This window comes from Prunus avium, chromosome 1, assembly GCF_965620075.1.
Source record: "Prunus avium chromosome 1, drPruAviu1.hap1.1, whole genome shotgun sequence".
Taxonomy (NCBI): Eukaryota; Viridiplantae; Streptophyta; class Magnoliopsida; order Rosales; family Rosaceae; genus Prunus; species Prunus avium.
The window spans coordinates 47,451,047-47,561,525 of NC_142284.1; the positions used below are offsets into that span (position 1 = coordinate 47,451,047).

General features: G+C 38.1%; 11 protein-coding genes, 1 long non-coding RNA gene and 2 pseudogenes across 22 annotated transcripts; 10 read left to right on the forward strand and 4 right to left on the reverse strand.

Moving 5' to 3' along the window:
* Positions 1–3,899: 3,899 nt before the first annotated feature.
* LOC110771532 (mitogen-activated protein kinase homolog NTF3) lies at positions 3,900–6,670 on the reverse strand. Its single transcript, XM_021975846.2, has 3 exons — positions 6,247–6,670; positions 5,689–6,149; positions 3,900–4,922 (listed from the first exon to the last, which is right to left on the reverse strand). The coding sequence occupies exons 2-3, from the start codon at positions 6,109–6,111 to the stop codon at positions 4,227–4,229; spliced, it is 1,119 nt and encodes a 372-aa protein (XP_021831538.1). The 5' UTR covers positions 6,112–6,149; positions 6,247–6,670; the 3' UTR covers positions 3,900–4,226.
* A 201-nt stretch (positions 6,671–6,871) lies between these two features.
* On the forward strand, positions 6,872–10,598 carry LOC110771534 (AP-4 complex subunit mu). Of its 2 annotated transcripts, none has more exons than XM_021975848.2 (13): positions 6,872–7,098; positions 7,220–7,314; positions 7,413–7,616; positions 7,707–7,814; positions 7,915–8,037; positions 8,158–8,284; positions 8,490–8,593; positions 8,712–8,816; positions 8,898–8,992; positions 9,398–9,485; positions 9,660–9,720; positions 9,838–9,911; positions 10,341–10,598. In XM_021975848.2, the coding sequence occupies exons 1-13, from the start codon at positions 7,041–7,043 to the stop codon at positions 10,437–10,439; spliced, it is 1,341 nt and encodes a 446-aa protein (XP_021831540.2). In that variant the 5' UTR covers positions 6,872–7,040; the 3' UTR covers positions 10,440–10,598. The 2 variants fall into 2 exon arrangements, with proteins under 2 accessions (XP_021831540.2, XP_021831542.2); XM_021975850.2 differs by having other exon boundaries at positions 6,876–7,098; positions 7,179–7,314.
* Positions 10,599–13,951: 3,353 nt separating this feature from the next.
* LOC110771533 (HXXXD-type acyl-transferase family protein) lies at positions 13,952–16,981 on the forward strand. The gene is made up of 2 exons (XM_021975847.2): positions 13,952–14,543; positions 15,848–16,981. Exons 1-2 carry the CDS (start codon positions 14,112–14,114, stop codon positions 16,820–16,822), a joined length of 1,407 nt encoding a protein of 468 aa, XP_021831539.2. The 5' UTR covers positions 13,952–14,111; the 3' UTR covers positions 16,823–16,981.
* Positions 16,982–24,131: 7,150 nt separating this feature from the next.
* Positions 24,132–27,083, forward strand: CYCT1;3 (cyclin T 1;3). 2 transcript variants are annotated; one of them, XM_088247608.1, is made up of 7 exons: positions 24,132–24,438; positions 24,770–25,121; positions 25,351–25,432; positions 25,593–25,727; positions 25,807–25,979; positions 26,093–26,244; positions 26,565–27,083. In XM_088247608.1, the coding sequence occupies exons 2-7, from the start codon at positions 24,886–24,888 to the stop codon at positions 26,942–26,944; spliced, it is 1,158 nt and encodes a 385-aa protein (XP_088103734.1). In that variant the 5' UTR covers positions 24,132–24,438; positions 24,770–24,885; the 3' UTR covers positions 26,945–27,083. The 2 variants fall into 2 exon arrangements, with proteins under 2 accessions (XP_088103734.1, XP_021831615.1); XM_021975923.2 differs by having other exon boundaries at positions 24,133–24,438; positions 24,880–25,121.
* A 5,201-nt stretch (positions 27,084–32,284) lies between these two features.
* Positions 32,285–36,556, forward strand: LOC110771524 (basic helix-loop-helix (bHLH) DNA-binding superfamily protein). 3 transcript variants are annotated; one of them, XM_088250201.1, is made up of 8 exons: positions 32,287–32,665; positions 32,784–32,943; positions 33,472–34,240; positions 34,713–34,841; positions 34,925–34,990; positions 35,102–35,167; positions 35,841–35,900; positions 36,116–36,556. In XM_088250201.1, the coding sequence occupies exons 2-8, from the start codon at positions 32,813–32,815 to the stop codon at positions 36,269–36,271; spliced, it is 1,377 nt and encodes a 458-aa protein (XP_088106327.1). In that variant the 5' UTR covers positions 32,287–32,665; positions 32,784–32,812; the 3' UTR covers positions 36,272–36,556. The 3 variants fall into 3 exon arrangements, with proteins under 3 accessions (XP_021831527.1, XP_088106327.1, XP_021831526.1); XM_021975835.2 differs by having other exon boundaries at positions 32,285–32,943; positions 35,102–35,161; XM_021975834.2 differs by having other exon boundaries at positions 32,287–32,943.
* Positions 36,557–38,546: 1,990 nt separating this feature from the next.
* Positions 38,547–42,312, forward strand: LOC110771575 (bifunctional nuclease 1). 3 transcript variants are annotated; one of them, XM_021975898.2, is made up of 12 exons: positions 38,547–38,654; positions 38,830–38,972; positions 39,333–39,650; positions 39,904–40,074; positions 40,191–40,240; positions 40,402–40,458; positions 40,562–40,627; positions 40,803–40,877; positions 41,078–41,196; positions 41,596–41,687; positions 41,860–41,915; positions 42,092–42,312. In XM_021975898.2, the coding sequence occupies exons 3-11, from the start codon at positions 39,350–39,352 to the stop codon at positions 41,910–41,912; spliced, it is 984 nt and encodes a 327-aa protein (XP_021831590.1). In that variant the 5' UTR covers positions 38,547–38,654; positions 38,830–38,972; positions 39,333–39,349; the 3' UTR covers positions 41,913–41,915; positions 42,092–42,312. The 3 variants fall into 3 exon arrangements, with proteins under 3 accessions (XP_021831590.1, XP_021831591.1, XP_021831589.1); XM_021975899.2 differs by having other exon boundaries at positions 38,568–38,997; XM_021975897.2 differs by having other exon boundaries at positions 38,569–38,972.
* Positions 42,313–43,354: 1,042 nt separating this feature from the next.
* Positions 43,355–48,005, forward strand: LOC110771572 (phosphatidylinositol/phosphatidylcholine transfer protein SFH8). The gene is made up of 14 exons (XM_021975894.2): positions 43,355–43,678; positions 44,060–44,357; positions 44,499–44,598; positions 44,733–44,999; positions 45,114–45,191; positions 45,317–45,418; positions 45,514–45,563; positions 45,654–45,753; positions 45,847–45,945; positions 46,058–46,171; positions 46,389–46,521; positions 46,744–47,147; positions 47,533–47,607; positions 47,723–48,005. Exons 1-14 carry the CDS (start codon positions 43,645–43,647, stop codon positions 47,741–47,743), a joined length of 1,875 nt encoding a protein of 624 aa, XP_021831586.1. The 5' UTR covers positions 43,355–43,644; the 3' UTR covers positions 47,744–48,005.
* A 137-nt stretch (positions 48,006–48,142) lies between these two features.
* On the reverse strand, positions 48,143–50,385 carry LOC110747990 (AAA-ATPase At3g50940-like). Its single transcript, XM_021948039.2, has 2 exons — positions 48,782–50,385; positions 48,143–48,663 (listed from the first exon to the last, which is right to left on the reverse strand). The coding sequence occupies exons 1-2, from the start codon at positions 49,742–49,744 to the stop codon at positions 48,271–48,273; spliced, it is 1,356 nt and encodes a 451-aa protein (XP_021803731.2). The 5' UTR covers positions 49,745–50,385; the 3' UTR covers positions 48,143–48,270.
* A 10,387-nt stretch (positions 50,386–60,772) lies between these two features.
* LOC148297929 (heavy metal-associated isoprenylated plant protein 2-like) lies at positions 60,773–61,975 on the reverse strand. Its single transcript, XM_088246966.1, has 2 exons — positions 61,400–61,975; positions 60,773–61,227 (listed from the first exon to the last, which is right to left on the reverse strand). The coding sequence occupies exons 1-2, from the start codon at positions 61,406–61,408 to the stop codon at positions 60,889–60,891; spliced, it is 348 nt and encodes a 115-aa protein (XP_088103092.1). The 5' UTR covers positions 61,409–61,975; the 3' UTR covers positions 60,773–60,888.
* On the reverse strand, positions 61,088–67,047 carry LOC110771569 (inositol-pentakisphosphate 2-kinase-like). Of its 5 annotated transcripts, none has more exons than XR_015832900.1 (10): positions 66,752–67,047; positions 66,528–66,666; positions 66,137–66,340; positions 65,630–65,777; positions 65,130–65,170; positions 64,881–64,991; positions 64,073–64,672; positions 63,622–63,821; positions 62,240–62,381; positions 61,088–61,227 (listed from the first exon to the last, which is right to left on the reverse strand). XR_015832900.1 is itself a non-coding variant. In XM_021975891.2 (9 exons), exons 2-8 carry the CDS (start codon positions 66,627–66,629, stop codon positions 63,666–63,668), a joined length of 1,362 nt encoding a protein of 453 aa, XP_021831583.2. In that variant the 5' UTR covers positions 66,630–66,666; positions 66,752–67,046; the 3' UTR covers positions 61,088–61,227; positions 63,622–63,665. The 5 variants fall into 5 exon arrangements, 1 of the variants encoding a protein (XP_021831583.2); XR_015832899.1 differs by having other exon boundaries at positions 62,240–62,583; XR_002528901.2 differs by having other exon boundaries at positions 62,240–62,945.
* A 212-nt stretch (positions 67,048–67,259) lies between these two features.
* On the forward strand, positions 67,260–68,517 carry LOC110771038 (uncharacterized). Its single transcript, XR_015833096.1, has 2 exons — positions 67,260–67,564; positions 68,263–68,517. It is a non-coding gene; the product is annotated as an uncharacterized LOC110771038 (long non-coding RNA).
* A 3,741-nt stretch (positions 68,518–72,258) lies between these two features.
* On the forward strand, positions 72,259–74,199 carry LOC110771586 (putative jasmonic acid carboxyl methyltransferase 2). The gene is made up of 3 exons (XM_021975914.2): positions 72,259–72,563; positions 72,701–73,393; positions 73,668–74,199. The coding sequence occupies exons 1-3, from the start codon at positions 72,489–72,491 to the stop codon at positions 74,028–74,030; spliced, it is 1,131 nt and encodes a 376-aa protein (XP_021831606.1). The 5' UTR covers positions 72,259–72,488; the 3' UTR covers positions 74,031–74,199.
* A 13,629-nt stretch (positions 74,200–87,828) lies between these two features.
* Positions 87,829–105,975, forward strand: LOC110771514 (putative jasmonic acid carboxyl methyltransferase 2; annotated as a pseudogene).
* On the forward strand, positions 89,787–91,081 carry LOC110771540 (cytochrome P450 720B2-like; annotated as a pseudogene).
* Positions 105,976–110,479: the final 4,504 nt, after the last annotated feature.

The following is a 110,479-nucleotide window of genomic DNA, read 5'->3' on the forward strand; positions in this document are numbered from 1 at the left end:
TAATGAAACTCCCTAAAAAAAGAATTGGTTAAAAAAAGTTGAAAATATTTTAGAGCCAGCCAGACAAGAAACACAATTGGTAATTGGATATAGAGCAAAATAGGGTAGGTGTACTTGAGGCACCGAGGTAGGTGTGCGTGAAAGAGGTTTTGTTAATTAGCTGAGGAGGCACCACACATGACACGTGGGCCGTGGCGGGGACAACACAACACAACACAAGAACCAGAACCAGAACCATTTGGTACCTGCTTCAATGTTGCAAATCGTACCCACCCAGCTAGTTGTCTGTTTTCTTATGCATGTTGGTCACGAAATATAGTCTTTTTTTCCCTCCATCTCCATCTATCTTCTTCGATTCTTTTGGTAGCATTTACTTTTCTTAATTTTCATGCTCTTAACTCCAGAAGATTCAATTCAATAATATTTAAGTAGTATTTCTCAAGGGGGGCCCTCTGTTGTTAATTAATTATTTTCTAGAGTGAGTGAGACTTTAGACACGCGTCTAGAATATTTTGGTGCCAACAAAAGTATATTCCTCTGTCATGGTTTGCACGGCATTGTCTCTTGTATAAATATGCAGTCAGTAATTCATGAATACATGGATAATGTTAATTTTGTGCACAAATCATGTAAAAATTATTTCGTTATCTTCTCATTAATTGGTGACACATTCTCTCTCACATCTGTTATTTTTTATTTAAATAAAATGAATGATGAAAGCAGCTTTCTGTATAATTTATAGTTTTGTACATATAATTTATAAATTTGAAAAGAAGAGTTGAGAAAGAAACATTACCGTTGTCTGTACAAATAGTTTCGCGCCACGTACCTCTTCAATATTCCAAACTTCTAAATATATATATATCTTAATCAAGATAATTAAAGCAACAATGCCATTTAATAATTTTTCTGTTTCTTCTTACTCCAGCTAAATTGCCTTGTGTTTTCATCTTCCTAAATATGGGTTTCCGTCGCCAAAATTAAAACGATAACAATTACGATTAACAAGAAAAAAACAATAACAATAGAACTGTCGTTTACCCTAAAACAACAGTAGGATGGAGCGCTAGCACGGTAGGGAAAAGGCTGTGGAGAAATGCCAATAGAAAACTAAATGCTCAATCAGCATCACTTGATCCGTGATTCTCCAAGACATTGCTTCAAAACAACAACATTATACTCCAACTGCAATGATTCTCCCTTTTTTTGTTTTGTTTCAATTTGTTCTGATTTCAATCACCCAAAAAAAAAAAACACATGTATATACATACAACCTGTCAGCCATACCTCTTTAATTCTTCTACGTACCCTGTTGGTCGTGAATCGTGATCGAGAGAGAGAGAGAGAGAGATATCCAAAACAAAAAAACAAAAGAGATATCGAGAGAGATCTTGAGAGACAGAGAAAGTGGTAGTTGGTTCGTAGGGACAGAAGGTCAGCTTTTTGCCAAGGGGTCCTCAAAAATAAATTTCATTTCGTTTTCCTTATCATCATTATAGTTGACATGATTTTCACATTCTTGCCTTTTCTTTTGTTCCTTTCGCTCTTTTCAAAAAATTATAAATTAAAATAGGGCATGGCAAAATTTATGGTGAGTCCATCTTCCTATTTCCTTGCATTTGAGGTAGTTGGTGCTTCTTTCGTCAGAGAGAGGAAGTCTCTAGAAAAATAAGTTGGACAGATCAAACACTCTATATCCTTTTTCTTTCTTCTCTCCATTTCATTTGCCACGCCTACTCTCAGACTTATTAAATGCGATAGCTTGCTTATAATAAATATATATATCTCTTGAAATGGTATGGTGAGTTCTTTTCTAGGGTTATCTCTTGCAAGGAAATATATATTTAGTACGTAGCAATAATTATTTTTGGATTAAACAGATATGTGTGTGTTCCAAGTTCCAACAAACAAAAAAAAAAAGTGACAACTTTAATTAAGGCTGTTTCCTTGTATCTGAGAATCCACGTACTAGTTTTCCCCACATGTACAAAACGATATGATCAAGCATGGAATGGAAGAACAGTAAAAGGTAAGATAACCTGTATAATATAGTGCTGTCGTCTCACCTTTCTCATTCCTCTTAAACGAGGGTTACTTACTCAGTTACTTGTCCTTTCAAATATTCTTGCAATATCTGCCTTCGTTGTGAAGGCAATTAATCTTATGTAGTGTACGTATATGCTTTTGCTTGCAAGTACATATATGTATAACTAGGTTGAGATTAATATTCTGGTTCTGCAAACAGTAATGAAGGGTTCGTACATTCCCCTCATTACGTGCAGTGAGTCGATCAAAGCGGTCGACGGATGTCACTTTGAGGCTACACCTATATTAATAAGAAGAGATAGAAGCACGTGGAAACAAAAAATATAAAAGCTCCACAGATTGACAAAAGCATCCAATGCACTTTCGCTACTTTAATCTGTATAATATATATATATATACGCATGAATGTAATGTAATGCGCAAGAACATTCCCATTCTTCCAAAGTCTGCTGCCAATATCATTATCCTATTCTCTTCTTCTTATATGCGCACGCACATCACAGCCCATAATAAGTGGGGTTCTTCCATTAAATTTGAATGTCTGGTCTGGATAAAGATGTCTATATAAACATTGAAACTAATGACTACTTTAGATGTTAATTACAACTAGTATTAGTATATTATATATATTCATTCAAAGCGTATGTATATATGTTTGCTGGTTGCTCTTATTATATGTAAGCTTTAAATTTAATATAATGAAAGAAAGGGCGTGTTAGATAGGAGCATTTTTGCTCACCACTTTAATCCAAAGTGTACTTTCACTATCTTTCTTAACATTTGACACATGTCTATTGACATAACCATGATTTCATAAGTACAAAGTAAATAGTTAACTAAGATTATGTCTATGGACATATATCAAGTGTTGAGAATGATAATGAGGGTACACCTTTCGTTAAAGTGGTGAGCAAAAATATTTTCCAGCTAAAGTTTTTTTCGTGGTTGGAACTTGAAAGTTGCCAATAAATTAGTTTATTGGACGTCAAGCCGAAAAGCAGTGGCGCAAATTTTTGTTGTTGGAGCCAGGCAGATAATTAGGGTTAAATATGTCGGTGCTGCCTAATTTAATTTGCATTTGCAAATTGCATGGGTGTTTTGAGACTAATAAATCATGAAAAAGGACGACTCTCATCCAATTATACATGTACGTGTATGCATGCCCATTGCCCATCTCATCAAACTACACTTTTTAACGTATCATTAAACTCTCAGTTCCCTGAAAAGAGAAAAGGAAAAGAAGAGTTCCATCCACCAAAAAGGAAAAAAAAAGAAGAAGAAAGATCTCGTAATATTTTTGCTTTTTCTTCCCTGCACACACAGGGCATTTATATTTTCTTGGTGGCTTCGTGGGAACATCACCACGTGAATGACCACGACGACTTTGCTGGTCATTAATCTGAGGGAGGGATGTTGTAGACCATCCGTTTTAATACGCACGTTTCCACGTTTTCACGTTTTGGGGGCTTCGCTGCGTTTAATGAGAGCCCAACAAGCTTCTAACCGATCCTCCTATTGGGCTTTTAGCTGTGCAACGTCGCCTGAAACCCTAATCGCTCTCAGAGGGAGATCATGTTGTACTAATAGGCGGCCTTGTTCAGAAAAGGCTCAGTCCAACCTCGAACCCAACTCCATTATCCGCCGCCTGATTAGTTATGATAAAATCAGGCGTAGTGGCTGATAGAAACAGAGAATAACAACAGCAAATGCCATATGCCCTGCTTGCCTGCCTGCAGGCTGCAGCTAAAGTGTTAATTTTATTTTACAGACAAAAACAAGTTTGCTTTTTGTTTGATTGATAGCATGGCACACTTCACCTCAATGGTAAAAGTTCCATCATATCATACAAAATCTTGTAGACATAAAATAGGAACTTCGTCCTTCTTTAATTACAAACGGAAACAAGCTCCAGAGACTTACAAACACACGTATATACAAACTCAAAGACGCCACCTATCATATGCAGGGCTCAGCAGCCCCTCATAGCTCATAACTCATAAGCAAGCTATTGAAGGCGAAACCCGCTGACGCATGCTGCTGCTTCAAGATTATTGGAGTGGAAGAGGGAAGAGATAAATAAAAAGCTAGGCTGGCACCATAACAAAGAGAACCTTCCTAGTCTCTATTCACACCAAAAACACATTTCAAAGGCCTATATGCCAGAGCTACAAAGAAGATGATCAGGAAAACAGTTCCGCATTGCCTGCAGCAGCTTCAGGGTGGTAATGAAGCATTTCCTTCCACATCATCTCCCTTATTGTCTCTTCTCCTAAATCCTCGTCTATGTCAAGATCGATTGGTACCTCGGCTGGAGGGTTATTACTGGTATCATACAACGCGGACATGTAAGGGTGTTGGAGTGCTTCAAGGACACTGATCCTCTTTGATGGGTCGAAAATAAGCATCTTTTGCAGTAGATCGATTGCCAAAGGATGGGCATCAGGATAGAGATGGGAGAAGGGGGTCCCAAGAGAATATGGCAGTGATCTTATGTACTTCTTCGCCTTATGGTTGTCTATAAATTGGAGATCCTCCTCCCTCTGGCTGCCAAGGATGTTGATAATGAGTTTGAGCTGGTTTAGACACTCTGTACCAGGGAAGATAGGTTTCCGGCCAAGAAGCTCAGCAAAGATGCATCCAACGGACCACACATCAATGGATGTTCCATAGTTGTCACAGCAGAGGAGGAGCTCAGGGGCACGGTACCAACGAGTGACAACATACTCAGTCATGAACTGGCCCTTTCCTGTGCTAGTACGTGCTAGTCCAAAATCACATATCTTCAAGTCACAGTTCGCATTGATAAGAAGGTTGCCAGGCTTCAAGTCACGATGGAGAATGTTTGCAGAATGGAGATACTTTAGGCCTCGAAGCAGCTGCAACAAACATTCTCTTTAGTACAAGTGATAAAAGATTAAAGCAAAGACGACAGTTATGTATCTTTTAGGGCTTTTAAAATCAAAACAGTGGAGGACAATTTTAATTCTATAGAAGGAAAAAAAATTAATAAGAGCCAACACAAAAGAATCTTACCCAAAAAAGAAAAAAAAAACGAAAGGCATAGGGTAGCACAGTAAATGCAGAGGCGGAACCATGCAATCCATCTATCCCACTCTGCTCTTAAAAACCGTAGTCCAAACCAATCGAAAGTCGATGAAGGAGCACACGTTTGTTCATTAGTATGGTTCATGGATACTAGACGATTGCACGATGTTATTCTACAGCAGAACCATTATTTGAAACTTCCAAGGGGAAGGTCCATGCATTGGTCGGGTGTTCGCATATAAAAACGTTAGAACAGAGGCCTAGTCTCATAAGTTTCATAAAGTTATAAACAAAATCATGCATTACCAGTTTTTATGAAACTCCATATGCCCTCTCTCAAAGGTAATAAAATTTATAAGTCATTCTAAAATGTATGATGTTTCATTTTGCAAGTAGCGAAAAGTACCCGAGAAAGTGAACTGAATCAACAATATAGAACCAAAGAGCATATGCTGGATTAAATTACCAGAATTGAACAGTTTCACGAGTAAAACAAAGTTAAAATAATCTGACTAGTATAAATTTATGTCAACTCAGAAAATGCATTTTCCACAATTATAGAAACACAACAGGGCATGGTCATGATGAGTTGAGTACCTGGAAGAGGAAATACTGACAGTGATCGTTAGAAAGTGGTTGGGAGGACTTAATAATCTGGTGCAGATCCGTATCCATGAGCTCATACACCAAGTAGACATCCTTGAAGCTCTTCCTTTGAACTGGCACCATCACATCCTTCAAAGCAATCACATTTTCATGCCGAAGATGCTGCAGCAGCTTCAGTTCCCGCAGCGTCCTCAGCGCATCAATTCGGTTCTCAAACGCATTGTTGATCTTCTTAATCGCAACTTTCTCGTTCGTTTCCCGGTTCACGGAAGAGCAAACGATGCCGTACGCTCCTCGACCGATCGGTTTGATCGGCACGTATTTGGTATCGATCTCGAACAGGGTCTGCCACATGGAATAGTAATGCTTTCCTGGCGATCTAATCCCATTTGGAGGCTCAACTTGAGTCGCCATTTCCTTCACATTAAATTCTATTCATATATTTTCTTTCTCTGCAAAATGTCATCAAAATCATCAAAGATTCAGAAATGAAACACAACTATTGCAGCCAAGTACCACGCTTTCAAACCACATAACCACAAAGCTTACCTCTTTAACTTCTGTGTTTGTCAAACCAATCCAAATTCTCGTCTAATACACCGGAAAAATGCGAAATTTTTGCAATTCTCCGCAAACAAAGCTTCAGAACCTCCGAAGATCGTTCCTCGCCGAATTCACAGACGCAAGCCCTAGTTTCAACTCCAAACCATATATGGCCTCAATTTCGCGCCAGAATTTGCCGCGGTGCTAACGAATCAAGTCATGGAAGGCTCTGAAATTGGGTTTCGAATTCCGATCTGTGTCGTAAAAAATAGGGTGTTTGACGAGCAGAGCAAGATTCGTTATCTCATCGCGATCAGAACAGAAGGAAGCTAGTGACAATTATGTGGATTTATTATTTTATCTTTATTTTTCTTGTTTCTGTCTAATGGAATGGATGATGGATCGCAGCATCTCCCACCGGGTTTCGCTCTTGTAACGCTAGCGAGCACCAACGGATATTTTTAATCAGAGGGACCCACCCATTTTGGACAGGGGGCAGGGCAGTCTTCAACGACTTTACTTACATCGTCGTTTAGTCAGATTACGAGACTTGCGACGACCAAAACGACATTTACAATAAAAAGTCCATTCACGTGCTTGACTCGTGACTTTCAAAACGTGGCGCAAATTCGGTAGCCGTACCGCCAAATGTTGGTTCCCGTGTTCCACGCGGAGATGGGGGCAGAGACAGACGCAAAGGGCACTGAAGGACTCTGAAAGGGAACAATCTGAAACCGTTTGATCGAAGCGATCAAAATTCACGAGTTGGAAAACGGGAAGAGGCTTTGAGCTGAGGAACGATGATCTCTCAGTTCTTCATTCTATCGCAGAGAGGCGACAGCATCGTCTTCCGCGACTGTTAGTTTCTCTATCTCTCTCGCTCGGTCGCATTTAATCTGATTCCGAATTTGAAAATCTGTGATTTTTTTCATATATAGGTTTTTAGGGTTCAAATTGTGAATTTTGCGAATGGTTTCAGATCGCGGTGAAGTACCGAAGGGAAGCGCGGAGATTTTCTTCCGCAAAGTGAAATTTTGGAAGGACGATGGGGAAGGGGATGCGCCACCTGTCTTTGTAGGGTATTTTCTTTCTTTATTTGAATAATGAGATTAACGTATTAATGGCATATTATTAATCAATTGGCATGGCTAATTGTACTTAATTCGTTTTAGAATGCGGATGGTGTAAACTACTTTCACGTGAAGGATGCTGGGTTGCTATTTGTTGCGACAACAAGAGTGAATGTGTCACCCTCTCTTGTTTTGGAACTTCTGCGAAGGATTGCAAGAGTCGTTAAAGATTACCTTGGGGTTCTTAGTGAAGATGCATTGCGAAAAAACTTTGTGCTTGTGTATGAGTTGCTCGACCAAATTATTGTAAGTGTCCTAAAAATGTAGCAGCATTCTCAAGTATGAGACTTTTGTGTGTATATAATCTCTGGCTAACCCGTTATCTATAAATTCCAGGACTTTGGTTATGTGCAGACAACTTCGACTGAGGTTTTGAAGTCATATGTGTTCAATGAGCCTGTTGTGGTTGATTCTTCACAGTTGGGTCCTGCTGGAATATTTATGGTATTCTTTATATGATAGATTTGAGTTTAGTGGTAGTCTTTTGTTGTTCTCGTTAACTTAGTGGTTTGATTGACTTCTTAAACTTGCATGTCTACATTAGGCCAAAAGAATGCCAGTGACAACAATCACAAAATCTGTTGTAGCAAATGAGCGTGGGGGAAGGAAAAGAGAGGAAATTTTTGTTGACATAATCGAGAAAATGAGTGTTACATTCAGTTCCAGTGTAAGTACCACTTGTGTTTAGCTCAACATTTTTAATTTCTTTTTTTCTTCTTGGGTCACAGAGCTCTCAGATGTTAATCAGTTTTGAGCAGTTTTGATTACTATTGTGTTGTTCTTGCAGGGATATATACTTACTTCTGAGATTGATGGTACCATCCAATTGAAAAGTTATCTTACAGGCAACCCAGAAATTCGACTTGCTCTTAATGAGGAAGTGAGTATTGGAAGAGGTGGAGAATCCATCTATGGTAATCTTTACACCATAGAAAATGCTTTTCGGATGTCAGTAGTCTTCTTTAACTGTCCTTCTTGTATAGTCTGCTGGTATTGTTGAGTGTGATCTGTGCCTTTGGCGCTGATCCTTACCTTTTGATTTCTTTCTTCTTTCTTTTTACATAATGTACTTTTAGTTGCATTTTCCACTTAATCTGACTATGCTGCCTTTTCCAATAGATTATGGTAGTTCACTTGGATCAGGAGCTGTTATACTGGACGATTGTAATTTCCATGAATCTGTTCATCTTGATAGTTTCGATGTTGACAGAACACTGACATTGGTGAGTGTGGTTGAGACATTTTACTATATACTCACATTTAGTATTTTCGTAGAGCGGAGACACTATAACTATTTTTCTGTTAGTGTTAAAGTTAATAGATCACAGTACTGTTTAATAGGTACCAACAGATGGTGAATTTCCTGTCATGAATTACCGCATCACTCAGGAATTCAAGCCTCCCTTCCGTATTAATGCATTAATTGAAGAAGCAGGACCATTTAAGGTGAATAAAAAGTTAAAAATTTCTTCCTGTCTTAAATATAGTAAAATCTGATTCCATCTAAAGAATGTTATGTTCTATTAGGCCGAAGTTACTATTAAAGTGCGTGCTGATTTCCCCTCGAGCATTATTGCAGATAAAATTCTTGTGCAGATTCCACTGCCAACATATACAACTAGGTAATGTGTATTTTGCCTTCTCACTTCCTTCTGTTTGTGAATAAGCAAGATATGGTGCATGTGCAGATAAAATTCTAGATAGGCAGATCAATCATTTTCCTGAATTTTTATTTTTTTTCTCCTTCTCCCCCTTTATTTATTCATGGAATTGGCCCTTGTATCATATATTACTCGCTATTTATTATGTTTCAATTTGTACTTGGTGAAAGCTTCTAGAAAATTTAGATGAACTTTTGATAAAGTAGCTGGGTTTTAGGTATTTGTTGTGTTATTTTACTCAGCAAGAATTCTTATTGTAAGCACATACATGATTGGGAGGGAAAGGAAAAAATTAACTTTTTTTTTTCATACTACGCATCCATATCCGCGTTACTGATTACCTTATTTGCTCTGGAATAATTTCAGAGTTAGTTTTGAGTTGGAACCTGGAGCAGTTGGAAACACAACCGATTTTATTGAAGCAAACAAGAGAATGGAGTGGGGTTTAAAGAAGGCAAGGATTTCTTCTCCTCTCAATAATATTATTTCTCATTCTCTACTTCTACCTTGAAGATTCAGTATACTGATCTATCTAATTTGTAGCAAGCGTTCTCCCCTTGTTTGCATACTACTTTTAGTATGAGTTTCTTCAATGTCCAAAATTAGTAACAGGTGCCTTACATTGTAGATTGTAGGTGGATCTGAACATACATTACATGCAAAGCTGACATTTTCACAGGAATCACATGGTAATATACTGTTCTGTTTTTCTTTTTTCTTTGTTTATAATGACGTTTCCGTGTCAGAAGAAAAATAAAGAAACCGGTGTGTGAATGCTACTTTGTTATGCACTTGTATTAATGCAGGAAATATTACCAAGGAAGCTGGACCTGTTAGCATGACCTTCACAGTACCCATGTTTAACGCTTCAAGACTTCAGGTAAAGATTTTGTCTTTGACCTTGTAAGGACCTAACCTCTGATTCAGCCAATTTCTGTGGACCTATGGTACGAACTCAGAGCTCCAAGTTCTCTTCAATGCTATGAGATTGTGTAGGCCCCGAATTCCCTTGCCTTTAGATCCCATCAAATTTCTACCACCTAATAAAAAGTAACTGGAGTCCTACTAGTGAATGTGCTGTGCAAATTCTGTCAAATTAGCTTCGTAGTTGAGTTCGTTAACCTTTGTTTGAGAATCAAACTCACAATGCGGAACAAAGCTGTATAATAAACCACGAACTTCACTTCTTCTTCTTCTTCTTCTTCCTTTTTTTTTTTTTTTTTTTTTTTTTTTCCTGTTTTACATACATTTATAATCATGTGTTTTCTTTGATTTTAAGATGCTTGTTTCTCCATTTGTTTTGATGCAGGTGAAATACTTGCATATAACAAAGAAGTCAAAGAGCTACAATCCATATCGATGGGTGAGATATGTCACACACTCAAATTCCTATGTTGCCCGGTTGTAATACCTCATCACCCTATTTTGGTTTTCCGTTTCTCTCTCTCTCTCTCTCTCTCTCTCTCCCCCTCTATGTGTGTTTCTTGCTTCTTTTTTACCTTTACCCAGAATGAATGCGGTTAAACAAAAATGGAGTTAGTTTCTTATTACCAAATCAGATTTTATCTTTGTCCTGTGTACCATCATGATTGACTCACTAAAGGGTAACACATAGACTTGCCCATGATGCTTGAGAGAATACCAGACTAGTAGAACTGACTGCAGTTCTTTGTGTTTGACAGCTGGTTATTGTTACCTGTTCTTTTAGGGAAAGCTTGGATTGACGATATAACTCGGAGTTAAATTCTTTTTATAGTTTTGTCTGCTGGAGATTAGGGTATATATTATATAGTGCCAATTGATGGCTTTCAGGGGAACTTGATTCCATTTCATCATCTCTGAAATTCTGAATAGAAGTGGTGAAAAGAACTGGACGGTCTTATCTTTAGATTATCCTTGGAATAGCCGATATCCAAATGCCCTTAAGATCAAGTGCTAATTCCAAATGGGCAATCTTAAAGAAAGTCACCAGATGCTGCCATACATAGATTCAACCAATCTAGACCTAAAGACACCCCAAAGAAAAGTTTTTGGCTCCCTTGATTTTCAAATTGTTGATTATCTTTGGCATGGGCAATTTTCTACTAATATTGCTTTAGGAATTCGATGCCATTTCCATTACTTTTGTTTTCCAAACTCGCCTCTTTACCCTTTCTCTAGTGATTAACTAATTGTTATCAACGACAGGAATCATGTCTAATCATTTCCATCACGGAAGTTTAGTGAAGGAACTGGAAAAATCAAACTCATCTTTAGCATAAAATATGAAGCCTTTCCTTTAGTTGGTAGCATAAAAAGCTGATTAAGACTTTAGTTAGTTCAACGCAGCAAGCAGACGTAATTTTATTAAAACCATGACGACAATATTTTTGAGCACGCAGGTGGTCTAGCTTAAAATTATTTATTTTATTTTTTTATGGGTGTGATTATATATGATTATGACTGTAAAATCAGGTAAAGGCCAAAGGAAAAACCATATGAGTTCGTAAGATGGGGCAGTGGAGAAAGAGATACTTATGTTTATTGAATATTGATGGATGAAAAGATTAAGAATAATTCCCATCCAAATGAGTCTTACTTTAGAGAATCGTGTGCAATGTATTTATTTATTATAAAAAAGAATATTTGGGGCAATCATCTTCGCCGGGATTCTGTCATATGCAGAATTCTCTGCCAGCCCAGCCAGGTATAGGGAGTGCTCATGACGGTAGGCCTCTGCATTATATCTTGTTGTGGAATAAATAGCAAATGAAATTTGTGAAATACTAACCTCCTCCTGCCTTCCCATCATCAACATTTTCCAAGTCATCTTCAATGAGAATAGCTTGAAATAAATTAACCCCGTGAATTTGTATTCTAGCCGGTGCCTGCTGCCGGTTGTAGGCAGTGGCAAATCTTATCCCATTGATCCTTCATTAAATTGGTGATGATTTTGAAGAAAGTACATCCGAATGGCATAGCTTTGATAGCCTCACGTTATTGGAATGTACTTGTACTCGTACTCGGCAGACTTATACAGGTGTTCAGTTCTTAAACTCACTGAATGAACTCAAACTCGTTGTATATTTTCTTTTTTGTAATTTTATAAATTTTTAGAAGGGCAATTTCGCCACCATTATTTCCATAATCAAGAAATATCACAATTTTAAAATAAAACGTAAATGGAAAGGAGTTCGAATTTTGATTAATAAAAAAAATAAGATAATTTAATGGGTTGGGTATGAAGGATAAAAATCAGGGATATGAGAAGGGTTTGGAAAAATTTACAAAATAGTTTAGACATGATTCCTGTTGGGATTCTGTAATATGCAGAATTCTCTGCCAGCGGGCAGCCAGGTATAAGAGGACACTGCTCATGCCCGTAGACCTTTATCTTCTTGTGGATTTGACCTCATCTGCAACAGCCAACTGCCAACTGCAACCATTGGCGGCAAAATGAGCTCCAGTTTTTACCTACCTCTTTTACACGTAGGTTTTCCTCCTTCTTACGAAAATAGAAATTTCTGATAGAACAATCAAACACCGTCCTACTCTCAATGGAAATTTATTTTTTCTTTCTTAAAGATAAGTGTGGAATTGGAGCAAAAATTGTTTATGGTCAAATTAAAAGAGATCCGTACTCAAGGTACAAGTAATACAAGTAAAAATTAAGATTTATTTATTTATTTATTTATTTATACAAGAAAAAGAAGAAGAAGAAGAAGAAGAAGAAGGAAAAAAAGTGTAGGTGATGGGAATCTTTTGATTCTCCGAAACACGTGGGGTATGCAAGTGATTGACATGTGACCACCCGGTAACTGTAACTGATGATGATGTAGCTCCCCAACCTCCAAACAGGAAGCACAATGTGCAGGTTGTCTATTTTCCCAAACCCAATGAACACTAAAGATTTATTTAATCTCTTCACATACAAATTCATTCGTGTATTGTGTATATGCTTTCTGGTCAGTTCACTGAACTGGAAAATCTCGTTTTACCTCATCATCATGCATGCATTTGCTAATAGCCTAATAATAGCCAGACATTTAAATAGCGGCTTCTCTTCTTCCTTGGGTTCAGAGAGTCTTGGCTTTGGGACAAATGGAATAGATTTGTCATCTCTTTTTTCCTCCCTTTTCCTTTTTCTCACTGCCATCAATCCAACGCTAAACATCAAATATTCTAAGCTTTGCCTTACTATTAATAGTAAATAAAATAAAAGGCAAAGTGTTTGTAGCTTAAGCGGTTGTCATGTGTTCGAATCCCCCATCCCATATGTGTCGCTTCTACAAATAAAAAAGATCAAATAAAAAGAAAAAGAAGATCGGAAATGGCAAGTATATATTCTGTTTCATATCTATTTATGACTTTTATCATGTCGTTTTGTTGTTGTGCCTACAGAGTCCAACTTAATTGTTGGACCATATTGCTGCTGCACAAGCTTGTGATTTTCTCCATGGTTTTTACCGGCGAGGGTGGGCAGGAACTCAATGACAATGAGTGTTGTTGCAGCAAAAAAATGCTGGATGCAAGTTGTAGTTTTTAATACCAAATTTATTTATTTTTATCAGGAAAAAAAGAAAAAGGAGAAACGATAAACATGTATGTGAAGATGATATTGATGACCTGAATCATTTGAACTGCACTAACATGTTGGCTAAGCACTCACTGAGTTTACATAATTATGAAAACTGGTACCCGGTTTTTTAAAGTTACAACTTTTCAAATTACAGGTTTGCTAATGACTAATTAATTAGAAGGAGTAATTAAGAAGTGTGGGCATATAGTAAGCCTAATGCACATGCTCTCTTCCTAGCTTCACTCCTGAAGGAATCTCATCGTACCGTCCCTCATATCCAACCGTAGATATTGCTTCTCCACTCTACTTAGCTAGCCACCTCCCCCCTCACTTAATTACCTTGTCTTTCAATCAATTCTGCCTCTTTCTCTCTCTCTCTCTCTCTCTCTCTCTCTCTCTCTCTCTTTTAATTTCTCTCTCTCTCTCCCTCTCTGCTTCAAGCCTTTTTAACACCGCCCTCAGCCATCAGCCATCAGCAATCAACAAGTATACACAATAAATTACTACAAAAATTAGCAAAAGATGTTAAAATCTGAAGAACAACTACCAGATTGCTTCTATCCAACTCAACCAGTACTAATCCACCCAAACAAACCAACTCCCAAGCATTGCCTCTCCCTCTCCAATCTTGATGACCAGAAGTTTCTCAGATTCTCCATCAAATATCTCTACCTTTTCAAAAAATCTGTCAACTTAGATGGCCTCAAATATGCCCTCTCTAAAGTCCTTGTTGACTACTACCCATTGGCTGGGAGGTTGAGGACCAGTGCTGACCATGATCAAAAGCTTGAGGTTGACTGCAATGGAGAAGGTGCTCTCTTTGCTGAGGCCTTCATGGATATCACTGCTGAGGAGTTTCTTGAGCTTTCCCGGAAACCAAACAGGTCTTGGAGGAAACTCCTGTACAGGGTGGAAGCTCAAAGTTTCTTGGATATTCCTCCTCTTGTTGTTCAGGTCAGTTCCATTTTCAGATGCAATAATTTTGCTCCTTTCTTTCTTTTCTTAATTATAAACTTTCCCATGAAACAAATATATTTTCTGATACACAAAAAAAACAACAAAAAAAGTTTGAAGTTTTGTTTTAAACCCAGAGGCAGAGAGAGAGAGAGAGAGAGTTCATATATTTCTTTCTTCAACATCATCTACAGTTAGTCATAGGGTAATGCCATTTATTCAACTAAATAAACTTGAAAGTTTCTCTCACCTGTTTCCTTCAAAGATTTATTATCTATTTGAATATAGGGAAATTTGGCATTTTCTCAATTAACTTGATGATGATGCTCCAATATCTTCTGACATTACCAATTATAGGTAAAATATTATTCATACATATTATACCACTTCCAAGTTGTTCTGTTCTACATGCACTTTCCTTTTCAATCATTTTATCTGAGGGACAAGATGAAACCAATTTTCACTGCATTAGCAAGTCATCTTTCACCCAACCCAACTAACAAAAATAAGCGAAAAAGAAATGTGGACAACATCTACCCTTGGTCCACCAAAAACACATGGCTACTTTTGTCTTTTCAGTTAAGGTGACGCCAAACCTTTTTCAAATTTTCAATATATATATATATATATATTTATTTATTTATAATTTCTAGGAGCTACTTCAATTTTCTTGTTTCTTATTGTAATTTCTAAATAATATTAAAGAATCTTTAGGAATTATATTAAAGTGAAATAAATTGGGGTAGCAATTGTAGCCAATAGCCTTGGTCCTTTTGTTATTAAGCAAACGTTAAAAAGGTGTGAGTGAGAGAGCCTATATCCTTCATCCATGTTGCTCCAAGAAAATGACCCCAAGTGCCAACTGACGCCTACCCCTACTCCTCATCTCTCATCGATCTTTTCAGAGTGCTTTTATTCATTTGCATCCATATCATCCAATTCATATTCATCATCATCATCATCATCACCATCACCTCTTTTTAAAGCATATTCATAACGTTCTATTTTTCATCCTCACTCCTTTTTTTCTTACTTTTTAAATCTTTAAACGTGGTCTACATCAATTGGCCCGATAATTGAGTTCGCCCCTTCCACTCAAATTCGAATTTTCTTATAACCCGTAGTAGCTCGTAAAATAATTAAATTATGGGTACAAATTTTTATGGGTGTGATGAGCAAAATGCTTCCTGTAAATAGAATTGTAATGACTAATGTCTCCTTCTCTTTGTGACTCAAATTAATTAGCTGTAGTTAGTTTCCTAAAGAAAAAGAAAAAGAAATATGAAAAATAATCCACTTTGCAGGTTACAAGTCTCCGCTGTGGTGGCATGATCATGTGTACAGCAATCAATCATTGTTTATGCGACGGGATCGGCACATCTCAGTTCCTCCATGCGTGGGCCCACATAACAGCCAAGCCGGACCTCGATCCACCAATCTCACCCGTACACGTCCGCCACGTGTTAAAATCCCGGTGTCCTCCACAAGTAACCTTTCCTCATCCTCAGTTTACCATAACAAGCAACAACAACGCCAAGGACAACAGCACGCACGTGGACATCTTGAGACTGCTTCAATCTCAGCCGCTCGTCCCCACATCCTTAACCTTCACCCAGTCTCATACCCTTCACCTCAAGAAACAGTGCGTACCGTCACTAAAATGCACCACCTTCGAAGCCCTGGCAGCTCACACGTGGCGCTCCTGGGTTAGATCCTTGGATCTGTCGCCCTTGCTCAGCGTGAAGCTGCTTTTCTCCGTGAGCGTACGGACGAGATTGAACCCACAAATCCCACAGGGTTATTACGGCAACGGGTTCGTGCTAGGATGCGCCGAGACCACTGTGAAGGACTTGGTCGGTGCTAACCTGCGCTACGGGGTTAAGTTGGTCCGACAGGCTAAATCGGATGTTAATAATGATGATTATGTGAGGTCAATGGTTGACTTATTGGAGGACAAAACGCTGAAGACAGATTTGAGTAGGAGTTTGGTTATATCGCAATGGGCTAAGTTAGGGTTAGAGGACTTGGATTTTGGAGAAGGGAAGGCATTGCATATGGGTCCTCTAACAAGCGACGTTTACTGCTTGTTTTTACCAGTCGTTGGCGATTTGGATGCTGTGAGAGTGCTCGTGTCGGTGCCCGAAAGCATGGCTGACAAGTTTGAATATTACATGACAGAGTTTTTGAGTGTAGAAGAAAACAATAATGGAGATCATCATCATCATGCTAATGGTAATGGATATCATGCGGAAGATCACAATGGAAATATGGTAAATTAATATTTTATCAATGACCTTCTGTTTTTTGGGTTTTAAGTCTTTCACTCTCAGCCAATGTATCATGTGTATAAGTTTCATAATGGGAGAGGGAGCAGCTCACTGTAACATGAGTATTTATAATTTTAATTATAATCTGACTGACAAGGTTTGATAAATTAGACTGACTGAAAACTTTTATATGCAAAGCCTTAGATTTCAAATTAGCCTTCTAAGCTAAGAAAATAGAATGCAGTTAACTGTGTTTTTGTCCCAAACGTGGGCTAACCCCCCGCAACACACACACACACACAAACATCCCAAACCCGGTTAACTTACTATTTATTTTCTTTACGTATCTTAAATCGAACATTAAAGTTAACAATAAGATATTAATTGGGTAGTGGAAAGGTAACAATGGCCATTTCAAAATTCCATGTGAGACAACGTGTAAAGGCAAATCAAAGTCTTATCATTTGTTGACAGGCTTCCATACAAATTTGGAGCTACAAAACGGGGATGATGTCGGGTTTTGTTGGAATTTAGTTGATGCGTTACTATGAGTTTAGTTGGTATGGTGTTATGGTTATCTTTAGGTTGCTCGAGAAGATGTAGAGTAGTTTGATGTGGTTTGTTTTTTGTTTATGATATTTTATTTTCTTTTGGCTTTTGATACAAATTTGCTTTTTCTACCGTTGCGCTACAAATCTTTATTGTATATTTGAGTACATATACTTATGGTTATTGGAAAAATTGTATCCATATTCGCAACTTAATTGTGTTGTACTTATTTTTGTTTTTGTTTTTAAAAAATATCAATAAAATACTATCGCTCTTAAAGAAGCTAAAACATACAAAACTATGCTTGTGCATTTTGGGAAAGTCATAATAATTAGATCCAAGTAAGTCGTGTCATTATGTTCCGATCACAAATTTGGCTTAAAAAGATGTTGAGAATTTAATCATCTCTCTCTCCTCTCTCCTCCAGTAGCTTTTTGGCCCATTCTCTCCAATATCCTTTCTTTCTCATCGATTAATTCGTGATGGGGTTTGGTAATTACTATTAGTGATAATTGTAGAAATGTCACCTGAACTTATATCTCAGTTTTTATTTTTTAAAATACCATTAAAAATGAATGGAAAATTGGATGATGTTAAAGTCAAATGACAAATCATGGATTTTGAAAAATTAAAGTGACATTTCTCTTAAATTTTTCTTCAAGGTAACAAATTAAAAATGATGTATAAGTTTAGGTGACATATCTACAAAAATCCTTACTATTATATTATATAGCAAGCATATATAGATCCTCCTTATTAGTCTTTATCATGCGTGGTCTAGAGATAAGGTAATATATTATATAACATTGAGAAGCATTGTTATTAATAAAGTAGGATATCATATAATTAGGTATATCTGCTAAAATGAGAATCCAAGCCGTCCAACTCATATGATTTGCCCCTTCATTATATTGCATCGACTTTATTCCAAATTAAAGCGATGAAAAATGTTTGTTTTAGGCATCCCCATTGGAGAAATTATGCATTTTGACTTCCTTCTGAATATAATGTAGGCAAAGAACCTGATTCGCTTGATGACTTGCTCCATCAAAACCAAATAGAAATTGGTATGCCAAATGTGTACATATATATATATCTGAAAAGACCTATGATCGAGCCATTGGGTTCCTTCCATTATTCTTTTCACAAACGATCGAGCCAGTGGGTTTTGAAGGAAATAAAAAGCTTCACAGCAGTAGTGACTTTAGAAATGAAATTAGCTAAAGATTTGAAAAATCCAAATAATAATTTCGATTCCAAACAAGAAAACAACATTTCCCTGCAAATATGGAGCAGCCTCTTTCTCTTTAATTTATTCATAAAGTAAATGATGGTGCTGTGATCGTAATCTTTTGTCTGAGTGCTCGGAAGATCGATCTACACCATGAGTGAGGTGAGGTCGGTGTTATCTTTGGAGGAATCTCAAGTGTACACTTCGCCTTATTTGGAGACATTATAATTTATATATATGATTTAAAATTACAACTCCACGTTTTCAAGCGCACTCTTGGAAGATAACATATTGTCCACCAAAAACTTATATATATATATATATATATATATATATATACGGGGGCAGATTCGTGGCACCATGTTTTATACATAAATTTTGAATCATTAGATTTAAGCATTATTAATGGCTAAGATTAAATCTCACAACTAATTTATTATTATCTTTGAAATAATACATTTATTCTAATTATTTTTATTGTAATCTAATAATTATGAATTGCACAGTACCCCAATTCTACATCCCCCTTCCTCCATGTCCAGCATTGGTAATCTCCTCCATAGCCTCGATGTGCCAAAAATCTCCATTTGCCTACTGTTAGTTATATGCAATTGATACTATCTATTTTGACACGGTTCATACCCAGATTGAAACAAAGTAATGCATATGGAGTTTGAGAAAATACTGAGCGCACATGGGATCGTTAGGATCAAAAAACACATAAACTTTCTCTCCACTCAAAATTAGAACGAATTTGGGGGACTTCCATGGGAGGGCAGGGTAATCATGCTCTTCGGTTCTTGAAATTTCATTGGGGATGATCACAATGAATCTCAATCAATATCCTTTCCCCCTTTATCAGTAATCTCAATTTTATTTCAATATGTAATAAGTTAACAACTAATTGACTGAGAGAAGTAGCAACCATGGCTCCTTTCTTTTTATTTTGGTTAACTGAAAATTCCCTATGCTTGATCCTTTTTTGTTTTTCTCAGCAAGGGTAAATAGAAGTTTTAATTTAGCAGCACCAGGGAAAAAAAAGGGGAAAAAAAACATAGAGATCAACCTTCCTCCTCCTTAGAGCACCTCCACCCCAAAAGGCAAAGGCAAGGCAAGGTTTGACAGTATTCACATAAATAGTGGCAGCCTTGCCTTTTTTGGTTCCACCCCAAAGGGCAAGAGCAAGGGCAAACACTATTTACTTTACATTATTTTCTATTTTTTATACTTAAACCATTAATTTTGATAAGATTTATGGTTGCCACATGTCAATATTTATTATAAAATACTCACCTAAAAATTTAGATAACATTTTCGAATAAAATTTTCAAATTAAAATTTTCAGGTAAATGAATAATATTGGTAAGTATTTATAGAAAAATTTTCTAGAATGTATTGATATTTTATTCAATTTTTGTAGCTAAAAATTGGATAGCCGTTGGATTGGGCAAGATTTTTTGATCGGAGGCTCTAGGAGAAGCCACGTGGCACAACAGTAAAAAAATATTGAAAATCAGCCGTTGACGTCAGCATGACATCACGCTGACGTCAGCAGCCTGAGGGCAACAACCCAGTCCATTTTTGCCTGTGGGCATGCTCGGGCTGCCTTTTGCGAGTTAGAGGTCCAAATCTCGCTAAGGGGGGCCTGTTGCCAGGGCGGAATGGCTTGCGTTGCACTTGCTTTTACGTCAATCTTCCTTACTGGGTATTTGATTTTGCTATATGGGTTGGGTTCATTGTTTCTTGTTATGGAGGAAAATGGTGTGTGGGCAAAAAGAAGATTGAAGAGAGAAAAAAGAAGGGGAAGTCATGAAAAAGAAGAAGAAGATGTTGTGAGAGAGGACGTTGATGCTTTTAGGAAGATGTGAAAACATAAATGTGGAGAGAGAAAATTGAATAGCAAAGTTAATTAAATTAAATTATAATTATTTTAAGATGAAAGAATTGGTTTGTTTAACCTCAGCCATTTATTGTAGTCTCATCTAAGGGTTCAAAATTTGTGTCAAAACTTGTGTCAAAAACATGGTGTCATGGATCCCAAGGACTGCCTTGGTCAACTACCGTTTGATAATTATTCTGTTGGTCGAAAAAAGTTTGATAATTGATAAAAACCAAATTAGCCAAGGGCAATCCTAAAAGCAAATTGATAATTGATGTTTTTTTTTCCCTCTTTTTGTTTCTCTTTCTACAAAACTATAAATTGGAGAGAGAGAGAGAGAGGAGGAGGCTCAAGCCCCGTTTGGGATTACTTCTTTTTGTCAAAAATCTGCTTTACTTTAAAATTAAGCAGTTTAAGGTGGTTGGTAAAAATAAAATATCCTAATTATTTTAAAAACAGTGGCCTTTTGACAGCACCTGTTAAAAGCAAGTTATGTGTTGCTTTTCAAAAGAAGTAGAGATGAGCCTTTAATGAATTTTTTTAATTCCCAAAATATCATTATTCATTTTGAAAAATGACACCACCTCCACTTCCGTATCCAACTCCACCACCTCCACAACCACTGTCATCGCCACCACCACCACCACCACTTCCTCATCTTCCTCATCCTCCTCCTCCACCACCACCACAACCACCACCTCAACATCCACCATCACCTCCACAACCAACACCAACACTACCGCCACCGCCACCGCCACCACCGCCATCGCCACCGCCATGTCCACCTCCACAATCGCCATTATCCCTACCACAACCACCAAATCCACCTTCATCATCACCACCACCTTCACCTCCATCTCTTTCACCACCACCTCCACTCCACCACCACCACTACCACTACATGATTAGCGCATAACACTTTCAATATCATGTCTATTTTAATTATTATTCACAGTTATAATATTTTTATATTTAAATTTACCAAACGGTTTGACACTGCTTTTTGTACTAACAACACTTTAAAAATATTGTTTACCAAACATGGAGCTGCTTTACTTTACAACTAATTATTTTCAAAGCACAGCAGAAACCTTTTTTTAAAAGTGACAACAATCCCAAATTGGACCTCAGCCGTAACCAAGAATAAAAACCTCATACTTCAAATATTGTGAACTCTTCAATGAAAGTGATTAAAGGTAGAGAGAATAAGGAAGTTAAAGGCCTAATTGAAGAGTTTAAAAAATAATTTGTATATGTTCTATGATCCATGATGACATATATATATATATATATATATATATATATATATATATATATATATATATATATATATATATATCCACTAGGGCACTACTAGCTAGCTAGCAAAGATTGCTTTATAGACCCACATGAAAACCAATCTAGGATCCGAACGTGACACTTTGTTGGTTCACACTTTAAAAGCATGCATATATGTTGTCAATTTGAGGCATGTTGTATGGTTGGTTTGCTTTGTTCGTTATTATTATTTTTTTTTTATGAACCACGAGGTGGTCTTGGATGGGCCCCAACTATGGGTGGCACCTTTAAGTCTTAACCACAACCCAGATTAATCCTCGTTCACACCGGATCGGCCCGTAAGGGGTAAAGTGTTGGCCAAAGTGGTGACTCCATACGAGAGCAGGGATCGAACCCCTGACCTCTCTTAAGGAATGAGAGTGCCGAACCACTCACACAAACCACCTTGGTTGCTTTGTTCGTTTTTTTTTTTTTGTCTGAACCATGAGGTGGTCCTGGATGGGCCCCAACTATAGGTGGCACCTTTAAGCCTTAACCACAACCCAGACTAATCCCCACTCACACCGGGTCGGCCCGTAAGGGGTAAAGTGTTGGCCAAAGTGGTGACTCCGTACGAGAGCAGGGATCGAACCCCTGACATCTCTTAAGGAATGAGAGTGCCGAACCACTCACACCAACCACCTTAGTTGCTTTGTTCGTTATTTTAATGGTACAACAAGTCAATATTATTACAGGCTTATCAAGGAGTACTACAATTAATAGATTAATTAACAATAAACTATTTCCACTTGAATATTGATGACATCGATCGACGCTGCACTAAACTAAATAATTATGGCAAATGGATTTTATGCGTTCATGTTAATTAAGGATTGTGTGTTAAGCGTGATGACGATGACGTGTATAAATAGATTTGTTTGCTTGCCTACAAGCCTATTGATGTTTAGAGAGATATTCCAAAGTAACACAATTTACATGCTCATTTGCATATTTTCCAATTTCTTACATGTATGTGACCCTGTGTTTGTGCATGCGAGTTGAAAAGTTCATAAAATAAAAATGAGAATATTTATTAGGGCAATATTGAGCTAGGTGACGATGAAAGGCAATATTTCCCGACCCCGTGGGTGAAGAAGTCATTTTCTTTCCTTAGTTAGCTCATTGAGTCATTGACAATCGGTCACTGCGCATCACTTCAACTTGCTTGCATGAGAGAGAGAGAAAGAGAGAGAGAGAGTTATTAGGTGCACTTTCGTTTGTTGTAATTAAAGAGTTAACTTATGACCCAATTATGCATAAAGCTGGGAATGGATGGATCTATAAAAAGTTAAAAATTTGATAATTGTCAACATGTTTGGTAAACCAAAAATTTCAAGTCTTAATTCAAAACTTTTCAGACATAAGTGGAGGTGAGTGTGTGTGAGTGGTAGTAATCAGTAGGCAATATTGGTTGTGAAGTGACATATAATAATAATAATAACACAAAATTCCATATTAATTAAGGTGCTGGTCAGTTCATTTTTACAAATTTGATCATTCATACTCAACAAAACTATGTCATCCACCAAAACCTCTTTTGCTGTGTCTGCCTCCTCCCTCACTCCCTTTTTCTCACCTCACCACTTATTTTTTCCTTCCTCATTTATTGGATTTGGGGTTTTAATTATGGGGAGGCTACTTGTGTATAGATTTGCTTGGATTTGTGGTTTTGTTGGTTGGTGGCTGCAATTTCGATGGTGTTCTCTGTCTCCAAGGCGGATGCAACGTATGCGGTGGTGATGGCAACAACAATTGCTCTGTTGGTTTTTGGTTGTTCGTTTGTAATTTTCTTATTTTGTAATAATTGAATCAACTCCTTGTGAGTTGGGTGTTTGATTGTTTTCTGGTCTCTACTTGTATTTTGTACCGGTGAGAGTTAAAAGTTATAGTTGTATTGGTAGATTTGGGCGTTGTGATTCATGTCTAGTTTGTTTAGGTATGCGTCTTTTATGTTGAAATTTATCTGCCCTTTTGTGGCGTGTATCTGAATTAACCCTATGTGGTTTCTATACTTCCATATTTGTATTACCCCTTTGTGGACATTTGTATTTGCTCTTGTAAATGATGATCTTTGTGAATACAATTATCGCTTTTCTTTTATAAAAAAAAACCATGTCACCCACCATAACTATTTCATAATTATTCACAAAGCTAGACACTTAACGTGCCCTTTATTTTGGGCCTGAACTGGAGGAGCAGGTCTTTCAAACAGCGGGCTGATCCATTGGACAGAACCCTACAATCGACATGTCGTTTGAGGAAACGAGGGACAGCTTTGTTGATTTGTTCACACGAGACATGATGCGGATTGCTTTTGTTCAGCCGAACACTTGATGTTCTGACCACGTGGCAGTTTAGCCCGTGGGAAGTACGCCCCATGCGTGCTTGCGAAGAAAGAGAGTCAACGTAGACCGAATTAGTTGACGGTAGCGAGGCTAAGGCTAGGGTTGGGTTTGTTTCCGATTTCGTCCTGGGCTGGGGAACACACCAATATTTTACAGTAAGCTTTCAGCCGTCTTCCAAATCTTTCCACTTACTGTTCAGGTTTCCTAAAAAGCCTGGGAATTCCGTAACTGCGGGCTACGAATTTGCCTATCTCTGCACTCTGGTCTCTCGAATTTTCTAATTTTTCATTGGAATCGTGGTTTTGAGGTGAGTGTTGCTCTTACAAATTCTCGATATTTTGAATTCGCATTGTTTCTGAAGATTTTGTTCCTTTTAATTGTAATCTTGGACTTGCTATAATCACCGTTTAGGGCATGAGAATCTTCAATTTTGATTTGTTTTTTAGGTGAACCAAAAAATTGGAATTGTATGTTGGTTTACTTTTGAATTTTGTGCTTGTCTAGGTTGTGGAATAGTTTTAACCTTTTCCGCTGGAAAGTATTATGATTACTTGCACATGCTCTTAAAAACTAATTTATTATATAATTAGGTGAAGATTGATTGATAACGTAAAATTCGCCTTGCTGTTATTTTCTAGGTTGTTGATTAATCTTAAGAAAGAGCTACTAACAATCAATGTCGGTTCATCCGTCATATTGCTAGTCTAATTTCATCTCTTCTATACCATTATGAATTTATGATGAAAAGGTGACAATGGCTAGAGGGGTGCCCGAGAATCCTTCTGAGCAAGGGATTGCTGAGGCTTCAACTAGCATGTGCATTCCGGAACCAGAAGAACCTCAGTGCTCTATGCGTAAATGGTATTTTACGAGACAGGAAGTAGAAGATCATTCTCCATCGCGGAGGGATGGCATCAGCCTCAAGAAAGAGTCACAATTGCGGGATTCCTATTGCTCATTTCTTCAAGCGATTGGGATGAAGCTTAAAGTGTAAGTGCAAGTGATTTGTGTGTTTTGATAGCGTCGGATGTTTAGTAGTGCTGAAGATATGATATTTCTCTTACTGTATGGCATGTTTTGGCTGGTTCAGTCCTATAGAATAGTCATCTATTCTCTGCATCTCTTTTCAGTTTTTTATACCGACTGGTATATCTTTGTTAAAGATGTGTGCTAGCTTGAGCTACTCTAGTTAAAGTGATTGCTATTACATATATTTCAGATCTCAAACGACTATAGCATGTGCAATGATGTTGTGCCACCGGTTTTACATGCGTCAATCTCATGCTAAGAATGGTTGGCAGGTAAAATTTTGTGTGTGAATAATAATGAATGAAACTTTTCTTGACATACCTAAGGTGAGCGCTTAGAAGCATAGAGATTCCCGGCGTGGCTTGCATATATTTAGCTCTAGTAGGATATGCCTTTTTCATTTAAACAAATATGGTTGTAAACATTTCACAGGTAATTGCAACTGCAAGCTTCTTTCTTGCTTGCAAAGTACGAGACACACCATGCTTTCTGAAGGATGTTGTTGTTGTGGCATATGAGATGGTGCACAAATTGGATCCTTCTGCCTTACAAAGCATCAGACAAAGAGTACGTAGACACACCCATTTTATGGTATTACATGTATCCTTATAATGATGGTTGCTTATCTTCCACCTTCTGGATGTAGGAAGTTTTCAATAAGCAAAAGGAATTGATTATAGTTGGGGAGAGACTTCTTTTGTCCACAATTGGTTTTGATCTTGACATCCAGCTTCCATACACGTCACTTGTTGCAGCTTTAAAGAGTTTAAATATTCTCCCTGACCTTGCTCAGATGGCGTTGAATTTTGTTAATGATTGGTGAGGATTGTACTATTACTTAGCAGAGCTTGTATGTATCCTAGTGGTGATATAAAATTTGATCTCATGCTTGTCTTTTCCATAACTGGTCTTTCATATGGATGAATTTGCAGCGTCCGAACATCACTGTGCTTGCAGTACAAGCCTCATTATATTGCAGCTGGTTCAGTGGCTCTTGCTGCCAAAATTCAAAAAGTGAAATTACCTACACAGCAGGGAAAAGTTTGGTGGCTTGAGTTTGATGTTTCGCCGAAGCAGTTAAATGGTTGATTTGAAGTCCTTTCTTTATTTCTGCTTCATGATTTATAAATCATGATCTGTGATAAGAAGCATGGTTGGTGTTGTCTTAATGTAGTTTTCCTCACTTAGTATGCTTTGCGTATGGTACATATTTGGAGTGATGAGTTTTATTGTATTCCTCAACTAGCATACCTATTGGTCCTATTGGTTGGAGTATAGTGTCAGATTTGGATGAGTTTATTCTGAACAGATTCCCTCTTCAGTGTCTCCCTTCTATTTATACAATCGCACTTGGATTGTTTGCATTATGGAAAATGTCTATAACTTCTATGTAATTTCTTTCAGAGGTCATTCAGCGGATGATGAGGCCAGACAGAAAACAAGCTCTAGCGCCTGAAAATGGGAGAGTCATTGAATCTGAAACTGTACCGAGAAAGCAAAGTGGTATTGATGAGGATGGTAGTGCTCAGATTAAACAAATCAAAGGAGAATTGGATGATCGGAACTCAAGATGCAAGAGTGATTCTGTTCATAATAACTGTGTTAAGATTGATATTAACCGGATTAGAGATGCTATAAAGAGGAAAAGATGTGAAAGAAGTGTAAATAAGAAGGTGGTGCACGCCACAGATGATGAGATAGATACTGAAGCCTGGATAGAAAGTGAGCTTGAAAATGGAGTAGAGCTAGAAGATACATCCGCAAAGAAGAAACAAAGGTTGTGAGTTTTTCATGCCATTGCAGGCACCCTCCTTTGTGTATTTTCAGAGAGTACTTAAGTTGGCAATTGGTTCCCCTAGTTTTGTAAGTATTCAAATAGAATGTATATTCTTTTAATTAATTTTTAAATAAATATCATTACTATCCTGCGTATAAATCTAAATATAGCAAAATTTGGTGTTCGTATCTGCATTGGTAGGTTCTATGTATTTCTGCTTTATCCGATGTATGAAATTCAGGTTCATCATCTTAGTGATATCTGTAATTGTTTAACAGTTGCACAGAGCGCTCTCTCTCTCTCTCTCTCTCTCTCTCTCTCTCTCACACACACACACACACACACACATTACAGCAGCATCTTCTCTTCCATATACACATGTTAAGATTCAATTATACACGTGCGACAGAGTTTTCTTGATTTCTTTGAAGCCTTTGGAAAGTATGGGGGGCACACTGATGAATTTGTGGTATGGTCTTAGAAGGAAATTGAATGTAGAAAATGCAAAAACATGTCGCAACCATGCCCCAAATGAAGTTAACAACCATTTCGAACGTCGCTAGGTTTAGTGGGTGGAAAAGGGGAAATATTTTATAGTGCTAGTGTGCTCTACTCATACCAAGACATTTGTGGCTGAAAACCAAAAACTCACATCGATGACTGATTAAAATAGCTAGCTAGGAAGATGAAGGAATCGCACAGAATAAGGAATTATTATTATCATCCATGGTTCAGTGGGCATAGAAAGCAATGAAACAAAAAAAAAGTGTATGGCCCCTTGGTGTTGGATTTCATGCCCCTAACCTTGACAAGCATATATTCTCCTGTTCCTGTGATTTGTCTTCTTCTCGAGACACCTTTAAATCCTGCAACTTTACGACCTCCTTTTAAGGGTTTTGCCATATGTATTTGACCTAAAAGTTCATTTTATACTCAAGTGGAGGAAAGCATCACCAAAATAATGATCCATGTTAAACAATTGAAGGAAATTAAATAGTATCTTAATTAACAACTTCTTAATTAGTACCTAGCTATAAAGTGTTTAACACGAGAGTTGTATAATTGTAAATAATAATCTTCTTCTTTAATGACGGGAAAAGAGAACTAGTGCTCATTTCTTTTTATGTATAAATAATATCTACATATAAATTTTGATGTTTACCTTAACGTCAAGACAAACTTTACTTGCCAAAGATAATGTGCTCTTATTTGCAGAGACTAAAGTTGTTTGAGCATCTTCTAAGTATGATTAGCTAGACCTTACACACACACACATATATATACATATGAGCTTAGTTAGAATCTCTCCGCCAGCTAATGATATCAACCAGACTAAGATACTCGAAGAGATTGCAGATCGAAGCTTTTTGGGTTTGGCAATAGTTTCACTAAATGTAAAGCTGACGGCTTTGGTTAGTGATTAGGATGTGAATTAAGAAGGTTCTAATTCGCTTCTTAAAGATTAATTACAAGACAATGAAGCTAATTCAACATTATGGTTATGTACGTACCAATTATACTAAAGTAATTAGACAAAAACATTATTCATATGTCTGAAAAAGTTTACAATAAAGTAGGTGAAGGTCTATATTATATTGTAATTTGTAACCTCTAAGTGCCACAGATGACCCTGGCGTTGACTGGCAAAGACTACAAAAAAAGAGCTGTTATTTCTATTTAGTTTAATGATGGTGATGGACCCTAAAGTCATTAATGATAACAACTTGCTTTTTAGTGGGTTATGGGACAAAATTAAGATTAAATTAATAATTAATGCTCATGAGTTTATTAGAATTATTATATGTATGTATAGTGTATGGACCCATCATCCATCCATATATGTAACTTGTAAGGAGATGCTTGTTAATTGGTTTCAAATTGAAGTCCACATCCTTACCCACTCACAGCATTTCTTTTCTTCTTCTTCTTTTTCTTCTTCTTCTTCTTCTTCTTCTTCTTCGTCTTAGTCTTTTTCAGACAGACCAAGTTATAATTAGCTTCACTCCTTTGCACATGCATTAAAGAAGGTAGAGAAATGACCTTTCAACCGAAGATCACTAGTTTGGTTAATTTGTTTTACTAGAGCTCGTGACGAGGCTTTCTTTTCCCACATGTCATTATCTTCGTGATATATTGGAGAATGATTCTAAGGTTGATGAGAAAATCATTACCAAGCAAAATTATTAAACTGCTAAACAAAATTTTATGTATGTCTCTATATTTTATACCAAAAAGTTGTGAGAATGAATCATCAAGGATTTGAAAGCCGGCTCGATGAAAATTATATACTAAACTCGACATTACAAGTGAATTTCATTAATAAATAAATATTGACTTTAAAACAAAGAATTTTGAAGTAAAACTTTCACGCATGTTATGTACAACTCATTAACACACTAAAAGGCCGATTTACAACTTGATAAATAAGACCATTGACAACCCAACCCATTAACAAAACAAAAAAGCCTATGAGATAAATATTTTTTGTTGAAGCCAACAGAGAAGAGAATATGGTGCTGGTTGCTTAGTAGCGTATTGCATATAAACATATAAAATGGGGATTGATTAATTACACATTAATTAAAGGCTTTTGAAATTAAAAAAAGAAATGGAAAAGGAAAAGAATTCTTAAGATGTACGAATCTTTGAAGAATCATGAAAGTGAAAATAATAATTGAAATTTCTTTTGTAAACCAGATGTAGAAGCAGCTTTAGTGAAATGAATCTTGGAAGATAGTGAGACTAGGAAATATGGAAAAGGTGACAAGCAAAGGGAAAGAAGGAGAGAAAGAAAAAGCTCTCGATAAAGAAGAAAAGCTTTAAAGAAAAAAATAGTTGGAAGAAATAAATTAATGTAGTTTGTAAGATGGGTGGGTATGCTAAAAGAAAAGTTGAGCTTGCCCATGCTCTGATGATCTGATCTCACATTCCCCTTTTTTCGTCTGATGTGAACTTTTGTGGGGCTAATCAAATTATTAATTATAACCCCTTCTTTGATGGAGAATGACAACTTAATCATAATTTAATTTTTATTTCATTCTTAATCTTAAGCTCTCTCTCTCTCTCTCTCTCTCTCTCTCTCTCTCTCTCTCTCTCTCTCTCATTCACAAATAATTTGAGTGGAGAGTCCAAATTCACGAATATATATATCTATTATTTCCTAGACTTATAATTATGATTAACTAGTGAGGCTAATCTAATCTAACGCAAGCTCCCATTTTGCAGTTGAATTAGCTCTCGAGCCAGTCTCTCTCCCCATTGCTCATACATGCACAATGATGCACTTGCAAATTAATACTACTGTTGGCATATCTTTAAAAGTAGCAGACAACAAGTCATGTATTTACAGGGTGTTCATAAAAAAAAAATTATATTTTGTCTGGGCAAGAGTTTTTTTTGGGTTAGAGTAATTGTTTGCCACTAGCCAGGAGATATGATTGAACAATAATCAAGATCTCAGATTTTTATTTATTTATATTTTTTAAATCCTCATCGCAACCAACCGTCATATTATTCTACCCTTGAATAAGGAATGAATGCCTGCCGCCCCTGCTTCTCTCATTTTTGCTTCCTCACCTCAAGATCTGGGCCGGGGCATGGCAGCAATACTACTTATATTATGCCATCCAGAATGTCTGTCGGACGTACGTGAACTGAAGATAGAAAATATTTATTCATTTTCGCATCTACCTATTTATTATATATATTTTTAAAGATTCTTAATATTAATCTATGTCTTGTTAATTCCCATTTACAAGTTTTGTACTAGTTATTCAATATAGGGTTTTCAACTGCAATGATCATGAATTTATATATCTGAGTTCAATTTTTTGATGATTCAACTAATTTTCGTGTTATTTTAGTCCTCCAACTCTCTCACATATATAAAACAAGTGGATCCTACTAAAGAAGATCGACCGACGTGCGTGTTGATGGTCATCGTAAAGGAAGGAAGGAGATAGGCCTAGAAAGATAGATTATGCAGCTAAGTAAGCATGCAAACTTGTTATCAGTGTTGTGTACAGATATAACAACGAGTCTTCGATATGGAATGATGTGATCTTCAATTTTCGTATAACCTACTCAGCTTCCAATTCCATGTCTCGCAAAGATGCTTTAAAAAATCTAAAACCAAAAGCTAAAAAGTAGAGACCAGTCATATTGACCAACCAACTATAACAAGCAACTGTACTGTCGTTGAACCTACGCATAAATGAAAATCTCTTTTTGGGACCAGCCATTCCTCACTCAGTAAAAAACCATCTCACCATATTCATCGTGTGCAACCAAAACCAAAGTATCAATGAAAATTCATCGCGTGCAACCATAATATAAATAAATTATTATTCTGATGAACGATCTTTGATTACTTGAACTACTCCTAATTCCTCCCAGGAGATTAATTTGATGTCGTTCAGATATAAACACAAGGGCCACATGCACACATGCATTACTATATATAGATATTGTCAAGATAAAAAGATAGCCTGCTTCATTCAAAAAATCATATATATATATCTATACACATACATAAAGCTTTTGGCTAGCTATGTTCGTGGCTTTTGGTAGCTAGGAGTACTATTTGTGATGATAGAAGTCTGCGTTCAACGTAGATATGCTTGCTGATAGCACAAGGGTTCACATCAAATGCTTAATTTGTGTCTGCGTGTGCATCTGAAACACCAAAAAGAAAGGGGGAAGGTTGCAATCATCGTCCTCTATTGTCCCTCTTGAAGATTACCATGCCCAACATGTACGTGCACTTTAATTAATGGAAGTGATGTTCACCACCGAAAACCCAAGGAGAGATTTTACCAAAAAGCAAATAATATTCATGATATAAGCAATACTAATTGCCACGACAATACTGATAGCATACACAAACTCATAAGCGATTTAGAGAAGAGTTCATCATTCACTCGCATTGAGATTTTCTTAGTAAATTTGAATTAATATTGAATGCATTTTCAGAAATATATATATATGCCCGGGTGAAATCTTGTTTCTAATCAACGTGCCTAGGTGAATATGTTTGTTAATTAATATTTAATCATATTTAATCTCTTTTTATAGAACTAAACCATCCATAGTGGTGTCCTAATAATAAATGTTCTATTTATTTTATGACACAAAACTTGAGCTTAATTAGCATATCATTGGATAGAATTGGATTGATCGCATTCACTCGATAGAACTGGAGAGTAGTTCACTGCAGAGAAGTTCTATTTGCTACTTATACCCACCATTCCAAATGAGAGAAATCCCCTATTTACTACTTATACCCCACCATTGCAAATGGGATATATACATAAACATCCTTGGACATGTGGGGTTGAGAGAGAGAGAGAGGGTAAAGCGTGTGGTTACCATCATTTCTCTTCTGAGACCTGGTTGACAGCCTTGGGATTGAAGGCAGGGATTTTAATCATGGCGTAGAGGAAGTATATAATCATCCGCCTGTAATTGCAGAGAGGGTGCAAAAAGAAATATATATATATATAGCTAGGTAGAGGAGAGAAAAAGAGAGAGAAAGCCTGAAAAGAAAATATAAAAAAAATTAAAGTCAGAGAGAGAGGTATGGAGATGAATAATAAGTACTCACGCTCTCTCTTTCTTTCTTTCTTTCTTTTCAAGGCTACTTTAATCAATACATAAGGATATGTAAACTTGAAAGAGTAAAGAGGAAACTGAGAAAAGTGTCTAGCTTAGCTAAAAGCAACCACCAAAGGTATGCGGGTGTCACAACCTGAACTGGGTTTTCTTTGAATTGTGTGAGAGATTCCTGGAGCAAAGCTAGTTACTTACTTAATTAATCTTAATTTATTGCTTATCTTGGGATTTTCAAGCTTTTTCGAAAACAATTATATCATTATATATGGAGTCTGCAAATCTCCATCACCAACATCATCAGCTCCAAGAGAATCTTGTTGGGTCTTCTTCTTTAGCAGCTACCCCATCTTGCTATGCAGTTGGAACCAAGCATGCTTGGACCCCTTCTGCCACTTTGTAAGTCTCACTCCTCTCTCTTTCTCTCTGAGCATTCAATAATTAATGAACATTTGGCTGTTCATAAATGCAGAGCTTTAGAAAATTTGGAATTTTTATTGTTTCTTTAATCTTTTTTCTATTTTGATTTGATGTTCATATCAGTCAGGAACTGCATGCTGAAATGACAACCAGAAATTTGCTTCTCTGTTAGGTTCTTGTTAATTATGAAAATGTTTCAAATAGGTTCAAGCTGTTTCCAGTTGGAATATTGCTTTGGAATTTAAATAATTAAAGTTCACGATGAAATGTACAAATATATACTTGCACCAGTATATATATGGAAAACTTCATGCGTGCCATATATAATTAATGAAGAATAAAAACTTAAATAGTTATCAACAATTTTGTTGTTGAATTGAATGAAACAAAAAAACTAATGAGAAAAGGGGGCACTAGTTGCTGACCCCTTTTAATTTGGAATTAATATTTATGTATTTTTATTTTTATTTTCTCATGAGTAGTGTTCATTACATTTAAATTGTGCAGGAGCAGTAGTGTTAACTCATCAAATTCAGGCTTGGATCCCCTCAACAGTTCCATGGTACCAGACTTGGGCTTTCACTGGCTCACCAATATTACTAGTGAGCATCAGTCTCCCCATGACCTTGCTAAAATTAAGGAAGAGCTCACTTCATCATCCTCCTCAGATCATCATCACCATCATCATAATTCCTTCCCAAAATTAACAGAAATGCTGACCAGCGCCGCCGCGTCAGCTAGTATAGATCATGATCAGTATTACCAATGTATGAAGAATGAGGAAAAAGACCAATTGATCATGAATGACCTCAGTGAGAAGCTCTTGCTCAAGACTTTGTCTTCTGGCTGTCAACTCAATAGTATTATCAATCCTCATCACCACCAAATTTCATCAGCTGGAGAGTTTTACTCAAATGATCATCATCATCATCTACTCCACAATTCTAATCTAATTGGAGGCGTGCCGCCGGGGATGCCTAGCAGATCAGGAGGCCACTTCAGCCAAATTTATCCAAGCATAAATGTTTCCAACTTGAACCGGTCGTTGTCTTCGTCGTCAATCTCAAGCTCTAGCTTGGACATGAACTTGCAGGCCATGGATCTCTTAGGCGCTGCTGCAAGATTTAGTACCGGGACTAGTAGTAGTTTTAGCACGCAGCCTAATTCACATGATACCCTTGGCTTATACAAGGAAACGCATGATTCGTTTGCTACTCTTCAACAGATTCATCAATCAACTGACCCTCATAGGCTATCGTGCGGCAATAATAATAAGGTGCGTTTTCTTCTCTTCTTACCCTAGCTAGTCAAACCAGCTGCGTATATTTTATTTTTAAAAATAGTTTTTACTCTGCACATTCCACTAATTAATTATGTGTAGTTAATAATTCATGGTATACATATAAATTTGAACCCTAATAATCATGTAAAGCATATATCATATTGTGACAATTTGCTAAACTATAATTCAAGTCAAAGAGTATAAACGTAATGAAATTAATCAGAAGTTACTTTTCTATTTAGGTTTAGGAAAAATAAATCCAAAATTCAAAAGTTAATACACTTTATTCTAAAATCTTTATTTGCTTATATGGCATCAAAAGAAAATGTAGAGCCTCCCCTTTTTGCAACATTGGGGGTAGCTTCAACTTTATACAATGTGTGTGCATCTCCTTTTTTCAGAAGGCTTTTCTTTTCTTTTCTTTCTTTCTTTCAAATACTGATTTTTCGTCTTTTGGAATTCAAAGATATCATCTTTCGACAATGAAATAACAGAGGTGAAGCGACCCGGCAGTTCGATCGAGCCAAAGGTAACTCAAGCAACTGCACCAAAGAAATCGCGATTGGAGTCGCGCACTGCATGCCCACCCTTTAAGGTGCCAAATTAACCTTGTGATTAATTAAGCTGAAAATTACTTGCTTTGATGTGTACCATCAACAGTTTTTGGCATTTGTACAGGTTAGGAAGGAGAAACTGGGAGATAGAATCGCAGCTCTTCAGCAATTGGTGGCACCCTTTGGAAAGGTAATTATTTCTCTACTTCTCTCTCACTTTAGAAATATTGAAAAAAGAAAACTTGTATTTTCTCTGTTTAATGTGTTTCAGTTGAATTTAATTAGCAAGTCTATATTGCAGACAGACACAGCATCCGTTCTGATGGAGGCTATCGGATACATCAAATTCCTTCAAAACCAGGTCGAGGTATTTCAGTGATTTAATCTTAATCATGCTTTAATTTAGAGATCAAATAATAATGTCGAGACCACACCAAACCTGCCAAATTAAGGTACGGAGATGCTTTCTACAATAGAAACCCAACTGTCCTACGTTAAGCATTTCGTACGTACGTTGATTAACATGTGTATGGCGCTGGCCGCTAGGGTTTTCCCTGGGCATGCTTTTCAAGTTTTGAGCCTTATCTCCACGATCAATTTCTTGAAGTGAACTTTCCCAAGACGTATCTTATATATAGTCTGGGATGCACTGAAGCATATACAAACGATCATGTCTCTGGTCTGGTCTTGTCATGCCCATGTGGCTCGTTTGGATTGAACTAGGAAGATAAATAACGAGAGATGAAGAAGAAGATAAATTAGTCTCATCAATCTCCTAAAGGAACAAAAAGGAAACAACTTTGGTCACTCACGACCTTCATTCTTGTCTGGCCTCTGGTCTTATCTTAATTGGAACTTGGGATCTAAAAGCGACATACATTCACTATTTTAACAAGAACATCTCCCGCTCGATTGATAATATGATGGGATGCTTGATAGAAAGGGGAAGACTACTTTCAATTATTGAAGCAAATTCAATTTTCTGCTTGTGCTTTTATAAGGATATAGTTTTTTATTCATTTTACACGTTTTGTGTGCAGACCCTAAGCGTCCCATATATGAAGTCATCACGCAACAAATCCTGTAAAACAATGCAAGGGGTAAGAATTATTGAGATATCCGTACCAACAATAATGTCGTGATTTCGTCAGTCTAATCATGTGATTTACATGCCTGAAAATTGTTGCAAAATAGTATTTTGTTTTTGTTCACCCTACATGCATCTTGCTTGTGAAAAATGTTGTTGTAATACATTTCATGGCTAAATTGATTTTCTTAATTAGTTTAAATGACGCATTGTTAACCATAATTTCAGGGTGTGACAGAGATCAATGGAAATGGCGAAACAAAGCGAGATCTTAGAAGTAGAGGATTGTGCCTCGTTCCTTTATCGTGCATGTCTTATGTGACAAGTGACGTTGGTGAGGGTGGAAGCATTTGGCCAGCGCCTAACTTTGGGGGAGGGACTTAACATTAATGTTATATTTTACTTGATCATATAAGTTAAGAGTATTGGGCAAATTAAATACTGGCTTACTCTTCTAAGTCCATACTAGTGAAATCTTCGACCCCCTCCAAAGTTTAATGGAGCAAATTTGGTCATCCTGTCAACAATTCCAGAATGGACCAAGTTTGATCCATTAACAATTCATGTGTACCATTTATAGATCTTCTGGCACCTAGGGGACCTTCTTTCACGTAATTTATGTACTCAATTTTTCGATCAATAAAAGTTTAACTAAGCATTTTGATTGTATTTGGATATTTTCTTTTTTTATTGAAGTTCTAATTCATTGCAAACCACCAAAAGGACAGAGAACGATACAAACAAAGCCGGGCAAAAATTTGGACACTACATTTCCCAGGCCCTCACTATAGAATTCTTGTTATAGATGCTTTCCTTATAAATACATAACAATTTTATTCATTTTCTAAATTGTTTATATTTTGTTGCATAATATTTTTTTCCTTTCTTGCCTTAGACTTGCCCTAGACTTAGCCCCCATGGGTGGAACCACAAATGGCAAGGCTGACACTATTCACATGAATAGTGGCAGCCCTTGCTTGCCCTTGCCCTAGACTTAGCCCTTATGGGTGGACATGCTCTTAGATGATGCCTTCCACCGTATGGTGTTTTGTCACCGCCGTTAAACAATTTTGTATTTAATAAATTAATAATAATAAAACGTATTTTTTAGGTTCATAAAAAATAGATTGAGAGTAAAGAGTGGCGGTAGGACTTGGGACCATTGGTGCCATGCCTTGTTTGAAAGTGAAGAAGTTGCAAATCTACTTTCCAATGAGATGAGAGGCCAATAGTTTGTCGACTTGTGCATACAATTCCAACTACTCTCTACCTCCATATTTTTGTCAAAGTTTCTATCATGGTTTACTCAGCAAGATGACAATATTGGCTTCTGGGGACCATCTTTGATCTATTTTCTTTTGCGTTTTCTGTTTGGCTCTATTTTGAGGGAACTTCCTTTTCATATCAATACATTCTATTCAAGAAACTTAATTATAAATTAAAGCATTAACAAAAATGTCTTATATTTGAAATTTAAATTAATTGTTGGACTACCTCTGATGACATAATAGAGTATTAGTAAGAAAACCCCACACTTAAGGCTACAAATAGAATCTCCCACTATCCTCTCCCTTGTAATTTAGACTATAGCGTATATTAAAATATATATTAGTAATAAAGTCATACAATTTTATGGCGAAACGTCTATTATATGTTTCGGGTGACATCATTTGGTAGACTAACCCCAAGTAAAAGTTGCATAAATTAGGGGCAAGTTGCTTTCATTCATTTATGTACCATATTAATTATAGAATTGCGAGTTGTCTCTTAATTAATCGTTTACTTTATTAAACTAACAATAGTTACAACTTACAACAACCTAAAAAACAACTCGGTGACGTTTACATATGCTCAAAGATCAATTGCCATATTGATGATTCCTTATTTTACTGGTAAGTTCTCGTATTTCTACTAAAAAACTAAAAAAGGGTATTTGCCAGATCACCATCTCAAGCCACGTCAAAACAAATTGCCAGCTGCTTTTTGACTATTCTCATTTTTTTTTTCCCTAAAATTTTGAAATGAAGAATTACTCTTAATAAATTATTATGTAAATTTTCAATAAATCAAGAGTAGCAAAAAAAGAAATCTAATAAATACATCCCACATAAGAATCCAACTACCACTTTTTTCTTACCCCACAAATAATACACACACACACACAATGTTTGTTTGGCTTGGGCTCCATCAAGTTATTATTTACTGGCGAAGCTGCCATTTTTATAGCCCAAAAAGAAGAGAATTGAACTGCAATCACGTTTCACGGCCCAAGTGTAAACAAAAGCTAAAAGAGGAGTAAAAACAAAGGGTTCCGAGTGAAATCCACACACTGATATTTTGAGGAAGAAAACAGAATTTTGATATTTTTGAGAGAGAGAGAGAGAGAAGCCTTATCCAGATCCCCCTGGAGAAAGAACACACGTGGCAGTCAGGTAAGTAATATTGATCTCGTCGGCCGCCGGCACTGTTGCACCTCAGATCATGTAATGATGTCATTCTACGCGCGCAGCCGCTACTTTCAGTCAGACCGGTATTATCCACTTCGGTCAAAGGTCACAAATACCCTCCATCACTTGACAAATCAGCTTCTTTTCTGAAGGGGATAGAACCGTAATTTTAAAAACGTAGTTTATTCATCATGCTCTCCCCCAAGCACTTCAAGCATTTTAAAGGTATCTTTCTCTTCGTACAATACAATTATACGAAGGAAGAATCTCTTATCTTCTCCCCCATCTCTCCTTTTTTTTATATGTGATCCTCCTTGTCGGTAATTTCTCCAATTTTCTTCAATCCAAACAAGCTTCAATTGCTTCATCTATAAGCTTTCTTTCACTTCCCCTCTGTTTTTTTTCTTCCGATCATTCGATCGCAAGCTTTATTCGATTCAGATCTTTGAGGATTTTGCGTTAATTTCATACTCATCGTCAATCGCTTTCCTTCAGGAAATTAATATATCGGAATCGGATTCCGGAATCCGTGAAAATTTATGCAGCATCGGTGAGACAAAAGCTCCGGAAAACGGAAGGGTGAGAAAGCTTTGATCGGTGATTAAAGACTTCTGACCGTAGATCTTTGTTTTTGAAAGGTAGAGAGCTTTTCAAGGCCTTAAGGTCTGATTTTGGTTCTGATCTGGTTTCATATCTGTGATTGATGCTCTCTAACACTTCCAGCTGACTATTTGGTGCTTGAAACTTGAAAGAGAGAGAGAGAGTGAGTGAGAGTGGATTTTAATTTTTGTTGTTAATTGTATCATTTTAACTTCACTAAATCATGACTTAATTATCAGATTATAGATTAACATATCAATAGCTCATATCCTCGTTTCATGATAATCAAACATGGGAATTTATCGAAATATGCTGAAAAGAGAATCACTCTTTTAATTTCATGTATTTTCTCGGTAACCAAACAGCACTTCATCTTTATTTTATTTATTTTGTGGTAGATTTTGGAGAAGGTACCATGGTTTCTTTGCAAGGGCCAGTAATTTGCCCCACTGTTCGCGCAAAGCAATCGGGGTATGACACTCTGCCAGTGGTAGGCCCTTTGGTGAAGGCTAGGCTTCTTAGAAGTGAATTATGTACATTCAGAGGGGTCAGCGGTTGCATCACAAAGGCGGGTTTTGTTTCTCGCCCTCAAAATGCACGAAAATGCACAAGAGTGCATTGTACTTTCAGTTCTTCATCAAATGGTAATGGAAGTATGGCCGAGAATTTCAATGAAAATGATGAAGATTATGTCAACTCCAGTGTACTTGAAGCCGGTACGCTATGCCATCGGCACCTCATTTTTCGTAACCGCTAATTCCAGCTTAGAATTGTAATCATGAATCGTTATAATTTAGCGCTTAATGACATAACATAAAAAATTCTTAGCAGTCTGTTCGTTTCTTGTTGCATAAATATGGTGGCAACAGTGGTCGTGATATTACTATAATTTTGTTTCCTGATTTTGTGTACTGTTATTTCCTATGAACCGTTGAATGATAAGTGTTTTTCCTTTGGTTTTTGGTGTAGTTGAGGTGAAGAGTGGAATTGATGGATTCATGATCAAAATGAGGGATGGTAGGCACATGAGGTGTGTCCATAACAACCCTCAGGGGGGCCATCTTCCCGATTATGCTCCACATCCTGCCATTGTGTTGAAGATGGAAGATGGGACTGGTCTTCTTCTCCCAATAATTGTTTGTATGTTAATATTGAACGACTACTCTTTAATATTACGAATTTTGTATTTTGGAATTTACATCCGAAATCTCTTTAACTTTATGTCAATTTGAAGTTGGGTTTACCTTTGATTGCAGTGGAGATGCCCAGTGTGTTGCTCATGGCAGCAGTGCGCAATGTTCCAATTGTATGGTTGCTCTCCCTATCGTCCTTCCATTTGAATTAAGATTTTGTTTTTGTTTTTCTTTCTGGGTTTGTTGAGCTGGCAGAATTAAACTTCGTCAGCATATTGGATTTGCATACGAGAGGAATTCAAAAAATCTATAATTCTTGGTATTTGGTTTCCAGGCTAGGCCAACTATGTATCAAGTGGTCAGGGAGATGATTGACAAGATGGGTTATGAGGTATGTGCGATATTTTCTTCTGTTACAATATAATAATTCATGTCTGTTACAAATGCATTCTTCATGATCTTTTTTTGTAATTTTTTGTTTTCAATCTCTGCAGGTCCGACTTGTCAGAGTCACCAAGAGAGTACATGAGGCGTATTTTGCTCAGTTATACCTCAGAAAGGCATATACCTTCCCTTCATTTGGATTATTTTTTATTGTTATAGTTATTATTAATATTCCTATTATATTATTGTCATTTGGGGTGGGGAAAAGGGGGGAGGGACTGCATTAATTCTGGAACATCAATTTTTTAGTGGGTTAGTGGTATAGTGACACTCTGTTAGAAGTGATCACAGGCTGGTAGTGAGACAGAGTGTGTCAGCTTCGACCTTCGGCCTTCAGATGCCATCAACATTGCTGTAAGATGCAAGGTACGCTGATTGTGCTGCTTAAGATATCTACTTTCTGAATCTTAGATGTAAGATTGCTTAGAATTAAATTACCTACTAATTTCTTTGAACCTTTAGAATGTTCAGAAATCAAGGAATGTAGTAATCTACAAGAGTATTAAGGCCCCAAATAGTTGGTAACAGTTTAGTTATCAACTGTATCCTTTTCACATTCTGTGCAGGTTCCCATTCAAGTCAACAAGTACCTGGCATATAGTGATGGAATGAGAGTTATCGAATCTGGAAAGCTCTCAAGTCATGCCCCTGCTTCAGATGGATTATTATTTACTGAGCTGGATCGGTAAGTTTTGGATGTCCTAGAGATGTATCTTTTTTTCTATCTCGAAGGGGTTATTCTGGAGTTGAATTTGTGAAGCTTGTCTTGGAATGTGGTTTAGATCCCAAGGTTCAGTGGACTTTATAAAGTTCATTTAGTTGGGCTTGAATAAGATGAGCTGTTAAGGAATGCAATCTGACTGATCAGATGGTTGCCTATGGTATACGTAAATGCTTGTTCAGTCTTTCTGAAATTCGTGCAGAAAGGTGTTTGAAATGTATGCATATTCCAATTGGCTAGAAGGGGTTGATTGATGGTTAAGATTGGTGTCTGCGTTGCATTATAATCTGAGCAAGAAAGAATTGCCCTCAAAATTCATCTTTCAATGAAATAGATGCTAATTGTAACTTTATATGGTTTCAGGCCGAGTGGTCAACCATGTGTTGAAACAAAGGAGTTTAATCTTGTGCGCAACATGCTAATTGCTGCAGTTGAGGAACGCTATAGAGATGCTGGTAAGTATGTTTTACCTATCGAGGGTAAATATCTTTTGTGAGGGGAAACGTTCTGTGATGTTACAAGTCGTTGGGTGCCCATTATTGTTGCAAGTCGTTAGTTGTTTGTTTGTGTATTTGTGCCGAAGTTGTTGGAGCTTTTCAATCTCATTTTTTTCATCTTCACTTGCAGCACAGTGGAGGGACAAACTCCTCCAACTTCGTGCTAGAAGGAACTTGGCATAACGGGTAAGAAGCTCGCTATCATTACCAAATTATTAGTTAAAACTTTGAAACATAACTGCAAGACTCTCTACCCTCCCTAGTGACTAGTGAGAGAAGAAGAAAAAATTCATTGTAGATTATCGGTTTTTTATTTTCTATTTTTCTGATGAAAATACTGATATGTTATATTATTTTTTCAGCTTCTGTTCCTAGAGATATAAAAATTGTACATAGACACCATTCTTCGAAGTTGATGAGCTCGCCTACAGCAGTAATTCACCGTGCATCCCTGCTCTGCTCTTCTTATATATAATGTAAAAAGTCTGTGAATATAATATAATATATATGTATAATATTGATAAACTTTATTGGAAATGTAATGGCACTTGTCGGTTTTGTGCTAATTATTCGGTTAATTGAATGGTTGTCGTCTGATTTACTGCATGGCATGCGCGATCCATGCCAACCAAGTTATAGCATTTGCTGGATCAGATGCTTTACTTTCTTTGCAAGCATAATGTTTTCACTTCAAGTTAAAACTGATTTGATGTATCGCCGTCCTGCAAATGAAGACTTGCAAATGGCAATGGCTGGTTCTACAGTGCCAAAAGTCTCTCCATTCTTTTCCGATGTATGCAAATCTCACAAAGGCTCCATATGTAAAAGTTTGGATTTTAAGTCAACACAAACAATAGCTCACGGAGGAGATCAATATCTCCTTCATTAGAAAAATTTGTATATCACAAAGATAACATTGTTTTGCAACTATTCACGCTCTGTCATGCATAATAAGGATTTCACATTTCAATGTTATGCATAATAAGGATGTTTGGGTGGGATAGCAAAGTAATGCTCTCTCTTGACATGCAATCCAAGTTCTTCTCCTCTTCCACAGGATATTTTTGGATTCATCAAATAATTCATACATGGGGTGGGGATATCATATCGTACTGTCACCAACCAACCAACCATGGCATTTTTGGCGTTCAGTGCCCTAACGTACCAACGTTATGATAAAAAGAAGAAACGTGTAAAAGAAGGAAAAAACGGATTATTCACCCTGGCCTTATTTAGCTACACGCGTCATGATTTTGCTGTTTTGAGATAATTGATCAGAGTCCTTATATAGGTTTCATCTCAACGCAATCTCTCAAATTATAATTATGCCGTCCACTAATAAAAATTTGAAGGCTCATCACAAAATAAAATTTAGCACTAACAGCTTCCGTTGATGAGCAGACATCAGACATGACACATAATTAATTAATGGGCCCCTTAATTAATTTCATAAATTATATTGATCTCTTGAAAAGAAGGAAAGAGAAGAGACCAACCGCCGTAACGCCGTTGTGAAATTCCCGCCAAGTCTGACGCATTTCATCCTCGCAGCAGGGGACATATGGCGCTATATAAACGGGATATAACGTACAATACGTCACCGTCATTTCCCGTGTTACACCCTTTTGGCTTCGGCTTTGGCCAATAGCTATATTATCAATTAAATTTGATTTAAATCGTACGTTGGTTACGTGATACTAGCAATTTCATCATAAATTGGCTTTCTGTGGCTTCAAACTTTTCTGTCTCAGTCTGAACTTTGTCGAGCTCAGAACCCTGAGGTCCCGAACAACATGAAGAGTCTCTGACTGTCTTCGACCTCAAATCCCCAATTCTGGTCTTGTTTTATCGCTTAGAATTAGAAATTTAGAAATAGGAACTCTTGCTTTTGCGTCTCAGCTCTCAGAACGTGACCATGTCCGGACCACTCGATCGATTTGCCAGGCCTTGTGAGTTCACTTTCATTGACCCATTCCTATATTTTCTGTTCGTTAATTGTTTTCAATTCTTGCTTTCTATTCTTTATATTTCTTATTCTTAAGACTTTTGTGAAATTTTCCGTGTGGTTTAGTTATCCGAGATCTCTTTTGCTTTTGCGAGTTCTAGGGTTTTGAATTGGGGAGGGGGGTTTGAATTTTGCGTACTAGTCTCTAGGGTTTTGGGTGTGGCCCTCGTTTGTTCTTACATGCTTTGGGAGAGATACTTAATTTTTTTTAATCTTCGACTAGAATTGGATTGTTACATTGCTTGTAACAAGATTTATGCTAAGAAAAACGATGTTGATGGTAGCATTAGGACTTGATGATGGTAACTTTGTTAACGCTCTTTAGGTTTTGAGGGGTTCTCCAGCCATGACGAGAGAAAAGAAAGGAAGTCAGATTATGAGAATTCAGAGGACGATAGGAGGACTAGAATTGGGAACCTGAAGAAGAAAGCAATCGATGCGTCTAGTAAATTCAGACATTCTCTCAAGAAGAAAAGGAGGAAAAGTAGCAGTCGGCTCACTTCTGTTTCAATTGAGGATGTACGGGACGTTGAGGAGCTACGGGCTGTTGATGCATTTCGGCAGGCACTTATCTTGGAAGAATTGCTACCTCCAAGACTTGATGACTATCATATGTTGTTGAGGTATTCATTTTCCCTTTTTTCTTCAAAAAAATAAGAGTAACGAAAAAGAAGGTTTTTTCCTGCAAAAAAATATTCAATATGGGAAGTTTGGTTTTTCTGTTTCCTTGTGTGGGTTCTTCCTGAGGAGTTATTCTGTTGCAGATTTTTGGTAGCAAGAAAGTTTGATATCGAGAAAGCAAAGCATATGTGGGCCAGCATGATTCAATGGAGGAAAGAATTTGGTACTGACACAATTTTGGAGGTAAATTTTCAACAGTTTCATGTAACTTAGATTTTCTTGCTCTGCAGTGCATACTTGAATCTTTGTTTCTTTAATGACGTTGTTATGCCACCCATCAGCAGAAATAGTACTCACATTCTTACTTTTTCTTCTAGGATTTTGAGTTCAGTGAGCTGAATGAAGTTCTAAAGTACTACCCGCAGTGTTATCATGGTGTTGACAAAGAGGGAAGACCTGTTTATATCGAAAGATTGGGGAAAGTTGATCCCAGTAAGCTCATGCAAGTGAGTTCTTTGGAACGGTATGTGAGATACCATGTGCAGGAGTTTGAAAGGAGTTTCGCCATTAAGTTTCCTGCCTGTTCTATTGCTGCAAAGAGGCATATAGATTCAAGCACAACAATTTTAGATGTTCAAGGCGTGGTATGCTTTCAATTGACATGATATTTATTTTGAATTGTGCTTGGAATTTTCAATATTGGCATAATAGACTACATCAACGTTTTGGTTTGCTCCCTCAAATTGTGTACTTTTCAGGGTTGGAAAAACTTTACCAAGTCTGCCCGAGATCTCATGGTACGGCTGCAGAAGATTGATAGTGACAACTATCCTGAGGTATGCAGACTTGATAACTAATGCCATATTAGCTTTCAATAATTGATGCCTTTTTCAATATATGTGGTAATTGTTATTAAATCCAATGAAGCATATCTTCTAATTTATCAATTCCGTATTTGCAGACACTTTGCCGAATGTTTATAATTAATGCTGGTCCTGGTTTTAGGATGCTCTGGCCTACAGTTAAAGCATTTCTTGATGCTAGAACAACTGCAAAAATTCATGTATGGTTGACGATACATCAGACCATTGGATGTTTCTATGGACTGAAGTTCTCAACAGGGTCAGCTGATTTTTTATTTTTTATTTCTTTTTTCAGGTTCTGGGTAACAAGTACCAGAGCAAATTACTTGAAATAATCGATGCAAGGTGATTGATGCTTTTCTTTGTGGGTATGCGGGTTATTTATTGTTCAGTTGTCTTAACTATTAGATGTTGAAATATTTTGGCTCCTTTTAGTGAGTTGCCAGAATTTCTGGGTGGTAGCTGTACCTGTTCCAATCAGGGAGGTTGTATGAGGTCTGATAAGGGGCCATGGAATGACCCAAACATATTAAAGGTTCTGTTAGATTAATTATTATATTTGTGTCACCTTTTCTTCTTCTTGAAACTGTGCTTTGTATGGCTTACATGTAATGATTTTTGCTTGCAGATGGTACTTAGTGGCGAAGCACAATGTTTCAGACAAATAGTTACAGTTTCTAACAGTGAGGGAAGGATAATTGCTTCTGATAAGCCACGTATTCCAATGGTACGGAATATTAGACCATCCTACTATGTCTACAATGGATCTGTATGTTTATTTTAGAATTGATCCAAAAAAAATTCTTCCTTCTGATGCTATGTTTATATTGTTAATTCAGATAAGAAGTAGTGATACATCTACCGCAGAGTCGGGATCTGAAGTGGAAGAAATTGCTTCACCTAAAGCAACTAGGAGCTACATACAACCTAAGTTGACTCCCGTTTGTGAAGAAGTAAGTGTCTCTATTCAAACAATATCTGTCATTTGAGAATGTTCAGCAACATACGTCATTTGAGAATCCTTAGCAGGAAAAACATGTAGAACCAATCTAATAAATTTCATGAAAGGTTTTAGCATCACTTCCTTTATTAGCAATTACACGTGTGTATGTTCATATCATGTCATCTGAATTTTGAGCTCATTGATGGTATGCTTCAATGCTTGTTTAGGCTAGGGTGGTTGGTAAAGCAAGTAGCTCTGCTGGTTTGTCGGAGTACGATGAATACGTTCCCATGGTTGACAAGGCTGTGGATATTGGATGGAAGAAACCAGTCTTGCAACAAAATCCACTTACTTCTAGAGGTTTGGAATCTTAGTTATGCTTTCACTGTACCCTGTGACATAGCGTTATTTCTTTCTTGGCAGTAATTTAAACACATCTTATATTTACAAACGCCCTGCTACTATAAGAGTTATGCTCTTTCTTGGCAGTAATCTCTCTCTCTCTCTCTCTCTCTCTCTCTCTCTCTCTCTCTCTCTCTCTCTCTCTCTCTCTCTCTCTCTTCTCATTGGAATACATTGCAGGGGCATCTTCACCAAGATCTTTGGGGAAAAAACCAGATGGAATCTTGGCTCATGTCTGGACTATGCTTGTGGCATTCTTTGTAGCCCTTGTTATGCTAATCCGATCTGTTGCATTACGGGCGACTAAGAAACTTCCAAACTCTGTTTTGGATTCTGCTCACGACATTCCTGACCTGACTGCTGACACAGTTCCCATGGAGGAACTCCGGCCTCCATCACCTGCTCCAGGGTTTAGCGGGGCTAACCTTCTCTCATCTGCTTTGCAGAAGCTTGGTGAACTTGAGGAGAAGGTAGGCATGCTGCAAGCAAAGCCTTTTGAGATGCCTTATGAGAAAGTGGAGCTATTGAATGCTGCTGTTTGTCGTGTAGATGCGTTAGAAGCAGAGTTGATTGCCACAAAAAAGGTAATTTTGTCTCTCATATGATAACCGTTTGTTTGTGCCGACTTACCAACAGTAGTGATTCATTGCTTGTTTTTACCTATGAAGATATCTGGTGTACCAACATGGTTGACTGAAATGTAGATATACAATGTTCACTAGTTACAACTACTGGTCTAAATATGATTTCACCAGTTCTCTCCATTTCCTGAATCCTTTTTTTTTCTTATGAATCAATCTAGATTTTTTGTCAAGTATACAGTCGTCATTATATGTTAACAAGGGTTATATATGCCTATCTTTTGATATTTGCATATTTTGGTCAGTTTATATATTCATCTTTGTTATTCCTTGCATTTTTCGATCATTTTGATGATTTAATTGTGATTTCATGCTTCTTCCTGACTAGGCTCTGCATGAAGCTTTAATGAGGCAGGAAGAACTTCTTGCATATATAGACAGGCAAGAACAGGCCAAGCTTCGGGTTAGTTAAAGATTTTGCTCCTTCATCTGTAGTTGAAAGATTTAATCAATGCAGGCTTTTCTATATTTTGCGAATGAAACTGAAAATTGTGCCCGTCTCTGTTGGTATGAAACAGAAAAAAGGGTCTTGCTGGTGAAGAGAGTCTCTGTTTCAAGAGGACTTGCGTGGTGATATGGTGGCTATCTTCGCTTGTTATGTTTAAAATATATTTTCGATATACCAAGTTTGTCTTCCAGAGGTGCTGCTGTTTCTGTTTATAAGCTTCCTACGCGTTATAATATTGTAAATAATGAAGAGTATTGTACAACATTCCTCAAGGTCTTCTGCCTGCGCATGCGCAATGACTCTCTAATTTATTTTGATACTGTAGTTATAATATGGAGAAATTCACCACGAAATATGTTAGAACCTTTAATGTTTATAACATCTGCTATAGGGTATGGCTCTCGTCATCTGCAACATTGATATACTCTACTCACCTCGTTTGGATACAACAGGAGTGATTATACTAAATTGCAGGCTTGGTAATTAAGTTATTTTCATGGTTAGTGAACACGATTTCATATAAATTGAATGTTTTAGAAAAAAAATTCTATCTCTAGGGAACTCGTATCGTATCAATTGAAAAAGGTAAAGAGCATTAAGATACTGCTTTGTCCATATTCATTTGCCTACCGTAATATCCTGCCATGCAGTTTCCATCTTGTTCTTGCTTTGGAGGAATGTGATAAGACCTTGAAGGGAAACTTGAGCATCATCACTCTTCAGCAGCTCTCCAGCAACTTCAGCAGGTGTTGCTTGTGCCTTGTAATAATCTAGCAACTTCTCAATATCTCCAAAAAGTGGGTGCTCTTGAATCCGCAAGTAATTGTATGCCAATGTCTTGAAACCACTGAAGGTGCAGTAGGACAGGTGGATGTGCAGGTCCATCCGACCAGGTCGCAGCAACGCTGGATCAAGTCGGTCCTTGTGATTTGTGGTGAACACAATGATTCTCTCCTCTCCACAGGTTGACCACAATCCGTCAATGAAGTTCAATAGACCAGAGAGGGTAATCTGTAAATTAAGAAAGAAAGACATTAAGAACCCAACTTGTGAATTATATGATATATATTTTCCATACAGGCAATGTTAGGGGAGGGGGTGAAACAGGGGAGTAGTGAGCTTATATTACCTTGTCGTCTTCAACAGTTTTGGGTTCATTCTCAGCATCCCTGTTTTGCAACTCAACTGAACAATCTATATCCTCGATGACCAATATGGATCGGCTCTTGGTGCCAATCAACAACCTTCTCAAATCAGAATTGCATTGAACTTCCTTCAAATCCAAGTCAAAAATATCAAATTTCAGATAATTAGCCATGGCTGCAACCAAGCTTGATTTACCAGTGCCGGGCGGTCCAAACAGCAAGTACCCGCGTTTCCAAGCCTTGCCTACTCTCCTATAATACTCCTTCCTCTCTCTGAACCGATCAAGGTCCTCAATCAACGCCTTCTTAATCTCCGGGTCCATCGCCATGGTATCGAAAGTCGCCGGATGATCAAGGTTTATGGAACCCCAATAGTCAGTGCCGTTATAGTCGACTGTGTGGAGCTTCACCACTTTTCTCTCCTCTTTGATTTCTTTGGACTTGTTCAGAATGTAGGGCAAGTAAGAGCTGAGCACCATGTCCCTGTGCTTCTTATGGAAGCTGAGCTCCAATTGTCGAACCTCGGACTGTGAATGATCCTCACGTTTGCCATTGGAGGCTGGTTTTTGGCTGGTGACCAAAACCCACTTGAAGTTGACGCCTTTGAAATAATCAACGAGCCCTTGGTTCTTGTCTATAGTGACCAGCAACTGCTTCTCCTTTTCGGGCTTGTTGACTTTGATTCGTCGCGTAGAGGTAGATAGCAGGGTGCCCAGATAGAGGTTGGCCGCCTCGAACATTTCGTTAGGCGTCAGGCCGTCCAGCTCTTCCACGACGACGGTGATCTGGGACGACAGCTTTTGGAGGCGCGAGTAGAAGGAATTTTGGACGACATCGGGGATGAGGTCGTTTGCAATCGTTCGGAATAGAATTGCCGATGCGGCGAGTGATGCCGCCGCTGATAGAATGGTTTTCGGGGAGGGTAGATTTTCCTGTGAGCACCACATTCTTCTTCTGTTTTTTTCTAATTTAGTGATGATTTTTTCTAATTTAGTGATGATATTGCGGGTGATAACGATGATGCGAAGGTTTTTGTAGGGTTTTATCTTCGGGTTTGCTTGGTGAGAAAGACAATCAATAACAAGAAAGTAGGGATACTGAAGATTCAAGTTTAGGTCGGTGGTTTCTCCACGATTGTCTTGCGACTTTATTTTATTACTTTTTTCTCTTCTCTATTGACACCTGGTTTTTTAAGTAAACTTATCTTCAAATAATTCAATCCAACTTAATCCAAATTTTAATTCGTTTAACAACTTAAATTATCTTATGAAATTAAGTTTAGAAATCTGTGCTGGTAGACATTTGGAAATTAAAGGGGGTGTATTCAATTGAGATTTTAAAAGACTATTTTGAGATAAATAAGTCTTGTGGTATTCAATTAAGACTTTTAAATAATCAAAACAAGTCTTGTGGTATTCCATTAAGACTATTAGGATTTTTTTAAAAAGAGTGTCAAAATCTTGTGGTATTCAATCAAGACTTTAAACAAGTAACAAAAAGTCTTATGGTATTCAAAAACTTGTTAATTTCGAAAGATTTTTTCAAATGCGAGATTGTGTGAGACTTTTTAGTGAGATGTATGAATATCAAACCCTATCTCAAATCCCACCCTAACCCATGAGACTTTTTTTTTAACGTGAGATTGTTTTTTGTGCTCATCCACTTCGCCTTCTCTCAAAGCCAACTTCAACATCCAAAGCTTATGATATAAATTCAAACTCCATATCCAGCTTCACCAGCAAGGTCATTGGCTCTCTGCCCTCACTTGTAAGAAAATTCAAATGAACAAAACAGCTTTGGTCAACCCAATCAGAATATAATTGTTTATATGGCGACTTTGCTGCTACAATTGTTTTTGTCTTTTGTATTAGTCGCTGGTAAATTTTTGTATTCGTTTATTGAGGACCAAAGATTGACTTCCATTAACCATGCTCTGGTTGAACTATTGTTCTTTGTAATTTGATTAAAGTATTTTGGTTGTGCTTGGGATTAGTCTTTAATGATTTCAATGGTCGGCGTTTGTTTGAATCAGTCCCTTTTAGCTGCCTAATGTTCTTGGTCTTGATAATTTGTTTCTTGTGATTATTCTTTATATGGGATTTTCTTGCTCAATTCTTATCCTTCCAGATTGATAGTTTTTTTTTTAGTAAAGAGAAAGACAGCTTTTAGTTTTTTTCACATACATATTATAGTTTTTTTCACATACATAAAGAGAAAGACAGCTTTTAGTAAACATGGACAGCTTTTAGTTTTTTTACAGCTTTTATTTTCTTCTTTTTATTGTTTTGCAGTCTCATATATTTTTTTATATACGTATAATGTCACAACCGAGCATGTATGAAGGTAATGAAATGGAGAAAGAAGATATTGATGACGAAGAAATGAAGCTACATCAAATTGGCTATTAAAAGATTGAGAAAATTGTATTGGGTTTTACTTTTCTTTATTAAAATTATAATTTCTTTGTTATTGAATAATTTGGTTGAACTATTGAACTATTGCCATTGCTCATCATCTAATAAGTTGGTTGGTTAGCATCATAAAAGTAAAAAATCCATGTGGTCCTTTCAAATCTTATAAATTCTTATGATATAAATCTTTTAAAATCTAAACGTAAACAATCTTGATTATAAAAATCTTTTAAAAAAATCTTATAAGTCATTACATTCCTAAATAGTCTTTTAAAATCCACTGGACTTATTTATCCATAAATAGTCTTTTAAAATCTCAATTCAATACACCCCCCCTAAGTTTAGAAATCTCGCTCGAAATCTATTTTTTTGCTTTTGCCAACGTCGCTCAAAATCTATTAACAACACGAAGAACAATACAAAAGCCACACCATGCTTAAGAAAAAAATGACGTGGCCTACTTTTAACCATAAAATATTTTGTTAAAGAAATGGACGGCTGACATGGAGTTCAGTCCTCTACATCATCGATGCATTTGGTCCCCAGTTCGTTCGTCGTCCTCGCACTATCCTCTACTCATCTCGCTAGGGTTTCAATTTCGTCGCCGAACAGCCATGGGATCGATTCCTATTTATTGAAATTTTGTGAGTTCTTCAACCTCTAGAAAATCTCCAATCCTAACCCTAACTCACCAATCTAAAACGGACTTCGGAATAACCTCGATGCTTTTAATCGTTAATTCGTTCTTGGGTGCAAGAAAGAAGACATTTTCCTGTCTGTCCAAAATCTGCACTGGTTGTTCCTTACAAGTCAAGTCTTCATTCAACTCCACTGGTTGAAATTCCAAAACATGAGATGAATTGGAAATGTACTTCCATAACATAGATACATGAAACACATCGTGAATCCACAGTAGTTCCGAAGGCAAGACAAGTCTATAAGCAACGAGCCTATTTTGTCGTTTATGAGCCCTTAATTGGGCCTATTTTGTCGTTTTGAACCATTAATTGGGCCTATTTTGTTGCTTATGAAGCCTTCATGGGTCTATTTAGTCGTTTTAGACACGTTAGTGGGCCTATTTTGTCATCTACGGCCCTACATTGGGCCTATTTTGTCGTTTATGAACTCTTCATTGGCCATATTTTGTCGTGTACTGTACCTCCTATGGCCCTATTTTGTCGTTGACGGGCCCGTCATAGACTATTTTGTGGTTTCTGGGCCGTGGGCTTATTTTGTCATCTTGGGCTTTAGTGGCCCTGCTTTGTCATCTATGGGCCTTTAGGCGGCCATTGTGGACCTATTTTGACCATTCAATGGACCAATTTTGTCATTATTGGCGAGCTGACTTCATCTCTAATGGGCCACACTGTATGCCGACCCTAGTTAATCGGAGAGGCTATAATGAGGAATTTAAAATGAGGAGGTCAATCTCAACATCAACAAATGTAAAGAAATCATGAGACTTCAACATTTTAAATGTTTTTATGATGAAATTGGCCTCCTTAAATAGCCTCCTAATTTGAGATTATTGAGCCTCAGTTGCGCTTATTATAAATGGGCCAAACTATATGCTTTTTGCGCCATCAACTGGAGCCTAAATTTTGGATCTCTCAAGCGGACATGATCAAATTTTGGCCCAGCTTTCTTACCAGTGAATTGACTGGCTCTTTCTTTTCTTTTCTGCTAATTTTTCGCTCGTTTTTTGTTTGTTACCCACCAATGTGTCATTTCTGGGCACGTTTATAAATAGCGATTATAGAAGGAACAAGGGGCAGAAAAGATGTTCCACAGCAGTTCCATGTTGCGTTGATTCAGCTGCACCAAAATGGATTCAGCTGCATCCTCAACTTGTGATACTCGCAAGTGCACGAGCTGTTCGGTAGTATAACATATGTAAGTACGAGGTCGATTCCACAGGGATTGGTGATTGAATAATCCAATTCAGTTTTCCTACATAAAACAGAAAAACAAGAAAGAAAGAAAAGAAAATAACTCAAGCAGATAAGTTCCCAAGTTCAATTAGATTAACGGATTGATTCTAGCTAAAGTATGATTAAGCCATGGTGTTTGGTCCTAACCTTGTATTCCTAATTCCCTAATTTGATCATCTGTTGTCTAACCTAAACTAAGCATTAGGAATCCATTAAGCAAAGAAGAACATTTTAAACAACCAAGTATGTATCTAATCCCTGTTGTCGAATGTCCATACATACTCTTCCTATTCATAGTTCAATTCGAATTAAAATATGGTGTCTACTCTTAATTCAAACCAAGATAGCTAACATGTCAGCCTAAATGGTGATCAATCATTCAAACTAGCATATTAACTTATAAGCATAATGAATAAGAACAAAAACCATAATTGAAACTTGGAAACTAATTAAACTTGAAACTAAAGAAAAGAATTTACATAACAATGAAAAGTAAAGTGGAACTAAAAAAAACTTAAGGAGAATTTCAGCCCAAAGATTTCATTATAATAATTGAAAACTAGAAAGAGAAACTAAGAGAATTTGAGGGAGAGAAGGGAGGGGAGCTCTAGAGAAGTGTTTGAGAGCTCCCCCCCTTGGGGTGTGTTTTGAAGTTTGAAGACTTCTCTATTTATAGGGCTAAGAGGGAGGAACATCATGATGAATTCCAACACCAACATTCCTCTTTTAATACAACCCATAACTCTCACTTCATCTTGTCTATGTTAGTGTGGTTGGAATCAATTCCATCTCATACTTCTTTTGCTGCTCTTGAAGCTTTCTTCACATGGGTTTTCAAAGGTGTTCAATTGTGGCTGACTTTTGCTGCCAACCCATGTGGTTTTCTTTTGTTTGCTGAAAAGAAATGATTCTTCTGAACCAAGCTTGGTGTAGGAAGGCCTGAGATTTCAATATGTATCCAATGTGACTCAAATTTGGATATGTCATAATAGACACCTGTTGTGTAGATTTCAGCTGCACCAAAATGGATTAAGCTGCATCCTCAACTTGTGATACTCGCAAGTGCACGAACCGTTGGTAGTATAGCATATGTAAGTGCGAGGTCGATTCCGTTGGTAGTATAAGCATAATGAATAAGAACAAAAACCATAATTGAAACTTGGAAACTAATTCAACTTGAAAACTTAAGAAAAGAATTTACATTACAAGAAAAATAAATTACAACTAAGAAAACATTAAAGAAAGCTAGAATTGAGAACTAGAAAGCAAAACTAAGAGAATTTGAGGGAGAGAAGGGAAGGGAGCTCTAGAGAAGTGTTTGAGAGCTCCCCCCCTTGGGGTCTGTTTACAAGCTTGGGAAACCTCACTATATATAGGCCTAAGGAAGCTGAAAATCTGAATTAAGTATGGCTAATGCATACAACACTTGTTTTATAAAATCTGAAATGGTTGATGCACTTCACTAATGCATACAACACTTCCATTATAAAATCTGAAATGGTTGATGCACTTCACTAATAAATCCCACCAGCAGCCCTAGCTCATCTTCATGTCACCATGACTAAGCTTCCAACCAGAAATAATAGCTCATCCTGAGGTCAGCATGACCAGCAACTTCAAGGGCTTACGAATTGGGCTTCCCTTAAGCAAATTAAGACTTTAAGCACTCAAACTTGAAGTTCAGAATGTCTTCTTTCCAGCCATATATCATTTGGGCCAATCCAAGGTCGGAGGAGGAAGTTAAGGCCAAAACAAATTGCTAACTCATTTTGCGCGCTGATAAAATCCATCCTGAGCATGGCTCTATGTTTGCTAGGTAACAGACTCCACAATTATCCAATGGGGCTGAATTTCGGATATGTTATAGTATACACCCATTGGAACAACTTTCATGAAGAATGTGGCCTCATCCGAGCTATGTAGGTTGCTGAAACAAAGCTTGCAATATGACCTACGAAACTGGGCTGACAGGGGACTGTAGCCAAAATTGAGTTTGTCTTTAAGCTCTTCATCCATTCATCCAAATTAGGCCCTAACATGCATGGATTGCATCATTTACTATCCAAAGCCCTCATTATTACCTAAAGCTCAATGAACTGAAAGATAAACACAAAAAGGATTAAAAGCACAAGTTTAACTCAAAAACATAACCAAATCATAAGCTAGAAGGGTACAAAATGATATACAATTATGAACCGATCAACACCCATTGGAACAACTTTTATGAAGAATGTATTCCCATCCGAGCAGTACAAGTGTACATTTTGGGCCTTACAAGTTGACTGCCAAAAATAGACTGGAATTGACTTCATTGCAGTCAGCTTGTGGGCTTGTTTTAAGCTTGATCTTCCCTCCTACAAAATCTGGAAAAATCTGGATCTTCAAACCCTTTGAATTATCTTTCCAAGCATATGCAGCCCAACTCAAGAAAAAATCGGAAGGACCTTCAAATGTCATTTTTGTCCCAGTAACGCAGATGCTGCCGAATTTGACCTTAAGCTGCCAAAACTTGCATAACTTTCTCTAGAAGACTCGGAATCATGAACCGTAAAATTCTCCAGAAACTAGACTTCCGTATCTTTCTAATGATATATGGCTCATCATCTGGTTCTTCTTGAGCAAGTACAATCCAATTCGTGAAGTTGACTGATCTGCAGACACCGATGAGCTAACACTACTACAAAAAACGAAATAGACGACGGGGATCCACCGTCGTTGTAATGCTTTGAAATCCGTCGTTAAATCGACTGCCGTCTATTTGGGTGTCAAACTACGACGGCTTTTCACCATCGTTGTTTATCTGTAAAGACGACGATTTTTAAAGAAAATCGTCGTTGTTTAAAGGTAAATATCGTTAATTATATGATGAAAGACGACGGTTTTAAAAACCGTTGTGTATTTTATGTAAAGATGACGGTTTTTTATGAAAACTGTCATCTTTACATACAATAGACGACCATTTTTAAAAAAAAACAGTCATCTTTACTTCACAATAAACGACCCTTTTTAAAAAAAACCGTCATCTTTACATATAATAGATGACCCTTTTTTAAAAAAAAACGTCATCTTTACCTATAATAGACGACCTTTTTATAAAAACCGTCATTAATTATCTGTAAAGATCATGATTTATTATAAAAACTGTCGTCTAATAAGTTCCCAAATTGCTACATTTTAGTTCTTTTTGATTTCCTATGATGCTATACAACGATTTTAACTAGAAAACCAACCATAATGCTTTATTAATGAATATATACACTCAAAAATAGTTTCTTTCATAAAACTTGAAGATTCAATAGTTATTACATAGTTAACCAATCTTTATTTTACAACAAACATAATTCCTAACAAGACCTACGTACTCCTAATCCAAGCCTTCCTCATCCAAACATACAAATGATGCACAACTGAAGTCTCCTCCATCATCCCTGTAAATAAATCAAAATGACAAAGAGAGAAAAAAAAAGAAGCTAAGATTATAAACATAAAAAATTAGGTGGAAGAGAAATTTTACCATTGGACTATATTTCCATAGAAAACTTGTAAAATGAGCATAAAAAAGACCATCGAGAACCTGTAAAAGAAAAAATATATAAATAAAATGATAGTGAAACGAGAAGGTAACAAATTTTCAACAACAAAAAAATATACGACTCACATAGAAAACCTGCAAAAGAAAAAGTTATAAATCTGCAAGCTTCCTCCTCATCTCCTGATAATAAAATCAGAAAATCTAAAAAGAACCAGAAATATTAAAAAAAAAAATATATATGTAAACAAACCAGACAAATCAAGAGAGACAGAAAATTTGAAATTAGAGAGACAAAGAACATACTAGAAACGCAAAGAGACTAATCCAGAATTCACTAGCAAGATATAGAAGGGTATTGAGAGATTAGGTGACTTTCAAATCAAACCTTTCAACCAGCTTTGATTCTCAAATACAGAACCTCCCTCTACATCTTATGGATCTGCGAAAATCTCTCAACTCTTTAATTGATATCGATTTTTTGATGATTTTGTAGAGAGTTTCATGAGGGTGTTTTAGAGAGTGCAGGAGGGTTTCAAGAAGGGAGAGATAAGGTTTTCAGAGACGGGGGAAAATCTGAAAATTTGTCGAGCGCGAATTCACTTAAGTAGCCTTTTTTTAGCGTGTTTTAAAAGACGACGCTTGTTAATGAGAGATAAGGTTTTCAAAGACAGGTGAAAATTTGAAAATTTGTTGAGCGCGAATTCACTTAAGCGGCCATTTTTTAGCGTGTTTTAAAAGACGACACTTTAAAAAAAAAAACCGTCATCTTTACATATAATAGACGACCCTTTTTTTAAAAAAAAACCGTCGTCTTTATATATAATAGACAACCCTTTTTAAAAAAAACTGTCATCTTTACTTCACAATAGACGACCATTTTTTACAAAAAAACGTCATCTTTACATATAATAGACGACCTTTTTTAAAAAAAAAAACCGTCATCTTTACTTCACAATAGACGACCCTTTTTACAAAAAAGCGTCATCTTTACATATAATAGACAACCCTTTTTACAAAAAACCGTCATCTTTACTTCATAATAGACGACCCTTTAAAAAAAAAAACCGTCATCTTTACATATAATAGACGACAGTTTTTTCAAAACAACCATGTCTTTACCAAAAAAAAGACACTTGATTTTTAAAAGACGACGTTTGTCATATTTGCTGTCGTCGTTTTTTGGTCAGATTTTAATTCTGATTAGAAAACCTTTTTAATAAGACGACGTTTTTTTATTTGTGTGCGTCGTTATAAAAAAATATTCAATAGTACCTCCGGTTTTTAGTTGTTTAAGTCACTTATCCACGACAGTTTTTTTGTTACCGTCGTCTTTTTAAACACAACGACGGTTTTTTCTTCTACCTTCGTCTTTTTCTGGTCGTCTTTTTCACTTTTTGTAGTAGTGTAACTTGTCTCCAAAATGCATTTAATGAGTCTCAAGCTTATTACACTGAAACAAACACAAAACTTATTAAAAGCGCAAATTTAACTAAAAAACATAATCAAATCATAAGTTAGAAGGATACAAAATGATATGTAATTATGCACCGATCATTCCATTATCCTGAAGGGCTGGAAATAATTATGCTTGTGACATAGGGGAGGGGAATAGTATGTTCTATATAATTAATCAAGTAAAGTCCAATAATTTAAAAAAAAGTTTGAACAAGTAACGGCTTTGCTGCTGACAATGTTTGCCTCAGATACGCATCACCACAAAAAATAAAAGAAAAGAGATGTTTGTAAAGCAAGCATCAACAATTCTCTTGCAACTGACGAAATCAAGACAAATAATGCATCACAGTCAAATTTCTAATGCATATTCAACAGTCCTAACATATGACTATTTTTATCCTTCACTTCTCTCTACAAGTGAAGTAAATTTTACCTGTGTTAATTAACGTTAATATATTCGGAATAAGGTACTGCATACTTTGCGGAAGATTCCAAATGAAAAACCGCTTGCAATTACTAGCCTGCCGAGATGCCGCAGAGATGCTTCCACGTCATGAGCACGCCAACAATATTCTCACGTTCTTCGTACAAGGTCGTTGGATTGGCTATGAAAGTTACTCCGTTGATTTCACGTACCCAAGACCAAGGCTCTTGGTGAATTGCCTAAAGGAGAGTGTTTAGGGAGATATGAGGTTTCCTTCTCTATGTGGGTGTAAAGCTCACTACACACCAACGCAGAGAGTCTGCACTGATGCTTCTTTCTTTCTCTGCAATTCACTTGCACATACTCCATCTAGTTTATAGGAATGTTTCAGCCCATCCCAAGACAGCATAAAACATTCACTAGTGCAAGGGATGGCATTGTGCTGTAAAGCAAAGAGTAATGACTTATGTAGTGGCATACTTTATATCTGATAACTTATTTTATTACAACCTGAATAGGAAGATCGAGTAGGTAGAGATTCGTAAGGACATCTCTAACAAGTCTTTCTCTTGCAGAAGCAAATCTTGCCTGTGTGGGATCGAATTCACCGATTGCGAAGACCACTCGGGCTTTCGTGTGACCTTGGCAATGCCCCATCCCTAGGCCACCGGCCTGACCGCATATGCACTCGGAAACGCCGTGGTCCTCGTCTGAGACTCTACCTGAAAAATCACTGACCTCGACGTCAACACGTTCCGCTTCTTCAAGATGAAGTCGAGATCGAAACCCTAACTTAAACCCCGTCAGTCACCTCGCACTATTGGAAGAAAACTCCTGAAACAACCGCCCGCAGCGAGTCGATCGCGACCTTGGCCCGATTTGGAACCACGAACCGAAGAAATTAGTGATTTTCGATCGGCGATTCGAAACAATTAATGATTCCCAACGTTTCTGTGACTGCGAATCGTAGATCATCATCGCTGGGCGAATCGAAGCAAATACTGGTTTCTTTCTCTCTTGGCGTCGGTGATGAGGTTGGAGAGACGACAATCTCTTCTACGAAAGAATGGCCATACACGACGATCTGGTTGGATCTGATCATCAGAAATTTTCTTGGGTTAGGGATTCAGAGAATGATGAGTTGCTTGAAATTAAGAAATAAATAAGAAATGTGACTGGGGTTGGGTTTGGCGCTTTATTTTGTTTTCCGTGGACAGAGAATTTGGACGCATTGATCTCTGCAAAACGCACGGTACGCTTGCGTTTAGGCTTTTTTGCACTTTTGTAGTTGATGGAGGAAATCGATGGTGGGCTTCAGGCTTGGCAGTTGGACCTCAGGGCCCATGAATGCGTTGTCGAGTTTTTATTAATTTATTGGAATTACGTGAAATACGAGGGATGTATGTGGAATTTAAATTTGTGAATAAAGGAAATTGATTTATTTCAATGTAAAAGGTTTTATTGATTATTAGCTGTCTGAAAGTGAAAGAAATCTAAAACGTGATATTGCAAAGTCATTTTCCTCCAAAACCAAAACAAACCTTGGAATTGGAATTGGAATTGGAAGGAAAGAGCTTGGCATTGATTTTGGGGTATACCCCCATACTTCAATTGTATACATCAAATCAAGTATCCAGCAGTCCATATACCAAAAGACCAATCATCATTTTGTCGGAAGTCTTCACACAATTATGTGTTTTGCTGAGTTAACGTCAATTTAAATTCATCCATCACTTGACAAAGACTTAGTTGTTGACCATTCACAACCCTAATGCTCATAAGCCTAGATAGAGAAAGAAAAAAACAAGTGTCTTTGTTTCTTGAAATATTAATTAAATTTCCTTGGTTTTTAATTTGTATTACACGAGAGAAATATATTATCTGTTTCTCTTAAAAACAAAAAAAACAAAAAAACAAAAAATAATTTTCAACGAAACATCTCAACACATCCAACTACCTCTATGTTTCAGCTGTAAACTACAATGAATATTTAGTACTTGCTATATTTACTGTATGCAGCAAAATGCTGCAGAAATATGGTCGCTTTAGTTAATCCATCTAAACAGAGAACAAAATTACCAGCCATGGCTTTTCATATGCCTCAAGATTTGTTGTCCAACTCACTAAATAAACCAATAACTATCGCAATCTGACCAAATACTTCAGAATATATACGACTGGAAAATTCACCATAACACCATCAGCTGAAAGACAGATTTGCATTGACAACCAAAGCCGCTTTTTCTCTATTATTAACTCAGAAATGAGTGAGTTTAACATGAAATACAACTGGGTATTATTCATACAAGTTTCAGGATGATACATTATGGAACAGTAATTACATTATGGAACAATAATTGTAACGATCTTCAGCAATCACATACCAGACATCGCATCTCTGACATGTCTTTGGTGGGTATGGGACAAGGTCTTTCTTCTCATCCTTCTTCTCATCCTTCTTCTCACTCTGTGGTGGACCTATACTCACAACGGAAGCAGATTTTCTGTATTTTCTTACCTTCTTGATAACCTTTACTGGATCGGCTTCCCCAGTTACTGTCACCGTATTTTTTGACGGGTCCAGGACAATGGAAGTTATCCCTTCTACTGTTGCTATTAACTTCATCACCTTCTTCCTGCACTTTGAACACAGAAGTTCCACTGACACTACCGTTTTCTGCAGCACAAGACAAAAGTAAAGGTCAGATTTTGTTCCGTACCTGTGCGCTCAGAAAAAATATAAATTCCATCTGAAGTATTGCAGTGTGTGTCAGTGAAAGACTCCAGAGAAAATGGTGCGTCAATAACTAATTACATAGCAGGAAAAATAAAACAGAGAGAGATGGAACCTTAGACATAATAAAGCAATAATGATAGAAAGCAAACTGGAACAAGCTAATAACAAAGAAAGAATGGATCCAAAGATGCTATATATAAAATGCTCTCTCTCTCTCTCTCTCTCTCTCTCTCTCTCTCTCTCTCTCTCTCTCTATTTAGTTTGATTATGTGTTCTGCACAGCACTTTCTTGGCAAAGAAGCTGGTTGAGTACAAAACGACAGTCAGTAGTTGGCTAGAAGTAAATACCAGTCGGAAGGGTTTTTAATTGGGTCACCTATGCCCTCCAATATGCAATAAATGCAGAATTTACCATCTGCGGGCACACACACATCCCATGCTAGGCTAAAACACACCTTTCTACATCCTCTTTATCTTGAAAGAAATGAAACCGTTTATAGCAAAGTTAAAATGATGCTGGCCTGCCTAATTCTGAATGTACTACAATTTTTTGGAAAAAGATAAAAAAAACAGAGAACAATCTAACAAGCTTGCCCATTCGCCTGTTTGTACACACAGGCGTGTCAGCTTATAGCAAATTTTACTACAAGTAAATATGCTGATTGACTGAATAAAACAAGGATTTTGAACAAACCAACAAATGAGGTTTTAGCTCAGGATGTCTCCAAGAAAATAATGAAGACCTGACATTACGCAATGTGTTGGGATGGCAATCACTTTATCAATTCAGCTCTAGTGGGGTCAGTTGAATGGGCAAACTTGACCCACTTCTGGAACGTATTAATTCCTTCTTCTCCGTACTTGAATCATCAACTTTAACAGGATTAGATCCACACACACAAACACAGAGAGAGAGAGAGAGAGAGAGAGAGAGAGAGAGAGAGAGAGAGACCTATACACAGCTCAGGAGCTCATCATTCAGCACATGATGTAGCCAACCCACGGCCTTTATATTCCACATATATGCTGATCAAAATACCAAAGCTGAACAAACCAGAGTTCACAGAGCCTTCCATATTAGTCTTACCACTGGCCTAGAAACATATTTTAGCATCAGGCTCATTGATTCTTCCAAATCATTTCTTTCGAATGTTCGTGGTTTGGCAATGTAGTTACAAAAAAGAACTCCAAATCACACTTTGTACATCAGACAGAAGTGGAAAATGTCATAAGTTACTGCTCAAAACAAAATGTGTTTGGTTCCATTGTTCAAAACTGTAAGAACCTTATGTTTACCTGACAATTTATTAAAGGATATCAAAATATAAATCTGCACCAACAATGGAAAACTTGAAAAATATGAACTATAAGGAAGCATAAAGCAAGCGCAAAATAATTTTGATGAGAAAACTGGAAATTTAGATTAATGCCTATGCAAGAAATCGCTTCTTCAAACTTAGATAATTCATTGATTCCCTAAAATACTGTTGCTAAAGCAGACGCATTTTCAATTAGAAAATACCAAGGATGTCCTGGTCTTTTTTTCTTCTTTTCTATAGTAGTACTAATACCACAATGTGAAATCCCAACTGTCTGAATTAATAGGCCATGTGGGCTTTGATGGAATCACACTGAAGTTAGTTGATACATCACTTTCCCTGCAGAGCCCAGAAATTATGTTTCATCAGTTTCTCCTCATTTCCAATTAAACTTCTCAAACTTATAAGGAGTTTTATCACACTCTCTACTTCCCTCGTTAGTCTTCATTAACTTTATTAACAACATGAAACACTGATTTACGTGCCTCTACAAAACTATGTAAGGACTAAAGCAGCATGCCGTGTTTATGCTAATACAATTAGAAAGTTGCAGTAAATATGCATAACTCAATCTAAATTGAATGCATTTGCTTCCTAATGAATGGGTAAATTCAAACAAAATTATGAGATGCCCACGAACATTTGCAGACTTACAGAATAAAAATTACCATAGCTTAATCCATTCTATAAAAGAAAATTTGCATGAACTGATGATGCATGCAGCGGCAGTCCAGGTATATTTCAAAACAGTTATTAAAAAAAAAAAAAAGAACAAAGAAAAGAATTTCATCATTCTTCAAAACAAACGAAGAACCAAACACCACATGCATACACTAAGATAAAGAAGAGAAGGGGAAGAGAGGGATTTATATTACTAACCTTACAAATCAAAAACTTCATAGAAACAAAGGAAACAAAGAAATAATGGCTAAAAGCCAAGAAGTATACAAACAAATACAGCTATTAACAACAATAATTTACAGAAAATACTATATATCAACCCACTTGCACTTACTCATAATTTGAAGTAAAGTATCCTCCATGGCACTGTAACAAATCTCAATTTGCAGTTTTAAGAGCCATTGTGCTTGTATTTTTCTTTTGTCTTTCCTCAGTTTCCACCATTCGATTGTAGTAGGTTACTATTTTTTTGTCCAACTCATAATATTCTTCCATTTTCTTCAATTGTTTCAAATCCAGGTCAATGAAATTCACCTAGGAAAATGCAACTCAAATAAGATATTAATGTCCTAAGGAAGGATTTCCCCCACAGGGAATTTCACCTAGGAAAATGCAACTCAAATAAGATATATTCGTGCTCCAGCTGTTAAGAAATGGTATTAGATTACGAGAAGAAAATCTGTAAAGAATGACAATATAAAAACTTAAGGGACTTGAGCATCCAAATGCTGTGATTGAAAGATGCTATGATATCAGTCAGAATGAAATGATAAGGAGATCTGTACCTTGTAATCAAAAAATTGGTTGCTTGATTCTAGATACAAATTATTATATGGAGATCCTGTATTCCCATCTTTCTTTGGTCTAAAACTAATCATCAAACTGCAGTCCTTCGCAGTAGCAGCTATCAAAAAGTCCTTCACAATCTTCAAGCTTTCATCCAAAGAGATGGAATGCAATGAAAGATATCTCTGTGACATTTTTTCTTTACTGAATGCTCTGCATACCATGCAAGGCTCCGAAACAATGTCATAATATGCATGGATAGCCCCATCAATGTCAAGGTTATCAAGTTTCTGGACCTCAAGGAGCCGATCCAACACTCCAGAATTATGAACTGTTTCAGCAACAAGCTGTAGAAAACTCATTGTGCGCAAGCCATCACCTCCCTGAATGACACACTTGAGTGCATCTTCAAATTTTCCTCGAGTCACAAAATTGGTACTGTCTGCACCACCACCTAAGCCCCCAAATATTTGAGAACCATTCAAGAACACACGGAAGTTATTCTGCGGGGTTGAGAAGAGATCCCTGATAGCTTTATGTATTCTGTCCTTGGATCCAGAGAACATATCAAGTGGATTATATTCACTATATTCTGATACCTGTAACACAGGTTTAGACAAATCCAAGTCAGATTAACATTGACATTTAGTATTACTACAAAATAGGACTCTCTTTGCTGAAATTTGTGCGCAGAAGTTCTAAGAAGAATTAGATGAGATGGAATTCCCATTGAACATATGGAACTCATTTGCCTGATTTCTGGGTAGTAAATAATTTGACCAAGAGAATAAAATAGTAAAAGCACACCTCTCCTTGATGCAACTTCAGAGCTTGATGCATCTGAAAACGAGTAATGCTCCGTTTAATGGCATTTCCTTCATCAATGAACTTTGAAGATGGCAGAAATCCACATTTTGGCTATTTTTGGAAACAATTGAAAAGAAAAAAGGAATAACTAAATATATTTCAAGGGTATTACTCATGTGAAGACAACAAGAAAAAAGTTTACATGACAAGCATAAAATAGAAACGAAGAACACAAACATGGAAAAGCACCTTTATCTCCACAGATATACAGGGTTCAACTTCATGAGTACCTGAAATGAATAAAGAAGAATAAACTATCACCCTTTGAAATTTATCAGAGCTTTTTCCTAAGGTCTCAAAAACAAAACAGAACTAAACAAAAAATAATACTTCGATCATATCTATCACAAGACAATATTTAGATAAATAGGTGCACCTACATTTAATAAGATACAAAGTTCATATGATTCTATGCAGAATGCTGCTAATTCCAGGTTTCTCTCCCTGCTTCTCTGAGTTTTTATGTAGGTGTGTGGATATTACCTGATATCTTTTACTAGAAAAGTAAAAGGCAAAGGGAGACCTTTTAAGTGTTAGCAACCAGAACAGGCATGCAAAAAAGAAACAAGGATCATAGGCTAGATTAAATAAGCCATCTGACTTTCGAACTATAAGTGCAGAAAAGACAGTTCTACATCTTTAAGTGCAGCACTAATTAAAATTGTAACTAACAGAGAGACACTAATTACCACGAGGAAAAAGAGAATGATCAGACATGAGAAGCACAGAATCACATTGTGTGTCAACTTTAGCAGCGTCAACTCGAGAAGCAGGACGCTGAGAAATTATGTTCTTCTCAACCGACTCCAAGAATTCCTTGGAAGCAGGGACACGCATCTGCCAAAATTCAAACTGAAGGTTAACGAACTAAACCATTTTGTACATCTTACCACATGCATGCATGACTTCACGGGAAAACCAAATGCATACACTATATTGCTGAGTATGAGGATATTTCAATCAACACTGTTGTAGCTTTCCCTAATAAGAGAAAGCTTACCGTGTGACTCGGCATATTTAATCCATAATCACTGTCTTGGTTCCGGACATAGATACATACCCCATGTACAAATAAAACTCAACTAAAAAAATGCCTTAAAGCCCACCATAACTATTTTGAAATGATACATACAACGTGGACATGTTTTCCATTCAGCAAGCATCATGCATTAGTACAAGTGTGGATAGCTACATACTCCGGAATCAACATATGTGGAACCCAATAGAGGGCTCATGATGTGCTTCACAAACAGTTGACAAGCAAGTTCTTTGTTAGAGGTAGCTACAATGTCCTCCGCGTTCTTCCACAGAAGACGTTCATGCACGGTTAATGCAGTGGGACTGTTCATGGACTTTGACCCATTAACCGGAGCTTTCTGTAGACGCATTACTTTCCCAATCTACATAGAGCAAGGTACAATCATTATAAGCTTCAAACATGATCGATCATAATAAGGACCACACCTACTCCCGTCATGAACTACTAAGAAATTCTTCTCTCTAAACACATTCTTTTAGGTAAGTGCATAATTGAAGCTCAGGTGGTGTGTGTGTTTTGGAAACAATCAAAGAAAGTATGAAACATACAAAAGCGGGGATGGATCCGCTGTAACCGAGAACAAGATTGGCGGCGCCTTCGCCTCTGTAAATCCAATCACCAGCATATTTTTTATCTAAAATGACCTCCATGTCTTGGTGTTGATTGAGATTCAGCTGCTCACAGTTACTGCACAAATGAAGATTTTCAGTTTTTTTTTTTTCTTCTATCCAAAAACAAAAATTCTCAATGCAAGATCGAAATTTGCAAGTACCCAATTGAGGATATAAGATTTGCAAGAATCAGCTTGATCAAACAAACACATTGCAAGAATCAGCTGACACACCAAACACCGAAGTCGCCGAAAGATGATGATTTTATAGGTAAGGCCTGAGGCTGAGAACGCAGACCAAACAAACAAAGTTGTTCCTAGTGGGGATCTTTGTTTGGGCTCGAACAATTTTTAATGGCTTATCACTCTGTCAGTGGCTTCACCTTTACCCTTTACCTTTGCAGCTTCACTTTCTGGATGCTAATTCCTTTCCGCGTAATCTTATTAATTATACCACAAGTATGAGACAAGCAACAAAAACTAGGGGTGGGCATCAATCCGGCCGATCCGGTTACACCGGCCGAACCGATTATATTGGTTTGGTTTGGTTTGGGTTTGACCAAAGAAAAAATCAACAGTTTCAAAAACCGATCCGAACCGGTTTGGTTTGGTTCGGCTGCGGTTTGAGCATTTTGTAAACTGTCCTAAACCGAACCGGACTGATTAAAAATAAATTTATTATTTGTTAAATATATTTTACATGTGGCAAGGCTTGAGTGGTTCTTTGTAATTGTTATCATGCACCATACCGCACATGATTGGATTCCAAAAGCCTGAAAAATTCATCCAAAACTAAAACTCACGGATCTAGTCTTTCTCAACCTCTCTCACATTTCTCTCAGCCTCTCCTTCATTTCCTAACCCTAGCCGCACACAACACTCACTCACTACTCTCATCTCATCACATCATTCATCTCCATCTTCATCACCTTTGGCAGACAAGGTCATCACCTTTGGCCTCTTCGTCTCTCCAGTGTAACCTCTCTCTCTCTCTCTCTCTCTCTCTCTCTCTCTCTCTCTCACACACACACACACACACTCACACTCACTCAATAACTCTCATTCTGTAGATTTGATGGTTTTCTTGTTCAAGTTTCTGATTTGGGTTCATATCTCTCATGGCTTTTGATGATTTAGATACATATGGGTCTTCATTTTGTCTTTTTTTCTGGTGAAATTAGTGGGTTCTGCTATGGTGATGTGTGGGTGCAATGGGGTGGGGTGGGGTGGGATTTGCAGAAAGTTAAAAAAGAAGATGGGGTATTTGAAGAGATTTGGCTTGCTTTTGACTTTTGCTTTCCCTTTTTTTTTCGTGACTTCCCTTTTGTTGGCTTGGCTGTGCGAAGGAGTTCTCTTCTTCAAGTTTGGTTGGCTGTGTTTTTTTCTCTTGGCTTTACTCCTTTTTTTTTCCTTTTTTTTCTTTTCACTGGTTTGTCTTTTTGGTTGACTGGAGACTTCTTTTGTTGGTTTGTCAATTCAAGGGAAAATTATCTTCCTTTTGAATCTTGTATAAACCTGAAACCAAAAGAACTTTAAGAAAAATAGAAACAATAATAATAAAATAGGGGAAATATGGTTTAAGTTTGTTTTTTTTTTCAATTGTGTGTTTATTATATAATAACTTGTGTGTTTATTATGTTGAAACTAAATCTCTTATTGTGTTTCTTATGTAGAGATGAAGAAATCAAATGCTATGGGGCCTTTACATATTTCTTGTGATTGAGAATGGAAATGAAGACATGCTGCTTATTGTTTTTTCGTTTTTTGGTGTTTGAAAATTCTAGTTTGATTTGTATTAATTAGTTGGATATTGAAGTTTATTTCTATTTGTATGCAAATGTGGGATTGTATGTTGAACTTTGTTTTACTGGAAATTTGGTTAACTTTCCATGTTTGATGTATTGGAGATTCGGATTATTTCATGAAAATGTTGATGTTTGTAGCTGTATCAGTTTCTATTTTAGGATGTTTGTTAATAGGTTCTTTGTTATTGTAAGACGTTTTCTTTTATGCCTAAACCGGCCGAACCAAACCGCACCAAACCGGATATGAATGGTTTGGTTTGGTTTGGTTTTCATTTTGATTTTAGCTCAAACCGAACCACACCGGACCGTGAAAGTTTAATTGGTTCAGCTGTGGTTTGAGGGTGAAACCGGACCAAACCGGACCGTGCCCACGCCTAACAAAAACCCAAAACCCACTCCGGGAAATTAAAAAAATTAAAAGTAAAATTTTAATTTTTATAAATAATAATAATAATAATAATAATAATAATTAAAGTTCATAAGAGCAGCAGGTCGACGGCGACAAGATATTGGGTCGTTCGGGTTACACACATAAGAAATTGCAGTTCGATCCATTTGTCATTCCGATTTAATTAATTGTTCTTGGCCCATTGGACAGGCACCCAGAAGGCTTATTGACTTTAATTACCTTTTGTTTCTTAAATTTCACCCACACAAAGATTATACTGGAGCCCATATTCTTAAATTTATATGAGGACCGATTCCAATTTGAAATTGAGATATCATGGACAAATTGGAGATGAATGTTCATTGAATTGTTGTGGTTAGTTGAGATTCTTATGTGCTCTATTATTTTGTTCTAATTTTTTGTCACGCAATGGTTATCAAAATCAGTCTCTACTTTTTTCTTTGAGCGAGTAAAGAAAGTATATGCGACCATGTTGCTGGTGCAATCACAGGTTTCTGAATTCATTGAGGCCCAGATTACAAAGGAAAATGTTGACAGCGAGCTACCTGGCCTATTAAGTCAAGTCAACATTTCCATTCCAGCTTGGAAAAAGCCACAAGATTAGAAAGACTTTCTTGCAATGTTTTGCTATTCTTGGTCAATAACGCAATGATATGTGAGATAACTTTTCCACGTGTCATTGTGTTATTGGATGGAGATAACAAAACAGTTCTATCCTTGTTACAAGTAAGTTTTTATGCACCTTGTTGATGCTCAAAATGGACGGCCAAGATTGAATCCAACTTAGTGATGAGGTATGATGGATGAAGGTGTTGACCTTCAGCATGTGTGTGAAGATTTGGGCAAGCGATAAATATATAGAAGACAAGATATACGAGGTTCACACTTAACGAATGAGTTACGTACACGGAGAAGTACATTCTCATTCTTATAATAATATGTATTTACATTTGTACAAGGGTTTTGACCCAAATATAAAACGAAGAAGGGAGAAGCCCATGATTAAAGATCAAGTTTAGCCTAGGGATCCTTTCCTAAGTGGAGAGTGGTCTCATTAATATTCCAATGTAGGACTCTTTGCCTTACTTAGATTTGTTTCTAGTTACTTGGTCAAATATGGTACAAACACACCTAATGGGTATGTGAAATTGAATTGTGATGGGGCATGGTTACAACAAACCATGATAGGAGGTATAGTTTGGGTAATTCGAGATAGAGTAGGGTGGATGCTCAAGACGGGAGGTATTGGAAGTCTGCTTTGTCAGTCAGCTCTTATGATGGAAGCCGAAGCTATTCGTGATGCTTTGACAAATGCTTTGAATGCGGATTTTGATCAAGCTATTGTGGAATCCGATTCACAGCAACTAATATAGATGCTTCAAGGAGTTATTCTTGTTGATGTCAAGATAGAAGGAATTATTTTTGACATCAAAACCTTGTGTCAACGGTTTGGGTCGGTGAGTTTATATACTTGGGAAATGTAATGAAGCTGCTCACTTGGTTGCAGCTTTTTGTGAGTCGAGTAAGGGGGTACCCTCTTTTGGGACCTTGTATGGCCAGAGTGGCTCTTTGATGTCTTGGTTAAAGATGTAAACCTTTCTATTCGCTTATAATAAACTTTCCTATAAAATATATATATATATATATATATGAAATATTCTACCTATCTTTTTCAACTTTGAAATCTATGATATGGAGAAATAGGAGGAGAAAAAGAAGAAGGAAAAGATAGTATATTGGGAGAAAAAACATGCGTGAATTTAATTTGATTTTTGTTTTCTTAAATTAGTTGTTAATTATTGTTGTACTATTATTTAACGTAAGAAGAGATAGAAAGGGACATAGTTGAAACTTTGCAAAACTGATCGAGAAAGAGCCTTTTCTTTCATCAAATAAAAGGTGCACAATGCACAATGGGCTTCAATAATTAAAGGTTGGAATTCTGCGTCAGTAGTACTAGTAGATGGCAAATGCATGGTTGGAAATGCATGAACAACTCTTATTTTCTTATTTTTCAAAGACTATGGGTACAACCATCATGGTCACCTTTTTGGCGTCAACAATCATCATTACTTAAGTTCAAATAAAAATAGATTAGGCTGGCTTGGGGATTACAAATTGTAACTACACTCTTGTCAACATCTCACAGATTATGATTTTTCTATATTTCAAACCAAATGGGTTAAAGTTAGCTCGCTCATCACCAACTGTAACTACACTTTTTTGCCGACATCTCCATATTATGACTCTTGTATATTTCAAACCAAATAAATAAAGTTGGCTCACGGATCACGAATTGTAACTACACTCTTATTGACATCTCACAGATTATGACTCTTCTATATTTCAAACCAAATAGATTTTTTCGACATTCAATTCCTCCATATGAATACCTATGATAAATTAATCAAAATTCTCAAATCATAGCCCGACTAAGTACCGACCAGGCCGGTACAGCCCTTTTTGTTCCAACAAATGGTGAATATATTGTTGTTGCGTGATATTTCAAAATTCCATGAACGTCGTTATATCTGTATACTTGCGCAGTAGAAGAATAACACGTTTAAGAATAAATGAGTGACATGCAAATTCCAAAACGACTGTATGCATGCATCACATGCACCATGTGCTTCTAATCTAATGTATTATTTGCGAACAAACCAAACTGGGGGAATTAATTAAGTGTAAAAAATAATGTGCATGAGACATGTGGTGCGATTCTTTTTTCCACTCATTTCCAAATCAATTTGACATTGCTTTCAAAAGAAAAAAAAATCAATTTGATATTTGTTTGATCACTCTCATTAAAATCTTCATATATGTATTCTAATTAAGTATCGATTTGTTGCTTTTTATAATGCTTGTCATAATTGCTCTTAGGATCATTTCGATGAAATGATTCTAAATATAAGAATTTAGAGTCAAATAATATGGGTAGAATATTTTTCAGATTGTATTTCATTCTCCAAAAAGAGGTATTTATAGTATAAAGATATAACCCTAGTAGGGTCAAATTAGGAAACAATATAAAATTTTAATTACACAATATCTGTACAAAAGGAAAGAAATATAATCCTAATAAACTAGAAAATAAATATCCTAATTAAGCTAGAATCTCGCTAACATTTAGATGACATTATAATAAGGTTAAACTGTAGGATTACGCTAGCACAATCCATGTACGCCAAAACTAAAAAAAATGGGTTTGAAATGAGGGAAATATATGGATTCCAAATAACTGATTGCATATATCAATCTTTTTTTATTTTTTATTTTTTATTTTTTATAGTTTTCTTTTTAATATTTTAACTAGCTCCATCTAAATGCAGCCTTATTTAATTGGTTTTCAAACGTATATGGAGTGTATAAGGACCAGCAGCTAGCTATTCATGCTACATATAGGCATAGATAGGGTGAAAGAAAAAGACACTCTTTTGTGGTTTGAAATGAAAAGAGATGCAGGAAGGTTTTGTCTGTTTTATTTTGGCCTAGGTAACCGTTAGACTTAGATATCTGCATCTGATCCTGCCCACGCACGACAGAACATACTACGTAGTTACTTGTAATATGTGGTTGCGGTGCATGGTTCCATTTATATATCTCCAAGGAATGACTGGCCGACTGGGGTCTATATATACAGCACAATTACTCCAAGCTTTTATATGAGACAGACAGACATACAGAGATGGAGGTGATGCAAATACTTCACATGAACAAAGGGGTTGGCGAGACTAGTTATGCTCAAAACTCCATAGTTCAGGTCCAAATTAATATTATTCATCATGATTTTCTTCAATTAATAATTATATTCTAATTCAACGTGTTATATATATATATATATATATATATATGTATATAATATTTTGATTATTAAATTTATTTGTTATTATTTTGTAGCGCAAAATAATTTCCATTGCAACGCCAATCATTCATGATGCCATACAAGAAATCTTGCGCTCAAATAATATAGAGAGCATGGGGATAGCAGATTTGGGCTGCTCATCTGGACCCAACACTTTATTGCTCATCTCTGAGATCATAGATGTTATCATACGCGCCAAAAGCTGTAACCTCGGCCTCCAGCTGTCAGCAACAACAGAGCTCAGAGTGTTCCTCAATGACCTCTTCAGCAATGACTTCAACACCATTTTTATGTCACTTCCTGCATTCTACAACAAACTCAAACAAGAGAAGGGTCCTGAGCTTGGATCTGTCTTCATTTCTGCCACGCCTGGTTCGTTTTATGGGCGGTTGTTTCCGGCCAGGAGTTTACATTTTGTGCACTCTTCTTCTAGCCTTCACTGGCTGTCTCAGGTCCCTCCTGGTCTCGACAGCAAGGCAGCTGGCAAAGCTTTGAACAAAGGAAAGATCTACATATCCAAGACCAGCCCACAATGCGTTTTGGACGCATATGCGCTTCAGTTTCATAACGATTTTTCATTGTTTCTCAAGTCCCGCGCTGAAGAAATGGTTGGTGGAGGACGAATGGTGTTGTCGCTCATGGGCAGGCCATCCTATGACCCCACAACTCCAACCAGTTGCTACCAGTGGGAGCTTTTAGCCCACGCATTGATGACCTTGGTTTCAGAGGTATCTACAATATTTAGCATATATAGCAATTTAAGCTTTTTTTGTTCTTGTTTTGAAATAAAGGAAATATTATAAGGAAGATTCTTGAGGGATCTGTAAACCAAACATATCAAAATATCAAATCAGATACAAGTATGTAATGAAGAATGGCAATTTAAGCTTTTCATGTTGCCAGAGAGTAGAAAAAAAACATCTCCTTTAAGATGGTCATTAAATTTGCTGACCACCTCTCCTGTATGTGAGGAAAAGGTACTAACTTGTTCTATGGGTGCAGGGTCTTATTGCAGAGGAAAAGGTTGATTCCTTCAACGCTCCCTACTATGCTCCATGTGAAGAGGAATTGAGCTTGGCGCTTAAAAAAGAAGGGTCATTCTTAATTGACAGCCTGCATGCGTTTGAAATTGATTGGGATGGCGGTGGGGATCAAGAATTGCATCACACGTTTGACATGGTAGGTAGTGGCCAGAAAGTGGCCAAGACAGTAAGGGCCGTGGTTGAGTCAATGCTCGAATCTCATTTTGGAAAAGATATAATGGATCATCTGTTTCAATGCTACGCAGAGCTCATCAGTAATCACTTATCAAAATCTAGAACTAAATACATCAATTTGGTCCTTGTGATCATTAAAAAGGATTGATTCCAAAAAAAAAAAAAATTGAATAATTTCCTTTATGTTTTCCAATCTTTTTTTTCAGGTTGGTTGAATTATTTTGGATAACTATATATGTTTGTAACCAGTGCTTCTAGTTGTATTTATTTGACAAATTATATATATAATGTATTGAAAATGAGTGATATTAGAGATACTTATGTTTGTAAAATAGTATCTCATTTGTTTTCTGCGAATTTTGTTAATTCAAAGCAAATAGGAAATTTCCAAGGCATTATTGATTGAAAATTAATATATTAACAAAGTCTAACAAGCACTCCCTGGATATATGGTTTTAGCAAAAATGGAAATATATATATGTTTCTCCCCCCTACAAGGCATGGTGCGGCTATTAATATACTTTTGTTTGTTATCTAATATTAAAACAAACATCCATCACTTGCATTGCATGCGAGCATTTGATGGCAATGGCAGCACCGTGATGTCGTTTTTTGCTGTTACAAAGTGATAGGTGGTGGTGGTTTAGAGTTTCTCTTTGGTTGTGGCGGCTAGGTTTCCTATGTTTTATTTTATGTATATTATGTTTAATGTGGACTTTATGTTGAATGTGGACGTAATGTCTCTTTGTGGGCTATATGCCGTCATGTGGGCTAAATGTTTTTTTGTTGGCTTTTGATGTTTTGGTTTTTCGCTTGGGAACATGATTTTCATGCTATACCGTACTGGTTTTAGCTAGATTTGTTCCTACTTGTTCTGTTAGTTTCCTGGCCGATGCTTTTGCTCGGCTTTGTTTGTACTGTTCTCTACCCCTTTAGGGGTTTGCTATGAATTTCAATTTGGACAAAAAAAGAAGAAGTGATAGGTGCCTTGTCATATCTGATTTATCTTCTATTCATCTTATGGGCTTTTAGGCCCAAATATTTGCGAACACCATCAACGGCTTTTTCACAGAGCATGGTGAAGCATGCATTGTATTGAAGCAGCCACTATTATTATTAGAGCATTTCCACCCGTTCGACTAGTCAGGGCAAAAGGCTCCCTAGCTTCAAAAACACTCTTCAGTGATCAAATTCAGCATGGGCAGATGGTGGGCTCCACTAAGACTGGGCAGCCCAAAAAAAAATGAACATCCCGAGCTGCTGATGTCAGTGAAGAATTTTTTATATTAAAAAATTGAAAAAATTACCAAAAAATTCAGAATATTTTTTTATACATACCTAGAAATTTTTATTTATTTATTAATCTCATGCATATAAATAAAATTAGGACTAAGTATAGTAAACCCCCCAACCTATAGGGCCATTTTCAAGTACACCCCAATCTATCGACAAATTACAATTACATACACAACGTCACGAAATATTACAAGCGAGCCCCCTCCGTTAGCGAGATCGTCAGAATAGCCGTTAGCTGCCTACGTGGCGTCTAGCTGGACATTTTTTTAAGGGCATTTTGGGCATCTCAAGTCCATGGGTTTCGCGCCAACACAACACGTGGCGTTTTTTAATTCAAAATAAAAAAACCCCAAATCGATTTGCAGATTCTCGTCCAGAGCCCCTCCCCTCCCCACGAAAATCGATTTCCCCCCCAAATTGAAACCCAAACCCCATTTCGTGTCGATCGAAAGCGCACAGAGAAGGCTGGGTTGCTGTAAGTCGAGATGGCGTGGAGTCGTCGTCCTCGTTACTGTAAGTTGCATGTGGTTTTATTCCTTCTTGCTTTTTGGTTTTGTCGTACAGAGGTTGCGGTTTTGTATTTTCTGAACCTGTGATTTGCTTTAAAGTGTGCTTGAGAGTGATATTTGTGGTCCATGGTCCATTTCTGTCGGTGTTTTGTTGGAAAAGCATAAAAGGTCAATTTCTGTCGGTGTGTTGTTGGAAAAGCATAAAAAAAAGCACTTTGTTTGTCAGACCAAACTGCTTTGGATTCCAGACAATACTCAGTGGTCCAAAACGTGTGCATTTGTTTATGTCCTTGTGTATTCACCATTGCTGTATTGAACAATTGTTTTGTAGGTGAAGATGATATGTTCACTATTCGAATGAACCATGGGGGTTCTATATGTGACAACCTGTATGTAAATGGGACTGTGGACTTCATTGATTTTTGTGATAAGGACCAAATGTCTATGTTTGAAATTGGTTTGATGGTTAAGGAGTTAGGCTATGATGGTATAGTGTTATATCACTATGAGCTTCCCAACTCTTCTTCTGTAGAAAAGCTTCTCTCTGATGCAGATGTTATGAAAATGTGTGAATGTGTGCCTAGAGTGAGGGAGATAGATATTTATTTGACACAGTTGGCTGATGACCCTTATACCTTTTTAAACAAACACAAAGAGATCGAGTTGCAAAGGGTGGAAGGTTCCGGGGTACAAAAACAGAGATCACTGGTGATTGAGGATCTAGGATATGCTGATTGTAGTCCTGTTGTTCTTTATAACAGAAAGAGCAATGTTGAGCAGGCAACTACATATCCTAAGCCACATAAGGTGAAGATAGTGGAGCAAGAAGCAGTGAATAATGTTGGGGATTTTTCAGAACCTGAGGCACCAAAGAAGGGAAAGGGTAAAACAGTGGCTGCACCTGAGGCACCAAAGAAGGGAAAGGGTAAAAGAGTGGCTGCAACTGAGGCACCAAAGAGGGGAATGGCTACAAGGTCTTTAAAGGGTAAAGCAGTGGCTGCACCTACGGTGTCAACAAGGGGAAAAGGTAGAAAGTCTTCAAAGGATAAAGGGGAAGATAGTGATGCATCTAGTTTTGTTGACAGTGACTATGGGGGGGATAACATTGAGGAGATGGCTGAGGAACACAATTTTTTGCAAAAGTGGATTACAGATCGTGCCCCAGTTGAAGATACTTTTCGGCCTCTTGAAGATGAAGAGAGAAATGAGGGTGAAGGTGGTGGTGTTAATGAGGGTGAAGGTGGGGTCCGTAATTCAGACAACGTGGTAGGTGGGGACCAACCTTCACAAACTGGTCAAAGTGGACCAACCTTCACAAACTGGTCAAAGTGGGGACCACCCTTCACAGACTGCTCAAAATGAAGACCATCCTTCACACACTGGTCAAAATGAAAACCACCCTTCACAGACTGGTCAAAATAGGGAGCCGCCTTCTCTGACTAGGCAGTTTGAGTATACAGATCTTCAAGACACCAGGTTGGAAGAGGGGGATCAAGCAGTGGAGGATGAGTTGAAAAGTGTTCATTCAGATGAAGATGATGAAAGAGATGCAAGGGGGAAAAAATTCAAACACTATAACCATGAAACAGACAAAGAAAACCCTATATTTGATACTGGAATGATATTCAGTGACACCAAGGTTTTTAGAGAAGCTGTTCGTGAATATTGCTTGTTGAGTGGGAAAGAAGTCACTTTCACCAGGAATGAAAGGTATAAGCTGAAGGCAGTGTGTAAGGCAGTGAGTTGTCCATGGCAGATTTATGTGGCTTCGAAAAACACTACAGATCGAAGCTTGGTGGTGAAAAACTATAAACCTAGTCACAATTGTGTCAGAGTTTTTGCTAACTCACAAGCCTCAACTAAATGGTTGCGAGATAAGTTCCTGCCTAGGATTCAGACAAATCCCACAATGCCTCCACAGTCTATAGTCAACTCAGCCTCTTCTGAGTTTAAAGTAGGTATATCAAGGATGAAAGCTTACAGGGCAAAGGCAGAGGCGCTTCGACTCATTGAAGGAACGGTTGCTGAGCAATATGCCATGCTCTGGGATTATTGCCATGAGCTGGAAGACAAAATCCCTGGCTCTACAACAAATATACACTGTCAGTCTGTTAATGGTGAAACAGTTTTTAAACGACTGTACATTTGTTTAGAACCATTAAAGAAAGGGTTTAAGATGAACTGCAGGCCTTTTATTGGGTTAGATGCTTGCCATTTACAAGGGGTTTATGGTGGACAGTTGGTTACAGCAGTTGGGATCGATCCCAATAACGAGACTTGGGTGATAGCATATGCTGTGGTTGAGATGGAAACAAGGGAGTCATGGACATGGTTCATTGATCTGTTGGCCAAGGATGTGGACATTGTTAATTCACATGGATGGGTCTTTATATCTGACAAGCAAAAAGGACTGGCTGGTGCATTTGAAGACCTTGTACCTAATGCTGAGACAAGATTCTGTGTGAGGCACCTTTGGGATAACTTCAACAAAACTTATAAAGGTCAAGTTTTGAGGGATCAGTTATGGAAGTGTGCTAGAGCTACCAATGTGCCTTCCTTTAAGTATCAAATGGAAGTAATGAAGACCTTAGATCACAATGCTTGGGAGTGGCTTGCTGAGAAGCCGCCAACACAATGGTCTAAGTCTCATTTCAGAACACTTATTAAGTGTGACATGCTGCAGAATAACTTGTGTGAAAGCTTCAACAATACTATCAAGGCAGCAAGGGACACGCCAATTATCACAATGCTGGAGATGATCAAGTGCTTGTTGATGAGAAGGATCCAGTGGAGGAGGGACAAGATGAGCAGTTGGCCTCATAGGATATGCAAGAACATTTTTGACCATCTGCAAGGCAAAAAATTAGAAGCATGCAACTGTACTGTGCAATGGTCTGGTGGTCCTAAATATCAAGTGGATGCAGGAAGAGGGGACCAATATGTGGTAGATTTGGATATCCACACTTGTTCTTGCAGGAAGTGGGACTTGTCAGGCATTCCTTATGCTCATGGAATTGTTGCCATACATTACAAAGGAGGGCAAGTTGTGGAGGATTATGTGCATTCTTACTACAGCAGGGACAGTTACATGGCCATCTATACCAATCTGATTATGCCAATTAATGGGTCACAGCTATTGGAGAAGACAAACCAAACAGCAATAAAGCCACCAGCCTACACTAGACAACCTGGAAGGCCTAGAAAGGTGAGAATAAAAGGACCTGAAGAGAGAATAGATAAAACTGGGAAAAAATGGTTGGGGAGACAAGGAATGCAAATGAGGTGCAGTGTTTGTGGCTCAACTAGCCATAACAAAAGGACTCACCATCGAAATCTACCTCCAAAGGATAAATCAAGGGGTAGAGGGAGACCAAGAAACATACCTAACCAAGACCCTGCAATTGCTGCTGTGAGTGCCTAATCTTATTCCTAGCCTATTCATGAAACTGTTTTCGTGTTTGACACCAATGGAACCTGAAACTAATTTTTTTTTCTCTGTAGGAAGAAGCAAAAGTAGCTGCAAGAGCAAGGAGAAAGCTTGCATATGGAAGGGCAAAGGCTGCTGCTGTTGCAAAGAAGGATGCACTAAATGCTTCCCAGCCAAATGCAGCTGATACTGCAGGAATTGGATTGGGAGCATCCAAGAGACAGAGAACATAGTTTATGCCATGTATTGTATTTTGAACTAGTGCAGCTTTTGGTTTTGTGATGTGGCCATTTTGTCAACTTTTGGTAAACTCTATATGTATTTTGAATTGGTTATATCCCAATTTAGGTGATCAGTCTATGCATTATTGAGCTGCAAATGTTTGCAAAGTATGTATGTATTTTGAACTCAATATATAATGGATCATGCCTTGAGGCAAATAGTCTATGCATTTGGAAATTGCAAGAACATTTTTCATACATAAACATGTTTCATACAAATTGATATGGGAGATTATACAACAAAACGCATTTCATACACATAAAGCACTTTCATTTGCCAAAATATCCCACAAATGGCCACAAAAAACATCTCCCAAGTCTCCTAAATTCTAGACCCTAAAATTGAAGTGCTAATTTCACATTCTTGGAAGATCCAGCGTCTCTCCATTCCAGTACTAGCATTCCCAACAACACAATCAAAAATATCCAAGAACCCAGAACACTTGCTAGTAGAAATCTCCGTGCTTTCAAGCCAGCTCCAACCTCTATTTTCAATTTTCGGTTTTCCTCTTCTTCCTTACGTAATCGTTTCAATAGTCCACATATCACAATCTTCGACCTCTCGCATACCTGTGGATCATACCATTCAAAGAATGCACAACCTCTTCTTACCACATAATCAGTGCAGCCCCAAAATCTTCTCCCAGGGTTGTTGTCAGTCCACGACGTCGTCAGCCGACATTGATTGCCGCAGTGGCAAATTCGCGGGCCCACTTCGCATCTTCGATTCTCAGACATCGTCGATCTCGTCGACCTCGTCGACATCGTCGTCTTCGTCTTCTTCGACTTGGAACCTAGCCAACGACTTCTGTCGATTTGGGGCTTAGGGTCTGAGGGGTTGTGGGGGTGTTTTGATTTGGGGGTTTTTTTTATTTTAAATTAAAAAACGCCACGTGTTGTGTTGGCGCGAAACCCATGGACTTGAGATGCCGAAAATGCCCTTAAAAAAATGTCCAGCTAGACGCCACGTAGGCAGCTAACGGCTATTCTGACGATCGCGCTAACGGAGGAGGCTCACTTGTAATATTTCGTGACGTTGTGTATGTAATTGTAATTTGTCGATAGATTGGGGTGTACTTGAAAATGGCCCTATAGGTTGGGGGGTTTACTGTACTTAGTCCATAAAATTAATCTCATGTGAACAGTAATTGTCTTTGGATTGCCATGACAAATGGGTTAAAGTGCTCTTAATAGTCGTAGGCTTTCAGATTGGATCTGAATATAAATGCTAGCAATTTTTTTCAATTAAACAATACCCATTTCTTGAAAAAGGAAAAAAAAAAAAAAAGCACAACACGTTTAGAACACGTTCTCAGGAACCTTGCAGCCTCCTTCATGATTTTGGGAAAACTTCAATGTTATTTTTTAAAACAAATTTGGACGCCTTTACTTTTTGGTTTCTACCATTGTTTGTCTTTCTCTTTTCTGGTTAATAAGAGAGAAATCCTTATACAAATCAAAGTGGCATATTGTTCAGTAGTTGATTGCTTGGTTGATAACTCAATGTTGCGTTGGTATGTTAGAGGTAAGAACTCAATGGTTTTTGGATATATTGGTTATCTAATATTGGTGCATCATGAATGATGAATCCAGATTTGGGTAAATTTCAATTTCTTTTTCTTAGTTAAACTTCAATCTTTTTCTTTTTAATTTCCCCAAATATGGGTTAGAATTTCAAATCAGAAAATTGCAAACTAGAAGAAGAAGAAAACTCATCACAACCAAGTTAGTCTTACTATCTTTGATACGACAAGTGATGAAAAACAAAGCACAAAAAACAAAGCAAAAGAATAATTGCCCTTTTTAAAGGTACACTACGAATTTTTTTTCCAACGATCTAAATCATCTATTTTTTAAGTCTTCATTCATAGATCATCCTTGCAAAAAATTAGGCAAATCGGAAATTGTTTCGACATCTATTTATGTCCTACAAAATCAATGAACACGATGCTTCAAGAAAGTACTAAAATGTCAATAATTTAATTGAGTGGTAAAATGATATCGGATTTAAGTAATTTTTTGCAGAGATGATATTCTAATGAATATCTACAAAATAGACAGTTTGGATTGATAAAAAGGTTAATTACAGTTTAGTACCCTATGGGGTCGTTTGGTACGGCGGACTGTCATGGACTGGACTAAGGTTTAGTTTGGTATTGCTGTGCTTTTAAAAAAAACTGTTTCTGCTGTGCTGTGAAAATAAACAGCTGTGAAGTGAAGCAGCAAAGTGTTTGATAATCTATATTTGTAAAAGTGCTGTGAGCATAAAAAGCAGTCTTATAATGTTTGGTAAACTTTTTTATAGAAGTGCTGTGAGAGTGTATAATGACAATAAAGGGCACCATGATGAATTTTTTTTTAAAACCTAAAATTATCATAAGAAATAAAAAATGTATAGTTTTTTCTCCCTTTTTTCGGTTACAATATTTTTTCTCCCTTTTGTTTCTTCCTTTCTTCTTCTTTTCCAGGCCCCATTCCCCCTCTTTTTTTTTTCTTTCTCTTTCTCTTTTCTTCTTCCTTCACGGGCCCCAATTTTTTTTTCCTCTGTTTCTTCCTTTCCAGGCTCCATTCCCCTTTTTTTCTTCTTTCTCCCTCCTCTGCTTTCTCTTTTCTTCTTCCTTCACGGGCCCCAATTTTTTTTTTCCTCTCCCTCTTCTCTCCTTCTCTCCTTTCTTCTTCCTTCCCCCCCCCCAGCCCCTCCCCCCCTCTTTTTTTCTTTCGTCATCTTCCTCATCCAAAATATTCAAGACAAAACTTGTTTTTGTTGTGATTTCATACAAATTTGTGTTTGTGGAAGTATATCTATATATACGCCATGAAGTCGAGCATTTGCAATTTTGATTTTGCTTTCTCTCCCTCCCTAGTTCTCTATCCTTGTCTCTCTCTCCCTTCCGATCTCTCTTTATTTTTTATGCATATCTTCATTCCCTTCCAAGTCGCAGATCTTCTAGGTTTGTAAAATAGGAAGCTGGGTTGGTGGGGTTTTGGGTTGAGTTGGTAGCTTTGAGGGATTGAGGAAGGGAAAAAGTTGCAGAGAGAGGATGAGGTGAGCAAGTTGCAGAGAGAAAACAAAACAACTACAAAAAATCCAAGAGGAACAACTACTGGGAGGCTCGAACCGGGATAACGAGGATAAAAGCCTGTAATTGTTTGAAACAAATAAGGGCAATATGGGTAATATGAAAATTTCATTAAACCCTCCGCATGCTTCTCCGCGCAGCAGTTTTTAGGGCACTTCCAGCAGTCAAACCCTTGCCATGGCAAAGGGGGGGCTAAGGCTGACACTATTCATATGAATAGTGTCAGCCCTTGTAAAAAGTAAGTTCCACTTCCAGCAGTTGCCCGAGCAAAGGGCAAGTACTATTCAATTTTTTGTTTTTTTACAAATTTGTTTACCTAAACAATTAATTTGGACAATATTTTCGGATAAAATTTTTGGGTTCGTACTTGTCAATACTCGAGTAAAAAGTGAATAATAGTATAATTAGAAGAAAATATATGAGGATTTGGTGTTGAAAGTGAAAAGTTTTGGTAGGTATTTGTAGAAAAAAAAATTACAGAATTTTTGGGTATTTTTTTCTAAAAATTTCGATTTTTTTTCATTTTTTTATTGCACAAAAATTGGCTGCCGTTAGATTGGAGGAAAAATTCTGATCGGAGAGCCCAGAACGCGACACTTGGCAGAGAGATGTTGGATGCACTATAGCGCGCTGACGTCATCCAGCCCGCAGGCAACAGCTCGGGCCCCCTCCCCCTTCGGGCCAGCCCAGGCTCGTGGCCCCCACAGCTTGCCCGGGCCAACCCCTCCTGCTGGAATCAGTTTTTGGGCTACAGTAGGCCCCCAGCCCTTGCCTTCGGGCTCTGCTGGAAGTGGCCTTAGAAGCATGTTGTGAGCTGCTTCTGTTTTTTAGCTTTGAATGACAGCAACTTACTAAATAAGCAGCTTGAATTTGTTTTACCAAACACCCAAATCTCCAAAACTTTTTTTCAAAGCTGCTTATTTTTTAAGTTAAGCAACTCCAAACTAAGCCTAAATCCTGGGACTGTCTTGGATTAGCTAGGATTGGAATAAGCTGGATTAAGTACTGACCTACGTTTGGTGCTGCGTCGGACTAAAAAGCTGGATTGTAAAAATAATGAAGACCTATGTTTGGTGCTGTGTCGGACTAAAAAATAATTATTTAAATATTTAAATATAATAATTTATAGATAATTAAATATAATTTAATAAGATCTTAAAACTGTGAACATACTTTCTAGATACCAAATTTACATGTAAATGTCAAAGTTAGAATTTTTCCAAAAAGTCATAACAAATCAACAAAGAAAGCATTCCAAAAATGCCATCAAGCCCATTCATAGCAATTTGGACCATGAAATTAAATTTGGCACCATGAGATACAAGAAAAATTCGGAAATTTGGTCTTGCATCTATTTATTACAAAATAGGGGACAAGTTATCTAATAGATAAGCTAGACTACTCAACACAACTGCCAAAAAGACTAAAATTTGGCATATTTTGGTGCCAAACCAATGACTAAGCATGTCATTAGTCCTCCAATGAAGCAACTCTTGAGAAACTCACCACTACCTCTATCTGGAATGCCCATGTGGTAGCCAAAATCAAAATCAAGAATTGCATTACCACCCCATTGCATAACCCAGCTGAGTGCCACATTTAAGCAAACAGTTGGAGTGCATGTTGTGCTATGGACTCTTGCACAACACCAGAAGCATTAAGCCCCCAAACCCAATTCTTCAAAGATTGAAACCTATTAATCTTATGAACAAAACCAATGGACTCTGACCCAGCAATAATGGCAACACAATAAGACAAAGAAACAAGCAAAACTTTCGTGCATTTGGGTTCAGGAATCTGCGATGTCGCTGATATCAACGATTGAAAACCCACAAAGCCCACTTCAATTACAAACAGAGTCGTTCAATTGGTTGATGACCATGCTATTCACAACATTCATAGGCTCTGTAATTTCAGGTGGCCTGAAAGCATTATCAGAAACAAGAAATTCACTCTTGCAATCAAGACCCACATGGATGGCACCCTCAGAAGGGCGAAATATTTCAATTGCTTATCACTCCTGCAATCAAATCCGTCGTGAAGGTCAATGGCAGAATTGTGTGGCAAAATCGATACACACTGCACCAAGATATCACGACGCAGGTGAAGAAGAAGAAACTGGTTTGCGCTGTGTCGGACTCGCTTGTTCTAATCAGCGAGAGCGCTATTTTGAGAACCAATTTTCGGCCTCACTATATTAGAAGGGCGAGCGAGCTGTTTTTTTTACTGTTGGATTATATAGTCTCATTTAAGTTAGTCCATTCTCAAATCAAACATGGGTTTCAAGTATTATTTTGTCCAATCCAGTCTAATGAGGCCTACCAAACATGATTACACCCTTAAGACATGTTAGTCCATATCTTTTCAATTTTAACAATTACATACTACGGTCTTTTAAATTTGTTATAATATGATTCCGCCGTTAGGGTTTCTGTCAGATCTCTCTATTAAATGCCTATGTGGCACTGTGGGTCCCATATTTTTTAATTTTTTTAATTTTAAATTAATTAAAATATGAATAATATATTAAAAACCAAAAAAATAAAAAATAAAAAAATAATTTTTATTTTTTAATTTTATCTCTCTCTCTCTGCAACCAACCCAGAACTCAGCTCTCTCTCTCTCTCTCTCTACCCCATGACACCACCACCTGCAAACTATCCACACCCCAGCCTGCAACCACATCCCCACGAACCCAAAAACCCAGACCCGATTTCTTCCCCCCAACCGAGATTTCTTCTCCCTCCCCCAATTTCTTCCCCCCACCCAGATTTATTCTCTTCCCCCACACAGATCTATTATCTCCTCTTCCCCCCTCTCTCCGATTTCTTCTTCCACCATCTGCTGAGATCGAAGGCTCTATGGCCGATGCCAGCTACAAGGTCCGCTCCTCTAACCTACATGTCACTCAGCCCCTTGAACGCATCAAGACCGTCATGGTCAACTCCCCCAATGACCTCTCCTAGATCGCCTCCGACGCCTTTCTCTACAACCCCTCCGACCTCACCTCCTGGATCGACTTGCTCCTCTTCAAGTTCAACCACCAGCCCCTCATCTCCATCCCCTCGATCTGGACTTCCCTGACGCCATCATGGAGGGGAAGAAATCGGGAAGAATTGGGGGGAGGAAATTGGAAGGAATGATTTTTGGGAGGGGGAAGAAATTTAATATTTTATTCATATAATTGCATGATTTGATTTCTGGGGTGTTATCAGACTATGGTTTTTGAGGCAGGATTGATTGGTTTTCTTTGTAATAGATGTGCGGTTGATTATTGATGCTTATATTGCCAGTGTGTTGTTTCTTGTGGTACTATGGGGAAGAAATCGGGAGGAAGGAGGGGGGGAGAAGAAATCAAGGGAGGAAAGAAATCTTGGATGGGGAAGAAATTGGGGAAGGAAAGAAATCTGGGAGGGGGAAGAAAACATGAGGAAGAAATTCGGGAATTGGAGGAGAGAGCGAGATTTTTTAAAAAAAATTTAAATTTTTTTTATTTTTTTGGTTTTTTAATATTTTAATCAATTTAAATTTAAAAAATAAAATAAAATGTGGGTCCTATAGTGCTACGTAGGCAACTAATAGAGAGAACTGACGAAAACCCTAACGGTGGAACCATATTGTAACAAATTTAAAAGATCAGGGTATGTGATTGTTAAAATTGAAAAGATAGGAACTAACATGTCTTAAGAGTGTAACTATAGGGTACTAAACTGTAATTAATCCTTAATAAAATACAATATATGATGGGCCCTACAAAGATATTCCTCAAATAAACTTATTTGAAAAATCTATATATATACATGCACATCATTAGCACTATGTACCTAGATGCTTCTCCGTTGCGAAGTCCAACAATGCAGATTCGTTACTGAATTGAATTTTTGACTGTGCGATTCTCATCCTGCTTTCACAATGCGGATTCGTATTGTTGGACTCAGTGGCGGATCCAGGATTCAAAAGCCAAGTAGGCGAAACTTAATTACCTTAAAAATTCGACGGTACAAGTGAATTTTATTCATAAAAATAAAAAGATACACCTAGTAAATGGGGACATAATGAGCCTTACCCTAAAATATGCATATCTATACATAAATAAAAGCTTAACAAAAGCATTGTAATAGATGATGACCCATCATTCTTTTTCTTAAAAAAAGAGAACAATTTTTTTGTTTTCTTAGGGTTCCGATTGTGATCCAACATAATAAAAGATAACCTATTTAATCAAACATCACAACCAAAAATCAAACAAATTCTCAATATGTGATCCAAAGAAAACTGAGATTACAAAACAAATCATGAAACTTCAACGACTAAGCGCATATGCCTATGAATATTTTGGAGGTTTGATCCTCTCAATATGCGTAAATTATCATCAAATTATAACATTACAAGATTTCTATCTAATAAATTATTGGAAAATGAAAAAGGAATAAATATTTTTTATTTAAATTATAATTATTTTGTCAGATCATGTTCCTCTCTTTGCTTGGCACAATTTCCTGCTGGAAACATGGGGAATGTGAATGGCCAGATCGTGTTGCACAATTATTAAAGATTCCCCATCTCCGGAGACTTATTTTGCAAGACCAAGACTAGAGTCTTAAAATGAAACTGGAGCTGCTATGTAGTTTATGTCTTTGTTTCAGCATAACAAAAGCTAACTCCAAGGATCAAATATATTGAAAAACTTAAGCTGATTCTGATTTGTTATTTTTCCTATTAATAAACAAAAACGTGTACCTGAGTTAAGATAATCTTCTAGTTCTGAGATCCAGTCAAGCATTTTTTACTCTTTTTATTTTTTTGAAGTATAATATAAGTGGGCATGCCCCATGGGGTTGGAGTGGAGAATGTCGGCTGGGTTGGAGCATTTGAGTTGATATTGCTTTTATTGTTTTTGTTAAATGAGAAAGTTTGAGTGGGCTGGGCTATTGTTTTTGTTAAGGGAAAACATTTGAGTGAGTTGGGATTGAGTAGGCAGAAGAGATATAATTGAGTAAGCAGAAGAGATATAATTGTATTAAATATTGGGTAATACTTGGTTTGGCAAAAAATAGAGTAGGCGGCTGCCTACCCTGCCCTTAGGGTAGGACCGCCTTCGACTTCGCAACGGAGAAGCGCCCTCCTACGTACCTGTAGCAGCATGTGCTAGTAATATAATATATATGCACAGGCACATGCGCTACATGCAATTGGTTTCGAAAAATGAAACACATGACAACCGACAGCATGGACGAGTTGCTTAATTATATAAATAAGCAGCAGAAGCAGCAGCAGCAGCAGCAGACGTGAAGGTTTTAATTACTGATGAGTATAGGTCCTAGTGAGGATAGAGAGAAGAGAGAAGAGAGAGATGGAGGTGAACCAAATACTTCACATGAACAAAGGAGATGGCGAGAATGGTTATGCTCAAAACTCCCAAGTGCAGGTACAAATTAATTAAACAGAATTATTATATTATTGGCTTTCCATCTTTAATTCATTAACTTCTTAGCTCCTCAATCCATATTATTATGATCATTTCATTATAATTCAATTTTATTTTTGTAGGGCAAAATATTATCGGTTGCAAAGCCAATCATTCATGAAGCCGTGCTAGAAATATTGAGCTCAAATAATATAGAGAGCATGGGGATTGCCGATTTGGGTTGCTCATCTGGACCCAACACCTTACTGCCCATCTCCTACATCATGGATGCCATACATGCGAAACGCAGCAGCCTCGGCCTCCAGCTGTCCCCATCATCAACAACAGAGTTCAGAGTGTACCTCAATGACCTCTTCAGCAACGACTTCAACGCCATTTCTATGTCACTCCCTGCATTCTACAACAACTTGAAACAAGAGAAAGGTCCTGAATTTGGGTCGGTCTTTGTTTCTGCGGTACCCGGTTCGTTTCACGGTAGGTTATTTCCGGCCAAGACTTTGCATTTTGTGCACTCTTCTTGTAGTATCCACTGGCTCTCTCGGGTCCCCCCTGCCCTCAGCAACACCCCGGCGGAGGCAGCTGGCTCGGCCTTTAACAAGGGAAAGATTTACATTTCTAAGACCAGCCCTCAATGCGTTTTGGACGCATATTCACTTCAGTTTCACGAAGACTTTTCATCGTTTCTCAAGTCCCGCGCTGAAGAAGTAGTTGGCGGAGGACGAATGGTGTTGTCACTCTTGGGCAGGCCTTCCTCTGATCCCACAACTCCAGAGAGTTGCGACCAGTGGGAGCTCTTAGCCCATGCATTAATGACCCTGGTTTCTGAGGTATATGTCTTAATAATTTAGTTTCATCATGGCTATTTTACTTGATTAACATAATATGTCATATATTTATATGCATATGGGTGCAGGGTCTTATTGAAGAGGAAAAGGTTGATGCCTTCAACATTCCCTATTATGCCCCATGTGCAGAGGAATTGAAATTGGAGGTACAGAAAGAAGGGTCGTTCGTAATGGACCGTGTGGAGGCGTTTGAAATGGATCGGGATGCCAGTGGTGGTGAATCTGATGATATGGTGGCTAGTGGGCAGCGAGTGGCCAAGAGCATACGAGTCGTGGCTGAGTCAATGCTAGAATCTCATTTCGGAAAAGATATAATGAATCATCTGTTTCGAAAGTACGCAGAGCTCCTGGGGGATCACTTGTCAAAGTTTAGAACCAAGTATACCAATTTGATCATTTCAGTCATCAGAAAGCAATGATCTTATTCATGTAATATAAGATAATGGAGAAGTTTAATTTTCTTTTCATTCAATTCAGTCATTTTGCGTTACCCTTGACAAGTCTCTAGAGACATTTTGTGCCTTTCCAATCCAAGGCATGGTGGTGGGGTTAATTTTGTCAGCATCAACCACTCGGGCGCGCTTTCTATGGCAGCGCACCATGATAACGTTGGAAAATGCTAGAGGCACCAACCTTGGGCACCAACTCTCTAATAGAGCGTGAGACCCATTGTATTGGCGGGCTCCACCTCTATTAGAGAGTTGGTGCCCAAAGTTGGTGCCTCTAGCACCACCCGATAATGTTTTAGTGCCAAAGTGATAGTAGTGATGGCCAAGGCTTCTTAGTTCAATTTCAATGAATGGAGCATTGAAGCTCAACTCAAAAGGCTTTTCAAAAATTAATAATTACAAAGATAGCCATAAAGGCCTGTCGGCCAAAACACCAACCCAATTTTCCTCCACCGTAGACGTCTCTCTTTCAATGTTCTTTAAAATTGCACAACAAAATTTTCGTATCATTCTACTACCAACCCAACCTGCGGAGCAAAATTGTAGCTGCAGGAAAAATATGCCTTCCATGTTGCCATATCACGAAGCTTATAGTTTTGGTTGTTACGCTGTAATATTATGAAGTCCAATAATCAAGAATCAACGGCTGATATTCCTCCAGGCAGTCAAGGATTGCCGTTGATTGGAGAGACCCTACAGTTCATGGCTGCCATTAATAGGTTTTATGAGTTTGTCCAACTTCGCCGTCTCTGGTAACACCTCTCTCTCTCTCTCTCCCTCTCTGTTCATGACCTAACCTTTGGTCTTTTATAACTTATAAGTCTCCTCACTGTAACTTAGTGGGAAAAATCATATGTTCTTCTATAGGCTATAGCACAGCTAGTTTGTTACTCTGTTTGCTGTGAATGCAGGCACGGAAATTGCTTCCGGACCAACATATTTGGAGAGACACATGTCTTTGTTTCGAGCACAGAGTCAGCCAAGGCCATCTTAAACAATGACTCAGGGAAATTCAGCAAGAGATACATAAGGTCAATTGGTGAGCTAGTGGGAAATCAAAGTCTGCTCTGTGCTTCTCACCAACACCACAAACTAATTCGTAGCTAAGCCAACTAACCAATTTGTTCTCCACGAGCTCTTTATCAGTTTTCATCAAACAGTTTGATCAACTCATTGTTGATGCTCTCAGAAGCTGGGAACACAGAAGCACTGTGGTTATACAAGATGAAGCACTTCAGATAAACAAACATTAAGGATTCCAAGTTCTGGATCGAAGCCCAAAACTTTAATTAATTGTAAAAATAACCCAACAATCAGCTTTTATAACTATATCATGGGCTCACTAAGATTATTGAACCAAAGCAAACATTCAAAACTCGTTCTGTTTGCGATTCTTATTTAATAAGGTGTTTGATGTAAATTTCATTTTGAGCAGATAACTTGCAAAGCTATGTGCAAGATGTTGATAAGGCTGTAAAGCGGATATGAATTAGAGGTGTTAGAGAGGGAGGTGGTTCATGTTTGTGAAGCAATGCTTGCATTACCTCTCAGGTTACCCGGGACTCGGTTTTACAACGGCCTTCAGGTAAGTAACTCTTCAAAATTAAAGCACAAGAGCTCATAGATGGGATTGTAGGCTCAAATTGTCAAAAACTAACCTCTGTCAAGTATGATCATTTCATTTAGGCCAGAAAGAAAATCATGGCCATAATTGGAAAGGCAATGAGTGAAAGGAGAAGAGGGTTACAAGATAATGGTGAAGATTTTCTGCAACGGCTTCTGGATGAGGATGATAAAGCATGCAAGGGAGCAGCCACTAATGGCGGTGGGCTAACAGATGAGTAGATCCAAGATAATATCTTAACATGTACTAGACTTTCATAACTTAACACTAACCTTGATCAAACATATTGCCTGTAGAGGATCTTCTTCTCTATGCAACATTGCAATGCTATTTCTCTAGATGGGGTGAGAACTGGTTTAGCAGGTGTTGTTGCTAGAGAAGGGACCTCTATATATATATGCATCACTCGAATGCCTTGCCCATCAAGGAGCAGTTGAGTGTTCCAATTGCATTAGAATTAGGTTGTTTCAATCCATGTAGAGTTAGGAAGTCTATTATCTCTTGCATTCCAATTAGGATAGCTTTTATACAGAGGTAATCCGATAAGTCTGAGTATACTTCTTGAACATGCAAACTTCTCGAGTCCTCACATGATTAGAAGACCACAATTCGTGGTTAAGACAATGAATTGTCTTACATTCTCCCACTTGGTCGATTAATCATAAGAGTGTTTGCATAGATCACTTCAAGGCCTTGTGAAATATGACTCAAACTAATTCCAACTAAGCAATTCTCAACTGTAAAGCATGAGGAGGGGTCATCAAGACTTCATTGAATATCTTGTACTTCAAGGTCTTTATAACCACACTCATCACTCTTTAAAGCCACATAAACTTTGATCAAGATTAAACAGTAGAACAACATGGTATACTGTAAAAGCTAAGACATTACCATGTTTGCTCAATGTCTCTGATTTGACTACCAAGGTCTTATTGTGTTCACTGTCATGAATACATTACCATGCACAGCTTCTTTAAGCTAGCAATGCTGCTAAATGTTACTCATGTGTTTTTCAAAACATAACAACATAATTTTAAAACAAAGTTAACTTTAATTTGAACCAAACTGAATCAACATCCATCGAAAATACTAAAAAACAAAACAATTGTTTAAAACTTGAAAACAAAATGAGCTCCCACTGATTTTGGCATCCATGTCAGCTGTCAATCCCATACTAGACACATGCCTATGAAAAACAACATTTGGTACTCCCCTAGTAAGCGGATCTACAATCATTTGATATGTTCCTATGTGATCTATAGTAGTGTATCCTTGACTTATTTTTTCTTTGACTATTATGAATTTGACATCCAATAGCCTTGAACCTCTTGTTCTTTTGTTTCCCTTTGCAAATAGCACTGCTGCACTATTGTCATTCCATAGTTGTATAGGTCTGTGTATTAATTCCACCACACTTACACTAATAATGAAAGTTATGAAAGTTATCAACCATATAACCTAGAAGTAGCTTCATAACAGGCTAGAAATTCAGCTAGCATTGTTGAACCAGCTGTAACGATTTTTCATTGTTTCTCAAGTTCCGCGCTGAAGAAATGGTTGGTGGAATTGTCGCTCATGGGCAGGCCATCCTATGACCCCACAACTCCAGCCAGTTGCTACCAGTGGGAGCTTTTAGCCCACGCATTGATGACCTTGGTTTCAGAGGTATCCACAATATTTAGCTTATATAGCAATTTAAGCTTTTTTTGTTCTTGTTTTGAAACAAAGGAAATATTACAAGGAAGATCCTTGAGGGATCTGTAAACCAAACATATCAAAATACAATGAAAATTATCAAACCAGATACAAGTATGTAATGAAGAACGGCAATTTAAGCTTTTCATATTGCCAGAAGAGTAGGAAAAAAAACATATCCTTTAAGATAGTCATTAAATTTGCTGACCACCTCTCTAATAGAGGTGCGTCCCACAAGTGTACGTGAGAACCACATATATTAAAGAGATAGTTAACAATGTAATTGGTAGATGCGATCTGAATAGCAACACCCATTCTTCTTTTTTTCCCATTGCATTATCCCATTAATCCATTAGCTTAGATACTAACTTGTTTTATAGGTGCAAGGTCTTATTGCAGAGGAAAAGGTTGATTCCTTCAACGCTCCCTACTATGCCCCATGTGAAGAGGAATTGAGCTTGGAGCTTAAAAAAGAAGGGTCATTCTTAATGGATAGCTTGGAGGCGTTTGAAATTGATTGGGATGGCGGTGGGGATCAAGAATTGCATCACATTTGATATGGTAGGTGTGGGAGCAAATATTTTCGTCTCCAATCATAGCACGCTACCTGAAAAAGAAGAATATCTCTTAAATTAATTAATTGAACCAATTTATTTTGCCAATTAATTAATATGGATAGTATCTTTATTATAGGATATTATCTTTATTTAATAAGATAATATCATTAATTCAGATATTATCCTAATAAGGAGATATAGTCATCATCAAATTAGGAGATTTGGATCCCAATCAAATCCCTAATGGACTCAATCTCTACAATTTGGGTAAAGAATAAACTCCTTCCTAATAAGAGTTTTGTTCTCTACGAAACCTTAACCTATGAGGCTCCTATAAATAGATGGCTTCATTCATCAATCAAGGTACATCTAAACCTACTTCTAAAACCCGAGAAAAATACCCAAAGCTCTCTCCCTCTTCACTCTCCACTTTCCATATTTTCTCCAAAAGGCTCCGGCCACCACACACAACTCTGGCCACCCGGTTCTCACCCTAGAGAAATCTCCGTACCTTTTTAAACTATTGTTTCACCTAGATTCAATCAAACTAACTTACGCATTGAAGGACCTTTGGACAACACCCCCCCCCCCCCCCCCGGGTGTGGTCTATTTACTCCGGTCTTTTTTACAAAAATTGAGGAAAAGAGAGAAGGAAGATCAAAGGTTGAAGAATCACAAAGCGAATATTCTCCCACGAGATTATTTGCACAAACATTTGGTGCTTTCATTGAGAGCATGAGTTATACTCAACGCTTGTTCAAGGAATCCGTTCCTCCTATTTTCCAATCCACTGAAGCCTTCCAAAAAATCATGGTTGGAAGCAAGCGACAAGACCGCCGAGATGGCTCAATCCATGACGGCCCAAAGCCACTCTTCCCACGATCCTGCGATCAACATGGTGGCACCACCACCTCTCGCCGCCATGAACCCGCAACAAACCCTTGTTGCCGCACCACAACAGCCACCTCATGTGGCTGGAACCACTGTGCCACCTGTCCGGCCCGCAATTGGGACCACCGCATCTACCTCTGCCGTCGTCATACCATCTTAAGGCCCCGTGGCTGGATCTAGCCACCTTCATAGCGTCGTCGCCGAGCATGGTGGAACCTCCCATCAGGGTGGGCTCACTACCATCGCCGACTTAGGCCCGATCTTGGAGCAACTTCAATCATTCCCTTCATTGCCTCTACACTCAACGTACGCTCCTGCGTACACCTCCAATGAAACCCTAACCCGTGTGCAATTGGGCTCCACACACTTCTCTCCTCCCAATCCACGAAGTTAAGTAGACCTCAATCTGAGAGTTGACCAGCTAATTTAGAGAATGGACGACCAAAATAATTTGATGAGGCAGCTCCTCAACCAAATAAACTTGGCTCAAAACCTTGGCCTTGGACAACAGGGCGAAGAGATAAGGATGGACGAACGCGCTGATGGGCAGTTCAATGGGTACCAGGTAGGTCGAGCAGGAGTAAGCGAACAAGGAGAGGGACAACAACGCGGTCAACATGCCGACATGTCATAAGCATCTGCAAGCCACACTCAGAGCAGACGGGGTCTCTCATCTAGATTGAGCTCTGTTGCATTCCTAAAAGGACACAAATTAATGTGCAAACAACCAATTAAAAATACCCGCAAGTGCACGAATCTAATGAAGTATAGATTATGTAAGTACGGGGTCGATCCCACGAAGAACTTGTCGGTTTCCTATAAGTTCTAATTTGAGTACGTAAAGAACACTAATTTTACACAACACACAAACACAATACAAATTGGAAACTAAAAATGAAGTAAGGAAGATAAAAGAAATGAAACAACACAAGAAAACAAAGAAAAACACAAACAGCACTTTCTATCACCCGTTTATCACCATTTGGACAGATTCGTTTCTCTGTTTTTCAGTTTCGACCTCTGTCCAGTGTTTGACCTATAACTTTCCAACCGTTTATCCAAAATTCACGTTCTTTATACGGTTGGAATCAGCACAGAAAATGCAAGAACACAACGCGGACCAAAAGTCCAAAACAATTACGCAAACAAACAAAATTCAGTGACAAAGACACAAAACGTGTCAAACACGCAACTCACACACACATTGGGGGGGTTTTTTGATTTGGTTCAAGTGACCTATTTCTATTGCATGAAAGTAAATGGACTTTGAATTTAAATGTGAATGGCAGAGATGAATTATTAAAAAGTGAAATTAAAATGTAACAAACACTAGGGTTTCGGAATCCACCCTAAACAATTCTACCCGTGTTCATGGATACTCAAGTGATGAACTCTAAATGTATTGATGAAGATGTTCGCAATCAAGACCATGGGTCGTGGCTCAAGACGCATTGATTCTCTCTAATATACGTAAAGTGCATGGTTCGTGCTACAATACTTGTGCCCTCCTCATAACCGAACCTAGGTATGGTTCGTACTTCGATTCGATTGCAAGGAAAACCCATTAAGTTCAAAGAGAATATGAACATCACAAGAACCCTAATAGCATGGTGTTTACATTAGGTATTCAAGAAACCAATTCACATGGATGGTTCTTACTCCATCCATCTATTGCTTAGGAAAACATGAAGATACACATAATCCCAACAACCTCAAGAAGCATGCTTTCAAAGGTAATCAATCAAGGAAAACACACATCAAGGATAGATTAATTTGGTGAATTGGAATTCATCAATTGTTGTCAAGAAACCAATTCACATGATGCTCACTTAAACAAGTTCAATCATTTGTTGCTAATTAGAAATTGTGTTCTTGGTTATCTTACACAACTTCTCAACTTTAGCTACATGCATACAACCTAAGGTGATTAAGCAAAGGAAGCAAACACAAATCATAAAATTCAATTAGTGAATGGGGTTCATCAACAACATCTAGAAATTCATACACTCAAGCATCAAAACAATAAGGTAATCATGTTTAGGGCTTCAACCTAAGCCCTAGCTATGGAGTTTAGTTGCTCATACTTATTCCAAATACAAACTCGAAATATAACTAGAAGGAGTTTACAGATTTGGAAATGATGAAAGCTTGAAGTCTTCAATGGTGGAAGTCTTCTCCTTTCTTCCTTGGCTGCACCTCCTTCTCCTTCCTTGCTCTTAGCTCCCCAAAAGCTGCTCTCAAGTTGTGTAGAATGTGGAATAGCCTGATTTCCCACGATCAAAAGGCTCCCAATATCAGATTGCAATTTTGACTTCTCCTCCCTCTCTCCTCCTTTCCAGCTTTTACCTTTTAATATAAAACTACCACCTTTGATAAAGCCTTAGCCCATTGTCCCCTTGCCATGATGGAGCTTTGACTTCACAAAGATGCCAAAAGCTCAGAAAATATCTATTTTACAAATGTAATTCCTTGTTACCAAGAGTTATGGTAACAAGAAGTTAAGATGACACAAGGGAGGTAAAAGCTGGCCAAATCCGGATTTCCAGAACTGTGGTAACATGATGGATTGGTTGGATAGGCAATACTTGTCCAATGGAGCTCAAATTTGGATATGTTGTAGTTAACATCCATTGGAACAAGTCTCATGAAGATCATGACCTCATCCGAGCACCAGAGCATGTTGATCCCAGGCCAAGAAGTTGACCTACGAAAATGAACAAAAACAGAATTTATAACTAATAATGCACTTTTAGCTCATTTTCATCCCAACCAAGGCAAAATCTAAGAAAACACAAAAAGGAAGTAAAAAGCTATAAAATGTCAAGAACTAACTCAAAATAGTGGGTGAATAACATGAAAAATCATGTGTAAAAATGAACCGAACAAGCTCAAGGACCAATGTGCGCGAAAGGCTGCGCCCACGACTTGACATCCACGCCCACCTAGGTCTGCAAGGAAATGTTCAAGAAAGGCTAGGCCCTCAGGGAGGTCAACCTGACGACCTTCACAATGAGGATCGTGAAGAAAAACGCTCCACTGCTCGCTCCCGAAGAACCAATTCTTGTCGATAAGCTACAGGAAATCCCTCGCCGAACAACTGAGAAGGTTGACCCTTGCGAACCAACAAGGAAGTCAATCAGCGTCGCCCAAATTGCAAAGGTCACCAACGTGACCGACTAGCCATCTGTGCGGAAGACGTTGAGAAGCTTGTAAATAACTGACTTCGAGACTTAAAGATTGGCGAAAATTTTGAAGATGCTCTATGCATGGAGGTAGACCGAGCAAACTCCTCACCTTTCACCTTCGAAATCGAGTAAGCTGCTCCCCCGAAACGATTCTCAACGCCCTCTTTCACATACTTCAAAGGGGATTCCAATCTCGAAAGCCATCTGAAGCACTTCAAGAGCATTATGATCCTTTATAAGGCTGAAGACGTGCTAATGTGCAAAGTGTTTGCAATGACTTTGGGAGGAGTAGCTCAGGACTGGTTCCACACCCTACCATCCGGGTTGATCAGCAGCTTCAATGAGTTAGCTTACATCTTCACCAAAGAATACATTTCTTACCGGACGATCAAGAAGAACCCTGACCACCTGTACAAACTGCGCAAGAAGTCCGATGAATCCATTCGAAATTACATCAAGAGATTCAAAGCAGAAAAGGCTAACATTGTAGGATGCGATGGCCGAATAGCATCCTCTGCTTTCAAGAAAGGTCTTCCAGCTGAGCATGACTTATACCGCGAGCTGACTATCACTCCCAGCCAGACTCTGGTAGAGGTCTTCGCTACCGCAGAATGCTATGCGCTCTGGGAGGACGATCGAATCACAACGAAAACCAAGTGGACAAGCCAAAGAAGTGACAGGATTAGCAACAAGAATAAGGACAAACGTAGGTCGCACCCACAAGGACACGCTACGGCAGAAGAGAACTACATCAAGTTCTTCATCCTCATACATCAAATCTTAGCCCAAGTAAAGGACAAACCTTGGGTAAGAAAATCGCCTCCCTTGAAAGGAGATCCAGACAAGAGGGATATCATAAAATACTGTGCCTTCCATAGGACGCACGGGCACACTACGAATAACTGCCTTGCCTGGAAAGCACACCTCAAAAAACTCGTGAGAGAAGGTCACTGCACGGAATTCAATGCGAAGCAGGCCATCCAGAAGATTGAGGACCGTGATACCGCTAAGGAGCCACCCCAAAAATTCATAAATATTAACACAATCCTAACTGACTCTGAGGAGTCTGGTCTGACCAACAAAGAAAAGAATAGGAAGATCAAACAAGCCACTATAATCTCCCAAATCCTGACTGGCCTTCCACCAGCAAAAGACGATCCCGTGATCGAATTCCAAAAGAAAGAAATAATCAACCTCGATATGCCACACAACGATACCCTTGTCATCAGCATTCGAATCGCTTAGGTCATGGTCGACCGTATCCATGCAGACGAGGGCAGCGCAGCCAATATCCTGCAACTGGCAGTCATCTAGCAGATGGGCTGGAAAACAAACAAAGATCAACAAATCAGCTAGGTCACTAACTGGCTTTAATAGCGCAACAACAGCTACCGTGGGCACGATAGATCTCGACGTCTACTTTCCACTTATACTCAACTCGAAAACATTCATAGTCATTGATGTAGTCTCACCCTACAATGGCATTCTTGGCAGACCATGGATCGGCACGATCAATGCCATCACATTTGCCACACATCAGAAAATCTGTTACCCAATCCCTAGGGGCGATGTTGGCCAAATCAACAGCTATAAGGTAATAGCGAGGAAATGCTATGCTAAATGGCTGAAGAAAGGCAAGCACACACAGTTCCTTCCTGTGAATTAGGCAGATCTGAAGTGAGTAGAACAATCAGATCTCGCTCCTAGTAACCAAGCAGGCCAGAATGGAAAGGGAATAGCTACACCCTTATAGCAATTAAAGCATCATGACCAGGTTGAGGGAATCCGTCTAGAGGTCTCTCCTGAAGAACAATGGAAACCCGAAGAGGACGTCGAATTGGTACCCTTGGATCCTGACAAGCTAGAGAGAAAGCGCGGATCGACTCGCGCCTAAGCCAGAAGGAGAAGGTAGAGCTTACATCCTTCCTCCAGAACAATAAAGACGTATTTGGATGGTCGCCACCCGGCATGCCAAGCATCGATCCCCAGATCATCTGCCATCACCTGCACGTCAACCCAATTGTCAAGCCAGTAGCACAAAAGAGACACAACTTCGCTCCCGAGCGAGTCACCATAATCGAGGCCGAGATTGACAAGCTCCTAGCTGTTGGTTTCATTGAAGAAGTCTCTTATGCAAAATGGATGGCGAACGTTGTTCTAGTAGCAAAGAAAGATAAGGGCCTGTGGAGAGTTTGCATCGACTACACCAACCTTAACAAAGCATGCCCTAAAGACAACTTTCCACTGCCAAGAATAGATTAACTCATCGATTCAACTTTCGGCAATCAACTGCTCAACTTCATGGACGCCTATTTCGGCTACAATCAAATCATGATGCATGAAGACGACAAAGCAAAGACCTCATTCATCATCAAAAGGGGTATATACTACTACAAAGTCATTACCATTGAGCTGAAGAACACCAGAGCAACCTACCAAAGGAACAAATTGGCAAGACTATGGAGGTCTACGTAGACAACATGCTAGTTAAAGCTCCCCAGCGAGCAGACCACATCAAAAACCTTGCCGAAGCATTTAGCCTACTCCGAAAACACAAAATGAAGTTGAATCCAAGCAAATGCACATTTGGAGTCTCATCTGACCGATTCTTGAAATACTTAATCACCCAAAGAGGAATTGAGGCATATCCAAATCCAATCAAGCACATGAAGTCACCTACCACAATCAAGGAGATATAAAGTTTAACAGGTAGAGTAGCAGCTCTCAACTGATTCCTCTCGAAATCTACCGACAAGTGCAGCCCATTCTTCAAAGCCTTGAAGAAAAGACAAAAGGACAAGTGGGACGAAGAGTGCGAAGTAGCCTTTCAGAACTTGAAGACCTACCTCACTTCGCCCCCCTACTTTCAAAATTGATACCAAGCGAAGACTTGTACATCTACCTGGCGGTGTTCGACTCAGCTGTCAGCTCAGCTCTCATCCGAAAAGAGCTGGGGGCACAACATCCGGTATTCTACACTTCAAAAAAATTTCTCGACGTAGAGACTCGCTACCTAAAAATGGAGAATCTCATTTTTTTTGCTTATAGTTTCAACAAAAAAAACTAATGCCCTACTATCACACTCACCGGATAATTGTTATGATATAATTCCCCTTGAGATTGATCCTCCACAGCCCCAATGCCTTTCAGCGACTCATGAAGTGGGCCATCGAACTCAATCAATACGACCTCCTCTACCGGCCGAACACTGCTATAAAAGCCCAGACTTTAGCAGATTTTGTTGTAGAGTTTACTCCGACAGCCGAGGAAGAGAAGCTGGTCACTAAAAACAAAAAAAATTCGAGAGCAGATGATACCTCCCCTACCGATCCAAACCTACCCAGCGACATGTGGCAGCTGCGCGTAGACGGAGCATCAAATCATAAGGGAGCGAGGGTATGTGTCGTCATAATCACCCCAGACGGAGTCTTGTTGGAATAAGTCATCACACTAGGCTTTCCTGCTTCAAACAACGATGCAGAATATGAGGCATTGCTCATCAGACTGCGCTTAGCGAAAGAACTGTCTATTAAGAGATTGGTCATCTACTCAGATTCTCAGGCTAATCACGAATCAAGCCTTAGGCTAATCACGAATCAAGCCTTAGGCGAGTACACTCGAGAATGATCCAATACCTCGACAAAATCCAAAGACTTCTAAAAGAATTCCCCACTTTCACCATCCAACAAGTTCCACGAGTAGAAAACACTCATGCAGATGCATTGGCAAGCCTAGGATCATCGCCTGATAACCAGTTCAGATGCTTCATCCAGGTCGAATACCTTAACTGACCAAGCATCGAAGAAATAGAGCCGATCGACATAATGCAGATTGACGAGGACACCAGCTGGCAAAACCCCATCATAGACTACTTAATGAATGGAAATCTACCAACGGACACGTCCGAAGCTAGGAAGGTCCAGCAGAAGGCTGCAAGATACTACATGCAAGGCAACAAGCTCATCCGCATATCATATTCCGGCCCTCATCTCACCTGCATAAAGTACCCTCAAACACTTGAGGTTCTCTGCAAAATTCATGATGGCGAGTGTGGAAACCACTCTGGGGTAGGTCACTCGCCTAGAATGCTCTAAACATAGGCTATTTCTGGTCTACAATGCACCACGACTCCACCGAATATGTCTAGAAATGTGATCGCTGCCAGCGGTACAAACCAGTTCCTAACCTGCCTGCCGAAGTCTACCATCAGCAGAACAATCCATGGTCATTCATGCAATGGATCATTGATCTAGTGGGTCCTCTACCACCAGTGCCCGCCAAGAAAGATGGTTGCCCATAAGGAGCATCATTCGGGAGACGCAAGGCGATGACCAGAAGCGTCCTTCAGGAGACGCAACTCGTAAAGAAGCGTCTTCAGGGAGACACAGGGTGCTCCAAGAATTTCCTAAGTGAGGTATCCATGTTCATATCCATTTCCTAAGTGGGGTTTGATAGTCATACATTTGCCCATAAATAGAGTCCTTCGGGAGACGCAACCCTCAAAGAAGCATCTTAAGGAAGACGCAGGGTGCGCCAAGAATTTCCTAAGGGATGTCTCCATGCTTCCTAAGGGTGGTATCCAGGTTCCTATCCATTTCCTAGGGGGGCATGATAGTCATACAGTTGCCCATAAACAGCGTCATTAGGGAGACGTAGTCCGCAACGTAGCGTCCTCAGAGAGATGAAGGGTGCACCTAGAATTTTTTTATGGGAGGTTTCCATGCTTCCTAAAGGAGGTATGTAGGTTCCTATCCGTTTTCTATGGGGGCATGATAGTCATGCAGTTGCCCATAAGCAATTTTCTTCGGGAGACGTATGGTGACGACCAAAGCATCGTACGGGAGATGCAGAACATGCCCGGGGTCCCTCAAAGGGGACCCTAGCACTTGTTAATTTCTTAAGAGAACACATCCAACGGGAGATATAGAACATCCCCAGAGTCCCTCAAGGGGGATCCTGACACTTGTCAATTTCCTAAGGGAGACACACAATCAAGACACTAGCTGGTTATTCAAGCAGTTCACAAGTCAATATGCAAATTGAAGTTGAAAAAATAACTGAAATTTCCATAGCAAGCTAACCAACCGGCCAAGTTCAATAAATAAAAAGATGTTCAAACAAGACCAATTATTATAAACAAGAAAGCAGACTATAAAGAAGTCTTCATCTACTCTAAGACGCTGACAGGAGACCCCTAATCTGCAGCCTCTTCAGCATCCACCTGATCTGCCACACCTTCAACAACTCCACCTGCTTGCTCCGTGACATCTGCCACCATCTTATTAGCTGCGTCCTCCTCTGCACCATCCTCTTCAGCTACCGCCTCTTCGGCCGCCTTCTTTTCAGTTCCTTCCATGTTCACAGCATTAACATGCTCACTTTGCACAGGAACAAGTCAGGGCAGAGTGTAATCTCAACAGCAAAAATCGCTCATTTTTGAAGCAAATGAACTGTTGCTTTCCTTTGTTTTTCCAAGGAAAGACTTGAAAAAGTATCAAGACCCCCAGCCTGATGGATATGATCAACCAATTTGACACAAGCGAACGGGCTTGATAGGAAGTTCATCTTTAGGAGATCAGACACGCCTACATCCTCTGCAGGACTAGACTTGTCCACCTTGGGATCAACCGCTGACGTTGTAGAAGAACCCTTCTCCCGAGTAGATGACTTTCTCACCGCCGCCATCCTCACCTCCAAAGGAGTCAACAATGCTGAATCAACTCCACGATTGGATGTTCATGACTCAACAGTTAGATCGTGATGGTTGGGCAAATGAGCAGGCCTCCCAGTTTGATCTCCATCCTTTCACTGGTGCAGACGACTTGAACCTTGGAGAAGAATATCAGTATCTTTTTGCCTCTCAATAGGAGAACTAGTTCGTGAGCAAACCACTTCATAGAGCAGATCACCGTCTCCAAGCTTGTCTGCACGAGGCTTGAGTGGAATATCCTGAATATTGCGAATACAGCCAATATTCTTCCTATGTGCAACAACGAGATGTTTAACCCTAGCTGATGACGGGAAACAGCTCCTACTTGAGTCTTTTCAGAAGAAGGGATCCTTGGCTTCTTCCTCAACGGAGACGCATCATTTGCCTACGAAGTCGCAGCTTCATTTCTTAAAGACTTGACATCAGCCTTCCTTTTTTAGGGGGGTCTGGCAGAACACTCCTCCTGCCCAACCGGCAGATCATCAGAGTCTTGACCAATTTACTTTCATCTCTCAACATCTTGAGCAAGGGCAGACCACCAAATTCCTCCTGATACTCGCTCAGCAGCCACCAAAGGCCACCGCCGCTCCAACCGTCTTCATCCACCAGTCACGATAACAACCAGCCTGGTCCCACCCAGCTGGTCCTCGTCGCAAAAAAGAGAAGACGAAGAAAAAATATACGTGCTCGACTTACCTTGGGATGCACGGCAATTCCTCTCTTCGATAAGCAGTACAAATTTTCCAAGATCTCTCTCAAGATAGAAAGTAGAGAAGTTAAGTTTGCGATGTGAAAATGAGTGAAGAGAAGCCATGTATTTATACAAGTTGGACAACGAGTCAAGAAGGAATTGCAAGTTCATTCCTATTGGGAACCCAACTCCAAGAACAGTCAAAAGCCTACTCCAATTGGGAATCCAATCTGCAAAAGGAGTCCAACTAACAGAAGAAAGCCCAGACGCAGTTGGAGAGCCCGAAAAATAATTTCATCTCTTACATACCACACAAGCTCCATGCATAAGCTGGGGGGGCATTTGTGGGAGCAAATATTTTCATCTCCAATCATAGCACGCCACGTGAAAAAGAAGAATATCCCTTAAATTAATTAATTGAACTAATTTATTTGGCCAATTAATTAATAGGAATAATATCTTAATTATAGGATATTGTCTTTATTTAATAAGATAATATCATTAATTCAGATATTATCCTAATAAGGAGATATAGTCATCATCAAATTAGGAGATTTGAATCCCAATCAAATCCCTAATGGACTCAATCTCTACAATTTGGGTAAAGAATAAACTCCTTCCTAATAAGAGTTTTATTCTCTACGAAACTCTAGCCTTCGAGGCTCCTATAAAGAGATGGCTTCATTCGTCATTTAAGGTACATCTAAACCTACTTATAAATGTTGGCTGCGCAAATCTCACGGCCTGGTGCTCCGAGCCGAGGGGATATGCGTCAACACGTGACGTCCTTCTTTTGGATGCGGTGCTGTTGTGCGCAGGCGTGCCAGCACGGTCTACCGTGCGTCAAGATGGTGATGCGGTTTGGATAAAATGGTTAAGTGGTGAGCCTGTTTGAGTACGACTCCTAATCAAACGATTGTGGCCGAGAGAGGAACTGATCTCGGCCGTTAGGTTCACGGCCTGAGCTACAAGGCTGTTTAGTGGTGGTGTTGATGGTGGGTTTTGGGCGGTGCTCCGGCGCTTTGCTCGGAGAGCGACGGTCGTATGATATATGGGGTGGATGATAGAGTAACAAAGATGGTGCTCCGGCGCCTTGAAAATCAAGGGTCGTATGATATATTGATGAATGGATTTTCCTTACAATCTATCACTACTCCTAGGAAAGCAAGTAAAGGTATTGAAAGTACATTACAGGAAAATATAATTTGCTCTGTGGGAGGCTTTTGGTTTGGTGTTTGAACCCTTTGAATGTAATTTGAGCTTGGTATTTAGAGAAGGAGCTCTGGAGGAGTAATCGAGGCTGAAAATCTGCATGGTGGAGCCTGATCAGAGCAAGTGGGTAGTCCAATCAACATTTGGAATCATGAAGCATGGTGGTGTGACCCCATAAATCCCGGTAAATCTCGGTTGCGGCCCTGATCGTGGGTTATGCACCTTTGGCCGTGGGAACGCATTAAATGCCCTGGTCTGGTGGTTGATGACATGACCTCTCAAGTTGTACGAATATTTGAGAGAATGTTTGCGCCTAACTACTCTGATTCCCATCACCAAACCCTGACTTCAGTCACTTCCCATCTTCCCTCGTGCATTAAATGTTTTTTTGTGGCCAATGGATTTGCTGCAATAAACAGAGGCGTTACTTCATTAAATGAAGTGTGGGACCCTGCTGCCATGTGGCGATGTGACCTTAATATCTTCGGCCGTGGCTCTTGCGTCCTTCGGCCTCGGTCGATAATACCGCGGTCGAGAGGCCGAGAGGATTCTGCCTTCGCAGCGAGGATTCTGCCTTCGCAGCTTTTCTTTTGTCTTTTAGGGAAGCAAATGCCCAACGAAACGCCATGTTTCAGCTCATGGGCAGGTGCTAGGGCCGAGAGGAAGTCCCTTCGGTCAGCTTTACGACCGAGATTTATTAGGCACAAACAATAAAACCCGAGAAAAATACCCGAAGCTCTCTCCCTCTCCACTCTCCACTCTCCACTCTCCACTCTCCATATTTTCTCCACACGGCTCCGGCCACCCGATTCTCATCCTAGAGAAATCTATGTACCCTTTTTAGCTATTGTTTCACCTAGTTTCAATCGAACTAACTTAGGCATCGGAGGGCCTTTGGCCAACACCCCCCAAGTGTGGTCTATTTATTCCGGTCTTTTTTACAGGAATCGAGGAAGAGAAAGAATGAAGATCAAAGGTTGAAGAATCACAAAGCGAATATTCTCCCTCGAGATTATTTGCACAAACATTAGGTAGTGGCCAGAAAGTGGCCAAGACAGTAAGAGCCGTGGTTGAGTCAATGCTCGAATCTCATTTTGGAAAAGATATAATGAATCATCTGTTTCAATGCTACGCAGAGTTCGTCAATAATCACTTATCAAAATCTAGAACTAAATACATCAATTTGGTCCTTGTGATCATTAAAAAGGATTGATTCCAAAAAAAAAAAATTAAAGATTGAATAATTTCCTTTATGTTTCCCCATCTTTTTTTTCAGGTTGGTTGAATTATTTTGGATAACTATATATGTTTGTAACCGGTGCTTCTAGTTGTATTTATTTGACAACTTATATATATAATAGGGAAATTTGCATAAATACCACCTGAACTTTCAGGCATGTGGGTCATTACTGTTCGGTTCATTTTTACACATGATTTTTCATGTTATTCACCTCTTATTTTGAGTTAGTTCTTGCCATTTAATAGCTTTTTACTTCTTTTTTGTGTTTTAATAGGTTTTACCTTGGTTATAATGAAAATGAGCTAAAAGTGCATTATTAGTGATAAATTCTGTTTTTGTTCATTTTCGTAGGTCAACTTCTTGGCCTGGGATCAACATGCTCCGGTGCTCGAATGAGGTCATGATCTTCATGAGACTTGTTCCAATGGATGTTAACTACAACATATCCAAATTTGAGCTCCATTGGACAAGTATTGCCTATCCAACCAATCCATCATGTTACCACAGCTCTGGAAATCCGGATTTGGCCAGCTTTTACCTCCTTTGTGTCATCTTAATTTCTTGTTACCATAACACTTGGTAACAAGAATTTACCTTAGTAGATGAGATATTTTCTGAAGCATTTGGCATCTTTGTGAGGACAAGGCTTCATCATTTGCAAGGGGACAAGAAGACAATGGGTGAAGACTTTGCATTAGAATACTAAAAGTAAAAGCTGGAAAGGAGGAGAGAGGGAGGCAAAGGGAATTGCAATCTGATTTGGATGAGCTATTGAACGTGGGGGAGGAATTGAATTCTGAATTCTACACAATTGAGAGCAGATTTTGGAGAGCTTGGAGCTAGGAGAAAGCCAAGGTGCAGCCAAGAAAAGTGGAGAAGAAGACTTCCACCATTGATGATCTTGAAGCTCTCATCATTTTCTGAAAATCTGTAAACTCTTTCTAATTTCATTTTGAGTTTGTATTTGGAATAAGTATGAGCAACTAAACTCCATAGCTAGGGCTTAGGTTGAAGCCCTAAACATGATTACCTTATTGTTTTGATGCTTGAGTGTATGAATTTCTAGATATTGTTGATGAATTCCAATTCACCAAATTAATCTATCCTTGATGTGTGTTTTTCCTTGGTTGGCCATCTTTGAAAGCATGCTTCTTGAGATTGTTGGGATTATGTGTATCTTCATGTTCTCCTAAGCAATAAATGGATGAAGTAAGAATCATCCATGTGAATTGGTTTCTTGAATACCTAATGTAAACACCATGCTATTAGGATTCTTGTGATGTTCATATTCTCTTTGAACTTAATGGGTTCTCCTTGTAATTGAATCGAAGTACGAACCATACCTAGGTTCGGTTATGGGGAGGGCACAAGTATTGTAGCACGAACTATGCACTTTACGTATATTAGAGAGGATCAATGCGTCTTGAGCCACGACCCATGGTCTTGATTGCGAACATTTTCATCAACATGTTTAGAGTTCATCATTTGAGTATTCATGAACATGGGTAGAATTGTTTAGGGTGGATTCCGAAACCCTAGTGTTTGTTACATTTTGATTTCACATCTTGATAATTCATCTCTGCCATTCTCATTTAAATTCGAAGTCCATTTACTTACATGCAATAGAAATAGATCACTTGAACCAAATCAAAACCCCCCCCCCCAATGTGTGTGTGAGTTGCGTGTTCGACACGTTATGTGTCTTTGTTACTGAATTTTATTTGTTTCCGTAATTGTTTTGGACTTTTGGTCCGCGCTGTGTTCTTGCATTTTCTGTGCTGAATCCAACCGTATAAAGAACGTGAATTTTGGACATACGGTTGGAAAGTTATAGGCAAAACACTGGACAGAGGTCGAAACTGAAAAACAGAGAAAACGAATCTGCCCAAAAACGACCGGTCGCTTTTACCTGACGACCGGTCGCTTTTGAAGACAAATTTTGAGTTTCGAATCTGCCCAAAAACGACCGGTCGCTTTTACCTGAAGACCGGTCGCTTTAGCACTGTTCATAGGTGATAAATGGGTGATAAAAGGGTGATAGAAAATGCTGTTTGTGTTTTTGTTTAGTTTTCTTGTGTTGTTTCATTTCTTTTACACTTCTTTACTCATTTTTAGTTTCCATTTTGTATTTGTGCATTTGTGGTGTGTCAATTAAGTGTTCTTTATGTACTCAAATTAGAACTTATAGGAAGCCGACAAGTTCTTCGTGGGATCGACCCCGTACTTGTATAATCTATACTTCAATAGACTCGTGCACTTGCGGGTATTTTTAATTGGTTGTTTGCACATTAATTTGTGTCCTCTTAGGAATGCAACAATTTTTGGCGCCGTTGCCGGGGAACTGGCACGGTTGCTTATATGTTTTGTTTGAGTATGTTTAGGGTACTTAGTTTTATTTTTGTTTATTTATTGTTGTTTCATTTTATCTTGATTTGTTTTTGTTTCTTTTTCTTATAGGAACATCCGACGAGTCACCTCCACCATCACCAATGGCAGCCGCAACTGAAATTGTGGAACTTACTATGCAAGATTACTCCAATAAATTTGTGATGGAGGAAGCAAATGCTTTTGGCTCATTTCAGAATGAGTTGACTATGAATGAATATTTCCAACAAACATACAATCCGGAGTGGAGAAATCATTCAAACTTCTGGTGGACCGACAATCCAAATTTTCAACAAGGGTCATATCAACCATATCAAGGCCAACATAATACTTGTCCACCTTATGGTCAACCCCAATATTATAATCCACCACCACTTAGTCAATCTCACCAACCACCTCAAGGACCAACTTTGGAAGAAATTGTTGCTTCAATGGTTAGAAACACAGATAATTTCATCATGCAGAGGAATGACACCCACATGCAGAGGAATGATACCCACATGCAGAAAATGAATAAGGCCATTGCCAATCTAGAAAATCAAATGGGGCAAATTGCTATAGCTTTGAGTCAAAGGGAAGTTGGGATGATGCCTAACCAAACAGTGATACCAACCGGGCATGAGCATGTTCAAGCAGTTACCTTGAGAACTGGTAAGGTAATTGGTGAAATTGATGGTTCTAAAAATTTGATTCACAATGTTGATGAAATGCAGGTTGAGCAAGTGATTGGGCCTAAAGAAAATGATGAAAGCAACAAAGAGAGAGATAAGCAAGCAGCTTCTTCATCCGAGTGGATCCCAAAGCATGAACTTGCAAGAAGGGCAAGAAAGGAGAAGGTAAGTCGTGAACCTACTGACGAAGAAATCTTACGTGCTCATTTTCCTCACAGGCTTATGAGTTCTAAAAAAATTCAACAAGCCAAGGAAATATTGGAAACCTTCAGAAAAGTGCAAGTCAATATTCCTCTCCTGGATGCAATCAAGCAAATTCCGAGTTATGCAAAGTTCTTGAAGGACCTTTGTACCAACAAGAGGAGATTCCAAGATCATGAAACAGTTGCACTAACGGAAGAGGTTTCTATTGTTTTGCAAAGGAAGCTTCCTCCCAAGTTGGAAGATCCAGGAAGTTTCACAATTCCATGTGTAATTGGTGATAAATTGTTTGAGAAATCTTTAATTGATTTAGGTGCTTCAATTAATCTAATGCCTTATTCTGTTTTTGAAGTACTAGAGGAAGACAAGCTGAACATCCATGTTCCAAGCACCAATCACATGTTCAATGCCATCCTTTCTACTCAAGTGAAAAGGCTACCTAATCCTGAATATGTGCCTCCTCCATCTAATCCACGTATTGAAGAGCGCTTAAAATTGCTTTTGAAATCTACTCATGCGCATAAAAAGAAAAGAATACGAAATGGGTTGATTAGATGGCAAAGAGATTTGAAGAAACTTCATGTTCAGCACAAGGAGGCGATTGAGCCAAAACCTCCCAAGTGACCACAGTATGTTGGAAGTCCGGCAAAAGACTTTAAACTTAGCGCTTCTTGGGAGGCAACCCAAGGTGAATAGAAGAAGTTTGTTGTCGTCCTAATCGCTTCAAAGTGGAGTTTCTCTAGACCCAAACTTGCTTTTATTTTATTTTTTTATTATTATTTTTTTATTCTTTTGAGTTAGGGTTACAATTTTCCAACCAAGGTAATTAGGATTTTCTTGTTGTTTCTCTTTGTTTTTCTTACTTTTGCTTTCTTTTACTTGTTTGTGTTTCTAACTTGTTTTTCTTTGTTTTTCTTCTTTATTGTAGTTTGTGGTTGTTTATTTTCTTTTTGTTCATCCCAATCTTTCTATATGGCATTGTTTAATTTTAAATCTCCATCAGTTATAAACAGTGTTTCATATAAGTTTGGGAAGTGTTTTCAATTCATTAATGCACAATCAGAACTTGGGCGTGAATACTTCTTCATTTCATAACATGTGATTACATAAACACTAGTGAAAATGCGTACATTAAATTCCTAATCACATGTTCTTTGTTGCATTCTGCGCCCCCAGAGGCTTCTGCTAATTGCCTCTGTCTGTTCTTGCTTGTAGAATCT

Coding starts and splice junctions, on each gene's coding strand:
- LOC110771532 (XM_021975846.2), bottom strand. CDS start 6,111: ATGGCGACTCAAGTTGAGCCTCCAAATGGGATTAGATCGCCAGGAAAG. Junction 4,923..5,688: donor GTCAGTATTTCCTCTTCCAG/GTACTCAACTCA, acceptor TGTTTGTTGCAG/CTGCTTCGAGGCCTAAAGTA.
- LOC110771534 (XM_021975848.2), top strand. CDS start 7,041: ATGATCTCTCAGTTCTTCATTCTATCGCAGAGAGGCGACAGCATCGTC. Junction 8,993..9,397: donor CTGCCAACATATACAACTAG/GTAATGTGTATT, acceptor GAATAATTTCAG/AGTTAGTTTTGAGTTGGAAC. Junction 9,912..10,340: donor TTAACGCTTCAAGACTTCAG/GTAAAGATTTTG, acceptor GTTTTGATGCAG/GTGAAATACTTGCATATAAC.
- LOC110771533 (XM_021975847.2), top strand. CDS start 14,112: ATGTTAAAATCTGAAGAACAACTACCAGATTGCTTCTATCCAACTCAA. Junction 14,544..15,847: donor TTCCTCCTCTTGTTGTTCAG/GTCAGTTCCATT, acceptor TCCACTTTGCAG/GTTACAAGTCTCCGCTGTGG.
- LOC110771524 (XM_021975834.2), top strand. CDS start 32,813: ATGGAGTCTGCAAATCTCCATCACCAACATCATCAGCTCCAAGAGAAT. Junction 34,241..34,712: donor CGTGCGGCAATAATAATAAG/GTGCGTTTTCTT, acceptor TGGAATTCAAAG/ATATCATCTTTCGACAATGA. Junction 34,991..35,101: donor TGGTGGCACCCTTTGGAAAG/GTAATTATTTCT, acceptor TCTATATTGCAG/ACAGACACAGCATCCGTTCT.
- LOC110771575 (XM_021975898.2), top strand. CDS start 39,350: ATGGTTTCTTTGCAAGGGCCAGTAATTTGCCCCACTGTTCGCGCAAAG. Junction 39,651..39,903: donor CTCCAGTGTACTTGAAGCCG/GTACGCTATGCC, acceptor TTTTTGGTGTAG/TTGAGGTGAAGAGTGGAATT. Junction 41,688..41,859: donor GGAACGCTATAGAGATGCTG/GTAAGTATGTTT, acceptor CTTCACTTGCAG/CACAGTGGAGGGACAAACTC.
- LOC110771572 (XM_021975894.2), top strand. CDS start 43,645: ATGTCCGGACCACTCGATCGATTTGCCAGGCCTT. Junction 43,679..44,059: donor CGATCGATTTGCCAGGCCTT/GTGAGTTCACTT, acceptor AACGCTCTTTAG/GTTTTGAGGGGTTCTCCAGC. Junction 44,599..44,732: donor GTACTGACACAATTTTGGAG/GTAAATTTTCAA, acceptor TTTTTCTTCTAG/GATTTTGAGTTCAGTGAGCT.
- LOC110747990 (XM_021948039.2), bottom strand. CDS start 49,744: ATGTGGTGCTCACAGGAAAATCTACCCTCCCCGAAAACCATTCTATCA. Junction 48,664..48,781: donor AAACTGTTGAAGACGACAAG/GTAATATAAGCT, acceptor CTTAATTTACAG/ATTACCCTCTCTGGTCTATT.
- LOC110771569 (XM_021975891.2), bottom strand. CDS start 66,629: ATGGAGGTCATTTTAGATAAAAAATATGCTGGTGATTGGATTTACAGA. Junction 66,341..66,527: donor GCGGATCCATCCCCGCTTTT/GTATGTTTCATA, acceptor TGCTCTATGTAG/ATTGGGAAAGTAATGCGTCT. Junction 63,822..64,072: donor ACCAATTTTTTGATTACAAG/GTACAGATCTCC, acceptor GCATTTTCCTAG/GTGAATTTCATTGACCTGGA.
- LOC110771586 (XM_021975914.2), top strand. CDS start 72,489: ATGGAGGTGATGCAAATACTTCACATGAACAAAGGGGTTGGCGAGACT. Junction 72,564..72,700: donor CTCAAAACTCCATAGTTCAG/GTCCAAATTAAT, acceptor ATTATTTTGTAG/CGCAAAATAATTTCCATTGC. Junction 73,394..73,667: donor TGATGACCTTGGTTTCAGAG/GTATCTACAATA, acceptor CTATGGGTGCAG/GGTCTTATTGCAGAGGAAAA.